Genomic DNA, 144,179 nt, shown 5'->3' with positions numbered 1-144,179 from the left:
TGACTATCTCGGAGTACCTCCGTCTTCACCCTCTTCCAACAAGCCTCAACTTTGACCCAGGTATGCATTTATTGCATATGTCAAGTACAAATAAATGTCGCCTTTGATCAGGCTCTGCCATAGACTTTCTCCACAGACTTTCAAGCAATAGGGAGTACATGAATTAAATCAAGTTATCGGCCGGCAGAATTAACGCCATATCGCAATGTGGATATCCCAAATAGCGTTCTTGTCTCTTTCGAATCATTTAAAGAGAACAAAAGACAAAAGAACATTGTCATAGTTTGGGCAGCACACCAATTCTCACTGAACGAACAACGAATCTCAGCTGCTTAAGGCAGTATGCGCCTCGAAAGTAAAAGACTTAAACTTTTGCCCAAACTTTCCTCAAGGAATCTTTCAATCAGTCTCTTCCAAAATCAAGAATAAAAATCGGGGGTCACCGTGCAAATTTGGTACTAGAAAAACAAATAACCCAAGATTTACCGATATTTAAAATTCAAAATGGCCGCCATCCCTGTGTGAACTCTATGGAGAATAAAATATAATTTCATATTTTCGAAAAACAAAGCCGGTGAAAAGTTCTCTTATACAAAAAGCCTTTAAATGAATCCGCACAAGTGGTATATCAGAAAAGAATTGTAAAAGTTTGAGAGTCCGAATATCTGTCCCGGAGGCGCGTTCTACTTTACATGTAGCTTAATTGCTCAGTTTAATATGCCAACCAGGCACGCGACTTTAGAAAGACAGATTGGACGATTGTGCCCTACCAGCACACTCCCGCGCTTACAAACTTCGAGTACCCATTATATGTAGATACTAAAAGCTTGGACACGCGATTAGAAGACGGGTAAAGTACCAGAAAGCTCTTTGTGAACAGACAATAGCGTAAGCCGGTTTTACACTTGTCGACTACGTCCTACACTGTCATGTTGTTAGTTCAGCCTATCCTCCGGGAAAAGTGACATGTCCCGGTATCCAGTGGCGTGATTGAGGGGAAGCTACCAGCAATCCCGGCCAGCAATGTATGGATGAAAACAATAAACTATAATGCTGCTTGGATCCTGATAAAATTGTACACAGATATTATCCCTATCGATCGCCATAGAATAAATGATAGCTTGTAGCTATCGCAATCTATGTTTACCTCTATGATGTTTATTAATAGCAATAGGTTGCCTGTGTCACAGACAATACTGGTGGCGCTGCATAACAACAGAGAACAGACAAAGACAAAAAAATCAATCTGCCGAAGGGAATGCTTTATGTCAGAGGAATAAACCATTCAGGTGCAGGGGTGGACGACCCTCCTATGTGACTCACTTAAATTGTCAGCTTCTGAGCAGCGATCGTCGACTGCTGTTATGAATTTTCCCTCCCTTCTTGCTGAATGGTTGTGAGCTGGGTGGGCCTCCGCCCATTTGACCGATCCATAATCTTACATTTCCTGCAACCACGGACATTTCCATATATGTGTTGCTGCCCACTGCCTTGTCGAATCGCGTGAGCTACATTTTCCAGGTGTGTACGTAACTAAAGAGTTCACTCTCACTCAGCAAGTGCCGCTGTCACACGCATCACTCCATTCCTACCGACAACCGCGCCGTTGACAACTCCAGACCGAACGCGAAACCTCATTTACTGCTGGTAGGCTTACGCACTCTTTTTTTCTTTTATACCTTTTTGTGAGAGCGGATAACTGCGACAGCCATCATGTCGAACGACACCGATAAATACATGGTGTTCGGTCTCATCAGCAGTGGCAAGAAGTACCTCACGCAGGAGAACTTCGGCCTCAAAATCAACGCCCTGGGAAAGTACTTGAAAACCAAGCAGAAATGGACGGTGGAGCAGCCCGCCGGGGAGGACGCGTCCTACATTCGCAGCCATCTCGGCCGGTACCTGTCTGCAGATGCGAAGGGTAACGTCAACTGCGAGGCTGAAACCAGGGGCGCCAACGAGAAATTCAGCCTGGAAGTTCAGAAAGACGGCCGCTGGGCAATCCGGAGCGTCACGCACGGCAACTACTTCGGCGGCTCCGACGACCTTCTCCACTGCAACAACAAAACTATCGGTGGTACCGAACTCTGGACTGTGCACGTCGGGGTTCACCCGCAAGTCCACATTCGCAGTGTCATTAACAAGAGGTACGCGAAACTCAACGATGGGGAGCTGAGGGTGAGGGAGGACCTGCCCTGGGGGGAGGAAGCCCTCATCACCCTCGGTTTCCAGGATGGCAAGTACACCATTCGGACTTGCGACGACAAATATCTGACTCGGTTGGGTAACCTGGTCGAAGAAGTCAACGAAGACGCCCAGTTTACGCTGGAACTCATCTCCGGTAAAGTTGCCTTCAAGGACTGCACCGGTTGTTATCTGTCGCCAATAGGACCAACAGCTTCCCTGAAGAGCAAAAACAAATCGCCGGGGAAAGATGAGTTATTCGTGCTGGAGGACAGTTATCCACAGGGCGTGTTCTTGGCCCACAATGGCAAACATGTGTCGCTTAAACAAGGTAAGAGCGCTTTCATTTTATTGGGTATGCACTTTGCCCCCACTTTGCCAAGAATAATGAACTCAAGAAAAGTCTTTTTCTGAAAATGATTTTCTGCTCAGGCAAGTCTGGATGCTTGGACAGGACAAGTTCTACACCGGACATGTTCGAAGTCCGGCATTAATGAGCAGGCTGTCAAACAGGGAAAGAGTTATGGACTCAATGTTCAATGTTTATTCCTGAAGTACTTTTTGTCCGCGAGGAGGAGTGACTAATCGGTCATTTTAATCTACCCGGAAACTACTTCAGCTCGCTGGCATGCCCCCATCTGCGTTTCAAGTCACCCGTGCAAAGCGTTCATTTTGTCCCCCCATGTTCCGAACAGAATGAAAAGAATTCTAGTATTTGTTCCATGCACCTGATGACAACTGGGCATTCAGAGTCGCTTTTGTTTAGAAACGGCGCCTTGTGCAACCCTCTCCAGCCTCTGTGTTCGCCTGATGTACAAATATACATGTCGGCTGCAATAACTCAGTATATGTATAGCATGTTACAGAGTTCAAACATCTCTGCGACCTCACAATGGTTCAAAGAACTCCCATATGTTCCTCTGCTGGTCATACAATACTAAAAGCAAGACAGGAGCCTCGCGTAGAACCCTGCCCTCTTTTTCTCTCACGGCTGACAATTACCACTTTAAGACTTTGGAGTCAGTTATTATACAACATATTTACGGGTGAGGTACGATTTACTTGCACTCATGTTTACTCATGTCAAAAGAATACACATACCGCTAAGCAAGCCAGTCATCAAATTCTCGACTGATGTATCGATCATGCTTGTAAAACGAAAACCCTTGAATGTAATGAGTCACCAAATCGATTGCAGTCGTTTGTAGTGTAAATAGACACGGCGTGGAGATACGAGCGAGACTTTCCCCGCACCGTCTGCTTGTTCTGCAGAGATGTTATTATATACGTAAGCTACCACTGCACTGCTCAAACGGAGTGGCAATCAAGCGAGAAGTAGGTCCACTTCCAAATATGGTCATGAAAGTTTGTTGCTTATCATTTCACTTCCTCCAATGGAGTAAATAGGCTTCTGGCGCTGAAAGTGACGGGGACCGTTATCGATTCTTTGGCAATGAATCATGTATCTGTGCTACCCTCTGTAAACGCCGCGTAATATAATCAGTGATAATGCCATTTAGTCACTGCGGTGCCAAGTTACATAACGTGACTGAACTCTCCTCTTACGAGAATTCGCAACCCTCAAAGACCACGGCATTCACAAGATAAAAACAGCGCATTGTTATACATTACCCGGTATAAAATGTTACCACAAAGCATACGCGCAAAGTGGGCTGAAATACGACACGAGAGCACGGTAGATGCCCAATTTCACCATTTTCTGGACGACCGCACCCCTCTCCGAAGACGCATTGTATGCTGCACAATGAAATAGTCACAGATGTGTGTCATTTGCGTAACCACCGCCATTTGCTCAGAATCCTAAATGTTACCTGTAAACTACCTCTAAGTTATCATTGTCGATTTGAGTGTTCCATATCCGCTGAAGCAATCACCGGAAAAAATATCTCATGTTTCGGCGAAAATATTAGCTCTATTAGTTGTGCCTATTTCTTTAAAGTCACTATACTGGAAGTCCTCAACTTCAGTGAGCACGCAGTGTGGAACATCCGGGAACTCAGATCTGCTTCCTCATTGATAGGGCTTCTTCACGGTGTAACCCCTATATCTAGTTCTGACCAGTGCTTCAGTTACAGGTTCAATAGGCTTGGTTGGTCAGTGTACTGTCCAAAGGAACAAAGTCTCCGTTTTGGCACTGTTTTTTCCCTCAGTTTTGTGTTATATAACAATGGAGTCACACCCGGTAGAACCTTGAAAAATTCCAGCTAGAATGGTTGATAAAACATGCCTTCAAATCTCATATAGACAGAACATTCGAAGGGGAGAAATTATTCATGGTATCTACCATTAATACACTCTAATGAACCAACGTTCCGCAAAAATGCTACCCCGTGCGTGTGGTAATGTGAAGTGTTACTTTGAAACTATTAATTCGCAAACAACATTATTTTAGTTAATGGTTGATTTTAGATCTAATTTCATGGCACAGAAAAAACCCACAAAAACAACTACTTCACCTCTTAAATGACCAAAGAATGGCCTTTTGGGTTAGAGTTCGCTCAGGTGTTTTTTGCACGTTTTTTCTTCCTATTTTCCTCCATGGCAAATTTAATGAAATTTTCATCTGAGAAGGCGAATCAATATCGAAACTCAGGAAGCTACAGCTCGTGTGTTTTTTGATGAATACATTAAACCGTGTTTGAAAACTGCTGGCGGCACTAACACATTGCAGGTGGTTTGAGCCAGGAAGTTTCTAAACATGGAACAAGCTGGCGGATGTCTGCATAAAAATTGATTGAACATGGAGAGCGAAATGATAACTTGGCCGAGGAATCGATTTTTGATAAATTGTTGTAGAGTGGAGAGTTGGAATCCTACAAGTTTGCGTCTTGTTCAAAACATGTACACACTAAGTATACATACATACATACATACATACATACATACATACATACATACATACATACATACATACACACACACATACATACATACCTACATACATACATACGTACATACATATACATACATACATACCATACATACATACATACATACATACATACATACATACATACATACATACATACATACATACATACATACATACATACATACATACATACATACTACATACATACATACATACATATATTTACATGACTTCACTTACATTGTGAACATAATATATTTGTCTGCAGACACAGAGCAATGTAAATAACACCATGGAGGTATACGTTCTATTTTTACCTTTGTAATCTCGAACAAGCCACGTCATCAAGATAAATACGGCAACGGTTATGTCACATAATGTAATGTAAATCGGGCTTCATGACGTCATGAAGGTGATTTACTGACCTAATGAATTTAGAAATACAGTAGGTAATTAACGTGAAAGAGACAAAGAGAAAGTCTGATTGGTATGCTGAGGTCGTGACTACTGACGGCCACCTAGTGAACACGTCCAAGACGGATATTAAACTTTTAGAGTGTGTACGTAGAATACTTATTTACATTTCAATACCTCAAAAGCAATGAGGACAAACTCGGCTGCGCTCACGACGCAAAAGTTCTACTGACGCAAAGTGAAGCGTCCATCGGCCAAAGAATGGTTTAGCCAAACCCTGATTTCCGCATACTTTCTATTTATTTATAATACACAGATAACAATATGACCTGGGTATCAGCTTTGTTGCATACGGGTCACAATGACAACGCAGTTGCCATGTACTGACTTTACTGACTTGCTCCTGGTATCTATAGGCGCATTGGTGTCACTCATCTTTGTTTTCCATACCGAGCCGGCGATGGAAGAAAGCCACGCGCTCCATGTTTTCAGCTTTAGTAAGCTCTGGACCCCGAAACAAGCCCTTCGATGATACCCCATCCCCTCGCTGTGACTACATTTTACCAAAACGCATAGCCCTCCAGGCCTTTCTGCAGCTGCTGAAATTAAATAATGTAATTTGAGTGGATCTTGGCGACAGTCTCCCTAGTTACAGACACTGTAGTTTTATCGGCCCATGAGACAATTTCTCGACATGACACCATAACGCCCACGTGTACAATTACAATACAGTCCCCCATTTCCATTGCATGCAACGGTACACCCTTTTCTCTTGTAAGTGTGATGCCCGACAGCTGGTAAAGTCGTTGTCCTTAATATCACCCCACAGAGAAGCATCCCAGCTTCCCCACCCATCGCAGCTTCCCACCCCTTTAAACTGACCAAATGTTCACAAACAACTTCTCGGAAACCCGAGTAAATCTGATTTCCAGATGTGGTGACACAGTTGACTCCGCAATACCGTGTTGGACACACAAAGTCCTGCCACCTGGCCAAGACGTCCGAAATAACCCGCATTATGTATTCAGGTACTTATGCGCTCGCCGCTGTGAAATGTCGTTGGCAATTTTCTTTCCACAGATAAACCTCCTTATCCTTACAATGTAGTATGCTAAAACTTTTATCATCTGTCTTGGACTGGAACATGGAATCGTGAAGTTTGACAAGGACGGGGTCGCATCTTTCTGAACCCGTTTCAAAATTCTTCCCCATCGTCGGTATTATGAATTCGCAGCCAACCGGTTTACGATCATGCAGTACGTCTTATATTTATTGCAATCTATTTTTTCGATCAAATATTTATTATCGAAATGTTTATCTTCGGACGTTGTGATGTGATGCATGCAATTTTAATACCATAATGATGCAAGTATTTTTTCGCGAGTCGTAGTCAGGGTACCTTTGCCCCTGGTTTGAAACAACCCCCTCCCCCCCCCCCCCCCCCCCCCCAGTTGCGAGCCCTTGCACTCCGTTTGAGACAACGACAACGAAACATTGCTGAATTCTTACCGTCGCTATTTTCACGACTTTGGTGATTATTTAACCATTATTACGGGCGTTTTACTTTATATGGTATTCAGCAGGCATATCGCATACCGTGCAGCTCAGCGCTGTCGTGACAATTTGCTCTCCTCGACGCATATATGCCCTGATATCGCAATCATATCGGGACAACAAAAGACCAGCTATCTTTGACCTTTCACCTTGTATTCTGAATTTCGCGAGATTTTCGAAAACTTGAAAATATGTAACAATGGTGCCTATACGGGGTCCATAAGTGTACCACCACGTGACTTTGTGCCACAAAAGAAGACAATGCAATATAAATCATGGCGTGATGACCCGGATGACTTCTATTGTCCATTAGATAGCTTAGTACTATAGTAGTTCGGTACACAAAATATATCTTCATATCTCTCTAAATATAAACTGTCTGATCGGTGTCTAAAGGGAGAAGTCGTCTGGAACTGACAAGATGTAGACTAGTCATTCAACTTGAAAAAAATGGATTTTCATTTTGCGATTGACTTTGACTGATTTTCATAGCGACAAACTGTTTTCTGTCAAAGATTTGGTATGCAGCAATTTTCGAATGACACTGAAAAAAAGCACTAGTACATTGGAGGGACTGTGATCACTGCACTGAAATACACCAGGATAGTTCAGTTGGTGAAGGTTTTGACATTAAGCTGCTTTTCTTATCCCACATCACCGAGCTACCGGCATGGTTTCACGTACAACTTGAGCTGTGACATAAAAAACCCAGACAGTTAAGAAAACAGACTATATTTTGCTTGAAAAGCGAGTGGAATTGGAAACAAATACCGTCAAAAAGTAGAGTGCGGTCAAGGGTCTGAATGCCAGACGTCGATTATCACACCGCGGTAGGTTGATACAAGGATCAAGCTTGGTAGAGCTCATGGGGTTGCCATGGACTCCAGACATATGAATCTCAATTAACAATCGAAGGCAAGCACCATGAGAAATGGTCCCATCTGAGAGTAGTTGCCAAATGTGATTAAACGAAGCAGTCTATTTCGGGGTCACTTGAGGATAATCGGGTTAACGGTGGGGTTGTCATGGTAATCGTCAGACAGATACCCACGGCTACTGGTATTCGGCAACTTCTTCCTACTGGGTCCACTGTTCCCCAAGTGTGCTCCGTCAATTCCTAGAGATTTCTTCATTCAGGGAATTGTCAGTATACTCCACTCTGAATGGTCAATACGCGCGATCGAACTGCTTGGATTTCCCCGTTTCAGAAGTAGGTCACGACCTTTCACTCTTGACTTAGACTTGACCGCGCCAGAATACCACCGTGATGAAAATCAATAAAACACAGTGCCAGTCAACAATAATTTACTGCGAAGGTATTCAACGTTACCAAAAAGGCTGGCTAGCCCGAAATACAATTCGTAAACATGTAACTCGTAGTAACTGAAAAAAATACGAACACTATTTACAGAGTCGTGTGCAGCACATTAGAGGAAATAATCTAAAAAGTCGTCTAAAGTTCATTCATCATTTATGTGTTTCATAGGTCAAGATTTATCAGCCAATCAGCCGGCAGACACCATCGAAGATAATGAAACCTTCCAGTTGGAGTATGACGATGACAGCAGTAAATGGGCCTTGCGTGCATCCGCTGATAAATACTGGACCCTGGTGCCTTCATCAGGAATACAGGCAACTTCAATCAAAAAGTAAGTCACAGTTCATGAAGCATCATAATCTATCCGTTTGCAGGTGCTCATATCATGTGCACTTCCGATATCCCAGTCATGCAGATGGCGTTGATATATGTCATGTTGTATAGGAAGTAATTATTTTCAGTTACAGATGAAAAAAATAATGTCATACCAATGTTTTTCTGCGAAACATGTTCAACAGGATTATAATTTGCAGGTGCCAGCAACAACCAGTCGAAGTAGTTCTCAGGTCTACACAGGATAGGTTAAGGAAACCACTTTTACGGGCTTCAATATATGGCCTGTAAGAGTTTAAAACTGTTGATACAACACACAGTGTTATATGAGGCAAAATTGCATAGCTAATGATATTCAGGTTATTTTGACCAAATTTCTCCAGATTTCTTTATTTTGGCCTGCAATTTGAACAAAGATGAATTTGACTATCATGTGAAGGTTGGATAGATATATGGGACTATGAAGGATGAGTATTTCATAGATGTGAAAAGATAAATTACAAACGGTATATGACCGGTTCGTTTAATTTGCTACATTACGAATCTACCCAGAGGGTATTCAGTAGTCATTAATGATGATAAAGAAATATGAAAAAATATTATGGAAAATATGAAAATTATTAAAGAAATATGAAAAATATGTAAATTATTATTGTTGTGTTATTAATTTCACCATTATCATCATCATCATCATCATCATCATCATCATTATGATATGAAGCACCATTGGCAATGTTGAATTCCTACAAAAGTTCGCCAGCCGAGCGAAATGGTGCTTCTAATGCTGATGATGATGATAATGATGACAAATATAATAATACCAACAACAACAAGGCAGTATTGCTGAAGGCAATGAGTACTTGGGCCGTGATAGAGTAATTTTGAGGACAATATATACTACTATTCAAATATGGTCTTGAATTTCCTCCTGTCAATTAGGCATTTGATTAACTGGTTATTAAACGAAGCAATGGCATGACAACGGCAAAATATGTCTAGCAACTTTTGTGGAGTTTGAGGCAGGGGTTCTTTATTTATAGTGGAATTGCTTAAACTCCTTAAATATTCAAATTACTGCAAATTTCTTTTGTTCTCGATGGTAGATGTCTAATATTTAGATGGGCATATTTAGATTTCTACCCTATAGTTATCCCTATATACCAAAAATCGGACATCCAGCTCTATTGGCTGCTCAGAATTAGATATGCCATAATTAATGAGGTACAATATGTGGTGTCATAAGGTGTCCCATCATACCAAATATGAAGGGTGTAGCACTTGTGGTTACTGAGTTGTGGACAAATATATATATTGAGGTCAAAGGTCATTGAGGTCATGTGACATTTTGTCATAATAATTGTATTGCTAAGTTATTCCTATATACCAAAAATCAGACCTCTAGCTCTATTGGCTCGCTCAAAATTAGATATGCGCATAATTGATGAGGTACAATATGTGGTGTCATAAGATGTCTTATCATACCAAATATGAAGGGTGTAGCACTTGTGGTTACTGAGTGTGGACAAATATATATATTTGAGGTCAAAGGTCATTGAGGTCACGTCACATTTTGTCATAATAATTGTATTGCTAAGTTATTCCTATATACCAAAAATCAGACCTCTAGCTCTATTGGCTCGCTCAAAATAAGATATGTGCATAATTAATGAGGTACAATATATGGTGTCATAAGGTGTCCTATCATACCAAATATGAAGGGTGTAGCACTTGTGGTTACTGAGTTGTGGTCAAATATGTATATTGAGGTCAAAGGTCATTGAGGTCACGTGACGTTTTGTCAAACAAATTATATTGCTAAGTTATCCCTATATACCAAAAATCAGACCTCTAGCTCTATTGGCTCGCTCAAAATAAGATATGCGCATAATTAATGGAGTACAATATTTGGCGTCATAAGGTGTCCCATCATACCAAATATGAAAGGTTTAGCACTTGTGGTTACTGAGTTATGGACAATAATGTATATTTGAGGTCAAAGGTCACCAAGGTCACATGATATTTTGTCAAAATGTCTGAGATATCTGCGTGAACCGATGGACTCACTGATGGACTCACGGACGGATATGACCCAATCTATAAGCCCCCTGGACTTTATCCGTGGGGACAAAAAACTGTGTCACTGCATCCTTTAGGCAATATGAATACGATGAGAAACTAAATTTTTATTTTCTTGGCCTTATACATGGAGTCTATGGAGGTGTAAACTAAAAAGTCCTCTAACACGGCCAAATTCGATCGCATTGTGAAACAAATCGACGTGCATCTGTATGGGGTTGGGTACTATTCTTGTGCAAAGTTTGAAAGACATTGACCAGGGCATGTCTGAGATATCTGCGTGAACGGACGGACGGACGGCCGACGGACTGACATGACCAAACCTATAACTCCCCCAGGACTTCGTCCGTGGGCACTAAAAACAACGCAACAGTTATTACAGCTACACCGGCGGTAGGTTCATATCCAGAGCCTAGCCCCGTACGGTCTGCCGCCGTCGCTTGAAAACAATCTCATAAACCTGGCCATATGGGCAACTGTGTATGTGCAGCTGGATGCTTGACTTCCCGGAGAAGGCGAGCTGTCACGTTCAAGCTCAGGATTATTTGTCGATCAAATTTCAGTAAATTTACCTTACCTGGATGAAATTTTGTCTTTTCAGGTTCATATCCGACATTTTTGAGTTTTGAGTGCAGACAGAAATAAGTTTTGAGGCAACATGGCTGCGACCCCATGTTGACCCCTAGCCCTGCGTCCGATGCTATGTGCTACAGCTAACACACGGCATCGTACGCAGGGCTAGCGAGAGAGTTGCCGACATCGACGGTTATTTACGAGAAGTGAATAAAAGACTGTCATTTTTGGAAGCGATCGAGTAGCTGAGGTAGGCTGGGATACGACTTGGGCCCAAGAACGCTGAATTTCGGCAGTAATTTGGCTTTTTACGTCAAGTCCCAAAATGGATTTGAAGTCACCGACCCTACGTACGGGTCTTTGCAGGGCTGTGGTGAGCGGGGCGATTAGCTGTAGCGGAACACACAGCATCGTACGCAGGGCTAGTTGACCCCAAGTGAAATGTGTTCGCGATCAAATTTTCATATATTTTTTCAGAATTTTCGACAAAATCATTGCTTCTTAAATCTTTTGTAAAATATAAAATACTAAAATAAAAATGCGATGTGCCATGTCTCCAGATTTCTAAAATATCGTTCGTTGACCGTTCGACGGAATACTCATTTCGCAAACTTGTGACGCAGTTGAAATTCAATACTGACCGCCAAATAATCTTAATGAGACGAGATCATTCTAGACATCCTCCAAATTATCCAACCATTTGCGTTAGAGTTCAGCTCGCTTAGAGTATCATAACATTCTGGCCTTCGTTTAGATCGACCCTAATAATCTCTCCCATTTAGGAAATAAATACACAAGCTACCTTGACAAAACTTCGTGCACCATCCAGGACCAAACGCACTACAAATCTGTCTTGACGTCATCATCTCCTTACATGGTAATCGGCATACCGTATTTTTTAGCAAAGGAGACACAGAATACGTCGGAGTATTCAGTTTCAAAACGTATTACATTGTGTGATGTTGTCAAAAAAGGTAATGTTACTGCAGTGGTATAAATTACAAAACACAAAAGTTCAAATCAGTTTATTTTGGACTGGCTTTACCCAACATTTCATATTGTTTCTTATGCCAGATTTGACCACGTGCTTACTGGCGACCCCTTTACATGCAAATTTTGTGTCAAATGGTGTGTTCTCCTGGAAAAAACAACGTACGATTTCTATATGAAGGAGGCGAAATTTGCCCTCAAAACTCGAAACCACCCCTTTATGGGGTGTACCTAGCTATTTTGAACGAGCTTCTCGAATCTGCAGCTCTATTTCGAAATGATGGTCTGGTTTTCTCAGCTCAAGGATAAGTGTTCTCCATCGCTGTGGGCATTACTATTCTCAACTGGGGTACAGTTTCCAGTCATAATGTTTTTCATTGTGTCCGGGGATATAAAACCTTTCCTTTTCACACTTTTACTTGGATTAAGACTAGTCCACATCTTGTCAGCGATTAAACATGTTTCAAGTTTAAATGTTAAATTCTGGTCTCGAGCCCTCTTGTTTAACCAAACTGAAATTACCCCTCCCACTTTGGCTCGTCCAGTGGGTGTAGCAAGGGTCGTGCCATCGCCTAGGAAACGGAGGGTGCATTAATTGTTGCATTTCGATGCACATTTTGATTATATTCAGAAGATTTTGTGGCAAAAACTCAGATAGAGAAGCATTAATATTCACATCTCACTTATTCAAGACTGGCTGAGAGCAGCACTTCCATTCAGTTAACATCATTACGCCATTTATTATGCCAAGAAAGATGAAGCCCAGACATTTTGCCCTCCCTGGTCTCAGCCAGAAATGGTTATACCTTACACGGAATGAAAACAAATGTACTTGGGCTGAGGCCCAAGTACAATAATAATTTTCATATTTTTCATAGTTCTTCAATAATTTGCTTATTTTCCATAATATTTTTTCATATTTCTTTATTATCATTAGTGACTACTGAATACCCTATGATCTACCCACCCGTTTCGCATATGTGCCAAGTCTTGTTTCTATGGTAACCTGCCATGTTTTGAATTTCTCCAAGTCCAGTTCAATCCGTATCTCAAACCTAGGTCGTAGGCACTGCTAAGTAAGATAGCGTGACCTAACTTGCCATTGTTACAGTCTTTTAAACTTCTCTGATATCGAGTGAGATCTCGATGCCATGACCTGCCGATAGCAGCGAGAGAGTACGTGATGTCACGACACACAGACCCGACTCGTCGATAATCTCTTATCTCAATCAAGATAATCGATCGCGATATTTTGCATGTCCTGTAAATTGTACCGTGTTTTATTTTTATGAGGTGATTTTGTTATGAAGTGTCGGTTTTTCTTTATCGCAAGTGATTTAAGACCTCGATAATGGCGTGATGTAATAATAAATAGCACACAGTAGAGCGAGCAGACCACCCCAACTGTTCGAAACTGCCTTCACTCGCTCAGTTTTTCAAGAATCGAACAAAAAGTTATTTTGCATCAACCTGTTTCCTTTTCTATGTTATAGAGGACGTTAAAATGTCAGTTAGTTTTATATCCGCACTATTCAAGAGGACTACAAGTAGGCAAGCGGGACTAGACCTGGTCTAGTGTCTATACGTCCGCTTCAAACCCTCTAGCTTGATAACGCCCCGAATGAACCGTATGGGGTGCTAGGCTATTGCGGGGTCACTCACTGAAATAGCGTGTGCGTTCTTTTGTTGAGTAAACTAAACGCCTGGAACTTTTAAATCATTTTGACGACGTGCCATATGCGAACCATTCACCACAGTGTAGAATTATTCATTATTATCTGAAATGTACGTCAAAAGTATCAAGTGGCCTGCATCAACGGAAAATGATAAAAACGAACCACACGTATCAAAAGGTACAAAATGTGCCCATGTGAATTACCGAACATAAAGTGCAATGGAAATTTGATGGTGTAAGTGTCTGTAGTCTGACACACCGATTGGTCGATGCCACACATAAACTGTTCTGTTCACTGCAAATCGTGATGTACGTCCTTGGGTGATTGCCCGCTGATAATGATATACGATGCATGAAATGTAAAACGCTTGTTCGTGTTGGTTTCCACTTTTCATACCCGTCTAGACTGGGTAATTTTGAAGACTGCCGCCTTTGTCACATGCAAGTTGACCGTGTTTATCGATGGAAGTCATCTTGAGACAGATATCACGTGATTTATTGGTCGTGTCTGCCTCTATGAAAAAAAGTTGTAATTTATTAAAGTGCGAAGGTCTGCCTTCAATGGTGTCATTTAGCAGCACCCTATATAGAGAGGCGGAAATTTGAGCACCTCCCCGCATGTCCGGTCGCGATATGTCTGGATGTTTTCATGGTTTTGCTACGATCCCATTCAAGTTCCACTTGAACTATTTACAATGAGAAGATGACAGACTCTGGTTTGAAACCTTGTAATGTTTCCTTTAAAACATGTGTGTGCATTTGTTCTTTTGCTGTTATAGCAAACTAATCGATGGCGACGTCTGGGGATATTAACCTCCCTGCCATGCCAACGGCGAATGTAAACACAGTTCCAATCGTTTGTGTCCACCGCGATATCAACTCAGATTAATGTCAGTTTGCCTCTGTAGTTTATAGCAAGCCTGTATACTGTTAACCGTAATATTTACGAAATTCTCCCAAACGTTATCCCTACACCACCTGAAATGGACGAAAATCGACAACAATCGAGAACGCCTCCAACCACAGCATCGCTGAACAATGACGCTATGTGTTGTACATGCTTGTTAAGAATATTGAGTTGCCAGACGCGACTGTATATATATAGTTACGATGTGTAGTTGATATCATATCATGACGAATGTGTTATACTAAAAACCACATTGTGCATTGTAGGGTACATCCCATCGCCATCAATATATTTTCATATCATGTATTTCTGATATGATCGACCCCATTCACCCCAGCCGGCTGTTAATAAACGGTCTGATGGTCGAACGCGACTTAGTCGGAGACACTAATGAGAGTTAATGGGTGGGCGTCACCATGGAAATGAATTATTCTTAATGAATCATGCCTTGGTCCCATATTATTGAGAGAAATGGAATGGGCGACAAATGTCCATGGAGGCTGTTTTTGACATCTCCTGTGACCGATTTGCCATTTTGCTTTTAGCCTCGTATTTTGACAACGTCAGGAAATTTGAATATTTTCCTGTTAGAGAAATCTGCTGCCGCATGCCATGTGCAGCTGCCGTTGATTTTACTATACTAATTCACCATTTTAACAAATACCAACACAATACTGAGCATGTTGTGCCGGATAATGGCCTGGGGTGACCTCCATTCACTGCAGTCACATCGGATAGGAGGTCTTTTCGGAATGACAGTCTTTCAAAAATAGCGAGATGTCGAAACCAGGTTTTTTTACAAGAGAATCGTGTGAACAGTTTTGCTTCACGATGAAGCCCATCTCCAGAGCGGGAAGATATCCCCCTAGCAAAAAAACACGAACCCCTCCCCCGCGTTGTCCAAATTAATACCATATCTACGTGTAAATACTACACGTAATTTGATCACCGCTATCGACTTTCCATTTAAACGAAATCGTGTTGTCGAAAGTTGTAGAGCCAATTACATGAGTGAGAAGGGTGAACTTATGGAATTTAAGGAAAACATATACCGCCGGCCTTTTAGCGTTTTGCGTCCTTCCTCTGGAAAACAAACAAAATAACTCGATCGTAATTATCTTCCATTGTATTCCTCCCTGATTAGTTCCGCTTCCATCAATGGATTGCTGCTTAATCGATTGCTGGAATTTCATTTGACTATTGTCTCGTCGCTCTTCGTTTGTTCACGGTTTGCTTTCTCTTTTTCTCACAGGACTGCCCCCGAGGCTTTGTTTACCGTCGATTACGACGGCAAAGATATCACGATCAAGGCCAACAATGGCAAGTACGTCACGGCCAAACCCAGCGGTCACCTGTTCGCGATATCCGAGGCGGTCACGGAGAAGGAGAAATTCAAATTTCGGCTGATCAACCGCCCCCTGTTGGTGCTCAGAGGAGAGCACGGTATCGTCGGCGCGAAGTCGAAGACCAAAGTGGAGTGCAACTGTGTGAACATCAAACTTCTACATTTGGTGTACCAGGATGGCGCATACAAATTCAAAGGTAAATATTTCACCGCCTTGTTGCCGTCGATTATGTATTAGTATGCGCCTCGAAAGAGGAAGTCTTAAACTTTTGCGAAAGTTTTCCTAAAGTAATATTTCAACTATCCTCTTTCAAAATGAAGAATAAAATTTTGGGCCACCGAGCAAATTTTTGTACTAGAGAAACAAGTTACCCAAGACTTACCCATATTTGATATTAAAAAATGGCCGCCACCCCTGTGTTAACAAGAAAAATAAAATTTTTGATTATTTGAAAAACTAAGCCGGTGAAAAGTTTTCTTACACCAAGAGCTTCGAAATGAGCCCCCACAAGTGGTAGATCAGAAAAGAATTGTAAAAGTTTGAGAGTCCGAATATCTGTCCCCGAGGCGCGTTCTATTTTAAGTTTACTGCTGTAATACAGCATCCGATGCATTACGGGTGACTGCAAGTTTCATTGCACCTTGCATTGCAGTTGCAACGTGTTGTGTAATTTACCGGATGTATAAATTTGGAGCAGCGTAGGGGCCTTTCACAGGGCTTTAGTGGAATAACAGGAAAAGGTCTATTTTACCAATCTGGTCATCGACCCTTTACGACCGTCTGCAGTCAGGTGGTCACATGTCCACTTAACTGATCTCCCAGCGCAGCCCACTTTGAAAGCAGTTTGATCACATAAGAGAGATTCAAGTGTATGATATATTAAAAAGGCAATGCCAACAAACAAACAAACAAACAAACAAACAAGCAAACAAACAAACAAAGAAATATAAAGGTAAATACAACACTATGTGTACTGTTCAGTTGTTCGGTTTAAAATGGGTAAAATATTTACAGGCCCAATGTCAATATTAACGTCAACCTTTTATTCTTGTCTTGACAGGAGCCGATGGGAAATTTTGGGACGTCGACAACGAAGGCAACGTCAACATGAGTGAAGAAGGTGGCGAATTTATTCTGGAATTTCGGCAACAAAGTAAATTATGCATTCGCGCCCCCAATGGTAAATTACTGAAAGGTGAACAGAGCGGTCTCTTCAAGGCAAATGGTGAAGACGTCGCGCCCGACACGTTGTTTGAATTTTAATTTTTTTTTCTGAGAAACACTCAGAGCAGGTCTCGAAGTTGTTAGGTTTATAATCGTAATATGTTGCCCAATATTTTCATGGGTATCTTTATGTCAAGAAAAAAGTGTATATATTTTATATATACTGCCAGAAGTTGATTTTTCCTTGCTGTATAACCAATAGTATATGCGACGATATCGAAATATAACCGGTCTTTGTGCTACATGTACGAGTTCACGTGAACATTCCATATCATTTTAGTTTAACTATATTAAGTCGTTAGTTAACCATGTTCGTTGTAAACTGTTACATAATCCAATATTATATTCCAAATGAGCACCATGGAAATCAAATGACGGAGATAGCTTTTTTAAAGTTGTGCCATGTGAGGTTTGTGGTTGCTTGACAAGGAGTGCGTGCCTCTCAATCAACCTCTTTCCCTCTTCAAACATTTATGTGCCAGTAGAAATCACAAAGGATCACATACAGTAAAGGCAAAACGAAACTCTGGTGCCAGGTTTTTTTCTATCGATTACCTATATTATGTCATGTATGATTTACATACAAAAAAGCTAAGGCTTGGAAAACTCAATCCTGATTGGATTAAATGAATAATTTGACGATCGCGTCGATTGAAATAAACTTATTGACCTATTTTTTGGAACAAACGAAATCTATATAGAATTATCACGTGGTGAGAACTTCGTATACATAGCAAGGATGGTGTGGGATGGTGTGGGAAGTCTAGTTTGTGCCTTGCATAATGATATGCATAATTTCTATGCAGTGTTGACTCTGAGTATTCTGTGGGTATGTGAACGATTTTGGCTGAGAAACATTTCAAGAATTGAAGTTTTTTAAAATCAAGTCAGCTAAAATTGTAAATGTGTAGTATTGACTTCTACCCGACAAAAGTTTTTGTCATTTCACATCTTACTCTCTTGTTCAAGGAACTTTTGACAAATACCGGTGACTAAAAAGTTGAAAATTAATGTACTATTTTTTTCTGCAAGGGTAACTTGAAAACAAATCTGAAAACTGGGTTTAGAAATTGGTTAAGCTGTACGTTCGGAACTATACACATTTGCTTATCTGCGATGGTTTTGTCCATCGTAATTATACAGTCTTGTGCTCCCGTAGAGATCTCAAGTAAAAGCAAACTGTACTGCCCCTTGCAGTACACAGGTATCCGATTCAAAAAGCAGCAACTTTAAATATATTTCATCTCTGAAATAAAGCCTTTGTATTGTATATTCCATATTTAGTGCAATGTATACTTTATTTTACCCCATAATGGGTGATGCATGCGTGTACCAAGTGTTTTCGAAGTGTCCGTTCTCAAGTTGACAAAAGAGAACCTTCTCGCCGGCATCTTATCTCAGTCGATGCCGATGGAGAGCGAACATGGAAAAGAGTACGTTTATTTTTCGCAGACATTTTTATCGATCACATTAGTATTTTGGCTCTTTGGTATGCCTCAATGTAAATGGATGGGAGTACGCGTTAGTGTGCGCGTGCATTTACACGAGTGTCAAGATATTTTACTTAATGCAGCATATGTAGAACGCTTACAGCTTTAAGTGTGCGTAGTTTCAACGCCACTTTAAAACATACACGTATCTTACATACTGCAATAGCGTCCTAGCCACTTGCTATTGTGTCATATTAGAACGACAACAAGCTAAATCAGCATGTTCTGTACCACGTCTCAGAAGTAGTAAAAGTGTTTGGACATCTCCCCCTAAAAAGTTAATCGAAGGTCACTCTCCTGTTACCAATAGCGACCGAAATATTTCAGTCCGAATTTCTGGCCGGAATAATCGGTAACTAATAAGACACTTGGTGCGTCTATGCATGGCCCTCTGGGGTCTCTCCTGCAAATTTATATTTTTGTTATTTTGATATGTCGTATACAGAGATATGAAACTGTTTTGTATGTCATATTTGGCACGTGCAGCTATATCACACCTTCAGGAGTCGATAGGACTCTAATTCTTGTTACTATGTACCAACTATAGTAAACGAGGGACTTTCTAATGATCTTAGGAGGTTAAGATAACCGTTTATCTCTTCTCTGAATTTTCGTTTCAGTATCGCTTTAAATTTTCTTGTCATTTTTTCGAAGAAAACATAGTGACCCCATTGACCGCTGAATATAATTATGAGGTCACGATATCTTGTGTATTGATTAACCTATTACTAAGATTTGTGATGCATGTACAGATCCAAAGTATTTGAGATGAATAATCTTATGCTGATATTTTGATTGAATCATTCATATACTGCAAAGGCAACACTCTTGCAGAGCAGTAAAAAGCGAGCTTTTTTGAGATTTTGATATTTGAATCGTGCGTGACTGATCTGTACAATTTCAGATGTTTATGGGCAATAAAGGATTTCAAAGTACATTGTATAACAAACATGTCAAAGTATTTAATTCTATTACCCCGTCCCCAAAACCATACTTGTGACATCTTTTGTTCAGATGGAACGTAGTTCGTATTTTAGAATCAAAATTGCAAGTATTTATCACAAGGCTTTTTCATTCCCCTGTGTTAAATGTGAAGCGTATACGATGGTCAAACAATATACATGCTTAGACAAAGAAGAACATTCGTATAGAAGAATAACCAGACATCCGGGCAGGTGCTTTTGAAAAGTTGCCTGTCGAGCGAAATACTACCTGGTGTGCCCTGTTAACTGTGTCTGGCATGCTATACCCGCATACCTCGCCCTCGCTCTCAGCAAGTAAAACTGCAACCATTTCCATCGGATTCGGGCATGTTACTACAATTTTAACCGCCGAGCCAAAAATGCAGCTATCCCGGACAGGCTCCTATATAAACTGGGGAAGTCTACTTTTACCATTGGTCTCCCCGTGATTCGACTGTATTTAACCTGTGCCAATGGTCAGTGTAACGAGGAGGTGTAGATTTTACAAAATTACAGGTGTGTATTTCGTAAAATAAGTAAAAACAAGGCCGACGATCGTTCACACATGAATTCCTTCACAATTCGCTGTCACAATGTCTTCCTGTTGATCTGTCCTGTTAGATTACTGCGAGCAATTTTGAATGGCACTATTGGATAAAGTGTCGACATCGGCCAGTTTTCTCGAGAAGATAAGAACTATTTTCGAAAAAAAAATTATATTCTAACTGAATTGAAAACAGATTTTGCACAGATATACATAGTGATTATACTGCTGTGGTCTTGCCACTGAAAATAAAAGTTAGCTTCACTTGAACTCTGTTGGTGAGGAGACGCATTTGAATTTGGAATACAGAATGAAGACTATATAACATTTGCACCATCTTATACCTGACACGTCACAACTTTGGCTGGTACGCGTAGAATACGATGTCTTCCCTAATATTAAATGTCCATAGGCAGCCTGGTTTGTTACTGTATCAAACGATTACTCGCGACTTTCAGCGGCACATGGCTCTAAATTAGGGTCGAGAATGGAGGCTTCTGTCACATCTGCGCTGGTTATCAGACCCCGTTTAAACATGGGCTAATAAATTATAGAACCGCGGAGTCAAAATAGTCGAACAGTAAATATCGTTTGGTACATGTGTGCCGAATCGGAAGGGTACGTGTCACCCGTTTCGGTTATCGTCGGAGTCGCCGTCGATACGATGACCAACCATCGACAATCAAGGAGGCATTCACTTATTAGGTTTGAGTGGGTAGGTATACTTTAGATATGCCCGTTAAGTAAAATGTGAGACTTATACCAAACCATGACTCTTATGTGCCAAGACCTTACCTTCTTCTGTTTGGTAAACTTTTGGTCGTGACATAAACTTGTCCAGTCAATAAAAGGTTTGTGTATTTGTAGGTAGGCATAAGTTCAGTGATGTAAATTTATTTGAATTTCTGTAATTATCGCATGTAAAATCAGAAAACACATTTGCAAATACTGTGATGCAAGTGTTATTTCATTTCTGGTTGGGAAACTTTCGGTGCCTTCATTATCGCTCTTTTTGAAGCTTGGTTTTCAGTGGAACTTGTATATTTGCGTGTCTTGTCCGTGCTAGTTTTAACAGTTCAAAATACACTATCCACAAACAAACATGTGCACCGTGTCAAGCATGATGGTGATTGTTGTGGATAACCATGATGTATGTTGCCGAAATGGTCGATCAGAAAATGGTGATAGCTGGTTCTCAGATTGCTTCCATGCGCATGCATGTAATAAACACTTGTTCAAATGCCAATGACAACGGCAAATCATATTTTAATGTGGTTCGATATTCACACATACAAAACTTTTGTTTCCTGTATGACTGTTTGACTATATTATTGTTTTTGTGTAATAATGTACTCCTTTGGTGCATATATTTAACCATCCTTCGTTCATACTGCAGCGAATCTGTCGTTTCAGTCGGATACATTTTGGTGTATCAAGGTCTGACATAATCTGACTCTGGAGATAGACTAGTGCATTTTATTATAACGTTCCCCATTTAGTAGATTATTAATGCGTTAGAGTGCCTTTGCTGCCGAGTTTATATATCAGAGTGGAAGAAGCAACATCACTAAACGTAGTATCACTTGGTATTGAACTTTAGATCTCTTAAGGATTGATCAAAGTGTGAAAAAGAAATGTAAAGGAAAAGTTTTAAACGGAGAAAAATGTTCAACTGTGCTGAATTGAAAGAAAAATATTCACATTAGGGTCAGCGGGGAAAAGTGTGTGGGAGTTTTTGGGAAGTACTTATGCCGTGCAAAATCGACAATAAAAATCTCAAACTTTGGAACACGGCAAAAGTTACACGTTGGAATCCTGGCCCGACTGCCTCTCCTAAGATCTATTATTCATTTTCTCTTACAGGCAATATCATGAGCTTCCAGACAAAACGTCGCCCAGGTCTCTCCGAGTAAGTCTCGTGAAATGTGATCCTTCTCTGATTCGCCTGAAGGTGAACTACGTTTTTCATCCCGCCCCACCCCCTTCATCGATATTACTGAAGGTTACCTGACAGTACTGTCGGTGACCTTTTAGAAAAAACAAAGCTTATGTAAGTTTATCCAGTAAGACCAATAAACTGAAAATAACGATATCATTAAATTGGTAATTTTATGATATCGTTATCTCCTAATGTGATGAAAGTTTTATTTACGATGTGTTTACACGCTGTTGCAGCTTTACATATACCTTGATTTATTACAAACTAAATAAATGAATAAAATCTGAAATCAACTTTATCATAACTGGTATAATTTCTTTCATATTAACTAAGTCGCTAACTTTTGTTCCATCGCCTAACTTGATAACTTAAATAGTCCCATACTGAATAGATAGATAAATAAATGAATCCTAATCCGAAATCGAGTTCGCTATGTCAAGCGATAACGCGGCACATATTGACTCAGGCGGGACCTACAGCGACGCCAATCTTTGTTTGTGTTCAAACATGGGACAGTGGATATGAGACTTTCCAATAAATCGTTTTATATAAATTAATATCACCCGCAGACACCGAGTCAAGCGTATGTGCTGTATAAATGATCTTTATATCCAGATAAAAGATATATGGGAAGATGATATAATGGAAAAATGATCATTTATTCTTAAACGCTATCTAGGGCTTATGTTATCAGATCAAACTATCCGTCATATTTTCCGTGTTTGTGTTATTGCGTTTTCGGTTGCCAGGTAACGTGGTCACATCAAGATAACGTTAGTGACATCGATAGAACAAAGGAAATAATGGATTCGAATAAACTGACGCGTGAGAGAAGATAAACATTAGCCAATCCCGTGTTTGCTCCTCGAACCACGGAGGCATAGAACGACTTTGACAAATTTGTTACAAGGACATTCTGAAATTGAAAGAGTTCCTTGTGACGCGAGGAACTGTTGTCAATGATCAAGTAAAATATTTTATATCACAGTGTTTGTTCTTGTTTTTGGTTGACAATAGTTTACAACTGTGTGCAAAGATAAAGTCCGCACTCCTACACTGAAGTTCCCGCGCAATGTAAGGTTGTTGAGTGACTTATGGCCTTGTAATATGTTTCAAAAAATAACTTGCCGAATGCGTTTAAGTGCTCATATTCTCTGACTCCCCTCCCCTTTGAACTTCTCCCCTCCTTCTGCCTCTCTCTCTCTCTCTCTCTCTCTCTCTCTCTCTCTCTCTCTCTCTCTCTCTCTCTCTCTCTCTCTCTCTCTCTCTCTCCCTCTCTCTCTCTCTCTCTCTCTCTCTCTCTCTCTCTCTCTCTCTCTCTCTCTCTCTCTCTCTGGTCTGTAGCTTACGCAGATCCATGGACTTCCAAATCTGAGTTCAAGTCATTTTTCCGACAAAATATTGATATTAGAAGTTATTAATGCAATTAATAAATCCTAGTACATATGCAAGATGACGATGCTGAAGTAACTATTTAATAAACTTATCACCATGTCTCCAGCGTGCAGCTACGATTAGCGTATGACTCCGTATAGTTACAGTCACTTATTCTCAACACAGTCCCTCCACCCAAGAGTGGATGGGTGGAGGGACTGTGTTCTCAAGTACCACGATAAGGTGAGGACAAATGTCTCTTTTCTAGAAAAAGCAGAAAATGAAGTTTTCTCTGTTAGATATTCAATTACGCTATATTCTCGAAAGACACCACCGATCACGTGCAGTTCACTGCAGTCACTGCCCTGTCGAATCCAGTTTTGAACCCGAGCTCATAATTGAATCAACAGGTGGGCTGGCCCATCAGCAACGACTCAATTACTTAAATGTTCTGCGCATGCTCGGTTTCGCCAGTAGCAACACCAAAACAGAGCCGCCATATTTGGCCTGGAACTCAAACACATGCATTTTCTCTCCACTGTTCCGTAATATTCGCCGCATTTGGTGAGCAGGCCGTATTCTAACACATATATTAGCATTAATAGATTAAAAAGCCATGTTGAGACGGCGAGAGCAAGCGCAAGAAGACGATGCGGCCAGTGATACCACCGATGAACAGAGGTAAGGTTTGGCCAGCGGTTTATGTCACCGATCGCTGGGCTTTGTATCGTCAGCCTCAATGTCATTGCATTTCGAATAGTCTCGTTATAAAGAGTGTATGTTTTCACTTTGAAAATAGTGGAATGGTAGGTCTGTGAAAATAAACTCAGGTTCTCATCGCGATGCTTCCAATACTCCTGAGCGAAACAGCCTGAAGGTGTCAAACAACGGCTTATATTACGTCTTAATTTGTAATCGATCGCTTTGACGTTTCCAACATGGAAGCGGTTACCGGCGGAACGTATTTCACAACACGGTGTCTGTCACAGTTACACAGAAGAGGGGTGCAAACCTCGGAAAGGCAGAGATCCTGAAGGGAAAACATTCCGATTTAGGAAGGATGCAGCAATTGAAACCTGGTGCAAGTATTGCACTGTTGGCAATTTGAAACACAGACAATGATGTTTTATTGTTTTCAGCACATTGACAGTCAACTTGTCCAGACAGTTATGAATTCATGGAACTTCCTTGGCAATGCACTTGCAACGAGGAATTTCCATTGACCTTGCCTGAAGGAGTGACAGTAAATTCCTAACTGACCATGTTTACTGACCCCAGACACATAGGTTGCTTCATCTGCCGCTGCAGCTTCCCCATTAAACATTAGAAGCTGAACTGTAGGATATCCCAATTTCCTTATCTTATATTAACTGTGAATTTACATCAAGGTGACGGTGAAATTAACAATTTTAATATTATGCAGTTGAAATTAATATATTATATTTGTTAGATTGATTAAAAGGGGCTGTTGACAGACTGTGTCACAAGCCATGTTGTCAAATACAAAAAGACTCAGTCAACCGGATCGACGGATAGATGTGACTAGACATACATACATACGTACCCATATACATACATACATACCCACACAAAAAATGTAATACCGTGTTTCCCCCAAAAATTGTAGACATGCACGTCGATTGACTTAATTTGCAAACAACACGGCGAAAGATTAAATATTATATAAACTATCATTTACCATACACTTGTACTTTGAACCACAATTGAGTTGGTTTACAAACCATTTTTTTCCAGGCAGCATTACAGCATAAATGAGATAATTACATGAAATATATATTATAATAAACAGTTAGATAGGTAAAACACCTGTGAGAATTGATACTAATTCTTTCTTTTCTGCCAGTAACTTTGATCGAAGTCATCAGTTGTCCAAAACTTTTGGTGTTAAATGCTTCGAACCATGACCACCAAAGCATTGGATTCACCCCATTGTTAACCAAAGTGTGGTTGAATCCATTTTGAGAACATAGGGAGAAATGATTACCTGCAGTAGTCACACTCAGCTGAAATGCCAATCCCTGCAGTGGGGCCCCCCTTGTGTGTAACCTCTGCTTCCAGACAGTTTGCAAACTCTCTCTGTAAATGATCTGCCATATTTAACCAATAGTTCTTATCAACCCTTTGTTGAGGTTGTTAGGGAGACGTCCACTTCTATGCATACACTGTAGATAGAAAACACCTGAGTATGATTATATTGCTGAACAATACAAACTGTCTCTCTTCCTATATTAATATATGTTGCAGACACTGTGCAATCACCATGATGCTTAACTTTTCAAATACCAAACAAACAAACAATCTGTTTTCATAATTTCAGTGGTGAGAGTGACACTGAAAGTGAGTTAGTAGCGTTGATTACCGACAGATCAACACAGGAACCGCTCAGGTAGATATATGTCACTGTTTGTGTTGATGAATTTGGTGCCAGGCGGGATTAAAATCGGTGCCATCAGCTGCTACTGTGCAATGCTTTCCCATGGTGTGTTGGGCCATTGGTTGAAAGAACTCATGACTGGAGATCATTTTCATGCCTACATACAGCTAGAATCACTTCAGTCACATTAACATATCATAGATTGCCTTAATCATGATTGTATAAAATAATTAGGTACATTGACAAATTATCTTAGGGAATGTATATATATATATATATATATATAATATATATATATAATATATATATATATATATATATATATATATATATATATATATATATTATATATATATATATATATATATATATATATATATATATATATATATATATATATATATATATATATATATATATATATATATGGTAAAAAAATGATAACAAGTAGAACACAGGACTTAGGCATTACTCAGAGTTTCACGCTACATGTGCTCTCTGTAGCGATCATCAGACGAATATATATATATATATATATATATATATATATATATATATATATATATATATATATATATATATATATATATATATATATATATATATATATATATATATATATATATATATATATATATATTATGGTAGTTATGCATCCATATAGCAGTGTTGGAAATTATTTGTGGAAAATAAAAGCCATATATATCTAGGCAGGTTACTTTGAATGGTTTCCTGTCTGATCAAAACTGTCCCCCTTAAAATATTTTGACTTTCATGTAGTATACCCAGTGAACCTGGTCTCTGTGATTATTGCTACTTACTCATAGAGCAGGTAACTGTAAAGTTTTATCTACCTGGCCAAAAGTTTACCCACTGCAGGTAGCCAGCTATTTTCTACTCTGCATGCACACAGCAAATCTTCTAAGAACAAAGATTCATCACCAATGCTGGTTTTTGTGAAAACAGCAAAAAAGTTTTGTCTTTCTCAGTCATTTTGGAAGAGAATCACCTCAAGTGTGTGTTATACTAGTGCAGACATACTTTTAAATTTTTTGCTTGTGCAATGTCATGCTGAGAAATATTATAGAACCTAGCTTGGAAGAAATATAAGTATTTTGCTGGTCGTGGTAAAATTACAACCTACTAGACAAGATACTTATGCCCATCATCTAAGATAACACATTTGATTGCTTTTAGGTACATGTAGTGCTGCTGGTGGTGTCATTTAAAAAACGTTTGCATGATGAGGTATAGTGTTATGCGTGTGATAAACCACCTCTGGAATCAGAATCACTTTCAGATGTCTCATAGCAGTGACTTTATTATGGTTTTGGTCCTTGATATTTGGCATTAGCTTCAGTGTCAGATCCGATGAAACTGATGACGCAAAGGTTTCATATTGTCCAGATCTAGATATTTACTGCCAAATTTTTGTCAAAGAGTAAAGTTTGTTGTAATGCTCAAAAAGGAAATATGACTTTGCTGAAAAGATTGGATAGAATTTAAAATTTGTCAAGTTTTGGTCAAATTCTTTGTCAAAAACAGACATTACCAGCTCTGAAGCATACAGTGAAACATATTTTCAACAGATTGAGAAGTGATTTTGATTCTGTTGCTAACATTTCCCATCTCAAGGTATATATTATGCTCTGTTTATTTTTTGTGTACATGTGTACTTAGTTATAGTAAGCCACTGACTGGCATTCACTCATTGTTGACAGCGTATTGTACCTTTGACCCACAAAGGTCAGTTAGGGTCACCTTTTGAGACTTGCAAAGGCCCAGTTCATTGTCTTGTTCTTTGTTCATACCTGAAAAGAGAAGATTTTTAAATTTTGACCTGAAAACAAAGTCTTGTATGTGATTATTGACTTTGTCATTTTATTGACTGCGTCATTTTTTAGTGAATTCTAGAGAGGATTTCAGACCTTAAACCTAAATATAAAAGAAAAAAGAGAATGTAGTTGATAACATTGAAAGTAAAACTCAGAAAACATTTTTTTTGGAAACAAAGATCTTAACTCATTTCTTTTAACTCTAACTCTCAAAGCACAAAGGTTTGGGCCACAGTAAGTATTTCAATAGTGCTAGCAAACTTTTATAGACAGTAAAGAAGGATCATAATGGTTATTGAACACTTTACCTTAGGGAATCAAGTGAGAGTATTCAAATGCTCTCCCCTGGGTTTAATACATGTAAGTGAGCTGCTGATGATCCCTATGTGGCTTTGTCATACAGGCGTCACCATTTCCCTCAAAGTTACCAGCGCAGAGAAGAGATGATGGATGAAGAGGAGGAAGGTGAGGAGGAGGAGGAGGAGTTAGGGGAGGGTGAGGAGGAAGGAGAAGGAACAGAAAGGAACAATAAGTACAGTGAAGTCAGGTAAGAAATAAATGAGAGGGGTGATGCTCTGTGTGTGTGTGTGTGTGATGTGTGAAGTCCATAAATGGCAGATCCATGTTTGTAAATATATAAATAAATAAATAAATAAATAAATATATATATATATATACATATATATATATATATATATATATATATATATATATAATATATATATATATATATATATATATATATATATATATATATATATGTAACTGTACTTCAGGTATAAAGTAATAATATATGTAATAACTTGACATAATTACTCTAGATAATATTATGATATTCTTACTTTGTACCTGATTTACTTTATATATAATATATACATATTTATTTATTTATTTATTTGTTTATTTATTTATTTTTTCATTTATTTAAGTCTAAAAGCACAGTGTCCAGACTGTAAAGTCACTGTAAATTTCTACCTGTTTTATTATATAATATAGGCCAACAAAGTCCAGCTCCATAGAAACCAAGTAATTTCATGTATTACATGCAAACAAGTCTTTGCCTCTTACAGCAATAATTCATGGGAAGATAGACCCCCACACAAAACAATGAAAACAGTTGTGCTGTAACCTATGCAACGTAGCTATGTACTGGTAGACTTTTCCTTGCTATTCTATAGCCTAGACCCTGGAGCGAGACTCTCTCCAGGGTCTGTGTTTAGATTCACTGTCTCCCAAAAAGAAGCAGCCATTTTTGTTTTTATTGTCATAAATTTTTTCTCTACAATTGATACATGTATTTCTCTGGTAAATTTTGAATGTAGGAATAATAATTATTGGCTATTTTCATCTATTTCAACCGAAAATAAACTTTAAAATTGGTTAAAAATTACAAAAATTTAACTTTATACAATGCCAGGTACATGTATGTGTAAGAGGGCACCAAACTAACAAATGGAGACACTTTCATTTTTACATCACATGACTTGTATTTCCTCCATAGATCAAGCCAAGATATGGAAACCTTTGTAACACAAGGAACAAGATCAAGTTGGTTAGCACCACGGGGTGGTGGAGTCACACCAGACCCTCTTACCATCACGTCTGTCAATCAAACTTATCAAATGGTGGTAAGTGGAGAATAATTCATACTCTAGCTTTAGTTTGTTACACATTTTTTTAATGTAAATGATCTTATTCTGTTTCTAAACACCTTCCATTTGTCATGCGCATGGAGGTAGTAGAGACTACTACCTCCGTGGTCATGCATAGTTTCTTACAAGAAATATTACTCAAGGTTCATGTCAAGGAGTTTTTTGAGGGATCGACCACCCCAGTTTTTTTCACAATATGTGAATGACCTTACAAAAGAATACATTTGCAGAACAAAAACGAATATGCAAATTATGTATTGTTATGTAAATTTTCATCTTCTTTTTCCAAGGTATGGAAAACACTGATACTTTGGAATTTCTCTTTGTAGAAGCAAAAGTTAGCAGTTGTGTATAAGAAAAAACCCATTGTTTGTTGTTTTGATAAACTTGTTTTATCTTGCCCTCAGTTTGACCCCTCAGTGTCCATAATTATGCAAACAACCCCATTGTTTGTTGTCGTGCATTGCAGTGAACAAAGGTGCAGGAAGTTTAGCAGAAAAACAAGAAATTTTCTAAATATTATCTTCATTGTCAATACAATTTCAAATCCTTTTTTGCTTCAGGCCATGGCTATCCGCTCATTGTTTAAGCAAAGGGACATTCAATATAATAATAGCTGTATTGCAGTATAGATTTATCTATTGTTATGTTGACTGAATATTGTAAGTTTTATGGTGTTTTTTTGAAAATCATAAAGGATGACCCTTGGAATGACATAGGTGCTTAGTTACACATTTCTGAGGAAAGTACCAGAAACAAAAAAAAAAAACTTTAAAGAAATTTGCAGAGATCCCCTTCTAACTTAATTGTTAGTACTTTTTGAAATTGATCATTTGGACACAAATGTACTTGTAACCTTTGATCACAAAACTTTATTTTTTCTCTCTACTTGGTTTTAATGATGCAGGGTGTGGTTTGAACTGTTCATTTAGGAGATGAACAATGGGAACTTATCAATAGCAAAGAAAGCCAAAACTGAAAAATTTGTATGTGATTATATACTAATAAAATCTGGGAAAGTGATCTTCGATGTATTTACATGTAGCCGGAGTACTCAAAGTAACTTGACCTTCATTGGCTGCGGCAGGGATTTTGACCTTCGTATGATTACATTGGTTGAGTGTTTTGATAAAATTAAATTTGGTACGGTGGATGGACTGCAATTTGGTTCACTGTTTTGGTGCAGTTTGTGAAATGACTGTTTGGTTTAGTTACATGGTAGCCACGACAAGGCCAAACTTTTTGTGTTGTCATGTGTGCCAAAGTGAGATAAAAGTGATATGGAGAGAGGGAGGGGGTTATCAGTTTTGGTTAGGTGCCAATGCTGCGTAAAGATCAAACAGCATGATATCATTTTTAATCCTAGGCCCTAATGCCAGATAATGGATTCTAATTGTAGCCATCATTACGACAGGCCCCCACCTGGCACTCCATTACTTTAAATCCTGCAGGGCCATCTGGCAGTGTGTATGCATATGAAAGGCACAATAAAAGGCTATGGCAATGTTCCCTGTAGAAATCACAACATTAGGAAATCAGTGACCCCGTTGACCCTTGCCTTGATACCATGACAACCAACTGATGTGCTAATCTGAAAACTAAGTACAGTAAAAAAGTTTGCATTTAATTTGGCTTCACCTGCCACTATGTGGCCACGTATCTGAATTATTTTCACTGGTAGTAGGAACGCCAGAATTTACCGAACGTAGATTGAATTAACACAGTTTAAAGCGTAACAATGCTGTCTTTCTGGTGTTTTCGGCTAAAATGTCTAAAAAGTAACTCTGTATGCTTAATTCCTGGAGGACATGGATGAATTTATGATATTGTTTCATGATTTTCTTGTCAAAGGGCTGTCACTTCCAGTGTGCATAAATTCTATTTGAACAAAAAAAAAACACTACAAGCTACCCCCAATTGCTTGAAAGTTAGGGTGAAAGGTTAAGTTGTTGGTTAAAGAGAGGATTTATTAGGGCAGTGGCAATCAAAAGAGAGAAATCAGGCTTTGTGATGGTGTGCTACATGTATGCCAATTTTAATGTGTGATTGTTCACACATATTGGATTTGAGGCCTGTGCAAGTTTTGAGAAAACCTAAAATTTACTTAAATTGTTCAGAAATCATATAAGTGAATGGGCATGCTTCTTAGAGACTTGTTTTTGTACTCAATGTGAAAAGTGAAATGCTTTTCAGAGGTAATGGTCTGTACTGCCTAGGTTCCCTGTGTATTGTTTCTGAGAGACTACAAGCCCCCTGCCAGGTGTTTGAAGAGCCCTCAAGAAAACCAAATAACACGCTTAGTCAAGCAATGTATTACATAATGAAACACGACAGAGACATAAAATCGATGAAATCCGTCACAGTTAGAGAAATATAGAACAAAATAAACTGTGGGCTTAGCAATATCCATTCTCATTGTGAATGGAAATAGCAGTCGCACCATGCGTGTCCTCTCAGAGTTCATTCTTTGTTTCCACTGACCGGTGTGTGTATGGTGGTCAGAGCTAATAGCAACACTGCTGCGTGAACCGCAGATGGACTTTGTTTTGGTGAATTTGAAGGGTCAAGTTACCAATAGCGACTGCAATATGCAGCCTGCAGAATTGTTAGCAGAGTCACGAAATGTGGGATTAATTTGGTCTTTAGCGTGTCGTGCGGGGCACCGCACAGTGAAGCAACGCAATGAGATATTGGAATGTTTCATGTGTGTAACACTCTGCGGACTACCAGCTACATGTCAGGCAAACATGTACTGGTGGTGCAGTATAGTTACAGGTACAACATGAAATTTGGGTATTTTTGCTTACTTTTTCTGTTTTCATTCCAAAGAAAACATTGTTTCACCTGTGTTGGTCATAATGTGCTGATCTCTCTGTGGAATTCATCACTAGTTGATCATATCCACAATGTGAATGGAATTTTGGCAAAAATTCACCCAGGCTTAATATTGATATCCAAAATCATCCTAGTTGATCAACATAAACAGTGTAATCCACTTTGGTGTCATAACCTGTCCTTTGAAATGATCATGTTCTGGTCAATCAATTTTTGTCAGCAAAACATGCGTACAGTATGTTCAGGCGATACAGTATGCTGTAGATACAAAGGAAATTGACAGATGAATGCACATCATGACCAAGTACACACATGTAGCTGTAGAAGAAATAAAACTTGTAATGTACATTCTCATGTATGTAGTAATAAAAATTTAAATTTTAGATTCTCATAATGAAATCAGATCTACTTGTTAGTGTATCATTGCTGATCTTACTCACTTTTATCAATAAATTCTGTCCAATTCCAACTCCATTAGTGAAAGCAAAATTGTCATGGTAGACCCCCCAAAAAATTTAAATGTTAACAGATGCCATTTGACTCAGAAAGATAATACAAAAATATATGTTCATTTAAGGTACTTAGAAGAGCAATTCAATTCGTAACTCCAGGGCTGACAAAAGTATTTAAAAAACACTGGCAAAGGTTTCAGATGCTAAGGGTCAAGAAACTTCCTTCATTGTTGGGTCAGGGCATATAATTAAATGATGTACTCAATCATCGCAGTCTTTGTTGTGCGAGCTGGTAATAATGTCCACCAGCAATTGGACATTGCTCGGCTCAGTCGCCACCATACAGTGTATTTACACGACACAAAAGAACAAATACTGGTAGCAACCTACTCCCTATTGTGTTGGCGTAGTATATTTTGCAACCCTTTACGATATTTGTGGAAGACTTAAAATGGAGTGCTGAGATCTTGAGAATGAAATTCTTGTAACATCTCTGTGGTACCTATGGTGTCTATTTCTCAAGTGTTGACCAATCACCGAGCACGTAGCATACTAGTTGACCAATCACCCAGCACGTAGCAGATTGACTCATTACTCAATGTTTACGGACAGTTCATTCTCTAAGGGCGATGTCTCATTTCAAACTTAGCAACATCTACTTGGCTGAAACATTTACAGTCAAATATTGTTGCACACACTGCCCCACTGCAAACTTGAAAACAAATATTGACTGTTTCGTCTACCTCAGATGTCTAGGTAGTAGTAATCAAGTCTATTTAGTGTACTTTACGTGTACTTTAAAATTGATTGAGTTCAAGTGTGAGGTCAAGGGTCAAAGATCTTAGGCAAAGGTCACATTGTGGAGGTTACGATTTTATTGGTTGAACTCATAGGAAATGCAACATGACTCAGCGATGAAGTCAGTGGTGTTGTGTCAATTCAAAACAAACCATGTGAAAGTCATCAACCCATTTTAAGTTATTACCAGATTAAAATTTTAAGGACCATGTCCACTAAATTTTAAGAGTAAGATTCCAGTGGCATGGTGTGCCTGAAATTTGACCTTAACATAATTTAGAATTGTACTTCTAAAAGGAGGAATTTTTTCTCACGTGTGACTTTTTCTTATGTACAACTGTTCACAACTTAGTTTTGCAGTTCTGCTGCCCTGTTGACCCAGCTGCCACACTGTGGCAATTAAAATTGTGCAAAGAACTATACCCCCCCCCCCCCTAAAGATGTCTTGTGACACATCTTTGTAAACCCAGGACTGTCTGAGGGCACATATACAGCACATGTGTTAATGTAAACACCATGTACAGTTGACAGAGATCTAATGGGTGAAACCCCGGTGAAACCGACCCATATACTTTGAAAACAACATACATTGAAGGATAATATCTTGTTTATTGTACATGATGTGGTTCCAAATTTGATGATACTATTTATTAATTATTGTTATTAAGAAAAATATAATGCAAATAAAAACATTAAGTGTTATTATTTTATTGCTCTGCAAGGTTATTCAGCTTTCACAGTGATTACTTCTCACTCTCTTAAAATTCCTTCCTTCATAACATTGACATTGACCCTGTGTTTTCATGGTTGAATTTCACAGAGGAACCGCGACATGGCTGCAATGTTCAACGAAGGTCAATCTTCTGAAGACTGGTTGAGCACTGGCGGCCACAGCATTGAGAAAATGAAACTTACTCTGAAAGACTTACTCAGCAAAGGAACCATTTCTGCGTAAGTGTCGTTATTTTTAACACACAAGTCACAGCCAAACACTTCAGAAATTACATAAAAAATACCAGTAATTTTGATGTTATTGATGCAGTCAAAAATAAAGTCACTAGCTTCGTAAGTATTTATCCAGCACAAATTGACACAAGTTCGCAGTGCAAATTTTAATTACGCAAGTGATATGGCCTGATGAATTACAGAATATGTACTGGCAGTTACCGTATCTGCTACTGATAATGTCTGGTTTAAGTTCAGTGAATTGGAGATTGCTGCGTAGAGGTCACCCATTTAAAGCATAAATCGCAATACTTCATCATGAAACTATGTGACATATAATATGGCCATAGTTGACTGGCTTCCATGAGATAGAGAAACTGCTCCCAATACGTGTGAATGATGTCTTTATCCTCTGTACTGTAAACCAACAGAAGATGCCTTGTTCATAGTTTCTCAAGGCTGCGCTCTCTTCCTGTAGAGATCACTGTCTTGAAAAGCTATTTACAAATTTAGGAATATTCCATTTGGCTCACTACATGGATCATTTACACATCTTATAAGCAGCTTTCTCTTTGTTTGTTTTCATGAGTCGATGTCATCAAGCCGCCAACATATTTATCAACCATTTTCTCCCTTTTGAGGTCATTTGTAATATTTATCAACCATTTTCTATGTAAAAGACTTCACCTTTCAATATTTTGAATGAGAAATGAAAAAGCGCAGACTGTTGACATACAGAAGATGAACTTTTGCCATTTCACAGTAGTTGCCTTGTTTAAGCCACACCTTCTCTTGATAATTTCAAAGCTTATCCCCAGTCTATATTCTGTTGAATGCTATCAACTCTTCTAATCTCTTCCTCTCCTTTGTTTTCTCACTCCCCCAAACTCCATCACCTTTACAGATTGTTCAAATTTCTTTCCTCTTTGTAAAACACTCCCTGGAGTCTCTCCTACACTTCAAATCGTGTTCATCCCCTCTTTAATACCACATCAACAGCACACCCCCACCCCCCCTATAAGTGGTTGTGTCCATCTTCTGCTTGTTGAGTGGCTTTCTTTTCCTTTACTCTTGCATTTCAAATTTGTTTGCCATCAACAAGTTCACCTTCGTCCCTCCAATCTGAAAATGCAGAAACACATATGCAAGCCAGCATAACTGTTTAACACATTTGTATATTTTCAGCTGTGGGTAATTTTTCCCATTATAATGTACTTGTATTCCCTTTTCACAGACCAACCAAGGGGAAACCTCACACAGGTCAGCAACCCGTCCAACATTTACAGTTTGAAGCCAGTGTTGTCAATGAATTTGAATACAGATTGCATGAGTAAGTAGCACAAGAGAACTTGTATATGTTGCTGGTACATAGTATATCAAAGGGGGACAGCCATTTGACAGTATTTTTATTACTGTTGTAGTTTTTTCTTCTTTTATGTAAAGTACATTAAAATACAAGGTATTAGCCTAGGCAACACAACGTAGTTTGTATGTCATGCAATGTTATTGTTGAGAAACATATTTTAGTGGAGACTAAAATTCAGGCTGTGTTGATGTACAGGTTGAACACTGTGAATTTTAACATTTTTTTCTGAGCAGAACAATTTTTGCATATTTTACAAACAGAGTAATGAATCATGGAAAACACATCAACAGTTACAGTCACTTGAACTTGAAGAAAAAAGATGATCAAATTTAGTAATCTAAATTATGATTTAAAATATTTCAGCTTCATCAAATTTTCTGAAAAATTTTCGTAATTTTTCTTTGTCTATACTTTAATCAAGGGTATTTCTGCTCTCGATCAATTTGTATACCTTTTTAAGATTTTCGATGAGGTTTCTGCTATTTTAACATATTTTCTCTCATGAAAATGCTGCAACTTGTCACATTCAGTTCACAAGATCTGCCCACTTCAGACAAATTCTTTTAAAGAACGTCTTCCACATCTTCTTCAGCCTTTCTCAGTGCAGGAAGACTTTAATCAAGAGACCCAAAACCTTTCCACTTCCACTTTCCTGTAATTCACAGATTAGAACAGCTTCCTCATTGAACAGTATGTTCCTGGATAAGGAAACGAAAAGACAACAGTATTAAAAAAGTGCCTTTTATTTACTCTCATGATAACAGATTTTATTGGCTTAAATAGAGTATTAACTTTCAATGCCTGCAAAAGAGGAACATCTGAAAAGCAGGCAGGGCACCACCAAAACAAAAACTTTGATAAATTGCTCTGCTCAGCTCCAGTTACAAAGTCTGATTACCCTGGAATTTATTTGACTGTGTCTGTTTATGGAGTGTACGGTTTCCTGGTATAGGGTACAGCTAATTCACTTCGGAGCATGAGAAAGTTCGACTTGTCTGGGTGACAGCTTTCACGACCCTTTTCCAAGGAGGTCAGGGGCCAAGAGGTCAACTTGGCGTCGCTGCGAGCATCGTGTAGCACATGTATATATTTAACTTCAGGCTTTTGCCTCATCAGTAATGCGTTTGAAATCAGCAGTGGCGCATATACAGCTGATGTAGGATGTCGTCGCCATAACAACCTCATTGTGATCAGATAGCATTTTAATCTGCTGGAGTTTTGTATACGTCAATTTCCATGGTTTTATTGTCTGCCAAACGTAAATGACATGTAATTTGTAGAAGGACGTACATCTATATCACTCTTAATACCAGTATTACTGTGTTTGTATTGATGTGATTTGTCTGGCAGATAAGCATTGGCACCAATATGGAGACAAACAGCTTACAGTGTCCTCTTTTTGACTTTATGCAGTTCAGTTTTCATATATATTAAGGTGTAAAGTGCTGTGCTTCCATATTGATGTTTACACTTAAAAGAAAATGAAATTTTTTTGCAATTTTCGTAGTTACAGTTCAAAATCTTCACAGGTCAGTAGTGTTCATGATAATCAAGCCCCTCATATAGGGCTTTACTGTATGACATGCCAACTGATTGTAACTTTTTTATCTTAACGGTAGCTCGGTTTATCAAAAGCATGCTGTAGTTAGGTACCTGTCGTAATTGTAAGCCTTTAAAAAATTTCAATGTGCAGAAAAAGCACCAATTCATAGGACAGATCTGCTGAAAAAAATATACAAAGAAAACTATCGATCACTTTGTGATTTCTCGTCAATTTTAAAATAATCAGAACATTCGATGTCGTTAGTGATTATTTTCATTTGACAGAAGGATTCAGAATGATGTTCTTCTATCTGACTGTTTGTAATCGTTTGTATATACAGAGTGGTAGAAAACACAAACTCAGATTTCTCCTACAATATCATTTTTTTTTAATTTGCGTTTTTCTTCCTTGCTTTTAGAGCTATTGAAATGTACCACAACCGTATTAAGTGGTTACTTAAAGGAAGTAAAAAGGTGAGTGACTTTACTTTCTCTCTCGGCTTTTTCACCACTTGACACGGGGTAATATATTTCTACGGTTCAGTAGTCAAGGTATTGTGTGAGCCGGCAGGTGTTACCGGTTGTTCACATTGGGACAGGCTCACTTCGCAGGCTGATATCATCCGGTGTTTGTTTACATCATGAATCCCCCAGAGATATTTAAGTACTGCATGTAGCTAGCCATCCTAAGATTTTGGCAATTCTGTCCTCTGTTTTAAAAGTTTGTGAACTTTCATAGAACAAATAGAATCAAGAGAAGAACCCCATTGCACTGTATTGTCAGATTATCAACTGAGAAAAAAAATCCCTCGGTAGCACTGTAAAAGTCACCCCTGGTTCAGAATGGTATGATCCAGTGGGGTTGGGCATAACAATGGGACTTTATTATCATGCAGTGGATGTAAGATGCAAAGGTTAATCGTCCATCTGGGTTCGCGGTTGTGCATGATTTCATTAACACAAAAGGGTAAACTGAAAGAACAGACATTTTATATTTTTAGGACTGCCCACACATACTAATAGGCTCAGAAATACAAGGGCACATATCAGTAACAGTTACCTTGGATGAATATATTTTACAAAACATTGATATCGTAACTCTTGCATGAAAAGACTTTTCTGTGAAAAAATTACCTGATAGAAATGAGACCAGGAAGTACATAGAGAAAAATTTTTGTCGGAATAAATTCTTTGGGCTCAGAGTATGCGGTGCATTGTTTTGTTGTTTTGGTAAATAACTGAATTTATCAAAACATGAATATTCCTACATACTTTGACCTGTACATCTGAACATGAAGGTTATGCAAAAATATCGCTTCTGAGCTTTTCAACAGACAGTGAGAGACATTGGTAAAATTTTGTTTCATGTAAATGATATAATTCACCAATAATTGTTTGCATGCCAAACTCTGCAAGTACATACATGTATAATTGGATAGAAACATGATAAATAAATATTGTTTCCAACAAATGAATTCACTAATTGATAAATGTAATAACAAGAACACAATCCATTTTAACCCATTCACCGCCATGGTTTGGCCCTGACATATTGTTATCAATTGTGAGTGTGGACCTGTTCACAGGGATTAGGGGTGAGCAGGTTAAAACACCAATGTTGAAGTATTTGTGGCTGCCTTTGGACACTTACGTCAAAAATTCAAAACCTACAAAAGTTGAAGTAGCAGTTCCCTCGAAAAGTTGTTGAAAGCTGCCTACGATAAAACCGATGTGCCTTACGTCCGATTCTTTTGAAATAAATGCAATAAAAATGTACATTTACTCGTATTAATCACCAACTTTTGTAGAAATAATCATACAGTTGGATATGAATGAAGGCTAATTAGGTAAAAGAACCCTGAAGAAATGCACATCACAAATGAATATTTATCCTACAATTAATCAAATTCTATCCGTGCTTCATCAGAAAATCCATTTGTCTTGTCGTAGAATTGCAAGTATCATCTCCCAAGAGGACGATATCATTGAACAAAATATACGCACAGTAGTTGGCCTGCCCTGAGACAATATTGGTCTTGTTGAAAATAAATCATAGTAGTCAGACAGGGAGTTCCTAATTGGTTTGGTTAATCATGCTTTAATTTAGAAGCAATGAAGGGACACAGAAGCTTTGAGTAACTTCTATTGGTCTTTGTGTTCTGTTAATTTGGTATCTATTTAGTATAGAGTGCTGTCATTTCAATGGAAAATGTGATTGTTTGGAACTTAAATAAGGGCAAGCACAAGATGACTGAAGACATCTCTGAAAACAGAGAGATCTAGAATGCTCGCTTTTGGTGGAATATTTTCTCCAAATGACTGATTTGAAATTCCTGCATGTTTTTATTCTGTAACGTTCCATTTTCTGTGTAATCTATCAAACCGGGGTTTTTAAATAGATCATTGTGTTGGTTGTGACAAATCTTCTGGTTTGGATAATGTAAGCATAGTTGAAGTTTAAAAGTTGGACATTTCCATGTATTGTTCTAAAAGACATGTCTATGTAAGTGATGATGGAAAGAAAATTCTTCAAACTTTTCCAGAATTTAAACAGCTTATCGTAGCAAACACATTGAATTGTAGGAATGTAAAAATGACATGTGCAATACTTCTGCTGCTTTTAACCATGATTACCAGTAAATGTGAGAACTTGAAGAAAATTCCTTTTTTGTGTCTGTTGTGTGATGTACACAGGGAAGGAGTGAATACTTAGTGTCTTTTACACATGATAAATGATTTCATGCTTACTCTTCTTATTTTTTGTGTTGATGTGATGCAGATTTTCGGCATGGTAAAGGGTACCAAAGTAGCCGTTGTGGTGGACAGTTCCGACGCCAACTGTGGATTTGGAAGACTCAATACGTTCCAGCAGTCCCTGATGGTAAGTGTATGGACGGGTGGATGAGTTTAGGGAAGCTAGGGATGGATTGAGTGAATGCTAAGTGAAAAAGGATGAGTCAATTAATCAAGGGTCTGTCTGGTGGACGAATGGCAGAATTAAGTATTGAGATGCTTAGTGAAAGAGAAAATTGGAACGGTTAATTGTCAGGTAAATTAAAACTATTATTAGCTGTAACTCTTGATTAATTTTCCATTATTGCTGCTTTGTCTGTGAAATACAGGAATTTGTCGTCTACTGCCAAAATCAAATTTAAATTCCCAGTGGTCAGCTTGTCAATGGAGCCTGTACATGTTTAATATGTTTATTGTTATTTTTGAAAACTAAAGTTTTGTCTGACTTTGTTGACACAATAACATCATATGCAGTGCATTGTCTTCACAAGGCCAGTATTTTGTATTTCAACACACCACGGGACAAAAGGAAAAGCAAATATCCTTGGTTTTCTTGAATGAAAATAATGAAAACGTTATCAACAGTTGCAGTGGTTGTTTGTGGTACAGCCACAATGTTTTTGACATCCGAAATAAACACTTGAGTGATAAGATACACATGAAAGCTGAGACAGTGGTTGTCGTGGATGATTTGAGAAAAGCGCAAATTTTAGCTCAGAGTCACATTGTTAATGCCGGATGTTACAGAAGAGAAAAAAAGGAATATTAACACCTTTGTGACCTTCTACATGTATGAAGTAGGCGTCAGTAGGCGTTGAAGGAAAATATCACCCACTTGTAGTTTTGCAAGTGATCATATTGTATAAATCTGCAGTCGTCAGCAGGTCACAAATAATCCTCATCTAAGCTTTCAAAAATGCAACACACCAAAATATTTAAAAGATAACTCCAATCTTTCAATCTTTCTGACTCAGAGCAAAGGAAATTTAGTTGTAAACCCAAAATATTTACATTTTGGTAAAAAAAAATTGGCATGATTTTAGAAATGCTGGTAGCACTCACAAAACACAATGGCCGCCCCCCTTTACGGTAAACAGTCGGTAGTGAACACATGATTTGCACACTGTAGTATTGAGTCTGTAGGTTTTGTTGTAGGATATGAAGATTTATGGAAATATATTATTAAGCAGGTGTTTTGGAAGGAAACTTTGGCATTTCAAGTCAGTGGATATTGCAGATATTTATACCTTCCCAACTGCCTATTGTTTCACCAGATTTTACTGATGGGGAAATATGTAGAGTTCAGAAAAAACACAAAACAATCGAAGTGATATTTCCTGGTCTTTTAATATCACGGTTGTGCGTAGGAAAAGCTTTCTGTAATTTTGATGAAGCCGTGTAATCTCCCAGCATGCTTCTTTGATAATCCAAAACATTTAGGTTTATGTATTTTTTTTTTACTATCATCACTGAATAACCATTTTTATCAGCAAAATCCTCTTTCATTTCATATTCTACTAAGTAATCTTCATCAGTGCTGTGTAACGATATCGTTCAGTTTTTTTAATGGCTTTTAGATTGACTGGTAATTTTTGTCACAGCTGTTATTTATGTGACTATGCAGGATTCCCTATTAGCTGTGTAATAACACAGATTTCGTGTTTTGATAACTTTCATGATGTGCACGTTTTGCCAATTTTCAGAATTTTTAACTGCACAATGAAATATTACAGATTTTGGCCAACAACAGCTTTATGTCACATGTAGAATTTTGGCTCCTCTTTTCAAATGTTAAGGAGATTTTGTGCTATAGAATATTGCAGATTTAAGCTAACAATATATTTTTTTTTTCATTTTCTTTCTTTTATTCTCTGAATTATGTAGAGTTTAATTGATGAACAGCTTCACATGAAGGAGATGTTGTATTTTCTGGCGTTCGGCACCGACGTGGAACCGCTTTGGGAGTCACCCAGATATGTCAATTTCAGAATGTAAGTAGGGTCCTCTCACCGCCGGGATGTGATTCGTTGCCTAGCAACAGGGGAAAGTGTCCTATTGTTTTGAACGAGATCCAAAAGAGATGTGACATTTTATTTGAAATCATCTTTGCTTCATGAAGAGATGAAAACGTCTCTCAAATCAAAGGTGTTGGATCACTAGGGGCAAAACACTCAAAACACCTAGTTAATACTTTTAAATTGCGCACATACATCGTGATGGAGAGTGGCAATTGAAAACTCATCATAGAAACGCCCTCAGGACAAAACTTGTTTTTTTCCAGAGTCTGACATTTTCCATTGATTTGAAGCCGAAAAATATCAGATTTTAATCTCCCAATGGAAAATTCAGCAGATATGCCAGTGTTTTTATCAACTTGGATATAAATCTTTAAATTTTAAGAAACCTCGAATGCATTTAAGAAATCATGAAGTTTATTCCTACCTATGTAGAAATGAATCTTCATACAATGCATGTTTTTATTTTATATATTTGCATTTTTTACTGAAAAAAAAACAAGCACCAATTGCAGTCAGGTTTCTGTGACCTTTTAAAAATCTGATTACTTTTCAAATTTTTGTTTGCAGATGATATTTTATTTAAAAAAGCCCCTGGTATGCATTTATCACTGAGAAGGATGTACCCAAAGGTTTTAGCAAGAGATAATCCCATTAGAAAAATGCTTTGACTCGGTCTGAAAGGTTGCCATGGTAACATTCAATTTTTATGATTCGGCCATGTTAATATCAGTCTTTACTTCCACCCGCTTGATTGCTAAGAATATGTAATAAGCAAACAACAATGGAATTTCTTTTTTTCCTCTCATGCAAATTTAAATAGTAAATTCAGTTGTACAGATCACAAAGGAATGATTTTTTATTTCTGTTGTGTCTTCAGAATTGATGAGGCAAGGAACTGGGTTAATAATCTGCGTGGAGCTGGAGGCTGCAACATACTGGCCGCGTTGAAGAAAGTGCTGAAAATGAAAGATGTGGACACAATTATTGTCATCCTTGGAAATACGTAAGTCAGCGACTCAAAAAATTATTGCACAGTTTTGGCCAACAGAGATATAATTTTGAAGACTCAGTGATTGTTTGCCACAAGAAATGCTCTATTTTCTTCAAAGAAAGAAACAATACATTTGCATATGTAGAATTCCTGGTCAAAGATAATCACAAGAGGGCGCTATAGAACTGGTTGGAAACATCAGATAACATCTATGTCAAAATCTTGTGCAGCGTCCCTCCAACTGTTCCTTCTATTTGTATTTGCCTGCAGCACATAAATCTTGTTCAATATTTGATATATCAGATGATTTAGAAAACGATTAAGACCTAATCATTTGTGATAATCAGATAATTGATGAGATTCTTATCAATGACAGTCATTTATGAATGTGTTTGCATCATGACTGGGTAAAATTTATAATTCCCTCATGATTCCCTTGTTATTATTTAGAATAGATATAATGTCCAATTTTCAGAAAAGATGTGATATTTACACATTACGCTCAAGTGAGTTTACGTTTTTGTTGACAAATTGACACTGAGTATGCTGTTTAATGTTCAAAATAAAATGAATCTTATCAGTCAAGTGGATTTTCGTCTACATGTATTTTCATTTTGACAGGCCTGATCAAAGTTCAGAAGTTCTGTGCGACTATGTGGAGCAACTGAACGTTGGCGATCCAAAGGCTTTACACACAGTGGCCTATGACTGCAGCAACCATCTTACAAATGTAAGTAACAGTATCAACTTACACCATTAAAAAAAAATCTGTCTCAATGTGTAAATACAGACACATCACCAGTTAGCCATGCAACGCGCTCCATGCTGTGGTTTCTGTGGCCTTCGGATCGCTTCTCCAATCGAAATTTGATCTCTGCCTTCCCATGCTTGTTACATGATATGAAAAGAAACCCTCGGTGCTTTCACCAGATACTAGGGTTCTTGGGTTTCAAAATGATATCATGATGACAAAGAGGAAGTTATAAATTGAGAGTTTCAAGAGAGTCGTCTCAGATTTCTGAAGATGAGATCATCGTAATGAGTAGAAATGATTTTGCAAACATACATGTATATACTCAAATAGTCAATGAATTACTGTATATTCACCGATTATCATATTGTTCAAAGGGAAAAAGTAAAACTTTCCACTCTTCAAGCTTTCGACCCGGTTTCTGTTCTCTTGGATATACATGTAACACTGTTATTGAAAATAATAAGGATATACCAAAGTTTGTAGCCTAGAATCCTATTCCGTCCGCTTGCCTCCGTACCTGGGTCGGAGGTACGGAGGCAAGCGGACAGAATAGGATTCTAGGCTACAAAGTTTGATGATGAAAGAGCTCCTAAATAATTAGTATCACCCCAATTCCCAGTAAACAAGTCCACAATTACCATTGATAACAATGGGTTTGGGCCAAACCATGGTGGTGAAAGGGTTAAATCAACATAACTGATAAGTATTCATTGATGCCATTCCGTAACATCTTTCCAGTGTCAACACTTTTGTGAGTGACAGTCATAACAACTAGTGCTTTTCCATCGTGTCCATGTATTGTTGGTATTTTTAGTTTTATTTTTCATGTTTTCTGTATGCTAGAATGTTCAACTGCCTGCCTAACATCATACTGTAGTTTGTTGCCATCGTTGTAAGAACTGACAAACCCTTATAACAATGTAATCAATCAAGTTCACTTTTTGTTAAATTCATTTGACATTTCATTGCATAGAGACCGGATGATGAAATCCGACTCAAGGTACTGTTGAGAATTGCCAACCGATAAAATGCTTGCCTCTCTACGTGTTACCAGCATGGCTCTCAAATTCACCATTCTCACTTTTCAAAACCACACTCTCAATACCAATATAATTGACACCATGGATTGCTCACACATGCATGCAAAGATCTGGTGTATATGAGCAAAACATCCAAGTATTTGTAACTGCCAAGTTGCAATATACCTGTATGTCCTATACACATGTATACAAGCTGCTTATGGACATGATTTCCTTCATATACAGACACTCTACAAATAGCTGTACACAGTTTTTATCCACATGTCAATTCATAAGTACCCACTGACTTGTCATGATTGGCGGTGGGTATCACTCTAGTAAGAGAGCACAGGCCCGAACATGCTTTCCCCTCCCCCTAAAGTTGTTTGGAACAGGATAATGAGAGAGTGAAACCGTTAAAGTCAAGGGGAAACAGCATACTTAGTTTCATATATACATTGTCACTTTCTCTTTCTTTCAACCCTGGCTTGAACCTTGGCGTTTGTCAAAACCAATTATTGCATGAAGTCGAATGAAGAGCACAATTTGAATTTTCAGCCATACACACTCATGCAGTACAGTTTGTTTTCACAGTCTTGGGAATCCAGGATATCGTTTCCCCAATCCAGTCTGCATGCATATTCTCACTGATTACCAAGACAGGCGTGTGGATGTGGATGTTGCATACACTTGACCAACTCCTAGCTGGTTTTTTATTTCTCTCCGGTCCTTGAATTCGTAGAGCTTATCACACTGATACCCATCACTTTCCAATCAATGCTAGAGTCAGTGTCACTTTATACCAGCATGCATCTTACCATTATCAGTATAATTATAATCACCCCTTTCATGAACTCTCAACTTGAACCCTAAATAATTTTTTCTTCTTTTATTAGATGACGTTGAGGAAATTGGCAGAGTGCTCAGGCGGCAGATATCATGTCTACGCCTCAACTTGTGAAGTAAGTAGCACAGATGCACTGTGACATCATTTCATGAATTCAAAGACTCACACTTGATGTGTTGAGACATGGTCAAAACAAGAAATATTATACTTGATTCAATATACATTGCGGTTTTTCTTCCTGTCATCTTGGCCATAAATACAACTGAACACTAACGATGTACAAAGACTGAATATCTGTGTGCATATGTAATTTCAAAAGGTACATCATCTTATCTATAAAAAGAAAACATGAACAATCTTCATTTGTAGTTTATTTGAATCACCAAGACAGTCATCAAAAATTCCAGGCTGGTGAGAAAAGTTGTCACATTTATCATTCCATCTTGACAGAAGATGATGGAATCTTCACAGATTCCTCCAAGTGCACTACCATGTAGGGTACTGTCTTGTCCTTCAAGATGATTATTTTATTAGTCGGCTGTTCATAGCAAATTATCAGAATTTCAAACACTGTACTCATCAATAAAAAAAAGCAAGTTCTGTTGATCACATAGAGAGGGATCGTGTCACTGATGGTTCCATATACATGTGCCCAGATTTTAATGAGCTTTCAAGCAGACAGTTTTGAAAGACAATCTCCTTTCTGGCCAGGGATACAATAGTGATTTGTCCATCAAAATGAAATGCTTTTCTCCTTAATCTTCTAGTACATCAATAAAAAAATTTATGAGATACTTTCACTTCTCAGACATGATTTAGTTTTGAGGTCATCAAACGGCTGAAAAGTGACTGGACCAGTAACATGGTAGCCCTCATGACCTTGTGACGTGGCTTAATTACTGTGAATATCTTTCCCATGAGTTCCTCTATGCGCAGTGTTTTATTTTGGTCTCTCACTCAAGATGGCAGCCTTGAAATTCAGTATGCTTTAACCATTTGAGTGCTGTAATTTTTTCCCGCCAAAATTTTAGTGCAACATTTTACCAATTTTTAATTTTTCTGTAATTCTTTTGATAATTTCTGACCAAATGGATATCATATTTCATTGGCTAACAAAAAAAATTATGATCTGAAAAAATTTGACTGGGGTATGTTTTATAAAGGTTACAAAAATTGACTTTGGTGCTCAATATGGTTGTTGATTCCATAATAGGATTTTAGCCTGGTTATTGAACAATGCATAACATTTGAAACAAGCTGACATGAATCTATACACTGTACCCATTGGTTTTCTCGAAAGATACATTTCAGTGGATAGGTTTGACCAAATATTGCAACTATGTGTGAGCCCTCTACATTGTGAAAATACATTAACCATGTATTGCCACTACATCATGCTGGATGATGAGTCTGTGGACATAAATGCTAGATTTTCCACCTGAAGACAAAGTGAAAAAAGCCAACAAAAACTACAGCAATGTTTGAGCCATAGATATGATGTTATGTAGATCATGTTACAATCCAAGGATGTGAAACTGTAAAAAATATTCTTGATAACCAGATGTAACATGATGATTGCTGAATAAAACGGAGAGATCTCCGGAAGGAAACAAAAGTATTCTGATATGCATGATGGGTTAAACATCTTTACTTTGTTTCCAAACACAATCCACAGGAACAGATCTATACCGGCACAGATATCACATACCTGTTGAAGGAAATCAAGAATGCACAGGACGTGATCAATAAGATCAAAGAGATGAGGCAAGGCATGATGGGAGATGCGCTCATCAGCATCCTGAATGAGGTGAGTCACATTGCATGATGGGAACTTATAGTTATCTTACTGTGAAAACATGAATTATTCCAATGATTGATAAAAGCTGATAAATTAATCCAGGCAAAAATGTTGAATAACAACAGATTCTATTGTTTTACAGGCAAGTCAGTGGCTTTAAATCCTGAAAACGCCTAGAAATATATCCAAGAAGTGAAACAAAATCCTCATGAAAAGTCATGCTTTTACAGGATTTAAGTGGGTTAACAGCATTTATGCTGTGTTGTAGAGCAAGCTACAAAGATCGCCATCTCAATCAAACTCGGGTACAAAGTTTAAACTGGGGTTCCTGGGCAGTTACATGTCACTTAAATCATCGTCCTGAATTTGCCTAACAATGGTTTTGATTGGCCTTTGACCCTTGCCGCATATATCGATTACTTCACAGACAGAAATGTGCCAGGGGGGTCATGGCAGGGGTGACAGCTCCACCCTCAGGGATGTTTGTTAGTTTATGATTGTCGTGTTGGACAGTGATTTATCCCTGGTACCCAGTCACGGTACACCACCATTTTATTGTAATCAGCCCTCTGACATGCCACCTGAATGCATATAGTGTTTTGATTGTTGAGCAAGTCAGTCAGTTATGACTGATGTAGATTTCTTTTATCCTGTTTTGTCCTGGGAACACAAAAGTTTGTTTCGGCCACAGAAGACAGTGATATTCCAGACAAATTGTATACACTGATTTGCATTTAAAGACATTGAAAGACGCTTGATCTCTCCACAATGGAAATCTCCATTCACATCCACTACTGTTTTATTAAGTGTACAGATGAGGTCAAAGGTTAAGAGGTCATAAGGCCAAGAATACCGTGTGAACTGACATTATGGTTTATATTCTAACCTTAAGGCACATAAACAGACACAGCCTCATCACAACTAGTTAAATCAGATCGTGTCAACACTTACAGAATGTCACCATGGTAACAGGAAATAACTGGAACATCATATCTTAATCTGGTTTTGCCAAAGAATGGAAACCGGTAAAGATAGATGTCGTAAAAAACACCTCTAATCTGATCACTGTCCAAAATACATTTTCAATTGTGTTCACATTTCCTCGTTCCTTGTCAGGGTATTTCAAAGTTAAAAATTTATTGCAGTTTATAGTCTCTCAGGAATAATAAATCTCGAAAACAACAAAGAGAAAGAAGTTTGTTTCAAATTGAATTTATAGCTTTCAGTTTTAAGAAACATGTAAAGTACTTATAGCTGCACACATATACGTAGACTGTAAAGTTACAATAGCTCTGAATTGATGAGACTTGAAACGAGCTGTGTATTACCCACATTGTTGATTTACTGTCAAAACTGCCTTCAGCAACAGTTTATACACTGAGAAACCGGTTTCTGTGAAATATGTCATTATTGTCTTCAAATAGCCAACCCCAGTTTTGCTTTAAATTGTGCAATTGTACTAGTGGGAAACTCTATCACAAAGTACACAGCAGCAACATTTTCACAACTGAAATTTACAACATCTACTATGAGGCACAGTCAAATCCCAAATTTAAAGTTATATATGATCTGAACAAACTTGGTAGGATTTCCCTCTTTCACAATGTTTTCTGCTCGTAATGCTGCCTAGGAACAAACAAACAGCATAATGGAAGAAAGGCACAGTAAATGTAATGTCCACGGAATCGATGAACTGACTCATTTTCCTCCAACTTGTAGATTTCACTGGAGGTGCAGAAGTTACCAGCGTCAAGATTTCTTCCACGGCCACCGAACCATGCCAGTGCCTTGAACATTGAAATGCCACCTTTCCAACCCAAGACGTCCAACGAGTGGCTAAAGAACAACGGACTCAGATCCAAGAAGCTGAGTCTGTACCAGATACTGGCTCCCAACGCGTTTGCTCCCATTGAGGAATTCATCCCCATCATCAAGAAAGTGGTGTCGTCCACGGTTCATGAGGTATGTATGTGTTGTCAGGACGACTGGATGGAACTGTCATGTGACAATCAAAATGACACCTGTCAGTTGTGTACATCTACAAAACGGTACATATCTAGAACTGATCCACACTGCATTGGTAGATACAACAATGTCATACATTTTGAGCACCTGTTGTGTAACTTCACAGACAGCTCTAATAAAAAAGTTTCAAGAAATAGACCAATCACAGACAATTTTGCAATTCGCTGTGGGCTGACCCTATGTTTATGAGACAGGGCGAGAGATGCATGCATAGCAATACTGTTCAGAAACTTAAAATTATGCAAAGCAGTAATGCTAGTTTTGCAAGATGATAACAATACTAGGATTTCAAAGATGAATAATATTCACAACTTTGTTGCTACCATGGCTATTATGACTGTGTGTATTACGGTTTTCATATTGTGTAACATACAATTGGTGATAACAAAATCGATGTCAGCTCTCACCACATCTGTAAATTTTGTTTGCGTTTCTACAGAAAGCCATGGCCCAGTTCCAGTGGCATGATGGGTCACTGAAAAATGTCCATGTTGACCCAACTCAGCTGTATGACTATCAGAAGAAACTAGCCACCGTGGTCAAGCTCTATGAGAAGAGAGTTGACTGGTTGTCAAGGAGCTCTAGAAGAATATTTGGAACCATTGTTGAAAAGAAGTAAGAGAAACATCTAAGAAAATTCTTGATCCATATAACCCAGAAAAAAAACCAAACCAGAGATATACTTGCACAAGGATCTTCTCATGCAAATGTAACTGGCATATAAATGGACTATATTTGAAAGTAGTCTTTTGAAAAGAATTTTTTTTGAGAAAAATAGATAGTTTATGCCTCCTGTTGTTGATAGCATCACATGTAGTGCCTCAGTTTTGCTCATCCTATGAGCATTCATGTCATACAACCTTGTGGAGAGTTACTGCTTTGAGCAAAAAACCCTGCTCAATTACAAATTTTAGAAACCAAATCAAATTTCTGTCAAGTAGAGTCAGTTGTTTTGTTCAAGGTCAAAAATCACTGCCTCATTTTGCTGACACAGTCCCCATACAACATCCCACCTTTGCTGGACATGGGTCCACCAAAATATAATAGAAGTGTATATCTATATCTATTCATAGGTATAAGTGACGAAAAGATTGATTCAGTTTCTGTAATCTTCTTTTTTTCCTTTCTTCACAGAGTTATCATCCTGGTTGACTTGTCCTGTGCAAACACAAACTACCTAGTACACATACAACATTCCCTCAGAATGTTGTTGGAGCAACAGATGGCCAACAAAGACTACTTCAATGTTATCGGGTAATTACATCATTTTTCAAAAAAACCTCTGTTTGGGTAAATTGTTAGAATTCAAACATGTTGTTGACTGCTGTATAGTAAACTTCTGTCACCTGTGTTTTAGTTTGAAGGTAGGGCCAGTTATGGAGATCTCATTAGAAGTGGAACTGACAAGATGTTTGGAATGATACAGCTGATACATTTATTAACAATAAGGATTGGTTGTTGCTGCATTTCTGTCTTTTAACTTGTAAATACACTAGGTGAACTTTTCATAAAGATTTCAGAGTCAGCTTATAACCAGCTTACCACTGTGAACAAATTATTTGCTCACAATCAGGAAAGAATAACCAGAACCCGGCATTGTTGTCTTGTTCAGTGACACAATGCTTCTTGTTCGTGTATGTGAACTCTCTTTGTTTATTCCCAGATTTGGCAGTGAACCAGTGGCATGGAAGACAGGCATGCAAGAACCAAGTGAGCAGAATCTCCAGTCCTGTTGGAGGTGCGTTGTCAAGATTTTGCTGCCCCTTGAAGTTCAGAACCTCTGTCCTGATAGAATGTCACTCATGTCAAAGGTCATGAATATTGCTAAACCAACCAATCACCAGCAGTCATTTTGGAAGTGACAAGAATAACCACAACTGATATCAATCAGTTGAAATCTGTTGGCTGAAGATTTTGCTCACATACCAATATATGTTATGTTATACCCCAGTATTTGTTATGTGTTCAAATGGCTCAAACTGTAGTATCTTCAATTTTCTTGACAGATGGATTCTTGGTTTGGAGTGTGGTGGGAGTAGAAATTTTATGTCTGCCTTGAGAATGGCTCTCGAGAATGAGGAAGACCAGAAATACAACAGAAGTAAGTTCTTTCTCAAATACTTTTACCATAGCCTTTCCCCAAATAGCAGAGGCAGCGATGAACTATAGAGGGCGCTCTTCCTAGTTGCAGCACATCTCATGGTGACCTGTCTTGGCAAGTTTGACTTTTTTCAAAAGCTTTCTTAAAATATTTTGACATTATAACTGAAGTTCATAGATATAATAATTTCAATTGAGTTTTCATACATATGATATTCATAACTTTGACCTTTGACCATCCAGAGTGAAAAATGTATCCTCACTAATGCATACATGATGAACTTTGAAACCATATTGTTGTTGGCAGAAAGTTGTAACTTTTGGATCAGAACACAGCTGACTATTCTGTCTTCCCTCTTACTCTGTTTCAGTTGTTGAGGGCATGTATCTATTCACCAGTGGTGTGCCGGACCAGATGACAGATGTTGTCTGCTCCTACATCCAGGAGGCAACAGCCGGACACAAGGTCACGTTGCACACGACACTGTTCAACGTAGACGACTATGACGTGAACGGCGCCATCCCAGGCCGCTACGCAAACATCACCAAGACGGCTGATTGCCTGCGTACCATGGCCCATATCAGTGGTGGACGATTCCATTGGTTCCGAGAGACCGGAATCATTGAAAGTGATGACATCAAGATCATCCTTAGTGAAATGGACAAGGCTGTCAATTACTCCCAGAAAGTGAGTGATTATTGCAATTCAAAACAATCGAGAACTTGCTTGCAATGTATGCAAAAGGCTGAAATCATTTCAGTTATATTTCTATGATTTACTGGTAACTTGAACTTCACTGTCTTCAATGCTTCAGTTGCTGCACAATGAAATCTACAGAATATTTAACATTTTTGAAAATTTGAAAGCACAGCAATGGTTTGCATTATTTCATCAACAAATCTGTTAAAAAAAAACGTATAAGAAAGGCACAAGTGGACTTTTGGACACGTTAAGATACAAACTTAAAAGAGTTTTCCAGGGGGCTTTGTCCGCTGTATGTGCTCAAACTCTAACCCTAATGATGCCTTAGGCAACCGGAGATTAAAATGAAACGCTGCCTGTTTCCACCAATCTTCATTTGTGGCTGAATGTAAATGCTCGAGAACTATTACTCCAACTTTAGAGAATGTCTTTTCTTGCAGACATTTCATCTGTTTTCATTGATGATATACTTTACGGTACTAATTTTCTGTATATTTGTTGATTTATTTCAGTGTGCAATGTTAGTAGACTCTGTCAAGAAGAAATCACATGAATATGTAAGTATCGACAGTTCGACTGGTATTTTGACCGTGAAATCACTGATTACAGATGCTTAACGACCACTTGAGTGAATTTTGTCAGCTGTCTTTGCTTGTAATACCTGTCACCTGTCATCAATGGCTAGTAAGGGAAGAAGATATTTTTAGTTGGATTTTTGGTAAAATTTACTTGTAACGCTGTAGTGTTCAGCTGAGCCCTTCTTAAAATTAGGTTATTTTGTCTATCATTAATTTATTTCATTGTGTGTTTCAGTTACAAGGAAATCTAAGTAGCAGTACTGAAATGAAAATGTTACCACTGAGGCCATCGTCTGGCAAGAAGAAACAGTTCATCCCTCCAAAACACACTGAGCTGACCTTTGCCAGACTGGTAGGTTGCAGTCAGAGTATACCTTTGAGTCTACTAGTAACAGTATTACTGGAAATGATTGTGTGTATGAATGTTTCTGTCTATGGTGCCTGAGATACATGTAAATTGTCTATTTGTGTATCTCAATGTGCCTGTTACAGTGTTACCTATCCCTCTCTGTCTGTTGCTGCTTTGTATACATACGTCTTTATGTGTCTCTTTCTTTCTGCATGCTTCTTGGGCTGACTAATGTAAGTGTGTGTTTTGTATGAGTGTGTTTGTATGTACTTCAGATTACTGGGTCCACTGCCTTATGTCTCCTTACCTTCATCATTTAGTTAGCCCTTGTTTGTATATCTGGTATATACTTGTGTGTCAGTTCACTGTCACAGACTCAAACCTACTGGTTTATAAGTGAATACTTGTGAAACAGTACCAGGTAATATCAATTACACTTGGAGACTTTTACAATTTCAAACACTCAAGAAAATCTTGATTACATATATATCATCTACTGTCTCTATTTCATCTACAGCAAATCACAGAGAAAGAAAAAGACAGAGACCAAGAGAAAGAGAAGGAACCGAGTAACAGTAAAATGTTGGTTTGGAGACCAGCAAGTGCAAACAAGAAAGATCTTATTCCAGCACGTAAGTTCTCTTCCACAACATATTGTATACTCAATGAAGTGAAGGCATAGAATAGCTAATGTTTAGTGTGTGGTTCATACCAACTTTATCAATTTTAATTTTTTTTTCTAGAAATGTAACTCCTTGCTTTATGGCCTGAGGCCTTGAAATGCAGTGTAGAAGTGGTAGCACAGAATAGCTGATGATTTGAATTTCAATGACAGTTTGAGACAGTTCAGTGTGTATACCTGTTTAAACCAAAAACTAGCTTTTGAAATCTACCTTGTTAGAATAGAAAACTTCTGGCACCAAAGGGGTTTAATTAGTGTGGGATAATGAGCTTTTGACAAATGATAAATGCTGATAAATTTGATAGATCTGCACACATTACCTGACAGTCTGATATTCTCCCTGCAATCATCCTGGGCATCTGAACATTGTTAGTGGTGAAGCTAATCCAGGGGCTTTTGGTACCATGCCACCACATTGTCTTCTTGGCATTTAACTGATACTACAAACCAGTAAACTAATACACACAAATAGTAAAGAATGTCACCAACAAATCAGGCCAAAAGACTCTGGTACATAGATGCTGATGCAGGAACTAGCAAATATTGAATATACTGACACAGGCCTGAGTTCAAATGACTATGAACGCAAGAATGGAAATTTATTTGATGCTCAATAAGTTTATTTCACAGGTCTTTGTGGTACAAGGCATGAAATTTACAGTAGTCCCTGGTCTGCAGATATCCAGATTGTGGGACTGCTAATTTGTTGAAATGGGTGTCTCATGCCATGGGACTATCACTCTTGCCATATTTCAGTTGAAAGAGTTGTTGACTCCTTCTCTTTGCTGATATTCTGGTTCTGTTGTCTGGATGACAAATTGAAACTTGAACATGTTAGAAGTTCATTTACTGTTTATTTCATTTCTCAGCGCCAGCCGACAACAGACCATCATCAGCCAAGGGCAGGATCTCAGTAGAGAAGAAAGTCAAGCGCTGCAACTCTGGCTACAAGGTCAGACCCTCACACGAAGCCTTCTACACCGAGTACAAGAACAATGTGGGCGTGGTGTACAGACAGTACCCAGATGTCCTGCAGAGGAAGAAGAGCGTGAGAAAGTCAATCCCTCATCCGGTCATACCGGACAGAGAAGATACCATGACTTCCAAACAGGTCAGTGTGTGTGATCACTCTGCAGTCATCTGTCAGATGGGCAAGTCTTACTGGAAAACAGATAACAGATTAATAGAATTTATTCTCCGTCTTGCTATATGCCGGTGTTCGATCTATTTTGTCCCTAAGTGCATGTGTAGCAACTCTCTGCCATGGGACCCCCAAGCACTTTTGGAATAGACCAAAGACAGGCTCTTGAACTACCATAAATTTAAAGCGGGATACTCCTGATCAGAGTGAAAAGAAAGCAAATACTAGATGGATTTATTCAATTGGTTTGGAATTCATTGTGAAAGAAAGGCTTGTAAAGTTTGAATAAGAGCAGTATAGTACATAAGCTGATGACTGTGAAAGTCTGAGCTGATAAATTCAGTTTTTGTTTTGCCGAGTGACATACAAGTCGAAGCATACTTTTATGAGCAGATCTTCTTTGCAGAATCTTGGTTGAAGCCCATTGCTTTCTATAGGTACGGGTTGACCTGTACACAAGGGATGTTAGGCGATGTTATAAACAAGGATCATGCCATACCTATATAAAAAACAGCATGTCCTGACTTCATCAAGGGGCTACCATTTTATCACTTAAGTTGAAATAAAATAAAAATTTCCAAACAAGCATATGTATCTGCATTTGCTCCGTACAAGTTACAGTGTGCTAGTAATACTTATTACACTTTTGTCTGTGTGTCTTGTCTTTATACAGTGGTTGAAGAAGTACTGTTTAGCCAAGCTGAGACTTGACCTAGATAAACTGGTGTCCGGACCAGATTGCTCACACGTCAAGAAACATGTGGCAACGTTACAGAAAAATGTATCTGCAAAGTGAGTTTTAACATTACTTTAATATTTTCATTCCTCCAGCTGCAGTGCTATGCAGTAAACACTCAGAAATGAAAGTGTTAATGAATATGAAAAAAAAATACATTTTAGAAATTGAAAAAATCTGAATGAAAATCACAAGAACTCGTGACCATTTATGTTACCAAAAGTAAATAATTATGCATCTTGAAAACAAAGTTATTGCTGTATTTCTGCTCAAATAAATTCTGTTGATCAATAAAGAAATCAACCAATTAATCGATCAACATTAACAAGCAAACAAAGTGTAATGAGTCCTAACTAATCATAATAGTATGGTAATAGGGTATTAGGAGATTAGAAATCTTTCTGCAGGAATATGTGGTTCAAATTTTAATTCATTGGCGCATTTTCTTTATTTTTTCAGGTACTGCAGTATATTTCCAAGCGTCAATATTAAAGTAAGTGGTACTTCGTCTTTTCAAAATCAAATCCTGTCACGGACATGCTCATTCAATCCAATAGCTTCACTGCAACATTACATTTTAATCAATGAAAATTTGACTGCGCTCAAAGGTCGTATGGGACCCACACAACCAATGTAAACACTGTATCCAAGGTACAATGGTGATTGATGAAAGTTAAAACATGTCTGTCATAATCTACATCGTATAATTAGAATGTTGCAGCCATGATGATGAGGTGCATCTAGATATTGTGCATGAAATACATTGTTTGTGAACAAGCAACTCGTCCAGGTGCAGTTCTGACGACAGTTTCCCTTTAAGTCAGGGTTCTGTGTACACAAATTAACTTTGGTTGCACACAAATGCTACTCAGCCAAGGAGACAAGATTACAGAGTTTCAATTCAACTCTATCTTTCTTTTCCTAATGGTATTTATATCCACAAAGTAATTATTGCTTCAGCCTGGCAGAAAACATGAGGTATATACAGAGTTATTAAACAGTGTCTTTACCTCCTTTATGTGCAGGGCACAGTTAAACACTTACAACTTCAAGCACATGAACTGACAGAGTATGAGGAGCAGGTGGAGATGGTTCTGAGGCGGTACCTGAAGAGGATGCAGTGGTTACTGAGCGGCAGTCGCAGGGTGTTCGGCTCAGTCACTGAGAAATCGGTGACGGTGCTGGTGGACACGTCTGGATCCATGGTGTCGCACATGGAGGAACTCATCCGAGAGTTGGTGTCCCTCATCTGGGATCAGTTCAAGAGGGGAGACATCAGGTCAGTGGCCGAGCTTCTCATGTGAACGTGCAGTGTTTATGCGGAGAATCTTTCTTGATTGTTGAGGCACGGCAGAAATATGATCCTTATGCCAGTTGGTTCCTAGGGGGTGCGATAAGTATAAATTGAAATTCGCATTTGCTAGAAAGCAATTTTTCCTCTTGAAAATTAACAATGTTTTATATTTTCAATGTTGTATTCACACTCAGTAGGGAAAGTCGATGAGTTGAGAATTGATTTCAAATGCATTGTTCATTTCAGGTTCAACATCATTCGTTTCTCCGGTAACGTGGAGAAGTGGCGCCCGGCTGTTGTCAAGCCAACAGAGGAAAACTGCCACGATGCAGTGCAGTGGGTGTCCACTTTTGTTGCCGGGGGTAACACCTGTACACTGGATGCCCTCCATGTAAGTGTGCTTGTTTTCTTGCCTTTGAATCAGTGCAAATCAAATGCATCGGTATTCAGGCTAAGACAGAACGATTATTGATACAGCAACTAAAATCTCCCTTCATCAGAAACCAATGTTCGATTTAAAGCCATTACTCAGCCTAGTATTTCTTCAATTATTGATAAGCTGTATAATGTTGTACAGATTTATAATCTCCATAGCTTCGGAGAACAGAGGGATGAGCAATTAACATAACAATGCACAATATGCATTTTATTTTGTAGTGACAATGTATTTGGTTGGAGAGTTATTAACATATGAATAGATTGCTCCAAAATCAGAGGGGTGGCCCACCCCTAACCGATGAAAATCCCCTCGTAGAGAACCCTCCTGTACAATGTACAATAAGCTTACTTTCACTTTCCTTCTGTAAAAAGCAAAGCAATTTTAGCATGCCAGTGTAGATGTGTATTCAAAGAGAATACATGGTTTGCAAGTCACATGTATTTGGAGCCAAATACAGATGACAGGGAGCATTAGATGCTTTAGACTCAACCTTTAATGGTAATACACGTGATATTTTACCAAAACGTTTCATAGATTTTTTGAAGATCTTCCATTTGAACTTTTACAGGAAGCTTTCTCCGATCAGCACATAGACGGCGTGTATCTGCTGACAGACGGCAAACCAGACAGCAGTACATCCATGGTGCTCAGGGAGATCGCCAGGATGAACACCACCAGAGGGGTCAAAGTTCACACAATCTCATTCAGCTGTGATGACGAGTGAGTGTTCTGTGTACATATGCTCATTTCATGTTCATATTTGTCAGTCCATTTGTTATTATTATATGGGTATTGTCTTTTTTTTTCATGAAAAAATGACTGAAAGATGTTTGGCTGAAGGAAATACAGACATTGCTTTTAGAGGAGTGGAAAATGTAGCAAATGTAATATTAATTTACCATCTACTGAATTTAAGCTAGTTTGTGCCACAAAAGTGAAAGACTTAAACTTTTGCTGAAACTTTCCTTAATGAAACTTTCGACCATACTCTTTCAAAATGAAGAATGACAATCAGGGGTCACCTTGCAAAGTTTATTACTAGAAAAAACAAGTTACCTGACATTTTACCTATGTTTGAAATTCAAAATGGCCGCCATCCCTGTGTTGACTTGGAGGGGGGGGGGGGGGGGGGGGGGGGGGGGGGGGGGGGGGGGGGGGGGGGGGGGGGGGGGGGGGGGGGGGGGGGGGGGGGGGGGGGGGGGGGGACATTTTCCATTTCCGAGTGAAATTTTTCTTACACCAAGAGCTTTAAAATGAGCCCCCAACAAGTGGTAGATCAGAACAGTATTGAAAAAAATAGAGGCACATTCGACCTTGAGACTCATGATAAGCAGTTCTGAAGGGTTCTGATTGTCAACTTATGTCAAGAATTATTGTAACATGCTAAAGGTTTGCAATGGTGTAACGTGTATGCACTTCTTTTATTGCAGAATCGCCAACACATTCCTTAGGCAACTGGCTGCCATGTCCCGTGGTCGATTCCACCGTTGCAGCTCAGAGAGAGACGGCCATCTCTTTGCCCACAAACTACTGACAGGTGGATTTGATAATCCAGAGGTAGGTTTTGGCTATTTTATTGCATTCCATCATAGGAATTAAACACTTAAATATCCTCCATGAATTGTACAGCAACAAGATAACATAAGAAGTTGAAAAAGGTCGTTATCGAATCGTCCTGTCATTAATGAATCTGAACGTTCTAGAAATTCTTTCACAAATGGAAGATTCATAATTCTTTTGAGTAGACTTGCAACTGTGAGTACATTGGCACAATCACTCAAGGCTCTTGATTTGCCATAATCAATTTCTTTAACATAAACAATTAAAAGAAAGTTTACAGTAAATTTATGCCAGAAAAGAAGAAAAATCATTATTTTCTTACATTCGGCTGTTTGAAAAACACAGAGAAACTACAAAAAGTCTATAACGAACAATGCATACAGAAATTACTTAATGTTGTACATCATCCAAAACAGTCCGATATTTCTCTCTAAGACAAGCTTTCATCAGTGATTCTGTACAAAACCCATTTTTGATCACACTGCTGGCATGCAGCAAAGAATGTCAATCAACCACCAAAGACAAGTATCTATCACATCCAAGGTCACCTAGCAAGGTGATCTAACAAACACCACTGGAAGAGAGAAACGCTGTCCTAAGCAATGTGCAAAGTGTGTATTTTCAATAGGAGTGCAGTTTAACCTGTCTACAACAATGGTTTAAACCAAATCCATTGTTATCAATAGTGAGTTTGGACCTGTTTACGCAGAATCGGAGTGAACCGGCCACAACACTCCATCTGCAGTCTCAGAATCTTATTCATCCGAAAGAAATCCCTGACTGAAACACATTTGATTTTGTTTGTATTGTTATTTTTTAGTACCCAGAGGTACCAATCTTTGAAGGTGATGACCTTCGTCTGCTGGGAGGTGAGATTGCCCTGGCAAGGAAATACCTTCAACAATCACGCTCATTCAGGGCCATGTACGCTGAAATCCCCAAACCACACGAAAAGGACATGGGCTCAATGAAGAAATACCACACAGAAGGTACAGGAAATCGTAAGTTTTTTCAAGAATCTGTAGACTTTTTCTGCATGTGATTGTGTTGTAAATGGATGGGGATTAAAGATTAAAGTTTGATTAGATTTTTAATGTATGGATGTGTGAGAATGCAAGCACGATTGAGACTGAACGTGTATATATACGTGATATGTTTGACTACTGTTGCATGTATAGGTGTGTTTGCTCATCATTATTTCCTTCAGCTCACTTACACAATTTAAGTTCTTGACTATGAAATACAAATTTTTTCTTTTCTGTTTTGACTCTGGAGTAAAAAATTAAAGTTTCAGTTTTCCACTCACCAAGCTGGTGAAAACTTTTGTTATTCCATGAGCTTCAAAATGAGCCCCAACAAGTGGTAGTCTTCAGAAAGTGTTGTAATGAGTTGGAATACATAGGTACAAAAAAGTGATATTATAACCCTCAATCATTACTCTTCAGAAATTTCTTGAGCATGTGTTGAATGTCTCTTTCTCACCAGGGGAAAAAGTGAAGGCTGCCAGAAGACCTGCATCTGCTGTAGGTGTGAGAACATGAAGTCAAATCAAAACCATTGCAACAGAAGAGATCAAAAAAACGAAGTGGATTACTCCATTACTGCAGCTGGCTGCACAGACTGACTGTAAATAAATAAAACAAAGTATGTGCATTTTGTCCAAGTTTCTGAAGTCTTTGAGGTTTCCTGCAAAAGGGTAAATCATGATATATGTTCCAGTGGTGATGCAATGAACTGCTCATACAATACCTTTGACTAGACAATTCATTCTCTTTTCAAAAAAAGAAATCAATCAGTGATTTAGGGACAATATAGATTATGATAACAGAGTAAATTTATACATGTACTCCTCACGAGAAATTTATCGAAAGCACTCTACTGGATGTTTTTAACAGTATTTGTATAATGAGGTGTAACCCAATTATGATTTTGACAACTTTCCATACAGACAAGTCAGTTTGTACATGACTTTCTATTTAAACTGTTTTTTTTTTGCTTTTTTGTGGATGTTGTACAGTGGAAAACCAAGCTTTGCAGGGTTTTGAAATTTCAATTACGGGAAAGCAATATGAAGCAGTTGCTGTCTTCGTAGGTAGCTGGGTCGTCCCATTTGCAGGGTACATAGTGTGTTGATTGCTGCATCCTCCCTGACAAAAAGTGGCATGGTCCATAAATATAAATGACAGTAAATAATCTCGGCAAATACAAATTTGTCACTCAAAATTTGGTATCACTTCAATCACAGATAGAGAGTACATACAGGACATGTGGAGAATTGGGGCGACCAAATATCAAAATGTGTTCATTTTGAAATATTCACGGGGATAGCAAAACATTTGACAAAGTAAAAATTGCAGCAATGAATACTTTATTAATCATCAAGTTGGCTTGACTCGATATGTGTAACATATGAACATATTTTTATATTTTCTTATCAGTGAATTTTAATGTACAGTAAGTAATTAGGCATTCTGATTTCATAGATTTTGTTTTGTAACATTGCCAACACAGTAAGATTTAATCCAATGTTGTAAATGTTTTCTTTCAATTTATGTCCTTTTCCCCACCTTTTGAATATTTTTATTTCTTGTAAGTTTTCATGACATTACGTTGAGCATCGCTAGAAAGCTTAAAAGTGCACATTTGTGTATAGAAGATATGTTTTTCTTCCATAGATGTATAATTTCATATCATGATGTGTAGATAAATATGAGATGTATGTATCTTTGCTGTCAGAAGAATTAAAGTTGCTATGTATATCAATCTTTTTTTGTTGGAAGAGTCTTCATTTCATTCTAGATATTATTTTTATTACCGATAGTTATTCTTATGAAGAATATCAAAACAATACAACCGGCCTTCAAAGCAGTGTTCCCTCTAAGATTTTGAGTGGGTGAGCAACTTGTTGTTGAAGTGCATGGCGGCCACCCTGGCACCCGTGGGGGAGGGGAAGGGTATGGCATGGTCCGGAAGGGGGTGTGTTCCCCCACCTTCCGGCCAAAGGCTGGAAGCAAAAAGTGTACTTTGATTTAAACACTGTTTAGTTGCTTTTAGAGAAAGGAAAGGACACTTCACAACCATCTGTTTATTGCTAATCCAACACAGCCAAACTGAATTTCAGACTGAACTTAAATTTAGTTGTCTACAACAATATTAACAATACACTTGAGAGTGACTTGACTCGTATTCAAGCTGAATATTGAGTGTTTGAACATGCTTGAGAAGAAACTATGGTTGATACACAGATGAAAAACGATTAAAGTATTATCAAAAGTTACAGCTACTGTCCCTTTAATATCATTTTATTTTCAATTTCAAAATGCTACAGATGCAGACAAGCGTGTATCTTTCCTATTATGTCACTGGAGGTACTCCTTTCCATCCTTTGTCTGGACATTTTTTCCAACAGCAAAATCATCTTTGGTACTAAATCTTTTACCGGTTCTACAATTAAACAGAACTATCAAAAATGACTTTGGAACAAAAAGATGGAGTGATCAAAAACCAAACAAACAGTGCTGAAACAGCCACTCAAACCCTAGTTACTCCATGCAAAAACAAAACAAAGTCTTTGGATATGAAAATTGATATTCTGCGACTGTACATGCCACATCAATACTCTTTGGATCCTTGTCAACCCAAAGACCCTTGAGAAAATCTTGAAGGTCAATGGTCAACTTCACATCTTGCCAGTGTTGAGGTTATAATCCTCTGTGTGGGGTGGACCTGACCCTGGGCGTCAAGAATATTGAGGACAGGGCAATTATTTTCTTTTCCCTGCTCCAATGAGGCAGTGATTTTGAAGTAAATTCTGCCAATGTCCTCACATTCCTTTCTTCTGGAGGAACTCTTCATGGCCGGTGTTCAAAGTGATTTCTCTAAATAGAATTGGTTTATTTTATACTTAGCTGGTTGTTTTGAAGGAAATTTGTACTTTTTGATACCAGTAGTACTTTAATCATGCATCAAAAACTACCATGTGGCAAAATACTATTCACCATGCTCACTATTCAGGGTCCCAAAACATTAGTTACTAGAACTTTCTTGTCGAATCTTCCTGGTACACTTTAATGTTCAAATTTTGTGTACAAGGAGGATTCATCTGGTACAGGTGGATTCTCTGGACGGCTATGACATGAGGGATATTCCTCTGTACCGAAAAGGCCAACAACTTCAAACCAGATATGAACTGAAAATGCTCACGTTTCATTATATTGCATTCATGTGCAAATTTGAACCTTTGCCACACGTTTGCAACTTCATTGAAAGTGTTATGATCAACATAATGGATTTCACCACAGATCAATTCTAAAGGTCATTAAGTATTCAAATGTGTAATTAGCTGATATAAAAGTAATGTTTTTGAGTACTGCCATTGCATCACCACTTAATATAGCACATGTAATTGCCTTTGGTCAAGTCCTTCAAGCTATGTATGCCAAACTGTGAAAGCTCATTAGATATGCAAATTATACACTGTCTGACATGAAATTGCCAATGACTTTCGATATTGTTTTAACCTGGTATAATCATCAATGTACATAGCATGTTTTGCCAACTTTGATCAAGTAAATCGCAGTATATATCCCTAATTAGGAAAGTTTATTAAATATGCAAATTAGGAGTTGACTGAAATGTTCTCATTAAATATGCAAATTAGGAATTGGCTGAAATATGTTAAATGACTTTCAATAATGTTGTATCATAGTATCTTTAATGTACATAGCAAGTTAAGTTTCATCAACTTTGGTCTAGTCAATACAGATAAATATCCCTAATTAAGAAAGTTCATCAAATATACAAATTAGAAATTGGCTGAAGTAAAAATGCTCAACTACTTTCAATAATGTTGTATCATAGTATCTTAAATATAGGTAGCAAGATTCATCAACTTTGGTCGAATCAATGCAGATATATATCCCTAATTAGAAACGTTCATTACATATACAAATAGGGAATTGACTGAAGTAAAACTAATTAATGACTTTTAATAATGTTATATCATAGTATCTTCAATGTACATAGGAAGTTTCATCAACTTTGGTCAAGGCAATTCAGATATATATATAACTAATTAGGAAAGTTCATTAAATATGCAAATAAGGAATTGGCTGCAGTAAAATGCTTAATGACTTTCAATAATGTTATATGATAGTATCTTTAATTTACATAGCAAGTTTCATTTATTTTGGTCAAGTCAACTCAAATATAAATCTCTAATTTCAAAAGTTAATTTAATATGCAAATTGGGAGTTGGATGAAGTAAAAATGCTCAATGACTTTCAAGAATATTGTAACATAGTATCTTCAATATATGTAGCAAGTTTCGTCGACTTTGATCTAGTTAATTCAGATATATATATCCCTTATTAGGAAAGTCTTTAAATATGCCTATTAGGAATAAAAATGCTTAATGACTTTCAATGTTATATCATAGTATCTTTAATATACATACCAAGTTTCGTCAATTTTTATCTGGCCAATCCAGATATATATCCCTAATTAGGAAAGTTCATTAAATATGCAAATTAGCAAATATCTTATATGTCAACCCTTAATATCTTTCACGGCTGATACATGTTGGTGTGATCAATATTTGTAGCATTTAATCTCAGATTGTGTTCAGTCATTCTTAATGTATATCTATTTTTTCTAAAATAATTAGTTATGCAAATGAGCAAAAAGTAAGTAAGCCACACCCACCAAAAACAGTTCTTGCCATTTGCAAACTGAATCTATGTACCAGCTTTTATTATGATCTGATGAACAGTTTTTGAGATATCGAGCACACAGACACACAGACATTGCTGCGACATATGCACATGAGCAAAAACTGAAACTTCTAAAATTAAATGAAAGCGTTGAAGCATTAGTCACCATGGTTTAACCTTTTCACCCCAATTCCCTGTAAACATGGTCCAAAATTACCATTGATAACAATGGGCTTAGGCTAAACCATGGTGGTGAAAGGGTTAAGATTACTGCTGTAAAAAGGCCAGCATGATATACACAAATTTTGGGTGGCATTTTTGAAGTGGGATAAAATCCTGATACTGGCTCTTCCTTAATGTGCGAAGTCTGACTTTACGATAGAACGTCTCAGTCTGAGGCCTGGACATTTTATATGGCAATTGAACTTGACATTCAAGAATATGACAGTTGGAATTGACTAAATTGAACATTGAAAAAACAACAGCATATTGAAAACAGATTGAAATGATTGACTGAACAGCTCAGGCAACATATTCAACCTGCAACAGCTGTACCACTATTGACTATACTTTCTGTCGTTGCATGTTGAATATGTTGCCTGAGCTGTTCAGTCATCATTTCGATATTTTTCAATAATACGCTGTTGTCTCTTGCACTCACACATATATATTACAAATATATATATATATATATATATATATATATATATATATATATATATATATATATATATATATATATATATATATATGTATTGTATGTGTGTGTATGTATATGTATATATATATGGTGTGTGATATGTGTATGTATATACATATATATATATAGGTATATATATGCGCATATGTGCGTGTGTGTATACGTTTGTTTATTTGTTTGTATTTGTATTCTATGTTCTATGATATTGTTTGTTTGTTTGTTCATATATTTATGTTTTTCTGTATGTTTATTATTTATCTATGTATTTGAATGCTTGTTATTTATATATTTATTTATTCATTATGTTTGTTTGTTTGTATACTTGTGTGTTGTGGTTTGGCCTATTCAAGTAAACAATCACTCCCAATTAGAATTGTAAATTCATTTGATGCTGAAGTAAGAATTAAGAAAAATACTGTTGTTGGTACATTTTCTGTTTTGCCCAAGGGAAGTCAAATTCTCAGTTTAACAGATCCCATGATTAATACGCTCTTTGCTCAAACTAAAGATTGTGCCAGTGAGAAGTCTGATTTGTTAAATCAAATGAAATGAAGTTTCTATGAGGTCCTTTAGTGAGCATGCCGAGCCTCCCATACCCGAGGATAGGGTTTCCCAGAGTAGCTCTGAGGAACCTACACACAGGGAAGTAGATTCAGATCGTATAAGTGCTAATACTGATAGTGAGGTATCTCAGGCGAGAGTTGATGATTTATCACAGTCCTCCGCCCCTTATTTTGAAGTTGATAAAGTTTTGAAAGGTCGATATCGAAATGGTAAATTACAATATCTGGTAAAATGGAAGAATTATTCTCATAAAGAAAATACATGGGAATATGCTGAGAACTTGAATGATACTTCGTTGGAATATCTTCGAAAGAATCCTGTAAAAATAACTGGTAAACCTGTGATAGCTCATTTCCACGTATTTTAGATGAGGTAGCTCTAAACAGGGTCGCTTTTAGAGTTGTGGTCATGTGAATGAATGAAAAGAAGTCGACTTCGTGTGAATCACTGTATGTTTGTTTGTGTAAATGGAGCGCTCTAGTCTGGTTCCCTGACCCATTTCCCCGGTAGAGGGCGTGGGGAAATATAGGGTCGGTACCGGCTAATGTAAACACGGACGCTATTGGGTTAAAATAAAACAAGCTGTGATTGGATGAAAGTAACACTTGTAACTTTTTCTCATCTTTCTTGGGTTTCGCACTTTCAGGCTCACTTGACACCAACTTCTTGTTTGTACCACAAAGCCTTGGAGGTAGAAGGAAAGACTTTCTACCTCCATGATTTAGCCACTGTGATTTAGCACACCTCTTAATACTTTTAGAACGTCGACATGATGCCTGGCATTTTTCACGAAATTCGGACACCATTCTATCCATCGAAATCAATTGTCGTTCACAGTTCCAACAACGTTTGCTTTCAATTAGCTGTGATATCGCAGCAGTACTTGTGGCGTGTATCGAACGTGCTAGGGTCATTGGGGTCACGCCACAGTCGGCGATGACCTCAATGACCCTAGCGCGTTCAATACACAAGTACTGCTGCAGTATCACATCCAGCCTTCAATCACCTCTATTTCCCCGTACTTCTGGATTAATCCTTTCATTTTATGTTTCCCGTCTCGTGTGTCAATGTTTTTGGTTCGGATACCAGTGTTCGAACGTAATTCTGATCCAGTCGAATTTTGACCGGCGTTTTCATGGTAGCAGCCATATTTGTTGTAGCATGTTCTGTCGTTCTGTCAGGTGACTAACCTCGGCCGCCATCTTCCACTTATGGAGTTCGCGGATAGAGGGAGTACGCGCGTTTGGGAGTCCTGTCATCTGGTTGTAAATATGTCATGTGGTTGTTGGCTGTGACACACCCATATTTGGTTATGTTTCGATGTCAAAGATCAGAGTTGAAAGTCCAAGCATGGGTAATTCCTTGCATTCTTGATACCTTGTGCTAGCTCTGGTTGTCAAAGCACGTTTTCATTTGTGCCATTTCGAAGCAAGTGAGTACAAGTATAGTAGTCTGTTCGATTCTTGATCGTAGGCTTGTAACACAAGGATACGATTTCTCATATATCTCTGGTGTTAGCATGCAAGCGGTTTTAAAATTCAGGGGTCTTTAAAATTCAGAGGTCAGACGAAACCAGGTCTACATCATACATGACAGTTCCCCTCTGACTGTGTCTACATACATCAGTCATCATGATCGACCTCGACAGATTCAGCACTTTAGTGTTTGATCGTTATGGTCCAAAGCCGTACAAAGCTACTGTGCTTGCTTTTGTATTCATGGCACTGCTTCAGTAACAACGGTCGAAAATGCTCAAAGCATTATAAACCTGGTTGCATGGGTGCACTCCGGCGCATCTCTCTTAGTGTGCTATGGCTGTGACTTCTAAGTTTTCCCAGTGGTTTATCATCTTTCTATGCTATCGCCAACTAATTTAAGTTGTCTAATCAAATATTTTTGCAGAATCTGCATTTGGAGTATGCTATTGCTAGTCACCATGTGTCACCTGGTTGCACGGACACTCTGGTGCATCTCTCTTACTGTGCTAAGGCTGTGACTTCTAAGTTTTCTCATTGGTTTTCATCTTTCTATGCTATTGCCAACTGATTAAGGTTGTCTAAACAAATATTTTTGCAGAATCTGCATTTGGAGTATGCTAGTCACCATGTGTCACCTGGTTGCACGGACACTCTGGTGCATCTCTCTTACTGTGCTAAGGCTGTGACTTCTAAGTTTTCTCATTGGTTTTCATCTTTCTATGCTATCGCCAACTGATTTAAGTTGTCTAATCTAAATATTTTGCGAGAACTGCATTTTTAGTATGCTGAGTCACCATGTGTCACCTGGTTGCACGGACACTCTGGTGCATCTCTCTTACTGTGCTAAGGCTGTGACTTCTAAGTTTACTCATTTGTTTTCATCTTTCTATGCTATCGCCAACTGATTTAAGTTGTCTAATCTAAATATTTTGCGAGAACTGCATTTTTAGTATGCTGAGTCACCATGTGTCACCTGGTTGCACGGACACTCTGGTGCATCTCTCTTACTGTGCTAAGGCTGTGACTTCTAAGTTTACTCATTGGTTTTCATCTTTCTATGCTATCGCCAACTGATTTAAGTTGTCTAATCTAAATTATTTGCAGGAACTGCATTTTTAGTATGCTGAGTCACCATGTGTCACCTGGTTGCACGGACACTCTGGTGCATCTCTCTTACTGTGCTAAGGCTGTGACTTCTAAGTTTTCTAATTGGTTTTCATCTTTCTATGCTATTGCCAACTGATTAAGGTTGTCTAAACAAATATTTTTGCAGAATCTGCATTTTGAGTATGCTGAGTCACAATGTGTAACCTGGTTGCATGGACACTCTGGCGCATCTCTCTTAGTGTGCTAAGGCTGTGGATGCTAAGTTTTCTCATTGGTTTTCATCTTTCTATGCTATCGCCAACTGATTTAAGTTGTCTAATCAAATTTTTTTGCAGAATCTGCATTTGGAGTATGCTAGTCACCATGTGTCACCTGGTTGCACGGACACTCTGGTGCATCTCTCTTAGTGTGCTATGGCTGTGACTTCTAAGTTTTGCCATTGGTTTTCATCTTTCTATGCTATTGCCAACTGATTAAGGTTGTCTAAACAAATATTTTTGCAGAATCTGCATTTGGAGTATGCTAGTCACCATGTGTCACCTGGTTGCACGGACACTCTGGTGCATCTCTCTTACTGTGCTAAGGCTGTGACTTCTAAGTTTACTCATTGGTTTTCATCTTTCTATGCTATCGCCAACTGATTTAAGTTGTCTAATCTAAATATTTTGCAGAACTGCATTTTTAGTATGCTGAGTCACCATGTGTCACCTGGTTGCACGGACACTCTGGTGCATCTCTCTTACTGTGCTAAGGCTGTGACTTCTAAGTTTACTCATTTGTTTTCATCTTTCTATGCTATCGCCAACTGATTTAAGTTGTCTAATCTAAATTATTTGCAGGAACTGCATTTTTAGTATGCTGAGTCACCATGTGTCACCTGGTTGCATGGACACTCTGGTGCATCTCTCTTACTGTGCTAAGGCTGTGACTTCTAAGTTTTCTCATTGGTTTTCATCTTTCTATGCTATCGCCAACTGATTTAAGTTGTCCAATCAAATTTTTTTGCAGAATCTGCATTTGGAGTATGCCAGTCACCATGTGTCACCTGGTTGCACGGACACTCTGGTGCATCTCTCTTACTGTGCTAAGGCTGTGAATGCTAATTTTACTCATTGGTTTTGCTCTTTTTATACTATTACAAAGTGATTCAAAATCAAAATTTTATGCAGTCGTCTGCTTTAGGAGTATGCTGAGTCACAATGTGTCACCTGGTTGCACGGAGTCATGTGGTACATCTCTCTTTCCCTTATAAGGCTTTGTCATCTAAGTTTCTCCTATGTTTTGCTCTTTTCATGCTATTAAAAAGTGATTCAAGTTTTCAAATCAAAATTTTATGCAGGAATCTGCTGTTAGATCATGCTGAGTCAGAATGTGTCACCTGGTTGCACAGAGACTTTGCAGTGGTATAAAACTTGCTAATTAAGGGGCGCTGCACCCAACACAGGGTATTTTGCACCAAAATCACTTTTTTGTAGACATTCATTTAATTTAATGAATTGTTAACCCAAGATTAAAATATTATTATTTGGGTTCATCTTCAAGGCTGTCAAGCAGTCGTAGGTTGCTTGATAAAGAAGTGTTAATTTTTGCAAATGTTTGCAAATCACCAATTTCCTGGCTTCACTATTCTTCCAATTTCAAGATTTCCAAACAATTTAACTCCATACTGACTTGGTCAAACTTTCTTAAATTTTCACATTATTTTCTTTAAATGTTGTTAAACAAAACTTTTTTTGATTGGCAATAAAGTTCTTACACTTTGAATAAGAGGCATTTTAATTTGTATGAGGATCATGTACTGTAAAATATGTTCAGATGTAACCTGCCAAAAGAAGGAAATGACGACCATGTTAAAAGTGATATTTTATTCAAATCATATGTGTCACTGCCCATTTGGGGCAACTGTTGTCAGCTCCACTTATACATAACCATTGCAAGACTAATATCATTTTTATATGCAAAGTAAAACATAAACTGTGTCTTTTGAAGTGTTATGGCATGTCTGTTGAAAACAGAGAGTATTAAAAAAAGAATACTTTTTAATATGAAACGTCTGTTAACAGTGTTTATTCATTCTGATGTAATAATGGATTTCTGTTTGTTTTGACAGTATCTTTGAATGATATGACACTGCCTTAACAACAGATGGAAGAGGAATGTGAAAGAAACGTCAATGTAAGTAGGGTATTATGTTCATATGTTGCTACTCACATTGGTGTACCATTTTGTAGTTACAACTTGAGCTGTATCCTGTGAATGGTTTTGGGATAATTGTGTAAGTTATTATATTACAACTCTCAAAAATTTAGAGGGCCTGTAATGCTTACTTTTGATATTATTTTCATTATTTATATTTGTCCACTGTAAGTTGTTATTTTACTACAAAAAGATTGCTAAAAAATCAATATTTAGCTTGTCAGCATAGCATTTGAAATATACAAAAATGTATTAATAGTATATATTCTATATTTCTATTTTTCTCACTCAGGTTTGTTGTAGACTACATCACAATTGTGTTGTTGGAGGAGGCTGAAGTTTACCTTATGTCAAGGAAAAGAATGGCTATGCTTCAAGAAGCAAAAAACTCTAGTATTGCCACAGAAATCTAAAGATACTTTTCTGCAGGGATAACCTTATTGACATTTGTTCATATTGTTATGAAATATTTTAAAACTTAAATTTTAAGGCATTATTGTCATATTTAACCAAAAATATCATTCAAAAGTTCTGGTCAGACACATTAATATTGATTATACATGTCCCTTAGGATGACAGCAATAAGATTTTGTAAAATCGTGCCAAGATATGCAACTTTGTATTTTTGAGATTATTTTTGTCATTGTAGATCTATTTTTTTCTTCAAAACTCCTTGTCAGACTTTTTGATATTCAGTATACAGGTCCTTAGGATGACTTAAGTCAGATATTTTTATACAGTGAGAAAATGCAAAATTTTGTATTTTTGGAGCAATTTTTGTCAATTTCGGTCAAAAAGTGCTTTTGTCTCATTGGTGTTTATCTGATAGCTTTGCATTTTCTTATAAAAATCCCTGAAACTACCTAAGCCAAATCATTTTTCAAACTGGGGAACCAATGATTTTTTTGTTTTTGGAGCCAATATATTAGTCCGCAAGCTTGAATGACCTATTCCAACCCGGAATACCTTGTAAATCAATTTTGAAGACACTGAAAATAATGTAGTTTTATTTGATGCCAATTTGTAGTGAAATATGATCTAGAAAAAAGTTGTGAGCTTATGTTTTATGTAGTGGATCAACTTTAGCAAATATTTCATGGAGGAAACCCCATACACTGATGAGGGATTTCAATCCACAAGAAGGCATATGGCAAGATGCACCATACCAATAAAACAGACTCCAGTTTATTTGTATCAGTTCCAATCATTATGTTACATAAACAAAAAAACCTGTCATGGTATCACTTAATTAAGTAAATCTTCACAAAGATGAAGGCAGCCGAGTGAAATCATGTGTAGATTGAATAAGATGAGTGATGAATAGAATATCAGGTAACTTCACCACACAAACTTACTTACACAAACAAACTTGTGTATAACTTAACTCTGAGTAAATCTTAACATTTCAAGCAAGGACCATCAAATTTTTATTGTTGATCTACAAAATTGAAAAGTGGCTGTTAAAACGGAATTCTGCCCATGAAAATTGAAAGTTCAAACTCTTTGCAACACAATAGTATTTTGAGTGAATAAGTGGAAATAGGAATACCTCTTTTTGTTTGTCAGATAGGAGCAATACTGTGCCCTTGGTGGTATATTTTTAAATGACTTGCAGAAATTGATATTTATTACTGTTGTTATTATTGCTAACTGTTGTTTTGCCTGATTGAGGCACACACCTAGCTATCCTATGGATTCTCTTGAACATTATCACAGTACAGCTACATGAGATACCAGGCCGCTGCTAGTTGAAACGCCTATTTGTAGGGTTTTAATGACTGCTAAGCTAGTACGAATTAGTAATGTAGATATTGTGAGTTCAAGACTCATAAAATGCATCAGCAAGACTGCATCAAAGTTGACCACTTTTACTGTACATGTTGTTCACAAATTAAGGCCATCAAGAATATTTTTATGGGTCTTTTAGAGTAATTTAACATAAGGGCCGGGGGGGGGGGGCAGAGGAATGTGAGGGTAGTCACTCAAAAAATTGAAAGCTACAAGGAGGTTGTTCAAAATTGGAAAGAAAGAAGGGGTTGCTCAATTTTTGGTACAAAATGAATTGAAATACCTCTCAGATTGCACCATTTCATCAATTTCTCAAAATTCTTAATGCGACCCCCTGTCACTTCCTCTCCCCCTGGGGTGTTCTGACAGTTTTACTTAGTAAAAACAAATAGAAAACACCTAATATTGCACCAGACTGCATCATTGAACTCATTAATTTCTCAAAATTTCCGACATGGCAGAGGGGACACGCCTCTCACACTTTTCCCCTGTTGGTGTTCTAACAGTTTTACACAAATTGATAACATCTCTCATATTGCACCAGACTGCATTATTGCACACATCAATCTCTCAAATTTTCAACACGAGAGGGTACAACTCCTCTGACACTACCCCCCCCCCAGCCTCCTGACTGTTCTCCTGTACTTTCAAATTCTGCCCTGTCAGATATCTTAGTGGAACCTTGTCATGATACCCATCCAAAATAAACAATACTGTATGGTAAACAATACTATATGGTTGGATAGTGGTTACAGCATGAGCTTTTGTATCTACATTTTATTGTGACTTTGAATTTTCTTTTGCCGGTCACATATTCTTTTTCAGCTGTCATGAGGTAACCGATGATATTCCAGCAGGATATGAAAGGTCTGTACTATTGCTGTAGTTTTGTAAATGTTACAAATACATGTCTTGGTATTTAACTGGTCTAAGTGGGGGGGGGGGAGGGATCAGTCAAAATTTCTGTGTTAGAGACTGGGTTACTCAAATACATTTGGGTTGGCATGGGGTTTACTCGAAATTTCAGAATACTATGAAATTCCCCAGACTTCCCCCCCCCCAAGGTCGTAAATAATTACAACTCCCTAAGTAAGATTTTTACCACAGGAAAACGTTAATTTTATTCACTCTTCATCCTTTGTTAACCTTAGAAAGTTTGATTATGTAAAATTGTGTTGTTACTTGTTGTAATCTTGAATTGTTGAAATGAATAAAATCTTGGAAAGTAAAACATGATCCTGTGTCACTGTTGTTCCTGTCTTGTTTCACCATCAGAGAAAAAAAAAAGATTCTAATAAATTCACACCCAATTGCTCTACCAAAACAGAAAAATTATTGAAATTTTTCAGGCAAAACACACGCCGTCTTACCAGTAATACTTGTAAGTTCAATGCAACTCTGCATAACATGTTCGGACGAGAGAGTTGACCATAGAGGGCGAACGTCCTACTGGTACTCGTGTGACAGGCTTGCAACCACATGACATACTCCGAGTGCGCGCGTACTGGTCTACAGAGTTCGCGCGCCACCGGAGACTGTCATGTGGGAAAAATTCTGACAGGTCACGTGTATGTGCACTTCCGCATGCTACGCCCTCTGTATGCTCTCTGTATTTACGTATCGTTTATAGTCAAATCGGCGAGTAGGGTTCTGGTTTTTGCGAAGTCTCGCGATCTTGGCGATCGAATACATAGAAAGAGTGTCGATGAGAGTTCAATTTTTTAAAGAGAGGGCCGTAGTAGCACTAGCCTAGTCGACCCTATTCGTCTGTGCTTCCGACCCAGCTGGGAGGCACGGAGGCCGTAAGCGACGAATCGGGTATACCCTATGGTAGCGCCACAGGTTATCGTAATGTTGCTTGATAGTCGTTCGAGGCGGCGGCCGCAGGTCGCCGTTCTCTTTTTCCCAAGTAAACGGCGACCTGCGGCCGCCCGCCTCGAACGACTATCCAAGCAACGTTACGATAACCTGTGGGTAGCGCCGGTTTGCCAGATCATTATTGACAAAACAGTGATGCAAAAATCTTTTATGAAGTGTTGTCCGAGCCCTCTTTTACCGCAAAGTGTTACCGTAGAAATGCCTGTGTTTCATACTTTTACATATTATTCTGATCTGATTAAACTTTAATACTTTACTTTATTGCTCAAAAACACACTCAAGGACTGGATGAAGCTGCTGCTGGGGGAGAAACTAACGTACAAGAAATAAATTTGGCAAGAGGTAGTTTGTTTTCGTGAGTAAAGATATACATGAACTTTTCTCTATCATTAAAATCAAGAAAGCCTGGACTATACAAACTAGTGGATGAAAATAGACCATCTCGATACGTTCTGTATTTTGGACATTCTATAAAAAAGTGAAATTCATCCTCAACTAAAGACTTACAAAACTTGCAGAATCTGTCATTTGCAGGAACTTTTGGAATTGACCTTCTACCCAGTTCTATTTGTAGTTGTGATCCGAAATTCTTAGTTTTGTCAGCCACCTCCTATAGGTACAAGATCTTATATCTAGCAAGTAACTTTCAAATTCAATTTTTGTCTTAAATAGCCTGTAAGTTCGGAGCTTATTCCTCTGCATTCCACACTTCCTCGTATCATTATGAATGTTTCTCAGCCATGTTTGTTCATACATTTCACATAAACTATCATATACAATATTAACTGTGGAATTGATATTGCAAACACAAGACCATATATCACTCCCACTGTAAGAGTTCAAAATGCTTTGTATATAATTAGACCAATCTGAATTCAACCTGGATGTATAAGCAGATCTCAGTAAGATGTCATGTGATAAAACTAATCTATGCCAGTATTTGAGCATGTGCTTTATCACCATAAAGTGAATTGGATATCTACCCAGCTCTCCAACAACACCATCAGACGGTGCATGTTTAGATACTTCTAGGATAAATCTATAATAAGATATACTAACATCATTGAGAAAGTTACATTTGTCATTAATTTCATATCCGCATATTTCACAGCCATATGTCATAATAGGAACAATTAAACTATCAAAGAGTGATAATGCAACTTTTACAGAAAGTGAACCATTCTGAAGGCCCTTACGGAGGCTGAAAAGAGCTTTCATTGCCTTCAATTTAAGATTATGAAATTACCTTTGAATCTACCATTTGGGGTATTGACAAAACCAAGGTAACAGTACGTTTTCACTAAGTCAAGAGTCACTCCATTGTAAGTGAGTGTAACTCCTTTTAAAAGATGATTACTTTTGTTAAACACAATAACTTTCGTTTTCTTTATGTTAATAGATAATTTCCATTCACGACAAAAACTATGAAGTTTATCTAAGCAGCTTTGTAAGCCTGTTTCAGATTCTGAAATCAATAAAAGATCATCAGCATACATTAGACAATTGATAAGGAGTTTACTAAGTTTGATAGGACAGTCCTGACTGGAACCAAATGTACTGGGAAGATCATTTATAAAAATATTAAACAAAGTTGGACTTAAGTTACACTCTTGCTTAACTCCTAAATTGGAGTCAAATTCTTCAGTAAAGCAATTGTTACTTTTCACACAATACTTAATGTTGTGGTACATGGACTTAATTAAGCTATAAAAATTACCATTAATGCCATATTTCTGTAATTTCCAAAGTAAACTTGTACGCCAAACCCTGTAAATGCTTTCTGAAAATCTACAAAACAACAATAAAGGTACCTACGACTGGGACTACAGCTTGACTGATAAAATTTCGCATAGATATGTTGATCGATAGCAGAACGCAAAACGACAAGATTATCTGCAGTTCTCCTCTTTGCTCTGAAACCAGACTGAAATGGCGAAAGAATACCATTGCTATTAAGAAAGTTTAGAAGCCTATTATTCAACACAGAGGTAAACATTTTGCAAGGCAACTATTTATAGAAATACCTCTGTAATTTGACGGATCACATGTATCACCTGATCTGAACACAGGGACCAAATATGCTTTTTTCAAAGCATTTGGAAATGTTCCTGATCTGAGGATGACATTGAATAATGAACACAATGGAGTAAGTATGGAAGAACACACCATATTTTAGCATTTCATTCAAAATACCATCGACACCTGGGGATTTCCCTGATTTTAATTTATGCAAAGCCTAAATATTTCTAATTCTCTAAATGTGGAATTAAGAATAACGTTCACATCATATCCATTGGCAGCTTCCATTTTTGTTAATTCAGATATGATACGTTTAGAAACATTATCAGTTTCTTCACAAGAAATCACCTAACTGCTTAAAATGATAAAACCATTCAGCAGGAGAGATAGACGAGTCGATTTTCTTACAGACATGACTCCCTGAAATATCCTTCCACAATTTCCAGTAATCATTATGGTCTTCGGAATAAACCCTTTCTAATTTCCTTAATTGACTCTCTCTATAAGTTGACCGTTATATTTTAACAATTTTTTGTATTCTCTTTTTAGAGTGAAACATCTCCCTCTAATATGTGGATCATTTGGGTAGCGATTCAACAATTTACAGCAATCTTTAAGATCTTTACGAAGTGAAAAACAAGACTTATCAAACCAAGGCTGAAAACCACGTTTTGATTTCTTCTTTTTCAATTTCGGCGTAACCTTACGTAAACAGCGATCTGAGACTTTGTGAATAATACCTTCAAAATACTTTTACAATATTATCACAAGAATTGGGAACTATGACCTCAATATTATAATTTCTAAAGTCTTCTTGAATAGATGAACTTTGCAGAGTATTTAAGAAATTTGTTTAGCATTATAATTCCAAAAATATTTACTTGAACATGGTTTACACTCTACATCAACTGACTGCTTCACAATATTATTTATATTTATAGAAAAACCTATTGGACAATGATCAGAAATGTGTAAAAGCATATACTTTGAAATAATCTATACGGTTCGCCAAATTCTTGTAACAATACCATAATCTACTGTACTAAATCCATTTCCCTTGTAACAAGTTGGTTTTCCATAAAGACCCCCTGCAGTTCTACCATTTAAAATCTGTAAGCCGTTTTGAATGCAAAGATCAATCAGTTGTCTCCCAAAGGAATTACTAAAACTACCATTATCCATTGAAATTCTATTGTGTATAAAGTCAGGAATATAAGAGGCGACAGGAAGAGAATACCGCGTACGCATAAGAAGACGTTGCGGTACTCTATATCTGATTTTAAGGGAGCGTTCAGTTTTTACGGCTGGGGGGGCCGGCAAAATCTTGTCGCCGGTGTTCAAAAAAATATAGACCCCCTGCATTTTTCGTGAAAAAAAGATGACCCCCCCCCCCTTTGTCAGACGAAAAAAATTGATGACCCCCCCGCTTAAAAATAACTAAAAACCAAACACCCATATGTCAAATTTACCCACATGATTTGGATTTGAACTCCGGTATGCGGCACACTTTATTCGTGTAGCAGAGATGCCAGTGCACAAACTTCTCAGCCACATCCATTGAAACGTCTGTTAATTAGGACGACTGTAAGGCAATTTTTAACTTCATTTCCATAGACAACTCATGTCCATGGACATTGTATAAAGTGAACTTTATTGGAGTGGTTCGCCAAAGGCAGCCCTCCGGTTAAGAGGGTCATGGGCCATTACGTAAAGTCAACTTTATTCTAGTGGGCCACCAAAGTAGACTTTACTGGACAGGGCCGCTGAAGGCGCACGGCCATTAAGATTGCCGTGGGGTATTACATAAAGTAAATTTATTGTAGTGGGCCGCCGCAGGCGGCCTGCCGGTAAAGAGGGTCGATCATGGCCATTGCATGAAGTAAACCTAATTGGAGTGGGCCGCGAAAGGCGTCTGCCCGTTAAGGGCAGACGGGTAATACATAATGTATATTTATTGTAGTGGGCCGCCGAAGGCGGCCCGCCGGTAAAGAGGATCGATCATGGCAATGGCATAAAGTGAACTTTATTGTTGATATTATGTTTTTGAAAATGTGGTGACCCCCCCTTCCTACAAAAAAAAGCGATGACCCCCCCCTTTGCGGATTCCAAAATTGTGATGACCCCCCCTGGATTTTGCCGGCCCCCCCCGGCCGTAAAAACTGAACGGTACCTAATCAGATTGATATTGTTTATGATGTAATGAAAACATTGTATCTGTTTGAAATCTCGATACAAATGTAGGATTATTATCCACCCCTAAGGGGTGGACCATTTGATATCCTGGGGGGGTTAGAAGATTTTTGTGGGGCATTATTTTTTTCCCCACATGTTGACTTTTTTTTAATGCAGCGATGTTGCCAAATCAATCTGTTTATCATAAATCAACGGACTTCTACATACTTGATTTAGTGTTTCAATGAAACTGTTGTCATGTCACTAATAAGAACTTAAACGTGTCAATTGTAAAGTTTTAATACAGTATTTTTAATGAACTGTGAATGTACGCCATTCTTTTTATGCACAACAACATGTCCAGAACTGTTGTAAGAAAAATGTGATTGTGAAATATTAGTGCATGTTGCTTTCTAATACTGAATTCTCATGGAAGAAACATACATTGTCAGGAACTTGCCATGCTTTTCATATGAACTGTAGATTTCATAATGATTAGTACACTTGGCAAAACAGACATTCAATTTACAGACATCAAGATATTTCTGACATATATCTCTGATATATTGATGTACTGCGCCAGGGGGCGCCAAATATTAAACATCCAGATATGTCTTATATATATATATATATATATATATATATATTATATATATATATATATATATATTATATATATATATATATATATATCTTGATGTATGAAAGTCATGCAGCTGAAGGGCATGCTGAAAAATTTTGTTTGATATTTTTAAGAAATGCGCCTGAAGGGCGTGCCGAAAAATTTTAAACATACATATATCTCCGATATATGTATGTCTGATATATTAACGTTTTGCACTAGGACGGGGCTGTGAAAAATATATCTCATTATCGTTAAAGTTACGCGCCGAATATGAAATTGAATGATGAAATTCATGGCTAGCACGATGCATTTGATGCATTTTAGGCAAGTATGAGCCCGCGTCGAACTTTAAAAACACACTGACCCCCCTAATTGGACATTTCAAAATAGGTGACACCATAACCAAAGTAAAAACACAGGGTCACCCCATGAATCCAATGGCCTCCCTGGCCAAAGAAACTGACCAGTCCCTCATTCCCGCTAATTTTTAAAAGTATCTTTTCCGAATTATCATAACCAAGCCCTCCCCCAGTACGGTATATATATGGTCACACTGAGAAATGTTACACCTTAATTCCAATTCAATACAGTTATTTTTACCATAGTAATGAAAAGACACTGGGCCATGCCCCAAATGAAATTGGAAAATTGGACATTTGGTATATTGTAAATTGAAAAAACAGAAATGTGCATTGTTGTTAATAGAGTTTGTCAGAGGGAAATTTGAATGCCCGCAAAGCGCCATCCTCAGTATACACACCTATACATATACATACCTGTTTCCTACGTTCCAATGTCAGCCCAAAGATTTTAAATTTAGAAATATATGCCTAAAAGCTAATAATCAAGATGATAAAACCATTTGAAAATTGAAAATTAGTTCTATTTTGATTTTATTTTTTGAAAATGTAAATTGGTTTATTGGTTGGCCAAAATATGCCAAGGATTATAATACTTGACGATGACAGTTTTGTTTTAACATCTTCTGAAATTCTGTCATTTGACTTGTCAGTGCAATCTGTCCATGTCGGAATCATACCAGAGAACAAACTTATTTATTGGTCAACACACAAGAGATGATATGCATGTATCTACAGAGTGTGTTCACTTATCTAAAATCATCTAAGGCAGAATTATTTCCCCTTGTATCTGCTGGAAAAAAACTTTTTCTAAAATCTTCCAGACCCCCCCCCCCGATATCAAATGGTCCACCCCTAAATGTCATACAATGGAATTTGTGGCAAAATTGTTATTTGGTGATAATGTTTGTGCACTTGACCTGATATCGCCTCCAAACGAAGGGCGTTATATTTTGCAGGCTATCGTACTTCAGAAGAAATTTAGAAATTACTGTGAAATTACTACTTTTGTGATACTTATTTGGAAACAAATATTTATTGTGCCTAACTTCTGTGCAATTTTCCTGTGGGACCTATTCCAGACTGCATGTTTGTCATGCGGCAGTCAATGTCAACCCCTTCTTCTCCCCACCTCAGGGCATAAGCTTTGTTGGGGATTCTTGAATTGGTCTAGAAATTTGTCAAATGCCCCACCCCCTGGGGCAAGACAATCTTGAAAATCCCCACCGCAATGAATGGGACATTTTTAAAATCTGTGCAAGTCCGTGAAAGTGACTTGGGGGATCAATATGAGGCAACTGCCCCACCCCCTCGGGCATAGTTTCATGGCAAACAGTCTAATCCCCCCACATTTAACCCCTATCGCCCGAGGTGGTGTCCTTCGGGGATTACATTGACTGCTGCATAACATATAATACCCTGAACATGATGTTATAGTTTGCTGCCACGAAACGCCAGTTCAGTATGTCACCTGGTTTTGTTTATTTCTCTGTTTGAAGAAGAAAAATAGTATGTGGCCTTGTCTAGCTGTTGACTGAAATATGTTGACAATAAAAGGGGGTATTATCTGCCTTTGGTGTGCGCATTTTGCTACATCTATGTCTCGTTGATGGACATCAGCCATTCACATCCTCATCTTATCTTAAAAGTAGTCTTCTCCCTCATACTATTCACTAATTACAATGATAACCTTACCGACAGTTGTGAGTTCAATAGTCGATATAAAAATATACTATTTATTTAATGCTGATGACATTGTGGTGATCTATCAATCAGTCTTATTACCCTGAAAATGACGTAATGTGAACTTAAGTCTATTCAATTTCTTTTTATGTATTATTGACAAAAAATATTTGAAGTAGGACAACACACAATATGATACCTTTCATATATTTTATTATCTTGAACGATGTAACAACAACATACAATCTGGTAAATTTGCATTCACTTGTAAACATGATGCGCATAGACTTCAATCTGTTAAAAAAGAGTGCAGTCTCCTGTTGTGCTAGTCATACACTAATTCTTACAAATATTGACGGTCTTACAATAAATTTTACCTACCATAAATCATTAAATCATTAAATCAGAGAAAATTACTTTTTGACCACAAATGCGAAAGAATGCCCAAAAATACAAAGATGAAAATTTTACTACGATTTTAAGAACTAAGACAGAAGACAATCCCAGAATCAAGCACACATGTTTCGAAGCCGCATCTGACAAAAACTTTTTGGAGAAAATGATTTTTGAACAAAAGATAATGGTAGATGGTAAATATGTTTCATATACTATATAAAATTTATGAAAATTTAACCACAATTTTAATATATATGACAAAACTAGCCCCATGTCTTCAAAATTTCAAATCAATGGGAAGAATATTTTTGACAAAAAACTTGAAAATTGCACAAAACTACAACTATAAAAATTTAACCACAATTTTAACAAAAGTGACTTGTCACCTTAAAGAACCTGCATACCAAGTCTCAACCAAAGCTGGTCTGTGGTTACAGAGTTTTAGCTATTTGCTGTTTTTTTCCTTTTTTTAATGAAAGGGGAAATTCACCAAGAATGATTTTTAAATATGTGCTAACTTTGTAGTCATTTACCCCGTGAAAGCTTTTTTCGCCATTTATAACTCACAGATTTTTTACAAAAACCAATAGAAATAGTATATGAAGTTGCCCATGTAATTTGAATCATGGAAAAAGCTCCAAGCTTGGAGTTTGCATTATGTGATATGGAAGGGACCATCTTCCACTCACCCACGCTTAAACCAGGCTAGTATTTACGTAACTTTTGTTTATACTGAGTATCCTTGCATAAACAATGAATCACTTATAATAATATGTCCACTGTCAAAATCATCCTTGGTGAACTTCCCCTTTCATTTGTATATTTTGGCACTGAAATGTCATTGGAACAATTCTTATCTCCACTCCTGTACACCAAATACTAAGATGGTAGGTTTTTGAAGTGGATGGACTTGCATGCATTATATATAATATATATATATATATATATATATATATAATATATATATATAGATATATATAGATATATATAGATAGATAAATTATATATGCTCTTTTAGGGTATATATATATATATATATATATATATATATATATATATATATATATATATATATATATATATATATATATATATATATATATATATATATATATATTGTAAATAACATATATGTAAGGATTGCAAATTACAAAAGTTCTCAAAAGAAATAAGGTCAAATTCAGCTACAGCTACATGGACAGTATTATAAAATCAAACAACAAATGGGTCACCCAGCGCAATGATAAAAAATACCGTCAAGCTCACATTGTTTCAATTGGTCCATTCAAGAAATATTTAAACCAGAAAAAAAAAGAATGACAAAAGCAAATAAGGTCTCCAACTTAGGTACTGGAGGTCATCTTTAGGAACATGCATTTCAACTTCCATAGCAATGGGACAAACAGATCCTAAATACATAAGACAATTTTCAAAACTGTAACCACAAGTTGAACAAATGTGACTGGAATCACCATAAAGAACCTGCATACAAAGTTTCAACAAAATCTGGTAGAGTTTTAGCAATTTGCTTGAGTTTCCCTGTTTAATCATTTACAGCCTAGACGATAATTGCATTTGACATTGTTGGCAACTCCTCAATTACACAGCTTGCCTGTTTCCTGTTCTGCTAACAGTTCAGTGCAACCAATGCTCTTTCCACAAGTTTCATGAAGATCAATCACTTGTTCTCTTTAGAACTGAACTTTGTGTTTCACATGTATGTCACTTCTTGTTTCTAATCGTGTTCCCATTTTGTGAATACATACTGTAGTGTTCTAGACGTAGCTATGTCAATCATGCATTTGAAGCAGAGCAAATATGTAAGTACATGTGAAATACTTCATAGCTAAATATTTTGAGTCAGAGTGTACTACGTCTGAGCTATTTGAAAATACTGGACCACATAGGTAATACAACATTGTCATGGCTTACCATGCAGGAGTTTTCAGGTTGTATTCATTTTGTGTAAATACAGTGATGTAAAAACAGACTAGAACTACCGTTACACAAGGAGAACAATGAAACATAGGGTCAAAGTTCCTGTAGCTACTTTAGGGACTGGTCAGTTTCTTCGGCGGGGGGGGGGGGGGGGCGGTGGATTATTTTTTGCCGACATCAAAAAGTGGCTGACCCCCCCTATTCCAAATTTTGAAAACAGGGTGACCCCCCCTATTCCAAATTTTGAAAACAGGGTGACCCCCCCGCACGCGACAACTGTGATATATAATAATATAATACTGCAATATATACTGCAATATATATATATACTGCCGCAAAAAAGACGATTGTCCACTTTCAGGAAACTGCCTCACCTCTTCAGTAATATACAAAGCCACTGTCACCACAAGCAACGATCAGAAACACTACATTGGACTCACGGACTCAACCTTCAAACAAAGATAGACGTATCACAAGTACACTTTCAAAACTCCCAAGCACAGAAATAGCACAGAGCTCTCAAAATTCATATGGAAGCTCAAAGGCAACAACATAAACTACGATATCAAATGGTCAATCATCGACAGAGCTCCCCCTATTCAAATAAAACCAAACGCTGCAACCTTTGCATAACAGAAAAACTCCATATAATTTATTCAGATAGCAAATCAACCCTCAACAAACGTGCTGAATTCCTCTCAAAATGCAGACACCGCAGCAAATTCCTCCTCTGTAATAACTGATCTGCCATTGGCCACAACCGCTTATTTGAATATGCATGCCCACCTGCAACACAATATAAACAGTTCTATTGCCGCCAAACCTTCACTCCTGATGATTGCTTAGCGCATGAAACAGCCTGTAGAGTGACAACTACAAGTTCCTAGATTCTCAGTATAAATATATATATATATATATATATATATATATATATATATATATATATATATATTATATAATATATATATATATATATATTTTACATACATTTAATATTTTAACAGTCATTAAGTGTTTTAATGAAATTGTTGGCATGTCAGTTGTAAGATAGGAATTTCAAAGTGTCAATCTTAAAGTTTGAATACAGTACATTTTGAATGAGCTGTGAATGTATTTCACACTTTCTATGCTTAACCAGATGTCCTGAACTGTTGTAAAGAAATGGATGTCAATCATTAATATCAAACAGGAAAAAGCAGTAAATCAAAAATTTTGATGGATGTTAAGACTTGCCAGCTATCCAATTAAATCTCCTGAGGAGCCATAGAGAGGCATTTTAGCCAAATCTGGTGTGTGCAGAGTCTGAGATGACCTAGAGCTCTTTTTGTAAATTTGATATTTGTACATGTTGCTTTCTCATACTGCATTCTCATAGAGAGAACAGAAAAGTATCAGGAATTTGTCTTGCTTTTCATATGAAGTGCAGATTTCATAATAGTACACTTTCACTTAGCAAACATCAAGATATCTCTGGCATATATCTCTGATATATAAAAGTATGGCGCCCGAAGGGCGCGGAGAAAAATATTGAACATCCTGATATCTCTGATATATATGTCTTGTATATTAAAGTAATGCACAGGAAGGGTGTGCTGAAAAATGTCTGATATATTAAAGTAATGCGCTCGAAGAGCACGCTGAAAAATATTGAACATACATATATCTCTGATATATGTATGCCTGATAAAAAGTTGGGCGTGCTGAAAAATATGACTGATTATTAAAGTTACGTGCCCAAAGGGTGCGCCGAAAAATGCAACTGGATGAAATTTGTGGCTGACACGATGCATTTCAGGCAATGATGAGCCTGTGTCGAAATTCAAAAACACACTGACCCCCCCTATTGGGCATTTCAAAAACATGGTGACCCCCCCTATCACCAAAGTCAAAAACAGGGTGACCCCCCCATGAATCCACCGCCCCCCCCCCCAGGCTGAAGAAACTGACCAGTCCCTTAGGCATGGACAGTATAGAGGACGTACATAGCATTACACCAAACATATACTGAGTGCAGAGGTCCTTGGCAATACCATGTATTGTTATGACAGAAGAATGTTTCATTACAGATCCATATTTACACAGACATTCATCAGTAGCAAGCATAGAAAACTGTCATTTATACAGTGTCTTTGCAATCCGTCTCTGACACTAGGTGGACACTTATTCAGGCAGTTTGACAAAAATGCTATCAGATGAGCAACTTTTGCGAAACAAAGTTTTTGACAAAAAATGGTAAAACTTGTGTCAAAATATAAAATAGAAGATTTCATCACAATGTCAATATATCACACAAGGATGACCATAGGAACCTGTATACCAAATATCAAAGCTATCAGACAAGCAGGATTTTAGAAACACACTTTTAACCAAAAATGGCAAATATTGCTCCAAAATTATAAAATTGTACATTTTATCATATTTGAATATATTACATGTTGATAACCTCTTTGAACCTGTATACTAAATATCAACGCTATGACAATTATTGTTTTATGAAAAAGATTTTTGACCAAAAATGACAAAAAATGCCTTAAAAACACAAAATGCTTTTCAGCTAACTATTTCTTCATGTGGGGGAAGAGATGAAAGTATGAGGGTGCTAGGTAAGGAGAGTATGGTGGGCACGTAGAATGAGTTTGAAGCCGCAGTCATGCACTGTTGCCATGTCAATGACTGACTTGTGAGGTGGAGCATTGTCCGGATGGAACAAGACACCTTTTCTCAACTTTCCCTCGTCGTATTTTTGTCAGCCTCCCGAAACTCCCTCAACAGATTAGAATAGTTCTCTCCATTGATAGTTTGTCCCTTTTCTAGGTTGTCATCTGAAGAGTTGAAATATATTCAAACCAAGCTTCATTGGTCTGGCATCACTCCTTCATAGTTAGGCTCAAAACTTTTCACCCAACCGTCATATGTGCAAAATCTCTATTACTATACAAAGCTAATGTCTGCATCTTCAGGCTTATGCCTTTCCTTCTTGACACAAGACAACTGCTTCTTTGCAAAGTACCTCGTCTACATAGTCAACTGCAAATCTGAGTACAAAAAAGAAAAACACAGCAAGACAACTTAATATATCTGTGTAGTGTTTTGCAACAATGAAAATCTGATGTTTTGACGGGGGATGGTAAGAGGTGTTAAAGTGTATGATAAAATGCATTATGACTTTCTCAAATCAATGTCTCTTCAAAATACTCTTACAACACATCAGCTGTTAAGGAAATATGTTTAGTGAGTGCATAATAGACTAAGTTACATCATCATTATTTCTTATTGCTCACAGAATTTAAAATTGACTGAATGTTAAAATTCCCATTATCTTGCTATCTACATGATTGCTGTGAGTATTGTTACAAGAGATTCATGCACTGTTTGTGAAAGTTTTGGTATAAGTGGCAAGGATGATGGTCATTATGAGGTTTTATGTGGTATGAGAGAGACTCCATTCCCACGTGACAGGTGTATGACTCCGACCCAGGGCCAAATAGCAATACAGATAAAATTCCAATGTCATTGCTCAAACTGGTTTGGAATAGCTCATAAAAACATAAAATGAAGGAGAAAATTGATGAGTTACAACATTATAGTGTTTGGAGAAGTGTTGAGAGTCTCCATTCCCATGTGACAGGTGTGTGACTCCGACAGCTCCAAATGTCAAGAGATAACTAAAATTCCAAATTGATTATTGAAACTGGTTCAGAATAGCTCTAAAAACATAAATGTAGGAGATCAAGAATAAGTCACAGCATTATAGTGGCTGGAGATATGTTGAGACTCTCCATTCCCACTTGACAGGTGTGTGACTCCGAAAGGTCTAAATTACAATGGTTACAACAAAATTCAAATGTAATGATTAAAAGGGGTTCGGAATAGGTCAGGAAAACTTAAAAGATAGGAGAAGTTGTGTGAGACACAAAATATGGGGGTTGGAGCTGTGTTGAGAAACTCTCCATTCCCACGTGACAGGTGTGTGACTCCCAAAGGTCTAAATTACAACTGATAGAACAAAATTCAAATGTAATAATTGAAAGGGGTTCAGAATAGGTGAGGAAAAATTCAAAGATAGAACAAGATGTGTCAGACACAAAAGATTGTGGTTGGAGCTGAGTTAAGAAACTCTCCATTCCCACGTGACAGGTGTGTGACTCCCAAAGGTCTAAATTACAACTGATAGAACAAAATTCGAATGTAATAATTGAAAGGGGTTCAGAATAGGTGAGGAAAAATTCAAAGATAGAACAAGATGTGTCAGACACAAAAGATTGTGGTTGGAGCTGAGTTAAGAAACTCTCCATTCCCACGTGACAGGTGTGTGACTCCCAAAGGTCTAAATTACAAGTGATAGAACAAAATTCAAATGTAATAATTGTAAGGGGTTCAGAAGAGGTGAGGAAAAATTAAAAGATAGGAGAAGATGTGTCAGACACACAATATTGTGGCTGGGTCTGTGTTGAGAAACTCTCCATTCCCACGTGACAGGTGTGTGACTCCCGAAGGTCTAAATTACGATGGTTACAATAAAATTCAAATGTAATGATTAAAAGGGGTTCGGAATAGGTGAGGAAAACTTAAAACAAAAGGAGAAGATGTATAATACACACAAATATGGTGGTTGGACCTGTCTTGTGAGACTCTCCATTCCCACATGACAGGTGTGCGACTCCCAAAGGTCTAAATTACAAGTTAAACAACAAAATTCACATGCAATAATTAAAAAGGGTTGAGAATAGGTCAGGAAAACTTAAAAGATAGGAAAGATGTGTCAGACACAAAATATTGTGGTTGGAGCTGTGTTGAGAAACTCTCCATTCCCACGTGACAGGTGTGCGACTCCCAAAGGTCTAAATTACAAGTTAAACAACAAAATTCACATGCAATAATTAAAAAGGGTTGAGAATAGGTCAGGAAACATTAAAGATATGAGAAGATGTGTCAGACACAAAATATGGGGGTTGGAGCTGTGTTGAGAAACTCTCCATTCCCACGTGACAGGTGTGTGACTCCCAAAGGTCTAAATTACAAGTTAAACAACAAAATTCACATGCAATAATTAAAAAGGGTTGAGAATAGGTCAGGAAACATAAAAAATATGAGAAGATGTGTCAGACACAACATATGGGGGTTGGAGCTGTGTTGAGAAACTCTCCATTCCCACGTGACAGGTGTGCGACTCCCAAAGGTCTAAATTACAAGTTAAACAACAAAATTCACATGCAATAATTAAAAAGGGTTGAGAATAGGTCAGGAAACATAAAAGATATGAGAAGATGTGTCAGACACAACATATGGGGGTTGGAGCTGTGTTGAGAAACTCTCCATTCCCACGTGACAGGTGTGCGACTCCCAAAGGTCTAAATTACAAGTTAAACAACAAAATTCACATGCAATAATTAAAAAGCGTTGAGAATAGGTCAGGAAACATAAAAGATATGAGAAAATGTGTCAGACACAAAATATGGGGATTGGAGCTGTGTTGAGAAACTCTCCATTCCCACGTGACAGGTGTGTGACTCCCAAAGGTCTAAATTACAAGTTAAACAACAAAATTCACATGCAATAATTAAAAGGGTTGAGAATAGGTCAGGAAACATAAAAGATATGAGAAGATGTGTCAGACACAAAATATGGGGGTTGGAGCTGTGTTGAGAAACCCCTTACCGAAATTTTAGGCCTCCCGCAAACTGTTACTGCAAATTTGCCGCAAGCTTTGCAGTAAATTTGCAGCAAACTATTTGCCGCAAATATGCGGGTGGTTCATTTTTCAGATGCAAATTAGGTTTCTTGTGAACTTGCTGCAAATATGCAGCAAACTCCCTGCCGCAACGTTGCTGCAAACTCTTTGCAGCAAATTTGCGGCACAATCCTTGCAGCAAACTTGCAGCAAATTAATTTGAATGTTACTGAAAATTTACCGCAAACTCCATACAGCAAATTATTTTATTTGCGCTGACCATTGTTTCTCGTGAAACTGGTATTTCAGAGTTTAGTTGGATAAAACACATCTTGTGCTGTCCACAGTCCGCCAATATATAAATATTATTTATCCAACTAAAACTCTGAAATACCAGTTTCACGAGAAACAATGGTCAGCGCAAATAAAGTTATTATAAACAAAAAGATGACTGAGAAAAAACGGTTAAATTCAATTGTGGTACACTTTATTTTATATGCCATGTTCATTTCATGCCACATAAGTGTCATGATCATGTCAAGATTTTCTTTTGACTTGAGAAGTTTCATGTAACATTTACATTACTGTCAAAGGCTGCGATTTGGCTTTCTGTTCTCTGAATTTCTTGTCCCTTTTAGTGTACCAGCAATGGTTCTGAAAAATATAAATCGTTCAGGGAAGAGTGTAAGTCTTTACCGTTTGACCAAACATTGTAAATTTCATGAAAGAAATCGATAATTATTTGAAAATGAGACAAAATCAAGTTGAAAAATTGAAGCAGAAAATGCATAAATATTCATGATCGAAATTAAATTAATAATGATTAAAATGTCCGACAGCGGACAACTCGCCGTATGTTGTTTACATACACGACGGCGACAATCTGCAAAAATCTCAGCACTTACTGTAAGTAACTGTTGTGAAACGAAAGTGAATTCAGTATGAATCCGTACTGTACTCAACGAAAATTTATGTTTAGGTAAAGATTGCAATACAACGATTACAGAACATAATTATAGAGATCGATGTACAGACGAACGGTACATTGACTTACATTTCTGAACAGACGCTGGACGATTCCCGGTCCGGTTGCAGGTCTCACCGTGCTGTGTGTAAATACCGTACTCGGAAAATATAGTCGGCATCTTTACTGCCGCTCGCGTTCACAAATTTAGAACTCCGCCTGTCCCTGGTACTGTATACACGTTTTTGCAACTATGTGATATCATTTGGCTGGCGATTCCATAGAAAGATCACGAAATTGTCCACTAGAAAACTCCCTGCTCACAAGTACGCAGCCGACACTGGCCGATGGCATTAAAATCTAACTTCGCGTCGATCAAGCCTCATGACGATAACGGAAGTGCGATCTATAAATCATTACGCGAGATATGTAGTCCCGTTTTTAAATGCTGGAATTGACTCTACATCTGCACCAATCCGTTATATTTCATACTTAATATAGCATTTAATTTATTAGTTTAATGAAAATGGTTATTTTTATCATAGAAAGACTAAAAGAGAGTAAAAATTCTTTCAGCACGAAGAATCATATCAATGCGCGAACTGACCTTGATGAACCGTGACCGAGAGTGTAAACATGTCGGCTGCTCGCAGCTGATACACAGGACGTGTTGGACGTTGGTGAAGCGGCGCTTTGAATTTTCGTACAGCGACTCGGGATGGAGTGTAATCCTAAACCTCAAATTTGTGCTCGGCAATATAACTCTAACGCTGAAAACATGGACAAAAGCCTTTTACCTCGACCCATGTTATCAGAAGGCGAGATTTTGTCAGCGGCATCGATGGGACAGACTGTAACTTAGCTGCAGTGCATTGTACGTACCGTATATGTGTACTATATTGATGGGATGAATAGCTTGGAGCACAGCCACTACTCTGCTTGGAGGTAGTAGCGGAAACATTACTGTACAGATTTGCAGTAACAAAAGTCTACGACGTGTCCTTACAGACCATCAAACGCACATTTCGTTCCAAACTGTTTGCATTTTGGTATCATTCGCAGAAAATGCAGGGTGTAACTTGCAAGACAGACAAGTCCCTGTTTTAAAAATTTGTTTCCCTAAAAATTCAGTTTTCGATCCAACCATAATTTACCCAACCACATTGTCAAAGGGCACTTTTATTACATCATGTCACTACAGTATATACTATAGATGCACTCTATATCCATGCAATGTTTTCACCAGCATAACTGAAGCTGTTCATTATCTAGCATTACCAGTTATTACAATTTAAAAAGTGGATTGTCTGTTATGAAATAAATGAACATAAAATATAAATGAAAGATCAATTTTATGTTGCTTACACATGACTGGTAACGAAGTGCAACAGTACTCAGTGTGTAGTGTGTACTCCCTGGTAATGAAATAGTGGGAAATATGTCAATCATGTGTTGCTGCATATTTGCAGCAATAATCTGGTTTGCCGCAAATTTGCAGCAACTTAGTCGTTTACCGCAAATTTGCTGCAAACTGACTTAAAGGTTTGCAGGAGGGTCACATCTACCTGCAAACTTCTGCAACTCCTTCCTGCAAGCTATATGCTTGCTGCATACTTGCAGCAAACTTACGGCAAATTTGCAGTAGAAATAATTTTCGGTAAGGGACTCTCCATTCCCACGTGACAGGTGTGCGACTCCCAAAGTCTAAATTACAAGTTAAACAACAAATTCACATGCAATAATTAAAAAGGGTTGAGAATAGGTCAGGAAACATAAAAGATATGAGAAGATGTGTCAGACACAACATATGGGGGTGGAGCTGTGTTGAGAAACTCTCCATTCCCACGTGACAGGTGTGCGACTCCCAAAGGTCTAAATTACAAGTTAAACAACAAAATTCACATGCAATAATTAAAAAGGGTTGAGAATAGGTCAGGAAACATAAAAGATATGAGAAGATGTGTCAGACACAAAATATGGGGGTTGGAGCTGTGTTGAGAAACTCTCCATTCCCACGTGACAGGTGTGCGACTCCCAAAGGTCTAAATTACAAGTTAAACAACAAAATTCACATGCAATAATTAAAAAGGGTTGAGAATAGGTCAGGAAACATAAAAGATATGAGAAGATGTGTCAGACACAACATATGGGGGTTGGAGCTGTGTTGAGAAACTCTCCATTCCCACGTGACAGGTGTGCGACTCCCAAAGGTCTCAATTACAAGTTAAACAACAAAATTCACATGCAATAATTAAAAAGCGTTGAGAATAGGTCATGAAACATAAAAGATATGAGAAAATGTGTCAGACACAAAATATGGGGATTGGAGCTGTGTTGAGAAACTCTCCATTCCCACGTGACAGGTGTGTGACTCCCAAAGGTCTAAATTACAAGTTAAACAACAAAATTCACATGCAATAATTAAAAAGGGTTGAGAATAGGTCAGGAAAACTTAAAAGATAGGAAAGATGTGTCAGACACAAAATATTGTGGTTGGAGCTGTGTTGAGAAACTCTCCATTCCCACGTGACAGGTGTGCGACTCCCAAAGGTCTAAATTACAAGTTAAACAACAAAATTCACATGCAATAATTAAAAAGGGTGAGAATAGGTCAGGAAACATTAAAGATATGAGAAGATGTGTCAGACACAAAATATGGGGGTTGGAGCTGTGTTGAGAAACTCTCCATTCCCACGTGACAGATGTGTGACTCCCAAAGGTCTAAATTACAAGTTAAACAACAAAATTCACATGCAATAATTAAAAAGGGTTGAGAATAGGTCAGGAAACATTAAAGATATGAGAAGATGTGTCAGACACAAAATATGGGGGTTGGAGCTGTGTTGAGAAACTCTCCATTCCCACGTGACAGGTGTGTGACTCCCAAAGGTCTAAATTACAAGTTAAACAACAAAATTGAAATGTGATAATTTAAAGGGGTTGAGAATAGGTCAGAAAACTTAAAAGATGGGAGAAGAATTGTCAGACACACAATATTGTGGTTGGAGCTGTGTTGAGAAACTCTCCATTCCCACGTGACAGGTGTGGGACTCCCAAAGGTCTAAATTACAAGTAATAGAACAAAATTCAAATGTAATAAATTAAAGGGGTTGAGAATAGGTGAGGAAAACTTAAAAGATATGAGAAGATGTGTAAGACATAAAATATTGTTGTCGGAGCTGTGTTGAAAAACTCTTCATTCCCATGTGACATGTGTGTCATGACTCTGAATGCTCTAAATGTCAATCAATACAACATAATTCCTATATTAATGCTCAAATTGTTTCAGAATAGGTCAATAAGAAAGAAAATTGAGGGAAACATAGATAAGTTACACAATTATGGTTGTTGGGGATGTGTTGACAGACTCTCAATTCCTACGTGACAGGTGTGTGACTCTGAATGCTCTAAATGCAAATCAATACAACAAGATTCCCATGTCAATGCTCAAAATGATTCCCAATATGTCACCAGGAAAGAAAATGAAGATAAACATTTATAGATAATTCCATGCTAGCGGTTGGAGATGTGTTGAGAGCCTTTTCATTCCCATGTGACAGGTGTGCAACTCCAAATTTTCTAAATGTCAATGGATATCATAAAATGTCAATGTCAATGCTCAAATACAATATGTCACCAAGGAATAACATGAAGGAAAACACTGATAAGCAAAACCATTATTATGAATAGAGATATGTTGCGAATCTCTACATTTCCACGTAAAATGAATGAGATATGGATAAGTCATAGTCATAGTGCTGCAACAGTTGTTGCGTCTTATTCCCTTCTGTTACAAGTCTATCACAAATGACAAAAAAAATGATACTCACTTTGTGCTCATGCACTTTCTCTATTAACAAATGTGGTGGTTTCAATCGGGTTCGAACTCACAACGTACGGTACCCTGTCACCTAGCGGAGAAGACTGTACAGTTGTATGCAGTATCTATATATGTACGAACAGCAATAGTTATTTGAGGGAAGCGCTTGCGCAAAAGCCTGGCCTATGACCTTTGATCTCATATTCCGTGACTAAACGTGAGCATTCCCACATGACACATTCCATTTCCCAGGTGACAGGCTCCCTGTCGCGCGCACTACCCCTATCCACCACGCCCTCTACCGGGGAAATGGGTCAGGGAACCAGACTATGGAGCGCTCCAGTATGTTTGAATGTATGAATGGAGTGACCCAATTCCTTGACCCTGCGAGTTACGTAACCGTAATTGCTACTGTATAGGAATTCAACTTTAAAGCCCCGCTCGAAATGGACCGGGATCAGGATTAGTGCCAAGTTTGGGTGGGCGTTTTGGGGCATGGTTCTGCATAATGAGTCTGTTGGCAACGGTTGCGATCGTTCGCATTATCTGCGTAATCTGTTTGCTCTCAAATCACACTCAGGCTTGGGTACGTACACTGCAGCCTTCGTTTCCCGGTTCGTTTCAGTTATGCCATGGCAATACTCGAAAGAAAAAAGAAAGAAAGAAAAACTAAGAAGGAAAAGGAACACGTCAGGAAAATGGTAGGAAATAGGTAAACGGCGACGTCATGACCGATCGCAAAAAATAAAGGAAATTCATGGAAAGGTCGAGACTTCCTTGAATCTCGTGTATCACGATATTTGTAATAGCGATCGCGGTCAGTTGCTCGGTTGCTTTGCGGCGGGGTGATATCGAAAAATTATCACGAGTTATGTTTATTTTCAGAGCAATTGCAAGTTTTGCTCGAAACGTTTATTAACCTTCAACTGGAATCAATGACAGACTGGGTTCCTCTCCGTCTTTCTTTCTACCTCCATGGTTATTGAAGGAATTAAAGTCCAGCTTTTGACAAAATATTATTACGATGTAGCGCGGAATCAATGAGCTGTCCTCAGACACGCGTATCCTAAAGTGTTTACAAGATTGGGTGACGGCGCTTACTTGCTCATCTTGAACTGACAGATTGAATGTTTCAACTGTTCAAATATCTTACAATTTTTGTTAAATTCTCATCACAGAAGTCCAAATGTAACTGGGATAATCGGTATGTCAAAACCTTACTAGTACAAGCCCTCCGAACACGACATGTCATTTCCACGTGTAAAAACACGTGTACATACGGCCGTTTTCGGGGCCAGCATATATATCCCAAACAACTGTTCAGTACCGTCAAGTTCGGCCGTAGATTTGGAAGGGGGAAGTTGTTAAAAACGTGGATCTCTTCGACTGACAATAATTAAATTGATCATGGAGGCTACCGCCATGTTTTGATGGTTATTTTCGATGCCATTCTCAGTGCAAACTACGGACTCTGCTTACGCGCTTTTCGCTAGAAAACATCGTACTACGGGTAAGCTTACGGACTAGTCCTCTTGCTAAGTCACGTCTGAAAATGGTTCACTTCCGTGATGTCATTGCACTAGCAAAAGAGTTGATGGCAACACAAAGTTTTCACCCTTCCCCCGCTGATATAAGTCTAAGTTTACATTCATAGTTTGTTTACATGGTAATTGTTCTCGTATGCACAGCAAATGTTTGACCAGTTTACGCCTCTGCGCGTCACCGAATGATTGACAATTGTTTGAATCACGGAACGACTGTCTCCTGAGGGCCATTCCCTTTGTTCAGAAAGCGATTTTTCCCCTAATCGTCGTAGCGCCATTATGAATTTTCAATAAGTTAGGGGCCTTTTATATCCCGCACACCGGTTTAAATTTAGAAGCCCCTTAACTGTTTGTATTGAGGGTAATTAACTTCTAAGTGTAAACTGTCGGCTGAGGTCAGAAGTAGGCTAGCCCATTGTGATTTAAATTTGGCTCAACCCCAGAAATTTATATCGCGAGTTTTTTGTTTTTCTCTTTTATAGGGTTCCCTCTGCATGCTCTGGTTGGTTATGCTAGCCGTTCTCCTTTTGTCGACTAGGGTAAGCAGCAATGTAAACCCAGACATAATCGTTCGCCAGAATTTTGGAATTGTTTTTGAGCCAGTGGCCTTGGTTGAAGTGGCTCATTCTTACTGGCATGTAACTTTCTCTATTCCTCGTTTAAATTTTCTTGGCCTGGATACTATTATTACCGTTATGCCTTCCGAATATCCTTGTAGTGACGTGCCCATGCCAAAGTCACTCCATGACAAATCAATACAATCTTATCATAAGGAGGCGGTCCAGTTGTTAAAAGACGCCCAACGTGTGCGTCGCGAAATAAATGATGTGATGGGAACTAAAGATTTTGAAGATGATGTACGTTCTCGGACAAAACGGGACGCCCCATTTTCCTTTATAGGTAAATTGTCGAAAAATTTGTTTGGGACGGCAACTGCAAAGGATGTACGGATTTTGGCTGAGCATGTACAAAAGGTGGAACGGTCTCAACAAAAGAATAGTCGGTTTATTTTAAATTTCGAAAGAGACTTGAGTTCCATTGTTCAACTTACTAATCGTAGAATTAATCACTTGTGGAATTCCTTTAACAAAACCCATAGTGATATTATGGTTCTCACTTATACAGTTGAATCCATTAGAGATGCCATTAATGTTGGTATTGCCGATAGAGCAATGTTGGCTAGTGAAATTAATCTCATTCATAATCTCTTGCATACCTATATCCACAGGGACTGTGCTATATCGAATTGGATCGACGAACCACCTACTTAATGCGGATCTTATTCCTCTCTGAATCTCGTTTAGCAGCTTTAAAAACATTAGTCCAAGGTCGATTGCCCCCTGAATTAGTGAGTACCACAGATATCAAACATGCTTTGGGGTCTGTTCAAAGAATTCTCGACCGGAAGTACCCCCATTTTCGGTTAGCCCACGAAAATCCCAAATACTATTATGAACAAACTCAAGTCCTCCATTATCACACAGCTACATATCTGGCCGTTCCTTTAACTAACATGGATGCCCTTCACCAATTGTATCGGGTTCTCTCTTTTCCAGTACAAATACCAGACTCTTTTGAGAAACGCAAGAATGCGACCATTTTATCAACAGGGTACACCGAAGTTACAGAATTATCATCCTATTTCGGGGTGGCTACTGATAGTTCAACTTATTTTGAGTTAACTACCGATCAATTTTCACGATGCGAGGGAGATCGAGTAAAAAGGTGTAATACGCCCTTTAAGATTTATAAAGCTAATTTTAAACGGTGTATTTGGTACTTATACATCAACGATATTAATAATATCCAACGTAATTGTCCCACCACTTTGAAACTGGCCCCTGAAATTAATGATGAAGTAATCCAACTTCCACAGTCAAGAGCTTTAATTCAAGGGTCTAGTAAAGATTGGGAGTTACGATGTTCTAATGACACATCAATTCCTCTTGTCCCCTGTAACTTTTGTATTATTGAAATACCTTGCGATTGCGAACTTCATTCTACTGATTTCTTTCTCCCGGCCGTAATAACTAGTTGTCAACCAAATGCAACTTTATCCACATATCACGAGGCCAATGCCATATATCTTAAGGCTTTTTATTCTTTCGACCATGTTGCGAATTTCACTGGGATAACAACTTTTAATAAGCCATGGTTAGCTCAGACCCCAGATACTTTGGTTATGCAGAAAAGCTGGAATCGCTCCTTGGCGGTAGATCAAACGATTAAATTAGATATAAAAAGAGCAGCTGATGTTTTACGTGAGCATGAGCAAGTTTTCCTTTCTCCGCTTGACGAGGCGGCCTTTACTTACGATTGGGACGACATTTTTTCAACATCTTATTCTTTGTGGTTAATAATACCGATTGTAATTGCGTTTGTATTGATAGGTTTAGCACAACTGTATCTGTTTTTGAAGTATAAAAATTTACAACGCATTATTTTACTATTGCAAATTCCCAAGGGTGTTAAGGCAGTAGAAAATTTAAACAATCTCTATTGGGATCCTTTGCCAACAATAGCTGTTAACTGCACCAAGACTTTAGAATCAAGCTCTTTTGACTTTGACAATTCATCATTTTTGAACGTGATCATCGCTGGGGTATCCCTATTTGTTTTGTATAAATTGATAAAACGATTAAGACTATGTTGCTTGGGTCTTGTTAATAAAATTACCCCTCATAAGACGAACCTTTTATCATCTACGTCAAAAACTAATATCTTCCTCGAGCTGTCATCTGACCTCCACGTGGTGATGCTCTTCGTTCACAGTATTGTTTATACCCCTTGCTCATTACGAACCACTGGTTTGACCTTGTTAGACGTACACCTGATAACAAAATATTACTTTAAAAAGTATTTGCACATAAATTGGGACCCCTTGCTCATCTATAGGTGTGACGGTGACAAGCTGCTCATTAAAAGGCATTTCTACTTACCGGCAGACATCCCGCTACCGTACTTTTCCTATAGGCGACTAACAAAGATGCCCATTTCAAAATTACGTTTCCGATTGTTGGCAGGCAATTCTAATAGTTTGATATACACGGAAGTGAAAATTGTCTCTCCAGAAAACAACTCACCTAAATTGCAGGATATCTGTTGGATTTGAAACAAGAAGTGTCTGAGGTGAAGGCAATGATACAAAAGACCACCCCATCTCTTTTGAGTCCGCCCGACCGAGATACTAATGTAACCGAATCTTGCAGTGCAGTAGATAGTGGCGAAAGCAGTGTCGAAAAGAAACGATTGAAAACGAGAAAAAGGTCCACGGAAGCTGCTGGGGGTCAGGACAGACCCATAAACCGTAATATATTGGACCCTCCAATAGCACGGTTTTCGAGCTCCAAGTATTCCCCTCTTTCTAGTATCGAAGAGGCCCCAATGGATGAAAAAGTCGAACCAAACGTATCAATTGAACTACTTCCTCGACGAAATCCATTGGGAAAGAGTAAGAAAAAATCAGTAAAGATAAAAGAAGAAGGTAAACCTTTAGTGTCAATTATGAGAAGGGAAGAGTCCCCGGGCCCTTCTGACGATTTCACGCGTGTGGCTATTGAACAGTATGGCACTCCCCCATAAAAATAATGATTTTCTACGGAAATTTGGGTTAAAGTCAGAACCCGTATGATAATTATTAGTGGGGAATAATGTGTGAAGATTAATTAATGAAATTACCTATTTCTTAAGGCGCCATATATATCTATATATATATACATATATATCCGTATACTCGATTTTTGAATATTTAGTTTATTACTTATCGATATATATCTTTCTTTTAATTGCATTTATATCTGTATGTATTTTTATATCTATTTTATATCTTTTTTATAATTGTATCTTATTCGTCGACGGTATCATAATATATATCTTGTTTTACTTTATATATATTTGTATGCCATTTATACTTTAGTCTTAGCATGTATTTTATGGATTTTATTAAATTTTTTTGAGTTATGTTGTATGTTATCCAAACATTTAATCGATCATGTATTTTTTCTCTTGCATTTATTCACTTTATCTAATAATATTTACTTGTATGTTCAATTGTTTTAGAATATTCGAATGCGGGACGCATTCCTTGTAATGAGGGGAGTGTTACAGACTAAATTTTCTTTGACTTACTGATATGGTTTTTGTAATTTCGGAATCTGTACAAAGGTCAGTGAACGAAAGGGCTGAACTTTTCAAGTCTGTGTAAGGGTTAATGATCGTTATGAATTTTCACACATCTTGGTTCAAACTTCGTTGTTATGGACATAAATGTATTTACGTCATTGATACCTAATTATCAAGGATTAAGATAGACGCTTTTATTAGTGACATCTAGTGACACCTAATTATCAAGGATAAAGATAGACACTTTTATTAGTGACATCTAGTGTCAAGGCAGTAAAGTGAATTTTTATAGTCAATATTTAAATTCCAGACAGGACCCTGGGACGATTACGTAAGGGAAATGTTATATAACGATGATGTCACTTATGCAGATCATGTATGATTTTATATGATCAATAGCCTATCAGAGAAAGTTTAGTAATGTATTTCTTGATTTGTAGCCAATCAGGAAATATTAGTTGATTAGTGATTGGAGGATTAACTAATTTAATCTAATTAGGATGTTAGGATTTCTTTTTAAAAAGGGATGATCACCCACTATTTTTAGTCGGAGATAGCTGGGCATCTGATGTGTAAACTTTACACTTCAGTAATAAACCACCATCATTGATATCCAACAACTCTGTGAGTCTCTACTTTGTTAAAGATCTCGAAGTACCTCTCAGCAGTGAGTACGCTCCCCAGACCGGCGAGATACGACTATAACACTTGTTTGTTTGTTTGAACCTGGCTTCCCTGACGTTACACATGCCCTGCAGAGTAGAAGTGAAACGGAAGTGAGAGCGCCACCACTGTTTGGAATGTAAGGCGGGCAGTGCGAATATTGTAGAGTCGCCTTACACGAGCGCCACTTGACGTGACTACTGATTAATTTCTGAATGTTTTTGGCAGGAGACTTATCTTGATGTATTGCCGGTAAGTAGGAAGTCTTGCCGTGGTCTTATCCACGGGCACTGTAGGAGTGATCGGTTACGGTAACCACTTGAACCACACGTGCACCGTAACCGATCACTCCTACACAGCGCCCTTGGATAAGACGCGCACATGGGTGGAGCACAAAGGCCACAGGCGTTTGTTGACTGAGTCACGGTCCCTCCTTTTGTGGAGGGACCGTGACTGAGTAGTGTGTAAGTGTAGTTTATGCTACGTTCCGACGTTCTCTTCTGTAGCCTTCTGTGATAAGGCTACAGAAGAGAACGTCGGAACGTAGCATAAACTGCGCTTTTACAAATACCCAGTCCATTAAACGCCTGTGAGCAAGGCACACTAGACCACCCAATTCACAAGGGGGATTCTCTCCCGATAAATGTTACATGTATTTTGATTTATGTATTTACAGCGATACAATGACAGTTTTTCTCTAAAATGAAAGAATTCTTCCAATCGGGAGACTTTGCCTAAATGTATAACATTTTCATAGTGTTAATGAATGGATTCCGGGAGACGACTTTGACGTTAAAAAGTACAAATGGAGTTGCTCCACAAACAATATGGCGGAATTTTCATGAAAGTGACAATTAGCTGTACGTCTTTTGTACAGACGTTATTGCTATTATTTAATGCTGTAATTTCCAAGTTCTGCAGCTAGGAGGTATAGGTACCCTGACTCACATCACAGTTGCTTGTGGTTGTTTGCGCTAGAAGGCCCCTCTCCTGAAAGCATCAGTTTCTGACTGCTTAATCATGGGTGTTCCGATCATCGCTTTGCAAAGCTAAGCCCTTCTCGGTATATCATAGGGGCTTCCCCATGGCTTTAATACAGGGGCCCTCGCAATATCAAACCACTATAGTGTCTGTGCCTCGATTGATATTCTCAGCGTCTGTGCTCTTACGATGATTGGTGCCAATTATGGTATACATAGAGGCCCAGCTGTAATGTCTGCTTTCTCACAGTAAATCGAGTGCATGAAGTCTTAAAGCCCCAATAGCTGCGAATGTTTAACAAACCGATCTCAAAATATCCTTAGTTTTCCAAGAGTTTTCTTTGAATAAGATCCATTAGAGACTTAAAAAGTGTATATAGTTGCCATGACTGTCAAAAGTGGCATGTAATTTCAAAGATTTTAACGTCATTATAGATTTCCCGCCATTTTCAAAAACTAATCATATGACAGAGAAAATACAGATTTTAACAACAAAATGTTGGCCATCATGTGTTGTGCATTCAAGTAAATGGTATTAATGGTATCATGCTTGTTTCTGGTATGATCACCGTGTGTATGCGCAGGAAATACTCTTTTTTTTTGTATTTTCCCGTGGGGGCGCCATTTTATGGGTGCGGCACCCGTTTATTATTCAGCCTGTTAAAACGTGTAGGCATGGTCCAAATCAGCGAGCAGTCATACTTCAATACACGTCCCTCAGCACATTTACACGAACCAACTTTGGTTTGAAAATAAAATCATGAAAATAATGCATAAAATTAGCAGCTATTGGGGCTTTAAAGGCCTTTGTTAACACAAGAATGTCTCATTAGAAAATTTACCTTTAATTTTATACTTTGACCGACCTAAGATGTTGAAAACCTAACTTACTCCAACCTAAAGCTTCTATTAAGGCTTACTCCAAGGGCCCCCATAAGTGGTAGCAAAGGAATAAAAAAAATTTGAGCCTAGCCTATGAGGTGCATTCAATCTTATTCTTATCACTTTTTGGCCAGAGGCAGAATAACACTGATGATGCCAATCCCATCAGTATCCATCTCTTGAGCTCTCTTCCCGTTGAATGTATTTTAATGCCAACTCTTTCCAGACAATGAATCCTTCATTTTGTGACTTTGTCATGCATATTTTGCTGCCCAAAAGTATGGTGCATGAATTTATGGTACATAGTAAATACTCCCATGATCATTTAACAATAATTTTCAAATTTCTCTGTAATACCAATATTGTAGACATACTTTGAGATGTTTACAGTATCTGTGATTTCATTGGCCTTCAAATGTTTAATTTTTTTGTTAAAATGCACCAAATGGGACATATTGTTCTTGACTAGTTTTAACTTAGTTGACCTGATGGTGAAATATGAACTTGGCAGGAAAAGGGTTTATGTATTTTAGTGTTCATCGTAACATTAGAAGTCACCAATCTTGAATGAATAATTTCAAAACATTCAATCTAAAATTGCAGACAAATGTTTATGTTTGTATATTTAAAGGTATACTGTCACTTGTTCCAATTTTGCCACAGTTACCATGGAAAGAGAAAATGTAACCAATCACAGATTTTAAGCGGGTGGCCGCTTTTTAAAAACGGCGCCTTCATACGGGCATTTTGAATACCAAGAAACCCCCTTTGACCATATATGGGCATATTTAGATTACAGGTGGCTGTATACCTTTAATTAGAAAATATGGACATCATGTGCAGACAGCCCTTTTGTTTTCACTTTTTAATGAAGGCAGTGCTATTGTGTGCAGTATATACTGTACCATGTCGCAGCTTTAAGGAACCCTTATCTGATGGAATAATTTCTCAGCATAACTGCCCGTAATTTATCTTAATATAAACGACAATGGTATGTGTATTCCTGTAATCTCATTTTCTCTGCACACAGATCCTGCTGATAATGGAAGAAGTTTAAGTGGCGCAACTTTTGTTTGCAAATCATGTATGAAGGCATCCAGTGAGTGACAAAGTAATTAACATATATCACTTATAAGGCAAGCATTGTGGTTTTTGCATGCAGCAAGCAGCATACAAGCATATTCCCAAGTCGCACAATATGGAGTAAAACAAGGTCAATTAAAAAACGTTTGTGTACCATATTTATAGGAAGAACGTGAGAAAAGAAAGTTTTAAGATTCATATGAAGATCATAGCAATCAAGAAGTTTTTTGTCTGCAGTGTACAAAGCGCTATACTCCATGAACAACCTCAAGGAGAAGAGAAGATTCACTCATTTGACAAAGAAAAAGTTTGCAAAGGTTTTTTACAGAAGATCATATGGAAAGACACATGACACTAGTCACATATATTGTGTATAGAAAGTTTTTCTCACAGTGGAAGATTGTGACCAACACTTAGGAATTCACAGGAATGCCAAACTATGTGTGTGCACAGGGAGAGTTTGAAAAGATCACCTGAAACTTCATAAAGACAGAAGGTCACTCAATCGCTTAGGGTTTGGCAAGAGACATTCAAAGACAGGAAAGCAGTTAATAATACATGTACGAGACTCAAATGAGTTTCTCTGAAAAGGGACACATGAACGGACACCTGAAGATTCACTCAAATGAAAGGCAATTATTCTGCAAAGTGTGTGGCAGGAGTTTTTTTCTGAAATAGGAACCCTCAAGAGCCACCTGAGGATTCACACAAATGAAAAGCCTTTCGCTCGCCAACAGTTTCAATCAAAAAGGAACCCTTAACAGGCACTCAAGGTTTCCCTAAATTAAAGGGCAGTTTTCCTGCAAAATTTGTGGCAAAAGCTTTTCCAGAACAAAATTCCTTCACAGTCACCTGAAGATGCACTCAATGAAAGTCAATTTTCCTGCAAAGTTTGTTCAAAGAGTTTATCAAGTAAAGGACACCTTAACAAACACCTGAGGATTCACACATATGGAAAGCAATTTGCCTGCAAAGTATGTGGCAAGAGTTTCTGTCAGAAAGGAAATCTTGAGAGTCACCTGAGGATTCACACAAATGAAAAGCCATTCTCCTGTAAAGTATGTGGCAAGAGTTTCCGTCAGAAAGGAAATCTTGAGAGTCACCTGAGGATTCACACAAATGAAAAGCCATTCTCCTGTAAAGTATGTGGCAAGAGTTTCTGTAAGAAAGGAAATCTTGAGAGGCACCTGAGGATTCACACAAATGAAAAGCCGTTTGCCTGCAAAGTGTGTGGCAAGAGTTTCTCTCAAAAATGTGACCTTAAAAGGCATCTTAGGAGTCCCACAAATGAAAAGCCATTTTCCTGCAAAAAGTGTGGCAAGAGTTTCTCTCAAAAATGTGACCTTAAAAGGCATCTTAGGAGTCACACAAATGAAAAGCCATTTTCCTGCAAAAAGTGTGGCAAGAGTTTCTCTCAAAAATGTGACCTTAAAAGGCATCTTAGGAGTCACACAAATGAAAAGCCATTTGCCTGCAAAGTGTGCGGCAAGAGTTTTACACGGAAAGAAGTTGTCAAAGTTCACATGAGGATTCACACAAATGAAAAGCCATTTGCCTGCAAAGTGTGTGGCAAGAGTTATACACGGAAAGAAAATGTCAAAGTTCACATGAGGATTCACAAATGAAAAACCATTTGCTTGTAAAGTGTGTGGCGAGAGTGTCCATGGAAATGGAACCATCAACTGCCACATAAGAAATCACTCAAATGAAAAGTCATTCTCCTACAAAGTGTGTTGCTAGCAGTTTTCATGGAGAGATATCCTCATTGTTCATATGAGGATTGACACAAATGACAGGCCATTTGCCTGCTGTAGCTAGAGTTTTCATGGAAGTGCATTTCAGAGAATTCACACAAATGAAGGTGTTTCCTGTAAAGAGTGAAGTGTACTTTCTAAGAAATAAATTTCTGAATTTATATTTCAGAATTCCCATAAATGAAGACAATTTATTTTCCTGCAAAGTGAAGGAAAGGGTTAACTAAAGCAACACTATCTTTGAAACCACTTGACTGATCTATTTTGCTCTTGGTTAGCACTAGGGATGACTTTAGTAGGAAGTAACAGGGAAAATTTTCATATGTAAATTTACTATTAATTTTCATAAAAAAATTCTCCATAAAACTTGAACTTACAAATTCTTTTAAAGTTTGATGAAGTATTTTAAATCTATGAACCTTTGCTTCAGACAGCTGCCTTATTTGGTATACTTATCATAAGAGCTGTATCCTCCTATGCAGTCCTTCCCAAAGAAGTCTAACTTTTCCAAATCCCCCAAAATACATAGTTTGGGAAACTAGTGTAAGATTCTAAACTACCAAACAAGGGCTGGTCCTTCTTTAAACGTCTATAGGTCGACAGGAGGGCAACTAATTTTCAATGACAAATACCCAAGAAATATAAATTCGGTCAATAATCACAATCATTTCCATCCATAATCCGATAACACTAGATCAAAATACGTAATACTTAGTCAGTTGTTGTAAGCATAGACACAAAACAGCACAGAACATACAGCAAGGTACAACAAAGTCAAATTTGTGAAAGAAAGATGTATGGACTGTCCTCTTGCAAAAAGATCAAGAAGGGATGTCAGGTGTATTGAAATTAGTAGGCACATACTGCCGCACATGTGACACCCACCATATATCAATCTGTAAGTCAAATAAGTAGTGGTCACCAACTAATGCCCAATGTCACTGATGCCATCAGCAATCATTTGTCAAAGAGATATCATACCTTATCTACCAGCTTGTGAAACCTGTTAAAAAAGCATCTGTGCTTCAATTTGCTTTAGATAAAGTGTACAAATCTGATTGTTAAGTGCATTTCAGAGTCCACAAGTGGCTCATAGGTACAAGAGTGTGTAAGCTTTAGCTTTTGACAGAAGCATTGAAATATGCTGAAATTTCATTGTGTTTATTTGAATATATGAGATTAGAACATAAGAAAAGCGAAATATGGCTGTAGAGGGCGCTATTACACAATTTTCCATGAGTGTTTGGTCAGCTTGAACTTGAATGCATTATATCAATCATAGGGGCTAACATTTGAGTCTATTTAAAGGAAAAGAGTTGAAAGATTACCAACTTAGTATTTGAAAATATTTGGTGTAGAGGGGACAAAAGATAAACTGGACTGAAAATTTCATTATCAGAGATGTGCTTTGCTGGGATTTAAACAGGACATTTGCCATAAAACAGCATAAAGGCCTTACAGCCATTCTAATTGTGTGGTAAAGTTGAATAAATTTATGATTTTCTCAGAATCTGCTTTTGTCATCCTGTTTTGTCACACTGTTTGTTACAGAAATGAACGAACTATGAGATACTGTGTTCATCATTCTGAAAACAACATGAGGGCAACGAGGAGAAAGGAAAATGGAAGATGTCGTTGGAAATGACAATGGGCACTCAAAACACCAAAATTCACACATCTTTACAGTACTTTTCGCAAATTGTGTGTATATTTGTGACTAGTCACATGGTATTTGTTAGATCTAATCGTTACATTTCTTGTTTCTTGAAGAACCATTTTGCTGTCACATACTCTCAACTGTCATGCCATTTAATACCATGCAAAGGCAACGAGACAAATTGGCACAAGTGGCAGCCAGTGCCCTACAAACTTGCATTTGGTGCAACTTTTCTTTTTCATGCCATGTACCGGTTGTACCACAACTACTGAAGCACAGAGAGGAAAAATATATAGGAGATTATGTTTGCTACCAAATTTCCATTATGTTCCTGTGGTAACGTTATGTGGTAACATTACTGATTTCCATTCATGTTAAAAAATGTAGCATTCTTTGTCTAACATTGACATTTTCCTCTTTTTCACTTTCATAAGGGGTAAGCAAGCAGTAGGAGGTTTGATCTAAATGAACAATCTTCTGTGACAACGTCAGACAGTCTCTTGCTATACCATAGACCCTCGAGTTTTTCTCGAGAGTCTATGGCTATACTTACGTAAGTTCCTTTTGAGTGCCATTCACATGCACTTAAGTGTGCCAACTGTAAATGTTCATCTAAATTGACATTTGAGCTCTGATATTCAGAGGTGGAAGATTTATAGTCCAGGTATAAAATGATACTAAGGGATGGATCATTTTATATCCGGGGGTGAGCGCTCTGGAAGATTTATGACATAGCATTACCTTTTTTTCCCCACTCTCCCATCCGTTTTTGTCAAGCCTCCAGCTGATTTTTTTCATTAGCTCACATTTGGTATACCAATGTGAGGTTATCGTATAAGCTGAATCAGTTCATTTGCATCTGATTTGCATGTCTGTATATTTGTGGGTATGTGCGGATGTATGTCCGTCACACACAAAGGCTCCCATACCACCAAAGCTACCGTCTCAGTATTTTGTGTACAGGTAGATGTAGGGGTTGAGATGTGAATTTGTTCAAATGAACACATCAGTGTCAAAAATGTGCAAATGAGGTAAGAAAAAGGGAAATCCTGCAAGTGTGCAGGAGTGGTGGCAGTGAACTGAATCAGCCCACACATCTGAATAAGAGGATTTTGACCTTAAACCTATTTGTATGCAGGGTACCTATTATGTTTGGGAGTGGTAGCAGTAACTGAAACAGCTAATTGATCATTTCCTGTCATTGTACAGATCTGCTGAAACCATATGGATGTCTATTTTTGTACATCCATGGTAGAAAGATTCTCTGCTATGCATGTTGCTAAAGTTGACCTTTGATCAGTACCTAAAGTTTCAGACCTAATTTACTTTTGTCATTCTTAATTTTCTGGTTTAAATATTTCTTGTTGTTTTTCTGGTTGTACTGTGCAGAAATTGTCATAACATCAACGTATAATTTTCCTGCACTGAACAGAGATAGAAATAACACTTATTGTTGATCTTTGGTATGTACCAATTCTGATCAAATTTGAGCGACACCGTATAATTGCGGTATTTTTGAAATTTGCTGGGAATCTTTTTTTTCCCCACGAATGAGACCACCACACCCCCCCCCCCCCCCAATATCATATGATCCACCCCCTAGTCCATAAAATTCAAGTTGGCGGTGTGACAACGTATGATGTGTATGTGACTACCAAAGGCAACTCTGATATGAGCCTCACTATTGTGTATTCTTGAAGCAGTTATATGTTTACACACATGTGTTCTACAAAACCAGAAAAGTTTCTGATGGTCATAGCAGGATACGCTGAATTAAAAGTTGATTTATTCAGAATATTTCACAAAGTCCACAGGATCAAAATTGTCAATGACATCATTCATCAAAATTTATTCAGAAATCATCACAAAGGCACACACAAATTTAAAAATTGTTTCATGCAGTATGCTCATTTCTTCAACTTACAAATCTGACAACACTCAACAATTACATCGCTCGTAAGTTTAATTACTCATAATAAGAAAACTCAAAATTAGCTTCTTTGTTAATTACTAGAGAGGAAGTTGGGATCTACAATGTTAATGTGCTACTATGAGGTTCTTGCTTTGAATAATTTTGCTGCATGGGTAGAAAAAATCGACTGTTATACCTCAGGTTTCTGGATGCAGAGTCCGTACACTCCTAGAAAATCTTGGAATTTTAAAGCCACCTGGAAAGTCCTTGAAAATGAAATTTATTCCTGGAAAATTGATAATCCGAACACACTTTTTGACAGTGACAAGACGATCAGTTGTGATATTGTAAAAATGATGTGTAAAATGTTAGATGAAATTGATGTATTGAAAAATAATGTCTGGAAAATAGCATTTTTAACCACAAAAAATCCCTGAAAACCGTTGAAAAAGTTCTTGAATTTTCAGTGACTTTGAGTGTACAGACCCTGTTAATGTTATACATTGTACAGGACACTCTAGAGGTGCCCTTTGTGTTGCAAAGCATAAACTCTACACCCTGTGATGAAAATTCCAACAGACTGACAAGAATTTACACTAAAGACTTGACATTTTGTATCTGTGCTATAAAGGAAAGTCAACTATGTACCAGTGCACTTGCAGATGTTCTCATATTTGTCAATCAGTGTGGGTGTTGAGGACTAATCACGTGGAACACTTGGTGAGGGCGCTTCCCAACTGTTGATAATGACTTTCCATATTAATATTTTATGTTAAAGAAAATATCACTACATTATTGCAAAGATGGTAAGAATGAAAAAGCAGGTGGCAAACACACTTTTGTACCATCTCAATATTCTTTGCAATGACCCAATCTCCCTGGGAAGGCAATAGGGAATTCTCATAGGTACAGTGTTTACACTGTGCCTAAGTGCTTTTATTTCCTGGCAAATTAAGACATCCTAAACTCCTTACTTCAAGGGCAAAATCATTCTCACACTCACAGTTGTTGCTGGTAATTGTCATCAACGATAATGTGATTTTCTTTGAAATGAAAGAAACAAATTTTGAGACATTAGACTTGTTGAAACGACTGTATATTTAAATTTTGCTCCATTTCATGTGCATCTATCAATACCCAGAATGCACGTTTATAATATTCACATTCATCCATTCTACACATTCTATATCACCCAAATTTGAATGTTTTCTCCCATCACCCAAACTTGAATGGTTTCTTCCATGAAAGGAATTTAGGTAAGATTGAACACATATTCCACACAACAGGTGTACCGGGGGTAGTACTTTTTAAAACACTACTCAAAGTTCGTTACTGTTTCCCTTGGAAAATTGGAACATTGCAAGAAGTTTAGACATGGACTTGTCATCTTCATGAAGGTAAAATGCACCTCGGGGACACTGACATTGTTCAGACACTCAAACTTTACAACTTTCTTTATTCTTTAGGCCTGTCACCTGGAGGAGGGCTCATTTTCAAGCTTATGGAGTAAACGAAGTTTTCACTGGCTTAGTTTTGTAAAAATTAGGAATTTGTTTTCCTTCATAGACATAACACAGGGATGGTGGCCATTTTGAATTTCAAACATCAGTAAATATCAGGTCATTTGTTTCTCTAATACCAAAATTTGCATAGTGACCCCCAAAGTTTTATTCTTTATATTGAAAAAGAAATGTAGAAAGTTTGCTTGAGGAAAGTTTGAGAAAACGTTTCAGTCATTCATTTTCGAGGCGCAAACTACCTTAAGCATGATTATTCGATGAATGCATGAGTTTTGTGGGAGAACTATTTGAGGGTCACGATGATTTTGCCAGAAGGCTGTTGGCATGTTCGAGTAGTTGATTGCAGTATTTTAGAATCCTGTGCTTGTGTTTGACTTCATTCACCTTGTCTTTCAACATTTCCGGACTCACGGACGCTGCTTGCTTCAACACAGCTGTGAATACAAGAAAACAGTGAGAGTGGTTGGTTTCAATCCGTATCCATACACTATGTCACGTCAACCTTTTCAACAATCCCAGTACTGATCTTTATACTTTCCTATGGCAAAGTTGGATCCTGGATAGTGCAGGTGGGTGAAAAAATAGGAGAAGTGCTGGAAAACATTGTTGACCCCGACAGAATAAACTTACAACACATGGGATTATCCTGTTAATGACTAAAATACTGATGAATACCCTTAATCATCATAACATCCAAAATATCTGCTATTGTTTGTGGCGTCAAGGTCATTCGAAAACTGTTCATGCCATCATCAATGAATTTTACTAGTACTGTCTTCATGACTTTGGCACAATTTACCCTGCCTGACTGACAACTTTGATGGCTGAATACTTGTACCTTGCCTCTTCACTGAAGTAGTATTGATGTATAGTGAACTCTTATTTGTTGTGTTTTCATGTTTACACAATAACATTATGATGAAAAAAGACAGGAGTTGGTAAATTTCACATAAACTCTAAATAACCTTGCATTCCAATATTTTTTTTGCATTCATGCAATGTAATTGCCAACCACTTTTACTGAATCCTGCACTGATTTACCACTAGAATTAAGGCAAAATTAGCACCTCCCCACGAGATAATATTGAACTTGGACAACTTTCTATCATTAGAACATTGGAAAGTCAAGTTACATGTATATAAAATGGTGATGATTAAAAGCCCATGAAGTTACAGCAACTCTCAATCAACACGGTTAAAATGCATTCCCCTGTCTGCCTAACTTTTTAAGTCAATTTCGAAAATTTCAGGAAATGTCTTTCCATCAGCTCGGTACACATAATATGTAAAATGCTCTAACGTCTGCGACACCCTTCTGGTGTATGTGGTGTGTCAAAAAATGAGCCTATGGCAATATGTCCATTTTTAGTCCCCACGGACACCATCCGGGGGGACTTATAGGTTTGGTCATGTCCGTGCGTCCGTGCGTCCGTCCGTGCGTCCGTCCGTGCGTCCGTCCGTTCACGCAGATATCTCAGAGACGCCTGGAGCGATTTCGTTCAAACTTGGTACAAGGATAGTACCCTACCTCATACAGATGCACGTCGATTTGTTTCACAATGCGATCAAATTTGGCGGTGTTAGAGGACTTTTTAGTTTTCACCTCCATAGACTCCCATGTATAAGGCAGTCAGTCCATAGACTCCCATGTATAAGGCCGTCCATAGACTCCCATGTATAAGGTGGTCCATAGACTCCCATGTATAAGGAAGTCCATAGACTCCCATGTATAAGGAAGTCCATAGACTCCCATGTATAAGGCAGTCCATAGACTCCCATGTATAAGGCAGTCCATAGACTCCCATGTATAAGGCTGTCCATAGACTCCATGTATAAGGCAGTCCATAGACTCCCATGTATAAGGAAGTCCATAGACTCCCATGTATAAGGCAGTCCATAGACTCCCATGTATAAGGCTGTCCATAGACTCCCATGTATAAGGCGGTCCATAGACTCCCATGTATAAGGCAGTCCATAGACTCCCATGTATAAGGAAGTCCATAGACTCCCATGTATAAGGCAGTCCATAGACTCCCATGTATAAGGCAGTCCATAGACTCCCATGTATAAGGCGGTCTATAGACTCCCATGTATAAGGCAGTAGTCCATAGACTCCCATGTATAAGGCAGTCCATAGACTCCCATGTATAAGGCCAAGAAAAATAAAAATTTAGTTTCTCATAGTATTCATATTGCAAAAGGATGCAGTGACACAGTTTTTAGTCCCCACAGATAAAGTCCAGGGGGCTCATAGATTGGGTCATGTCAGTCCGTGAGTCCATCCATGTGAGTCCATCCGTTCACGCAGATATCTCAGACACTTTGACAAATGTCACTGACCTTGGTGACCTTTGACCTCAAATATACATATTTGTCCATAACTCAGTAATCACTAATGCTACACCCTTCATATTTGGTATGATGGGACAGCTTATGACGCCAATATTGTTCCTCATTAATTATGTGCATATCTAATTTTGAGCGAGCCAATAGAGCCAGAGGTCTGATTTTTGGTTTGTAGGGATAACTTAGCAATACAATTTTTTTGACAAAATGTCACGTGACCTCAATGACCCTTGACCTCAAATATACATATTTGTGCATAACTCAGTAACCACAAGTGCTACACTCTTCATATTTGGTATGAAGGGACACCTTATGACGCCACATATTGTACCTCATTAATTATGCGCATATCTAATTTTGAGCGAGCCGATAGAGCTAGAGGTCTGATTTTGGTATATATGGTAACTTAGCAATACAATTTTTTTGACAAAATGTCACGTGACCTTGGTGACCTTTGACCTCAAATATACATATTTGTCCATAACTCAGTAACCACAAGTGCTAGACCCTTCATATTTGGTATGATGGGACAGCTTATGACGCCACATATTGTTCCTCATTAATTATGCGCATATCTAACTTTGAGCGAGCCAATAGAGCTAGAGGTATGATTTTTGGTATGTAGGGATAACTTAGCAATACAATTTTTTGACAAAATGTCATGTGACCTCGGTGACCTTTGACCTCAAATATACATATTTGTCCATAACTCAGGAACCATTAATGCTACACCCTTCATATTTGGTATGATGGGACACCTTATGACGCCACATATTGTACCTCATTAATTATGTGCATATCTTATTTTGAGCAAGCCAATAGAGGTAAATGTACGATTTTTAGTATATAGGGATAGACTATAGGATAGAAATTTTTGGACAAAATGTCATGTGACCTCTATAACCTTATACCTACAATACACGATAATGTCAATAAATAAGTAACCACAAGTGCTATGTCCTTTATATTGAGTAGGTTGGAAGAACTTATGACAACACATGCTTAACCTCGTTAATTATGCCCATATATAATTGTGGCCAAGCCAATAGAGCTGGAGGTCTGAATTTTGGCATATATGGATTAATTAGCAATACAATGTTTTTTTTTTTTTCAAAATGTCACGTGACCTTGATGACCTTTGACCTTCAATATGCATATATATGCATATCTCAGTAACCACAAGTTCTTTACGCTTTGATTTTGATAGGATAATAGACCTTAAGATGTCACATCTTGTACCTCATTTATTATGCACATATGTATTTCTTGGCTGGCCAATACAACTAGAGGTCTGATCTTTTTTCCTGATTTAGAACCATAACTTATACATGCCTCTTGTTTCAAATTGTCAACAATGACATAGACCTATGTGTCCATAGATCTGAACATATACACTCCAGTGATACTTCTTAATGACCTCATTTCCCTGCCCCATCAAGACTAATACTCCTATTACAAGTGGGGACTATGTCATTGACAATGACTTGTTCTTTAGTATACCGGTACAACCTTGTCAATGAAGACTTGGCTATTGGACTGAGTATGCACTTGTGGATTCTGATACCACAGTACAGATTGGTTCTGATACCACAGTACAGATTGGAGTAAAGATAACGTCGTCATCTGTCATCACTTACCAAGCATGGCATCCTGGATGGCTGGATCAGGGTCATCCAAGTGAACCAGCAATCCCTTGTACATCTCTTCCAGATGAGCCCTGTAGAAACTGCTGTCATAGTCCTCCTTGAAGCAGTCAAAGAACGCGCCAAACGTCTTGGCGACGGCGATGCGGATCTCATCACTGCTGTCATCCAGTCTCTTGAGAAGCTCCATGTAGATCTTGTGCAGCCTCTCGGGATCGAAGGAGTCTCGGCAGATCACCAGGAGTTTCTGTAGGACCCTGCAGGTTACCAGTCGCGTTGTCTTTGTATCATCGTCCAGGAGGGACACCAGCTGTGTGGTGAGATCATCTAGAATCATGTTCAGCTAAAAAATAGGGAAAGAGATGAAATACCATTGAATTTCATTGTATCTTGTTCAAGCCCACTTCCTGGGATAACAGTTGGTCATGTGACTTGCTCATAACAGTGACCTAGTTTGACCAAACTACAGAATATTGACAAGAATGAGCCTCTAATCAACCCCACATTATGCAGATAGTGGGTCTCCATCAGACAGCAACACTCCTAGAGGACTTTCATCCAAATTCCAAACACAGATCTATAGGTCCAACCATGGAAAGTTTATATGATTTATATTGAAGTTTCATGGTGCTGACAAAAATGATCAAACCAACATGATGAGATCTGTTCATTCATACAATGGTATAATATGATAAGTTAGTTTTCATGCAATGAAACTAAACACACAAACATATACAACAGCGGGTTGTTTGTATGTTGAGATGTACATAGGCCATTAACCAGTCAATTCATACAGGTAACTTTGGTTGAAAAGATACTATTGTACAATGCCAGTAGCAGATTTAACATAAATCTTAGAAGTTAGCCAGTACTTCAGAACATGTACATCTAGAAAGGTTTGATTTGAAGTAATCCTAACCGTTTGGACTTTTCAATGAACTATAATGACCTCTGAATTAGACCAAAGTCTGCTTTCAGGATTTCTGCTGCTACCAAGAAATATTCACTGTTTAATAGGAATTGGTCCTATCTTGTAGTAATCCTACAAATCTGATGTAAATATACCAGTAGGCTTGACAATCGAAATGACAGACCATTTATTATTGGCCGTTTATGTCAAACTTAAGAAGCATTTCTCTTTGCTGTTTGTACTTCAAAGAAAACCATCCAGCAGCAGCAATATCATCTCTATGTCTTACCTTCTCCTCAGTCAGAAGTCCACTCTGGAACAACGCCCACAGACATGATACTGCTATGGTCCTGACAGCAGCCGCAGTCCTACCAGCATACCACACACAGTTTGGAATGATCATGTCCTTGACCACGACAATGACAAAGTCGCCGAACTTCTCCTGGGAATTCACAGTACTGCCGGCACTCGTGACGAGTCGGGACAGTAATGAAAACAGCTTGAGTCTCAGCTCGGGGTCTTTATCTGGTTTCAGATTTGTCTCCAGGATTGGTATGATGTCATCCAAATATTCCCCTACTACAGGACCTATTCGAGGAAAGCGAGGAAGAGAGAGAGAGGGGAAAGGGGTTAAGGAGGGAGATGTTAATGGGACAAAATCTGAGCAGACTATTATTTCCTTAAACCGGTACTTTTTTGAAATACACACAACTAAATACCATTCATAAAAATATCAAGTGGTCTTGGAATACATGTATCTGTTAAAGGCTTGCCTGCTTTTGTTGGCTACGGAGAATGAAGTAAATGTGCACTTTCAGCCAACTTTTTACAAAGTGACAGCACTAAAGCATCACCTAATTGTTGATGTTTGACACTATACATCAAAACTTACTGACACTTCTGTATGATGTATGCGTTGTTTTAGACCACCTGTTCCATGGTTCATGTACAATACAGTTTCATAATAATTAGTTAGTCAAACCATACAAACATACTTTAGCAAGCTCTTAGCCATGTGACTCACCAGCATCTGAAAGCAGTGTATCAAAGACGAGTCTCTCAGTAGAGTAATTTGGTCCACTGTTCATAACTGCCTTTCAAACTGTCCAACATTGATTTTGTGTGAAGTTTGTACAGCTGGTAGGCATCATCAAAACCCTGAACTTGGGCAAGCTTGGAAAGAGATTCTTTTACCTACAGATTGAATGCATGGATACAGGTATTAACGAAAAATAGATTTCAGCCATGGTAACCTCTTGAAGAGATCTCTTGTAGATATCTCTGAACTGGACATTGACTGTTGCCAGATCACCAATGTGCTTTTAAATATTTAAAAATTTATAATGACTTGCCTTAACAAATGGCTAGATACACAATTACGTTATTAGACGCTTTGTCAAATTTTAAAATTATGTATGGATTGTCTTGAAGACATACAGATACACTGCGCAACCTAGTGATACTCTCTGAAGTTATTTGCTGGTATCAGACAATGTTTGAAGAAACTGATTACTCAAGTTGGTTTTTAAAGGAAAGCAGATGTTTGAGTATGTGGCTCTCTAATTCTTGCTGAAATTGGCAGTCCATATGGTTCAAGTATGGATATTAAAGACCTTTGTTCTGTAACATCGTGTCACAGTCATGGGTACATACCTGAAGCTTGAAGTCCACATTGTTTGTCATTGACATGACGGTTAGCAAGACAGTGAACAGCTGAAAGCTGTATTCCTTGCAATCTGTAGTACACTTACTGATCACAGCATCAGTGCATGCTAAAAGCTGAACCAAGTAGTTAAGCTGAATGAAATAGGAAAGAGATACGTTGTAAATTGAAACTGGTATTATCGGGTTGGCATTCTTATCAACAGAAATACTGAACATCCTCAGATTTCAATAAATTCTAAGGAATCCCCTTTTTCATTTTTAAAGTTACTAATGAATAGCCAACTTATCTTTCATAAGAAATTGTTTTATATGAATAAAATTCAACTGTCACTCGGAATTGAATCAAGGGAAAGTAATGGTTGATTCTGTATACAAAGTTATTTAACATTTTTAAGTAGTGCACAACCCCTCAAAATGCTTCATGCCTTAGTTATTGTCTGTGGACATGTCTGACCACACCATGAGCAATAATAAGGTTAAACCAAATGATTCTTGGAAAGTTACCATCTTTACATTTACTCACTGCACATGTGTAACTACCCTGACCTCACCATATCCAGCGCCAACTGGTGGGTGGGAAATATCTGTGGACTAGCTGTCCTAGTACCAACCACACCGCATTGATAAAAGGGGTTTGAAGAACTGAATTGAGTTCTCACCTGTTCAGCCCTGCACACATCTGGGTTGGCAAGGGTATTGCACACCTGCTCAAGCTGTGGTTTAAGTAGATCAGGCTGGGTTCCCCTGACAATGGCAGCAAATATGGTCAAGACGCTTGCACTCTGTGAAGACTTCATTGTCGCAAGGACTAACTTACAATAGACTTCTGGATTGACGTACCAGCCTCCAGCTCTGCTGATTTTACTACCTGTAAGTGAAATACGCACAGAAATGGTGCATTTTCTCGCAAAAATAACAGCGCAGAAATGGGTTATTAGGGGCCCAGCCTATCGGCTGGGCCCCTATTGGTTTCATTGGGGTTTTTCTTCTTTCTTCTTTCTTCTTCTTCTTCCGTCAATTCTTTGACAGCCTAGATCTGGAAAACCGCTGCATGTACACTTCTCAAACTTGGCACATTGATCAGGGCCAATGAGAAGGTGTGCACCTAACCCTTGAATTTTTAATTAGTCACGTGACCTGGCGGCCATATTGGATTTCATGAAAATCTCTAAATCACTACTTCTCAAAAACCATCTCCAAATTTGGTGTGTGGCCTCCTTGCCCTTTGCTCTTTAAACTTGACCAATAAAATTCTTAGCGGTCACGTGACCTTGGCCGCCATATTGGATTTTGCGAAAATAGTGATTTAATCTTTAAAAATCTTCTTCTCCAGAACCAACACACCGATTCCACTGAAATTTCACATGTAACATCTTAAGTGTGATCTCTTTCAAGTTTGCGAAAGGCGTTCTGATCGGTCGCGTGGTTTGGCCTCCACTCCAACTACCGTATATGTACAATGCAAAGAACTTTCAAAATCTCTCATACCCTCTGCACCACTTCAGCTTCTTCATCGCCGCATGCCTTGTACATCCCTGTCAGTAAGGCCTGCATGTGTTGCGTCACATGGTCCTCAGCATTGAGCAGGATGGTGTAGAGAAGTTTGGACGCCATGATTCTGTTTGGAGCTGTCCAATCAGCCAGATCATTCAGCAGTCCGGGCAGTATTTTGATCAAGTTTCTGTAGATAATAGTTCTACAGCCAAGGTTTGGTCTCTCAGCTGAAAGGCACATATTTTTACACAAAGAGTCAAAGAGGACTGATCAAGAAGTACTCTGTATTTCTTACTTTGGTTGGGGAACAGCAGGGGAACAGCAGGTACTGTAGATACTGTATTTACGCTTTCATTACTGTAATGTGAGGTCTGGAGTCTGTGGAGGGGATTCATGATTGATTTGTCAAATGTGGTAATGTTTATTTTTTGATTTGGCTCTACTGTAAATACATTAATAATCATTATTATAATGCGTTGAATGTTTGGTCTAACATCTGATGATTTACATACAGCCCTGTATCACCTAACAGACCTTTTTACCAATTATCAGTTATGACTCAACACTGAAACAATTTGGCAACATGAACTTTTTGCACTTTAAATTACTACAAAGACATTAGTATAAATTCTTGAGTATATACAGATGTATGCATTATGATTGTTTACTTATTTGTTTATTGATCTGTCTATTTTTAAACTTAAAGGCTGAACAATACCATGTCTTGTGCAGACTTTAAAATTAATCTGCATCACTGTTATCTAAATCAAGTGCCTGCTGAGAATTAAATGCACTTGCGATTTATTTTTTCTTCAATCATGCAGTTTTGCAGAGATCCCTAAAAGACTGACCCTGACTGACCAAAAACTTGTACGTGTGTATCGGTGCTCCTACAACTTGGTTGCCATGCAGCCTAAAAATGCCAGAAAACTTGGAAGAAGACTTGCAACTGTTTTGACATTCCTTTTCTTCGCTCATATCATTGCTTTGAATTAAAAAATGAAAATGAGTAAAATGACTTACTTTCTCCTGAGGGTAATGGAGTGTCTGGAGAAGCAAAATCCATCTGATCTTTCAAATCGTTTTCATTTTCCTCCGCATATTTTGCCCCAACCTCCTTCCATAGTTGACCTGCCTGTTGCATCAAAATAAATATGTACATTAGTATGTTTATCATTGTGAAAGGGTTCTCTTGTTAAATCGTAAAGCTTCATCACCTGTGACTTTGAAGTATTTTCACATATTTTTGTGCTGTTTGGAACATATAGCTTCTTGTTCTGCTCTGAAAGTCCTGTAAAAATGCCTAGCATTCAACTTGTAAAAAACAGACTGTATGGTTGTACCAATAACATCTAACATCAAAAACTTCATTGAAATCTCTACTACTACTAGAATTCATTTGTCATCAATAACATGTGTGTTGTTTTCTTTACTAGCTATTGTCTTGTAGTTTGACACACTTAGGGAGAAAATCAAGAAAATGTACTGCATTTACAAATCAGTTATAGTGGAAATATTATCACAATATGACAGCTACAATGGTGATTATGCTGTAGAAATCTTTGCAGTCAGAGAGGTATTGTCAATTCATTTTTGTAAGGCCATGTCACACTCGTACAAAAATCTGAGTTTTTTATCTTCCTATAAACTTGTTGTAGTGGAAATGTTCATTAAATTATAATTTCATGGCTACACTGGCTGACATTTGAATTTTTCTGAATATATAACATATTAAAGAATATCTTATTTGGTTAGATTTTGACATTAAAATATTTCGTACTTCAAAATTGTTTGAGTTACTTTTGATGTCTAGAAAATATTTTTCAACAGTTCAAAACCTTTCTGTTCTTTTGTTATTTAATCATAAAGTCTAAAGGACAAAATGTATGAACATCACAATTCAGCAATGCCTTGATTTCCTTATTATTACTGAAACTCAAGAGTGAGCAGGCCAAGTGCAAATTCTCTCTCTCTCTCTCTCTCTCTCTCTCTCTCTCTCTCTCTCTCTCTTTCTCTCCATAAAGTTATATGTATCTTTCAATTAAAGAAAGGCAAACCATAGCATTTTTCTCTACTTTCCATGGACCATGGAGGTCCGTGTGCTACCTCAATGCATGGATAAATATAGCTATACCACAATAAAGTCTTATTACCTTGCTTCTGATGTCTGGTATCTCATCAGACATGCTGCTCAATAACAGGGGTACAAGTTTGTGGTGATAGGAATACCTATCCACGAAGTCCAACAGCCATTTGCCTACAACTTCGGTAACGGCCAGCCTCACTGCGGGATTTTGATCAAAGACCCGCTGGGCCATATGCGAGGTGACGTTTTCCATGGCCTTGTGGTTCCCATAAAGCAGGACATCGCCAATTGTGTGGATGCACACCACACGAACCTTGGAATGCTGGTGACTTATCGTGTGGAGCAAGGGAGGTACAAGTTGCTCTGACTGCATATGGAAGTGCTCTGGAATAGACTTCGCGATGATTGCTGTGCACTTACAGCTCTCTTTCTTCACTTCTGGAAATGGATCTACGATAGTTCGTTGAAGAATTTGGACCAGGTCATCTAGATATGGGGCTACCTTCTTTTCGCTGGTTGTCACAATTTTGACAAGCATTTCAAGCAAAGAAAGTCTCAATTCTTCCGCATTCTCGACTATTTCTTTTCCTCCTAGCCTTTGAACAAGAGTGGGAATAAGATACGGCAGGATGTCTTCGATACTACTGATTGATGAGATGTAATCAGAAATTAAACTGATGGAGAGTTCACGACACTTTTCGACAGGATCACTGAAACATTTCAGAATAGATTTGACAATGTGATTGAAAACTTCGTGAAGCACCTCGCTTTTCAAAGGCGGCTGTTTTCCAACGGTGGCCTTCCGAATTCCTTCGAGTGCTCGCTTCTCGTCGTTCTGTTGTCGTCGGACAGGACAGTTAATCTGTCTCGCAATGCTCTGAATTATTTCGGCACCTTCAGCCGCAAACTCTTCGTTGGACGAAGCCATGGCATCTAACAACGCCTCGTTCTGAAAATTCAGCTTGTGACCTACGACCCCAGTGACCCCATGTGACCTTCAATCAAAATATCGATTTTAGAGTAAAATTTTAAACTTAATCCACCTTTTAGAAAGTTATTTAGATTATTTCTAGGCATAGGGTTATTGAGAAAGAAGATATTGTGCATAACGTGCACGTCTTTCACGAGGGAAGGGCAAGTAAATTTGATTTGAATGCGCATGCGTAGATGGTATAGACGTAGTCTGCAACATGTGAGTTTTCATTCACTACATGATACATCGATGGGGATAACTGTACGTATTTTTCAATTTAACAAAGTGGTGTGCAGCATTTGACGTTAACTTACCAGTTACTCTTGCCAAACAAGCAAAATGGCTGAAAGTGTACAACAGCGAATGGAAGAAATGCTGCCTGAGCTTGAACAGCTCGAAAGGGTAGGCCTTTTTTCTCGAAGTGAAATCAAGTGAGTACATTCAGATTCAATTACATTACAATACTTGGCAAAGATGCCATTGACACTCAAAAACATAGTCGGCAGAATATTTAAAAGAAGCTTTTGAAAGATAGATACACTTTTTAGGGCAACGCACGAAAAGTAATTCATATTTGTAAAAGCCATGTTTCTATTCACAAATTAGAGTGTCACTCACACTACACTCTACACTACACAAACAAAACACAAAAATTAAGGTTTATCATATGGTGTCATGCCTCAAGCTCTGCTCAGCACATAAAATAATAGCATAGAATAAATTTATGGTATTGATATCAATAAATTTATGGTATTGATATCAATACCATAAATTTATTCTCTGTTATCATTTTATGTGCTGAGCAGAGCTTGAGGCATGACACCATGTATGAACCTTAATTTTTAGTACTTTGTGCCCTGTGGGCACAAGGTACTAATGTGATGGCGCGGCCCAATACGGCCAACATAGTGGGCCGTATGCTGTGGACGCAGGTATCTCAGAAACGCTTCAGTAACTTTTTCTGAAATTTGGTCTGGTGGTCACTTGGGCATGTATCTCAAACGGTTTTTTTTCTTTTTTTGATTGAATCATTTTAAAGTCACTTTTTTAGCTTTTTTCTGAAAACCACTATTTTCACTTTTTCCTCAAAACCACTGATTTGATTATTGTGATGTTTGGCATGGGTGTTCGTATAGTTGAAATACCGTCAGAAATGTTCAAAATTTGGTGATACATGCCTTACATTATTTTTAAACAATATTTTTATCCATGTTATTTTATATTTACTTGATTTTGCCTCACTTTCGCTAAAGCTACCGTCTGCGCATGCGCACAACTGTAGGACAAAATCTGAGTTGAAGAATCGAAACGGACGCCATCTTGTTTCTCGGTATGGGAACATTTTTTACATTGTGAACGTTTCACTGTGCATTTCAACATGTTCTATAGTTATGAAGTTGACAGTGATGCACTTTTGCAGCTGTCGTGTATTTTTTGGTACGAAAGGGCCTTTGATCGACTGAAGAATGATGGCCTCCGTAGGCGTAAACACCGGTACTGGCAGGCATATCAGTTCTACTGAGGAAGTAATCCACTGGCCCGTATAGGTCAGGGGCTCACTTAGGGGAGAACCACTTGATTTCTGGGGGGGTATGGAGGATTTCGAGGAAAAAAAATTGTCACCAGGTAAAATAAAAGACAAAAATTAAGCCTGTAATGGCTTGAGAAAAAAATATTCTCATAACAGACAGAAATAAAAAAGGAATTGTCACAATGCTGTTGAAATGAGCAAAATTTTGGAAACTTCATTCTCATGTATTCTTTGCTGGCATGCTGCCAAAGGCACGCAAATGTTTTTACCACAAGTAATTCTTATGTGTTTTTTTTTCCAGCACTTATGATATAAGCATTCACTACTGTACACCTCGGTGCACTTGATGTTTTCCTTCCCTTTTCTGACCCAAGAAATCATGTTTCAGGATTTCTGTTGCAATATCTCAATGGTGTAGGCAATATCTAGATGGGACTATTTGACTTCTCTAAATCGTGAAAATTTAAAACACAAGATAGGAGTCAATAAACTAGTGTTAAAACCAATACATTATTCTCTCAATATAAATATGTTAGAAAGATTACAAGTTGACAATGAAAATTGAGGAACAACAAATATAATTAAATACAATGTGTGAGCCTTGTTTCTCTGACCACAAAAGATAACATCTCCCCTGAGAACTTAAAAGGAATTGACCGTTTTAAAGAAAACCAGGTATAGTACTGATCACAGTTGATTTGCCAAAAAAGTGTTCTATAATTTAAAGTTTCAATATACTAGACTTTCCATTTTGTTTGTCATTTGTTGGAATGTAAAATGAATAAATAAAAACATCCTGTGATATGTGAAACACTGGCTTAAATTTGAAAAATTGCACTGCTACTCCATTTGAAAAAAAAAATTGATGCAGGTCTGACTGTAGAAATAAAAAATGCTGTCTTCTCTCTAACCAAAAAAAGTTCCCATACCCACTTTCTGCATAACCCCCCCCCCCCCCGAAATCAAATGGGTCTCCCCTTAATATGCGCATGCGCACATAACAAGTTATGTTTCTCGGTCAGTTGCGAATTTTGACGTTTTAAAGGTTTTAGCGTATATTTGATTGCTGTCATGTATTTTTTGGCACGAACCGCTCCTTCGATAGACTGAAGAATGATGGCCTCCGTACTCCCCAGTACCGGCGAATCCATTGCTTTTAATAGCGAGGCAATCCCACCGGCGGCCCGTACTAATAGCTGGGTGAGAGCGAGGGAATGCTCTGTCCTTCTACCTCCGGCCTCCATGTCATAACAAACTAGCGTCTTTTTATTTTTATGTTTTACTGTCCTTTCGACACAGCGATAACTTTTAGTTTTCTGTTGCTTATTTTGGGTAATTTCGACAGTTGTGCATTGATTTTGACATCATCTTTTACATAATAACCGTCGATGTCGGCAACTCTCTCGCTAGCCCTGCGTACGATGCTGTGTGTTAGGAACGCACACAGGGAATGCACTGCGTACACTGCGTACGTACGCAGGGCTAGCGAGAGAGTTGCCGACATCGACAGTTATTTACGAAAAGTGAATAAAAGACTGGCATTTTTGGAAGCGATCGAGTAGCTGAGGCGGGCAGGGATACGACTTGGCCCAAGAACACTGAATTTCGGCAGTAATTTGGCTTTTTACGTCAAGTCCCAAAATGGATTTGAAGTCACCGACCCTACGTACGGGTCTTTGCAGGCTGTGGTGAGCGGGGCGAATAGCTGTAGCGGAACACACAGCATCGTACGCAGGGCTAAATCCGACATGGTAATTTGGCATGATCATCAGATCATACATGATCCGAGATTGCAGTTTAGCAAGGTCACGATAACTAATGTTGTTTGTTTCACTGTCGTTTAATACCTATATTTCCACTAAAAGACCATTAAAATTTCCTCCTGGCTACTTTGAAATCGTGCACTGGCATGCATGTAGTTGTCAACATCACTATGCTTTAATGTACAGTAGACTCTCATACTATATCGACTGTCACTGCATGTGTGCAAATCACTCCATATCATATCAAAAAATGTAGTATTGCGACGTTTGAGCTGCCAGAAGCCAGAATTTACAGTTTACGAGAAAGTTATCTTACATGTAAAACTCAGTTCTACTGTGAACAAAATGCAAGCTATGTTGTGTAACTATCGTGAATAGCATAATATTTTGTACCTTTCACCGTGTCAGAAAATCAGAAGGAAACAACCAGTCAGACAAACTGTGGTCAGGATGATATACTGTCCAATTTTAATATTTGTCTCTCGGCACACACCAGATACTCATGACTGTAAAACAACATTTCCATATAATTGTATATTCAGTTTTATATTTAGTTTGCTTTTCACCATATTGTAATAATAATATAATAATAAGCTTTATTGACGTTATTCCCTCAAAGGTGAACATAGTCAAGAACTAATACTACAAAAATAAGAAAAGGATATTTATCAAAAAATAATAAATATATATATATATAAATATAAGATATAACTTTATGCAGAATATGAAATGTTGGGTAATCTAAAAAATATCTGTTTCTTGGATAAATGTTGTGAGGTATATCATGCTTCGGTATTGCTCATTATGTAGCAAAATTTGGCTTGCAGATCCCAGTTGTTGAAGTTTTCATTGTTGACTGCTATCGAGTCTAACAATTTTTGTCGTGATTGTGTATGACATGGACAAAACATGATATAATGAAATTCGTCCTCAACTGAGTTAGTATCACACCTATTACAATTCTGTCCTCAGCTTTTAGTTTTGGTCTCATGTGTCTACCTTTCTCAATCATCAGATTATGGTCACTTATTCTCAGCTTGGTAATGTATTTTCTGTCATTTTTATCCTTGATACAGCTTAAATACTTTTCCATTTTAAAATCCGTTTTAAACTTTCTATAAACGCGTAATTTGTTATTCTCTCCTGATGATGTCTTTTCTGCATTAACTTCAATTTTTCCATTTTAAAATGTAGTCATTACTTATCTTATCTGTTAAGATAAGTAATCTGTTATCTGTTATTGTATGTCCTTCCTGCACTACATAATTCAAATTAAATATTGTTTTGGCCTATACATACTTGAGGGGTAAGCTTATTTAGTCTCATACATTAAAGATGCACTGTTGACCTACAGAGTCCAAACTTTTTATCATTGTATTGTAGATAGGTGTACACTCCAAATACTAAGTACAAGTGTGGTGAGTGTAACAACAAATGTTTTTTAGTCAATGGTTCATATCAAGGTTGTTGATACTTAGAATCCACACTTGAACTTATGCTGGAGCGGTAACCAACCAGTTCAAATAACTTTATTTATGTCAAAACAATTTGACTTTTTGCCAAATTTCACATTTATGGCAATTAATAAACAGTAAGGAGGTACAAAGGACGTCGGTGCCCCGGGCCCCATGTTATGTTTATGGGTTTGATAGGAAGGCAAGACTGATTCAAGTGGCAGATAAAACCATTTATTCAACGTTTCGGTCCTTCAAAGGGACCTTCTTCAGGAATCTAAAATGAATAAAAACACAGTCGGCAACGATAAAAAATACTTTAAGTTACTTTTAACATACTTTTTTATCGTTGCCGACTGTGTTTTTATTCATTTTATTCATTTTAGATTCCTGAAGAAGGTCTCTTTGAAGGACCGAAACGTTGAATAAATGGTTTTATCTCCCACTTGAAACCAGAGTCTTGCCTTCCTATCAAACCCATTGACGTTTACTTCAAGCTGTGGCTTCTGATGTAACATCGTAGAGTGCCTATTGCTGTAGTTGGACTGACCTAGTTTATTTACCAAACCAAGTTTTATGTTTGTTTGTTTGTTTGTCATTCAACTCCATAATGTATATTTGGAAGGTCAAGAGAGTTGCTTTAAGTAACTTGTGTTGAAAGATGAAGTCCAGACCAACATATTGGGAGTTTCGTTAGCAGATTCATCAGATTCACATGGCGTCCACGCTACTTCCATCACAGAAAAGGAGAATTTCTCCTTGCCTGTGGTGCCATGTAAAATGACTCATGAAAAACTGAACGGCAATGTGAAGATGTCCTTTAACAGTGACAACACGTGTAATTTTGTCACTCAGTATACTTGAAGATGTTTCATTTTGAAAAGTCTTTACCTTTGGTTCTTTGAGCACTCCCTGTTTATTCCATGTTGATACACTACAGCTGTCACTTTCACTTCACAGGACCATAGTGAAGAAAATCCGTGCTCATGAATACAGACTAGCTCGTACACAGAAAGAAAAAGAAGACTTCCTCAAATACATTCAGGTATGCTTGATTGGTTGTCTATTATATAGTAACTAGTCGAGTATGAAATCAACTGTTTTGATGATGACTTAACCAAACATGTAATTTGAATTAACAACAGGCTTGCAAGTTCAATATTGTCTCTTAAAAAACATCTTTGTAAGAGGTGTTATAGTACTTATCTGTAATTTTTATCATTGTCATGTAAAAAGCACCACAACGCAGTGTATAGTGTAGTGTGCAATTTTTTTAAAATAAATAGTACTATTTTTAAAAAGTCATGTCTAATTAAAAGTTTGAAAACTTTCTCCCTGAACCTGCATTCAGGTATTACAAGCTATTATTTAAATAGTCCTACTAAGTACTTCCTAGCAGTGTTGATTCAGTGTTTTTACTAAGGTTTGGATGCGTAAGATAGTTTGGGAAATCGTGTCATGTCTATAATCCTCTAATATGATTGCATTGACATATTTTGGGAACCCCAAGTAGATATGACAAGCAGGGAACCAAGGTAAAATTTGCTTGGGCACTAACCCAAATGAAAAACACTGTTGTGCATGAGAATAATAGAATCCACACCCCCAAGGACCTGGGATCAGATTTCTCACACGAGTTGGGGATATTTTAAAAAATATCCCCAATGAGTGTGAGAAATCTGATCCCAGGTCCTTGGTGTGTGAGATTCTTTTTCTCACATGACCATAAAATGCATTAAATTCACACTGGAAACATTGAATGTTTAACTGTATCAGCGACTATCCTACTTTGTGGCCATCTACCGGTACAGTACGGTATTCCGTGTCACTTAAACGCGAACTCCGTGGTGGGTTCCGCTGCCGATACTTCAACTTCTGCTACGGACGAGATGTCCAACAGAAAAAAAATTAGCCATATGTTCGAAGTAGCCTATGTTCATCAGTCATTTGGAAATTTTGTCCAGTTTTTAGCTCATATTTGGTTTTATATATAAATACCAAAAAGAGCTTATATGATGAGTCTAAGTGTCTGTATATTTGTGGGTATGTGCGGATGTATGTCTGTCACCACAAAGGCTCCCATATTGCCAAAGCTACCGTCTCAGTATTTGGTGTACAGGTAGATGTAGGGGTTGAGATGTGAATTTGTTCAAATGAACACATCAGTGTTCAAAATGTGCAAATGAGGTAAGAAAAAGCGAAATTCTGAAACAGGCTTGAAACAGGCTTACTCCACTGACTTGAGTCATTTCCTGTCATTGTTTATGAACTGTTACATATTAACAGACCTGCTCAAACCATAGACAGTAGAGGGGAGGAAGACAGTCTATGGTCAAACTAAGGGGGACTAGCTGCCTTTCTGCTATGCATGTTGCTAAAGTTGACCTCCAGTACCTAAAGTTTCAGACCTTAATTACTTTTGTCATTCTTGTTTTTCTGGTTTAAATATTTCTTGTTGTTTTTCTGGTTGTACTGTGCAGAAATCATTGTCATAACATCAACGTCAAATTTTCCTGCACTGAACAGATAGTTCTCACAACATTTATTGGTGATCTTTGGTACCCATACTGGTATGTACCAATTCTGATCAAATTTGAGCGACACTGTATAATTGCGGTATTTTTTGTGAGTCTGTCACCATTCCGGGGTCACAAACAACGTACAACGTTATCCAAAATCATGACAATGTTCCGTACTCTGACGTGCTTACTTTTTAGTCCCGGTCCATGTGTTACTCATTGTGCCATTGGATAATATTTTGCGCGTGGAACTAAAGGCTATTTATAACCCTATCAGAGCTCGTGTGTTATATACTGCAGAGTGTGGGACGGTTTCTGAGAGTGTGGGATCGATTTTTCCCACACCGTCGATCCCACACTCCCAGTAGCCAGGAATGTGAGAATGCTCTTTGTTCATCCCTTGAAAGAATGGAATGGAACAAATTATGATAAAATTTTATTGATGAAAAAGTGAATGTACATGTCATTGTCACTTCAATTTACACCACCCTATCATTGAAAAAAAGTTTGTTTTCTTTTAGTACAAGATCAATCTATTAGCGCTGATCAACAAAAGAAGGAAGGTGAGTACAGTTTCTGAAGTCAGAATCAAAAAGCCTTTTGAAATTGTTGGGAAGTGCTTTCCAAAGACATGAAGAACATCAGATATTTTGCAGATGCAGCATAGCATTGCAGCTGTTTTCTTTAGAAGGAGAAAATTCAACCCTAAATGATTGCTTATTAGAGTATTCTGAAATGCTCAATGGAATAATTAATTTCATGCATTGTAGTATCAGTGGAGTCTACATTGTGTAATTTCAATAATTTTGAAAACAGAACCCATAATTGGCCGTAGGTATGTAACACATAGAAATTTCCTGTATGGTCAATCAATTTGTCCAGAAGTTAGAATTATTGCTAATTGAGACAATGGCAGGCATTGTAATGTGCTAGATAGTTTGGTTATTGTGGAGATTATAATGGTGTTGATGATGATGATGAAGATGATGATGATGATGATGATGATGATGATGATGATAGTGGTGATGATGGTGGTGATGATAATGACGATGTTGATGATAATGATGATGGTGGTGGTGGTAATAAAAGACATGATCTTGTATTATTAACAAACTTTTTAAACTTTTCTATATTCCAGAAAATTCATTATTTTTTCAAGAAAGCCGAGATAGAATATAGCATTGTTCAGAGGATAACCAGGTTATTTAGGGTAAGACAACAGAAATAAATATTCAGAATAACTTGTATGTTTTGATTTTTTCGTCTGTTGTGAATACATATCAGTTGTTCCACCAATAAGTCATTCAGAATTTAGTTTATACCCTCTATAACATACTACCAGTCAACAGCAAATATGGATTTTGTCAAAACTGCTTTCAGCATTAGGCTACCCAGATTATTGTAGAGTAGTCAGAGCACAAAGCATGAATATGCAAACCTTATCTGCATTTCTCTCCAATAAGTTTCAAGAGAAATTGATGATCTTATTCATAAATTCTTTACATAATTATTAATCAGTCGTACATTTTGTCTCTGAATGTGTTTAAGCTGCCTTATATTTTTAGCTCTCAGTTAGCAGCAGATACACAAAGACAACAAAAACTACAGCCGCTGCAGTACAGAACAGTACAGTACAATACAGTACACTATTTACAGTACAGTACAGTACAGTACAGTGCAGTATTTACAGTACCATACAGTGCAGTGCTGAACAGTACAGTATTTACATTACAGTACAATGCAATATATTTGCCTGTTTCCTCAACAGTTGTCTGGTATAGATTCTGTAGTCAGACATACTACTGATAAGGAAACACTGCATTTCATATGCAAAATGATATCTACAAATATTTGAATCATATTTGTAGCATGTGCTCTACTGTTGTCTGGTCGTTTAGATGTTGAAATGTTTAATTACTTTATTACAGAGAGCATGTGCTTTGTACAGTGATGATCTAAAACTATGGATGTCCCAAATAGAATTCTGCAAAAAATGGGTAAGTGTTACATCATATCTGCAGAACAGGTAATGTTTAAAACTTGATGATTAAGTGATGGTTTTGAAATTTAAAATGAGTTGAAATTAATGTTAGACGCAGAGTTCATGCTTTAGGTTCTGGTATTCTTTCAAAGTCAATGTCACAATATTATGGTGTGTGTGAATCTCAGTGATTGTGACCCAGCTGTTATTTGCTATTAGTTTATTCATTACTCTAAGTAAATGCTTTGAAGTGGCCAGAAATTAAGGTAAACATTGCATGTTGAGCAATTTTTAAGTGTCTGCGCCCTCTATCAGATTACCATAGACAGGATTTTGGTAAATGTGTTCTGTATTTCCACCTTTATAGGAATCATCGGTTTAGAGGTGAAAATTCATTCATTACATGCATATTTCATTTCTGAGATTAATAGTACGGTAATGTTATAGCTTGACATACTCATTGTCTGTTTTTGAAACAGAATAGACGTATTGCACTCAGTAAGATATATACAAGATTGTTGAAAATACATAGCAATGTAGTAGGTAAGTGATCTTTTTTCTGTAGTTTGATGTTTTTCTATTAAATAGAGAGTAGTGACTTTGATTGGTAGTTTTTTATGTCCTTGTTTTTTTTTACATTTTTTTACTTGTATATGCATTTGTCAAGTCACGGTTACTCTACTTTGGATAGAGTAACCACGGTTACTCTACTTGGGGTACAGTAACCTTGGTCAAACTGAAGAATAATTTTACCTTAAAGGGTTTTACTATCTTCCAAGAATCTAGGGAAAACTTCCAAATTTGCCTTGCTGTGTTTTCCATCTGAAAATAATGTTGCTGCCAGCTTTGTTGACAAAATGTAGCAATGCTATCTTACGAATTGCTACAATTTATAGTCTACAACTGACTCAATACTACAGAAGAATTGTTGTGTAGATAAACTTGTCATATGTCTCTCCTTAAAGTAAAGTTCTAATTGCTAATGATCACTTTGAATATAGGATTTTTTGACTGGGAGTAACAATGGAAGAGTTCTGTGATGTTGGCAACAATCAACAGCATGCAACAACTTCACTTTTATAGTGATGTAAATGTATGGAACTTGGTCTTTCTAACTTGAGGACATAACCAAAATTATTTTGTTTCTTTATGGTCAATTTGATAATCTCCAATATAACAGCTTCTAGTTGCAGTGAGATTGTCATCACATTTGACCTTTATTTCTCAGATCCTTTAGAGTTGGACAGAACTCAGTGAGTACCGTCATATTGCAATGTGTAATGTTTTACTTCCTTCCTGTCAGGATTGTGGATCATGGCTGCCAAGTTTGAAATGGAAGACAACAACTCGCCTGACAATGCCAGAGGACTTCTGCTCCGGGGTTTAAGGTTCCATCCTGAATCACAACGACTCTGGGTCGAGGTAATTGTCAACTCCTTCTAAATTTACACATTTCATTTGTGAAAGTTGCATCATCCATTTTTGACACAAGTGTTTTATTGAGACTCTGTCAACTTAGTTTTATGTCAAATAAAAAAGGAAGTTAATGTTCATCACATTACCAAGGATTATGAACGAAAAAATCACAAGTTTTGGCTCTTGTAACACCAATTGAAATGTGTGAGCAGTGAATGCCATTGACAGCATGTCAGGTCTCAGAAATATTTTATTGAGACTGTCTATTAACTTAGTTTTTATGGCAAATAAGAAAAGTAATTAGTGCTTATTCCATTACCAAGGATTTGAAATAAACATCCCAAGTTTCTGATCTTTTAACACCAATCAGTTGAAATGGCTGAGCAGTGATTGCCAATGAGAGCATATCATATCCATATGAGTTCCTTCAGTTCAAGTAACATGTATCACTCCTTCAATGAAGTGATGCTATTTCATAACTATGTTTTGGCAGGGAATAATCTAGAATAACTATAATTGACAAAATCCAATCCTGAATATCAACAAAGCAAGGGATATTTGTCTTATGATCTTGTGTCCAGAAACTGATCTTGAAATAATAGTGGCACAGATCTTTTGTAATTAAATTGCAGCCCAAAGTGAAAACATATATATTTGTTTATATCTTTGAACAGTACTTCAGACTAGAACTGATGAATGCTGATAAGGTTGGTACAGCTTTATGTTCCTAATTTGTCGTTTGTCAGTGAGCTTACTCCCTTTGTCATAAATTTCAATGCATTCATTTGTGACAAGATACATGTAAACACGTGTGCATGTTGCTATACATTAACCCTGCCGGACAGTATCATTTCCCCATGTGCCGAGTCATCAAAAAGCAGTATAGAGCCAACTCTATAGTTAATTTTACCTACTTGGCAGAATATGTTATGGCAGGTTGAGTCAGTAAAAGTCAAATTTATGGTGTCTAGGTATTCAGGGGCCTTTAAATACATTTTGTATTCAAGTTTGTGTTAAAATTCAAAACATGGGACTTGTTTTGCATCACTGATTTTAACCAACTTGCCCTGAACTTAGCAGGACAAGGCTTTAATTTGGTGTATGTAGCAAAGACAATGCTGCTGTTGACAATTTGAAGCATTTGCATTTCATTTGTATTAACTTACTTCATGTTGTGCAGCTACGGAAAAGATGGAGTGTGTTACAGAAGGACAAGGTCAGTATTTCTTCTACAAATTCCATGATTCACAGTGTAAAATTTTTACAAGGTATTACTGATGTGTTAAGTTCAATCAAACTAGAAAGCCAAAATCTATAAAACTGGTTGGTGCTTAATTGCATGGTCATTTTATTGAAAGATATGCTTAGAGTTGTTGATCATTTCACAACCAAAAGTTGTATGACTCCTACTAGTTTTCAATAGAAAAATGCGATGTTCCTTCACTTTGTAAATCCTGTATATTTACTGATACAAGAAAACAGCTTGTCACAGGATGCTGCTTCAGAGAAAGAAAATTGTACTGCCAGAGATACTACTGTAGTATGTGCCTAGCCTTGAAAGTGAAAGACTTAAACTTTTACTCAAAGTATCCTCAATGAAACTTTCTACTATTCTCTCACTTAATCAAGAACAAAAATCAGGATTCACCATGCAAAGTTTAGTACTGGAGAAACAAGCTACTTAACATTTACCAATATTTGAAATTCAAAATGGCCACCATCCCTGTGTTAACTCTATGAGGGAAAATAAAATTTCTGATTCCAAAAAAACTGAGACATTGAAAAGTTTTCTTACCCCAGGGGTTCTGAAATGAGCACCCATAAGTGGTAGATCAGAAAAGAATTGTAAAAATTTGAGAGTCCAATTATCTGTGCCCGAGGTGCTAATGTGTACATCATGCAATCCATTTCAGACTAGTAGCATTGAACACACAGCAGTTGATGATGCACTGATGCAGGGTACAGCAGCCACGGTCGTTTACAAGAAAGCCATTGAGGCCATGCCAGGTATGGAAAAACTCATTTAATATTTGAAATATTTGTGCACATTCCAAACTGGAAACTGTAACTTACACTGGGTCTGATCTTGCCTCAAGAAAACTATCAGATATCATATTGGGTTCCCCGTAGCTTTGTGGAGCAAGTGTGCTCCCTTGGACAGTGTAAACTTTTAATGTGTTTAGCATTGAGCAAGAGTTCTTGAGTTTTGCCTGAACTGCATAAGATAACAATGTAGCATCATCAGCACACTTCATGTATCAATAAAATTAATCATAAATGGTGAATTGATAAAATGACATATAAAGATGATCAACACCCTAAACAGCCAAACTTGAGGAAGTTTTAACACATCTTCTGTACTGATACAAATCTATCAATGACAGTTTCCTTCCCTTCTCATATCAAAACATGAGCCTCCTGTATTTACAGAAAGGAAAAAAGTATGAATGCCTTTAGACTTGTGCACCACTTAATAGATATATTCAGTACACAGGTCTTCAAATTGTGTGGAATTATCTTTGCTCAGTATGTTAATTGTTGATTTTTTATCACAGTGACCTTACATATTCTGTTCATACATTTTCATTTTCTGTTAATGCAGACTGTTTTAATCCAATATTTTTTCATTTTCAGATGATATTGACTTCAGACTATCATTCCTCCCTGTTTGCAAAGACTTTGATTTTGTTCAAGGTATCATTGACACAATTTACAATGAGTAAGTCACATCTAGGATTTTTATGAAAACTGGCATCATATTAAATGTTTTTCTCAGAATTTTGTCACAAGTCACATGAATCAAGTAGAAATTGTGCAAATGTGTATTTGACACTATTACTTCAGCATGGCAAATTTGGTTCTAAGCTACTGTTTTCTATTCAAATTGTTCATCAGCTTTATTGCTTTAAAAAATGTTGTATCCCTGCACAGATAAAAGTCCGCTTTGCATCAAAGCAGCCTACTCTAAAAATCTGAACATTTCCAATATTTGAATTTCACTTTCTGTATTATAAGGATACAACAAGGGATTGATTCAGTATGAGAACTATAGGCTGTTTCTTTAGGAGAGGTTTTGAGCCAAAATATCATATGTGAGCCAAAAAAAAATACAGTGTAGGATTTCCAGGAATTTTACAACTCCACTTCACATATTAACACGATGCTAAATGTATATAACTAGCATGAATGAATGAGAAATTGGAAATGGATTGCTTCAGAAAGCATGTAATCACAAAGGTATTGCTGGTTAGATATGTCTACAAACTGTGATCCAAGATACAACAATACACAAAACTGATAATAAGTCATTATGATCAGATTTGCATACTTAAATAACCCTTGTTTATACATTTGCATAAATTAATGCTATTATGTTGTGCATCATGCATCAGATTTAGATACTTGAAAGATGTGTTTCAAGCTTGCTGTAATAGTTATTTTTGACAAAATCTGCCTGAATACATCATAGATTGACTTTCTCAAGAAATTGCAAGAAAATTCTACAGCATGCAGACGATGCAATATTATGTCATTCAATTTTTTTTCCAGTCTCAAAAAGGATCACCCAGAGAATGAGTTAACATGGAATGCCTTAGCCAGAAGACATCTAATGAATGAAGACAGTGTAGCTGCTGATGCCAAACACAGAGATCTGGATCCTGGTATGTAATTAGCTTCCCTTCAAAAAAATCCATATTCATGAACAATAACTAAGAAGAATTGATGTTGTTGCAGCGACAACAATTATTTGAACTGTTTACTAGTATTACCAATCTTACAGTAAAATAAAATCTTATTCAGTATACATTAGATACGCAAGATTGTGGCATGGCAGTCACAGTCAATGAGAGTTCATGGTCTTTTGCTTTCAGACTTGGCAGTGCTACAGCTTGAGCAAAAGTGTTTTGCTGTCTTTGAGAAAGCTGTGAAGCACCTACCAACCAGAAAGATGTGGACACTGTATGCTGAAACCTGTCTGGAAAGAGTGACCAGCAAAGAGGGACAGTCAGAACATCTATCAAATCAAGTGAGTACAGTATGATTCATAGACCTAGTTGGACCCTGTCATGAGCATACCGGTACTGTAGTCTAATGCAATCGGACACAAACATACTGGAAAATGTGGTGAAAGAGTTCAATTATGGGTTTCCGGCTGTTAGTCTTTATAATTTGTGATTGCACCTCTGTAAGAGCCACTGCAAAATTTCTTACCACTTGTACAGTGAGTGGTGAAGGAACAGTTTTGCACATTTTCACCTATGACTAATGGTATTGAAATAAACACAGTGGTGTGGGTTATTTTCCTGTCATACTAGAACTTTTGGAATTTTGTATAAAAGTTGAGTTTATTCCTGTGTAGTATACAATGCATTGTAAAACATGCCTGCATGTTTGGAATGTGATACAGTGACAGTATTCACTGTGTGATTGTTTCCAGCATGTTATCAGAGCTCTGAAAGTGCTGTCAAGTATTAAGTACCAGTTATCTGAAGAGCTTTATGAGAAATGGGTAAGTGAGTCGTGCTGCTCATCGTCAGAATCTGAATTTCCAGGGTTGCAGATAAGGTAGACTACAATGTAATAGACTTTGAATGCAGATCAGACATTTTAATCATTTTTGTTTCTGTTCTTTTTTTTTGTTTTGTTTGTTGGATATGGATCTTTATTGACCTGAAATAAAAAAAATAATAATAATAATAAATATTAATAATTGGTTTTGTAAATGGGAGTGCAAAATATGATCATTTCAAGGTTTTCCTCGCAATAAAAGAGGATGAATCCATCACAAATGGTCTCTTTATACCATTCATACTAACTGGTGTTTTAATGGATTATAAAGGAAAGTTTGCAAGTTTTCCACCCACACAGAAAGAGAGTTTCTCCATATTTTCCAAAAGCTTTAATTTTTATTATATCATACCAGTATATTGATGGTACAAATGCAGTGATTGAGACATTGAGACATGGTCGAGACATGAAAAGAACTCGATTGGCGATATACCATGGCTGGCATACGTGTGAGTTCTCAGCTTGAGCAAAATAATCCGTTTTTGACATTCCACGCCCAAGTTTCGATATACTGTCATGATATATGTAATAGCAACAAATCACACCCAGCGACGGTATTGTACCACTCGATTTTGACCAGTTCACTTCATATCGTGCATATGTTGTGAACAGGTCAAAATCTCGTGGTATACCGTCCCTGGGTGCGCTTTATTGCTTAAATGAAGCACTCTTTGAAATTCAGTGTATTGTGGAATAGCAATAATGTCAGGATTTTTCATTTTCCATACAAACAAAGTTGCTCTGAATCAATTCACCCTATTTTACTATATTTTTCAGTGAATTCACTAAAGAAAATTACAGTAAATACTCAAATGACCTGACAGAAGGCCTTAGTGTCTATTGCATGTCGAATTCAACTTGAAGATACTATGTATATATCAGTAGTTTTGAATCACCCAATAATACTTCCTAGTTATCCTCGCTAGTTGTAGCTCCATGTGTTTCCTCACCTTAGATATCTTTCAAGAATTTTATGAACCATGTGTTAGGTAAATGATTTCTATTTTCATCCATAGGTGAAGATGCTAATAAAAGTTGGCTTGATGGAGAAGGCCAAAGAAGTGGCCGAAATAGCCACAAATTCACATGTCAAATCGGTCACTCTTTGGCTACAAAGATTACAACTTGTCATCTATGGCATGCAACTAGGTCAGTGAAATATCTCTGATATTTTATAAACTTTTGAGACAAGTACAATACAAAAAGAGAGGACAGCATTTCTTAACCAACTTAGATATTACTTGCTCACTGATTTAACACTTCCATCATCCTTTCTGTTTCCTGTGTATTCTGTCAACATGTTTGTTAGCTTACATCCAAGTTTGAGCTAGATCCTACAGTCTACATTAAAAAAATACTCTGTCTGCACTTTTTTGAAGGAAATGAAGACGCCAAGGCTGAAGTGATGGATCTCTTTGATTATGCTGTGTCTCATGTCAAATCTAAGGTCAGAATTTTTTCTCTCATTCACCCTCTGAGTGGCTGATGTCAAAAGTAAGAATACATGTAGCTATGTATGACTGATTTTAGCATTGTATCAAAATGGGTTGTTGTGAGCCATCTCCTTGTTTTTCAGATGTTTTGATAACCTCAGCTCCTCTTCAAGCATTTCTAATCTGAACAATGCTGTTTTACTTCTGTTTTCCAGAGCCTAATCAGTAAAACTTTTAACTATTTTAACCCTTTGAGCGCTGTAATTTTCTCCCGCAAAAATTTTAGTGCAAAATTTTACCAATTTTCATGAATTTTTCTGTAATTTTTTGATAATTTTGGACCAAATGGACATCACCTTTCATTGGCTTCAGTTTTTTCTCAAGATTTTGGCAAAATCTGAAAAAATTGACTGGGTTTGATTTTATAAAGGGGACATAATAGACTTTTGCGCTCAAAGGGTTAATACTTTGAGATGGAGACTGATGTCAGTAATGAGTATTTTGTGACTTGCAAAAGCCCAATATAGTAATCATACTGGCAGATAGATGGAAATTATTCAAATTTCAAACATTACATATTTTACATGAATTTACTGTATGTCAGTATATTGGAGAAGTGAAATTAGCATTTGAAATTCACTTGACAACAAAAATGGACCATATTTTGAAATATGTGACAGGCTTTTTTGATAGCATGCTGACACAGCACCATAAGTCAAAGGGTGCTTTAGGCAGTGGAACAAGAAATCATAGTTGATGGACAGAACAAAAGTTCAAAAAATACCAAAAGTCACAACTACCTGCCTGATGTGATATTGTCAGCTGTTCCATATTGGTGTACAGAAATACTTTGTACACATTTTAACACAATATTCACCTGCAGAAGTTGTATCTGAATTTATTTCCTGTAGAATTCACTGCCACTGTGGGACCTAGGCCTCACCTGGTGTCTTGCGTGTAACCCCGCTGAAGTAGAGTCTGTCTTCGAGGTAAGAATTTTGAACTTTAAAGGGACATAAGCTGTAACTTGTGGCAAGTTTTTCAGTATTCTGCATCTGTATATCAACTACCGTGTCTGACCCTCATCCGTTTGTCATACTGAAATTTTGAGTATTCTTTTTTGTCAACACAGCTTGTATGTCTGTACTGATCATTGTTTATTGTTTACAAATGAATTCTAGTCCGGACTTGAATACAATTTTCAACAATAACAATGGACATTATACTCATATATGTTGTGTTGATATGCTAAGTACTTGGCATTAAATTAGTTTCGGGATTCAATGCAGAAAGTGTAGGGAAACCACAAAACAAAAGTTCTGGAAAAATAGCCAAAAGATACAGCTTATGGTGTTTTAACAGTTCTGCTTCATCTGGAAAAGTGACAAAAACATGAACAGTTCACATCATGTTGTGAAGATGATAATGAAAAACACATCATTATTCATGGACTTAGCTTCATGTAGTCATATGAAATACAATTCATACTAAAAAGGCATTTTCTTCACTATCCAAAAACATTCAGATAAAATTCAATTTCCAGGTCAAAATAGTGTGTCTGATCCCAGCATGTGGCAGACATTACTTTCAGAGTATGCATGGCTACATGTTGATCAAGTAATTGCCTAACATGGAGAGCTTCATTACGTTTTCTTTGCCCCCCAGTATTGTACATCATCCTCGTCACTTCATTTTTGTAACATCTAACCTGCAAAGATATTACTTACAGCCTGAAGTGAACCTATCATCCGCACATGATATTTCATCATACATTAAATCCTATCATGACTGTACTTCAGTGTAATGCTATATTTCGGTTTTGAAAATGGATTCTATGCTGTGTATAGTGAAGTATTTGCACTGACGACACCCTGCTTGCAACATTTGAAAAACGGATTTGCTGCCAGAGTTTATTTCTCAGCTGGCTAGGCATAGATTATACAGTAAAACAACAGATTAAATGAATGCATTTAGCATTGCAATAATTGTACAACTTTGTTTCAAGTTAAATGAATACAGATTAGTCTCACATGTAAATTTTTATTTGCACAGCAAGGGATAACTCAACACAAGCAGGTTGCGTCAGTCATAAAGGAAAGGTATCTGGAATGGGCAGCCTTCTCTGGTGGCATCAAGAAAGCTAGAGATATTTACAAGAGGTCAGTGAATTCTTCTATTCAGTGATTTCTGTTCAACACTTCAGCGCTTCATCTTATGCACTTCAAATACAAATCTATACCTATTGAAATGCTGTCACAAAAAGATATTTTCATATTAGTTTAATTGCTATATATCGGTCTTAATTACCTGAGCCAATTGTTCCAACTGCAGATTGTCCCAAAGAACACAATTCTCTTCAATAAAAACTATTTTTCTTCATGGCTGTAATTTTTGATAAGCAATTGTAATCACATCTGTCGTCAGTATGCCATATGCCTGTGTCCTTCACACATGTAGCCCGTGAACTTCAGCTGCTGGTCCATGTCTTTTTATTGAGAACTGCTCTTCATCATTATTCAGTAATGGTTTACTGAAGATGGATCTGCAAGCTTCCATCGTAGTTTTCTTCCTTCACTTTCAAGGTACATTTCAAACATGACATTGACATCAAATTTTACCAGTAGCCATGTTTTCCAGCTCAGCGTGTTGAATATAGATATATAGTGTCTGACAATGTTCAAGCTGATGTTGGCGTGTCTTTTGAACGTTGCCTGTAACATGCAATCACTGTCACTTTCAGGTTGGCATCAAAACATCCCAAAGACCTGAACTTTTTTAAGAAATACATATCATTAGAATGCTCTCTGGTAAGTTTATATTATATACCTGTATCAGTAGGTGCTGTAAGAATAATACCTTAAAAAATCTTGTTCACCAGCATGTCGAAAACCTAAATACTACTAGTATGTCCGTCTTATAATTTAAGAATGCCATGAGGAAGATACATTGAACAACCAACGCTCATTAAGATGCAGAAATACTGTTATGTATGTATTTTGATGTTTTTTATAACATTTTCCCATAACAACAAGTACAGTATCAGGCACACTGCCTCCTGTCACTTCAAACCCTGAACAAAGGGAAGACACAGCAATAAAACACATATTAACTATCAATGTCTTTCCATTCAGGCTGATCCAAAGATCAAGAAATTGAGATCTTGTTACGAAGAGGCATTGCGGGAATTTGGAGCTAAAACCCCAGGTATTGTATTTCTGGCACAACTAACATTCCTTCACAGCCTGTGTGTTTTACTCTGTCAGGCAACGCTGTATTGGATCAATCACAAAGTTGGTCTTGATTATGAGTGAAAGTAGTTTCATCTAAAACCTCCCTGATCTGTTCACTTATATATGCTGATGGTGAGGGATGCCACTAACCAAGGAGGTCAGAAATTTATGTCTGTGTTCTTTACTCTTTTGTCTTATAACCATCACTGATTTCTCAATCATGCAGCACTGACAAAAATTGTTTCAAAGAAAACGACTTGATCATTTTAAGGGAGTAGAAAGTTTGACCTTTAATTTACATGCCTCGTGAATGTTTTCAACACTGACTCTCAGCAGGTATGTAGAAATGGGCATTTCTCAATCTCAGAAACACCTGTTATTACTCATCTACCATAAAAAACAATAGAATGTTTTGTGCACTACAAATTCCATGATATTGACTTTTTCCATGCACCCAGAGCACAATACATTCTGCAGGTGCCTCTGTGCATCCACTTTTGGAAGGTTTCTGAAGAACCCATCATACTGTTACCTGAATATGTCTTGCACTCTGCATGTGTAGTTGCACGGGGTATCAGAAGCACTTCAAAGATATTCCATTTTTGCACTTTAAATCAGAAGAAAATACAGTGAAACCTGTCTAAACCAAACCCAGTCTAAACTGGAAACCTGTCTACACTGAACACCTTTTCTAGTCCCTTTCACATAGAATGCCATATTTAAGGAACCTCTATAAACCAAAACCTCTGTAAACCGAAGTTTTCTCATTCCCTTTGGTGTTTGGTTTAGACAGATTTTACTGTATGTGGACATTTCACAAAAATAATAACTGCTAGGCCAACTTTATGACCCAGTTATTTAATGTAAGATGAATAATGATAAGTTAACTACAAAAATATCGGAAAGGATAGACTCTGACATTAGGGCCAGGTATCTCAGTCTGCTTTGTGTCAGGTGATGCACTACAGTAGAGTCCTTACGCATCCTTTGCAGTACTTTCATAGTAACCTAATAATATAAATATTTCCTCTGTTTTGCATCCACAGATATATGGTTGTCTTATATAAAGCTAGAGATGACCCATCCAAAGGGCAAGACAGAAAACATCGGGAAAATTCACTGGAGAGCCATCAAGGAACTGAACAGTGAACTGACCGATGAATTCATGAACAGATACATACTGGCACAGACAGGACACTTGGAGTACAGGCTGTGAGAAGTGGCCACTTTCCAGATCATCAAAAAGCAACACAATTCATTGACTATTAAAAGCAACCAATCATTGACCTTTGTCACTTTCCAAACCATTAGAGCAACACAGTCATTGGCCATTGTTAGTTGTACAAGCCAGCGACACAGTGACTTGCCTTTATAGTCTATGTCTGAATTGCATTTATAGATATATTATATGAGCAAATCAGTACCATTATGGTAGGAATGAAAAGTTACCCATACCACTTGCATCGTAATTGAAATTGTAACATTTAAGACAGAGTTTATGAATAGCAGTCGGCCACTCTGATTACTGGTGTTGTTTTCAAGCATTAATGACATTGTATTTATGTATTTTTACAACTGCCAGTATAAAGACTTATATCTCTCAACAGATGTATATCTAAATAGTTAACTTTCCTTAATTATATGATGAGCCCGGATAAGTATTGCAGAGTAGGTCCTTGGAAACTTTAACCCTATACCACATCGCCAAAATAAACACCCAAGAATTGATAAAAGGAGGGTGATGAGACAGATGGCCTGTCATCTTTGCAAATATTCTGTGAGATCATGGTAATCGCAGGTCCATAGAACTAGAGTTGGTCATGTGGTTCTGTGCAAAATGACTTCTGTTGAGACTACCAAAGATAAAGAAAGCGCCATATTTCCAAATAGTTAATTTCTGTTGTTACTTAATAAACATTCATCTTCCAAACTTTTAGGACAGCCCTATCGTCTTACAACACATTTTGGCCGTTATTCAAAAATGTGAAAGGAGTGACCTGTCGCTTGATGTGAATAAAGTGTGACAGTCATGGTTCAAAATAGTCTTGTATATTTGTGTGTCTACATATCAGTAACCTTTACAAATTCAGTTTATGTAAACATTCACTGAAAACTGATTTCTGACATGTGTTTTGTTTTTCAGTATTCATTAAAGTTAATCTACAAATTGATTGAGTTTGAAGTTACTGTACTGATTCCTTAGATTTAAAGTACATTTTGTCACATGTTTGTTAATTGTCTCTTTACGTCTGTTGACATCAGACGATTCGGACCACAGTGTTTCTCTCAGTCTAGTGAAATGCATATGACCAAAACCCTTTGTGTCTTGTGATGAAAAGCACAGTGACACTGTAATTGAATAAAGAATGAATGGCCTGATGAAGTAAAAAGCTCAGACTATTAATAGTGGAATGAGTGTTTGGATGCCAATGAATGACAACTGCTGTAACAGGACAGAACTGGCATAGTGTTGGATAGAAGTACAGAGTTTCTCCTACACCTAAATCTCGGTGTACTTGTATGTATCTGAAAATATC

General features: G+C 37.6%; 4 protein-coding genes and 1 long non-coding RNA gene across 6 annotated transcripts; 4 read left to right on the top strand and 1 right to left on the bottom strand.

Moving 5' to 3' along the window:
- Positions 1-1,321: 1,321 nt before the first annotated feature.
- On the top strand, positions 1,322-18,764 carry LOC139151765 (fascin-like). The gene is made up of 4 exons (XM_070724743.1): positions 1,322-2,515; positions 8,532-8,694; positions 16,170-16,459; positions 17,324-18,764. The coding sequence occupies exons 1-4, from the start codon at positions 1,714-1,716 to the stop codon at positions 17,524-17,526; spliced, it is 1,458 nt and encodes a 485-aa protein (XP_070580844.1). The 5' UTR covers positions 1,322-1,713; the 3' UTR covers positions 17,527-18,764.
- A 5,489-nt stretch (positions 18,765-24,253) lies between these two features.
- Positions 24,254-62,206, top strand: LOC139151764 (von Willebrand factor A domain-containing protein 3A-like). Of its 2 annotated transcripts, XM_070724741.1 has the most exons (31): positions 24,254-24,477; positions 26,135-26,203; positions 28,430-28,573; positions 29,528-29,654; positions 34,584-34,714; positions 35,943-36,038; positions 38,036-38,090; positions 40,396-40,497; positions 42,294-42,400; positions 43,305-43,430; positions 44,040-44,148; positions 46,088-46,153; positions 47,714-47,845; positions 49,556-49,798; positions 50,301-50,476; positions 50,996-51,115; positions 51,525-51,599; positions 51,868-51,962; positions 52,333-52,649; positions 53,177-53,221; positions 53,478-53,594; positions 54,109-54,223; positions 55,143-55,384; positions 56,088-56,206; positions 56,610-56,643; positions 57,176-57,429; positions 57,691-57,835; positions 58,452-58,603; positions 59,314-59,440; positions 60,264-60,432; positions 60,929-62,206. In XM_070724741.1, the coding sequence occupies exons 1-31, from the start codon at positions 24,413-24,415 to the stop codon at positions 60,982-60,984; spliced, it is 3,930 nt and encodes a 1,309-aa protein (XP_070580842.1). In that variant the 5' UTR covers positions 24,254-24,412; the 3' UTR covers positions 60,985-62,206. The 2 variants fall into 2 exon arrangements, with proteins under 2 accessions (XP_070580842.1, XP_070580843.1); XM_070724742.1 differs by lacking the exon at positions 26,135-26,203 and having other exon boundaries at positions 24,269-24,477.
- A 5,430-nt stretch (positions 62,207-67,636) lies between these two features.
- LOC139151762 (uncharacterized) lies at positions 67,637-72,488 on the top strand. Its single transcript, XR_011556489.1, has 3 exons — positions 67,637-67,850; positions 71,114-71,178; positions 71,492-72,488. It is a non-coding gene; the product is annotated as an uncharacterized lncRNA (long non-coding RNA).
- Positions 72,489-109,013: 36,525 nt separating this feature from the next.
- Positions 109,014-121,731, bottom strand: LOC139150769 (dynein axonemal assembly factor 5-like). The gene is made up of 9 exons (XM_070723165.1): positions 120,841-121,731; positions 119,711-119,822; positions 118,678-118,914; positions 117,853-118,061; positions 117,182-117,325; positions 116,590-116,722; positions 115,818-116,116; positions 114,613-114,961; positions 109,014-111,063 (listed from the first exon to the last, which is right to left on the bottom strand). Exons 1-9 carry the CDS (start codon positions 121,699-121,701, stop codon positions 110,924-110,926), a joined length of 2,484 nt encoding a protein of 827 aa, XP_070579266.1. The 5' UTR covers positions 121,702-121,731; the 3' UTR covers positions 109,014-110,923.
- Positions 121,688-143,813, top strand: LOC139151761 (U3 small nucleolar RNA-associated protein 6 homolog). The gene is made up of 21 exons (XM_070724740.1): positions 121,688-122,177; positions 127,455-127,539; positions 129,535-129,576; positions 130,152-130,223; positions 130,942-131,010; positions 131,474-131,537; positions 132,298-132,416; positions 133,085-133,117; positions 133,591-133,626; positions 134,324-134,417; positions 135,045-135,129; positions 135,960-136,072; positions 136,283-136,437; positions 136,849-136,920; positions 137,996-138,128; positions 138,359-138,426; positions 139,324-139,401; positions 140,465-140,571; positions 141,153-141,219; positions 141,544-141,616; positions 142,689-143,813. Exons 1-21 carry the CDS (start codon positions 122,086-122,088, stop codon positions 142,856-142,858), a joined length of 1,827 nt encoding a protein of 608 aa, XP_070580841.1. The 5' UTR covers positions 121,688-122,085; the 3' UTR covers positions 142,859-143,813.
- Positions 143,814-144,179: the final 366 nt, after the last annotated feature.

Source organism: Ptychodera flava, chromosome 15 (genome assembly GCF_041260155.1).
Source record: "Ptychodera flava strain L36383 chromosome 15, AS_Pfla_20210202, whole genome shotgun sequence".
Lineage (NCBI taxonomy): Eukaryota > Metazoa > Hemichordata > Enteropneusta > Ptychoderidae > Ptychodera > Ptychodera flava.
The sequence above is the reverse complement of the archived record's forward strand: the minus strand, read 5'-3'. Positions and strand labels throughout refer to the sequence as shown.

Bases quoted from the DNA above. Each gene is read 5' to 3' on its own strand.
- LOC139151764 (XM_070724741.1), top strand. From the start codon at position 24,413: ATGTTGAGACGGCGAGAGCAAGCGCAAGAAGACGATGCGGCCAGTGAT. The intron at 49,799-50,300 runs GTATGTATGTGT...GCGTTTCTACAG, and splicing joins TGTCGTCCACGGTTCATGAG to AAAGCCATGGCCCAGTTCCA. The intron at 53,222-53,477 runs GTAAGTATCGAC...TGTGTGTTTCAG, and splicing joins AGAAGAAATCACATGAATAT to TTACAAGGAAATCTAAGTAG.
- LOC139150769 (XM_070723165.1), bottom strand. From the start codon at position 121,701: ATGGCTTCGTCCAACGAAGAGTTTGCGGCTGAAGGTGCCGAAATAATT. The intron at 118,915-119,710 runs GTAAGTCATTTT...TGTGCCTTTCAG, and splicing joins TCCATTACCCTCAGGAGAAA to CTGAGAGACCAAACCTTGGC. The intron at 116,117-116,589 runs GAGAGACTCGTC...TTCCTCGAATAG, and splicing joins GTGGACCAAATTACTCTACT to GTCCTGTAGTAGGGGAATAT.
- LOC139151761 (XM_070724740.1), top strand. From the start codon at position 122,086: ATGGCTGAAAGTGTACAACAGCGAATGGAAGAAATGCTGCCTGAGCTT. The intron at 135,130-135,959 runs GTAAGTCACATC...TTTTTTTTCCAG, and splicing joins ATTGACACAATTTACAATGA to TCTCAAAAAGGATCACCCAG. The intron at 141,617-142,688 runs GTATTGTATTTC...TTGCATCCACAG, and splicing joins ATTTGGAGCTAAAACCCCAG to ATATATGGTTGTCTTATATA.
- LOC139151765 (XM_070724743.1), top strand. From the start codon at position 1,714: ATGTCGAACGACACCGATAAATACATGGTGTTCGGTCTCATCAGCAGT. The intron at 8,695-16,169 runs GTAAGTCACAGT...TTTTTCTCACAG, and splicing joins CAGGCAACTTCAATCAAAAA to GACTGCCCCCGAGGCTTTGT. The intron at 16,460-17,323 runs GTAAATATTTCA...TTGTCTTGACAG, and splicing joins TGGCGCATACAAATTCAAAG to GAGCCGATGGGAAATTTTGG.